Source organism: Daucus carota, chromosome 2 (assembly GCF_001625215.2).
Source record: "Daucus carota subsp. sativus chromosome 2, DH1 v3.0, whole genome shotgun sequence".
Lineage (NCBI taxonomy): Eukaryota > Viridiplantae > Streptophyta > Magnoliopsida > Apiales > Apiaceae > Daucus > Daucus carota.
In genome coordinates this window covers 18,924,175-19,027,597 of record NC_030382.2, presented here as the reverse complement: position 1 = coordinate 19,027,597, position 103,423 = coordinate 18,924,175, and the positions used below count along the sequence as shown (strand labels likewise).

General features: G+C 35.8%; 3 protein-coding genes, 2 long non-coding RNA genes and 1 pseudogene across 5 annotated transcripts; 4 read left to right on the top strand and 2 right to left on the bottom strand.

The window, feature by feature from the left end:
* The first annotated feature begins 3,206 nt into the window (after positions 1-3,206).
* On the top strand, positions 3,207-5,140 carry LOC135150285 (uncharacterized). Its single transcript, XR_010288642.1, has 3 exons — positions 3,207-3,447; positions 3,563-4,230; positions 4,841-5,140. It is a non-coding gene; the product is annotated as an uncharacterized LOC135150285 (long non-coding RNA).
* Positions 5,141-18,551: 13,411 nt separating this feature from the next.
* On the top strand, positions 18,552-20,065 carry LOC108206439 (DNA replication licensing factor MCM3-like). Its single transcript, XM_064086714.1, has 6 exons — positions 18,552-18,721; positions 18,797-19,033; positions 19,166-19,320; positions 19,403-19,608; positions 19,688-19,853; positions 19,938-20,065. Exons 1-6 carry the CDS (start codon positions 18,552-18,554, stop codon positions 20,063-20,065), a joined length of 1,062 nt encoding a protein of 353 aa, XP_063942784.1.
* On the top strand, positions 19,475-80,592 carry LOC108206440 (DNA replication licensing factor MCM3-like). Its single transcript, XM_064086538.1, has 7 exons — positions 19,475-19,853; positions 19,938-20,207; positions 20,289-20,348; positions 20,438-20,530; positions 20,720-20,907; positions 79,136-79,445; positions 79,548-80,592. Exons 2-7 carry the CDS (start codon positions 20,187-20,189, stop codon positions 79,569-79,571), a joined length of 696 nt encoding a protein of 231 aa, XP_063942608.1. The 5' UTR covers positions 19,475-19,853; positions 19,938-20,186; the 3' UTR covers positions 79,572-80,592.
* Positions 72,237-74,239, top strand: LOC135150108 (heat shock protein 90-5, chloroplastic-like; annotated as a pseudogene).
* An 11,588-nt stretch (positions 80,593-92,180) lies between the features above and the next one.
* LOC108206028 (uncharacterized) lies at positions 92,181-96,488 on the bottom strand. Its single transcript, XR_001804045.2, has 3 exons — positions 96,395-96,488; positions 93,548-93,614; positions 92,181-92,842 (listed from the first exon to the last, which is right to left on the bottom strand). It is a non-coding gene; the product is annotated as an uncharacterized LOC108206028 (long non-coding RNA).
* LOC108206027 (uncharacterized) lies at positions 94,681-96,427 on the bottom strand. The gene has a single exon (XM_017376190.2). It carries the CDS (start codon positions 96,237-96,239, stop codon positions 94,821-94,823), a length of 1,419 nt encoding a protein of 472 aa, XP_017231679.1. The 5' UTR covers positions 96,240-96,427; the 3' UTR covers positions 94,681-94,820.
* Positions 96,489-103,423: the final 6,935 nt, after the last annotated feature.

The following is a 103,423-nucleotide window of genomic DNA, read 5'->3' as shown; positions in this document are numbered from 1 at the left end:
TAACTCAAATAAACACATACTCCCTCCCTCTGTTTTTTATTATTTGACGCTTTGACTTTTTGCACACAATTTTAAATCCTTTGACCGGGTACTTAAAAATATTATTTTCTAAATTTTCTTTTTCTGAATAAAAATATATAATCAAAATTTTAATTCACAAAAAAAAATCAATCAAAAATAATATTTTTAACTATTTGGTCAAAGCACTTAAAAGTCTATGTCAAATGTCAAAACGTCAAATAATAGAAAAAAGAAAAAAGAGAGTAATATTTAAGCTCCGACAGGGTTTCAGGATTAAAATGTGTTTTGTTATCCAAGTAATGATATTTGTACAATTATTGGCATAATATGTGTCTGCTAAATTTTGTTCCCAAGATTACCCTCAGCCGTGATGTCCCTGGTCAACCGATTTATTAGTGTTTGAAGAGGCAAGGGCCAAAATATACACATACAATACATCAAGGGTTGATGTGTATGCTTTTTTTCTTCAAGGGTTAATGTGTATACATGACCATACTTCAAGGTCAAATGTATAATTGAGCCTTATTATACTAAAAATCAAACCCCCAATTTTAATTGAAAAGCTATTTTCATAATTTTGGGTCTCAAAAATATTCCCAAAATTTAAAAACAAAAAAATTGCAACAAGTTTTAAATATCCCGAATACTCACAATTTACTAAAGTAATATTTTAAAGCTTTTTCTGTATCTTTACGAATAATGCTCAAAATAATCTTTAAATTACAAATAATTAAAATAATCATTTGCAACTTTTTAAATATCTTTGAATCCGATAGAAAGATAAAAATACCAAAATTGAATATTTTGGATAGTTTAAATCGAAACAAAATTTTGAGCTTAAATAAAAATTTATTTTGAAATCTAACGACAATTTTGATTTATCAAAAACAATAAAATAACTAGAATTCAAATTTAACCGCTCAGACAAAATAAACAATTAAAACTGCACATCTAACACATAACACGATTAAATCAAATAATCACATAATTGCAATAACTCGCAAAATTTGTTTTGAAAACCAAACCATTTAGAATAAAATATAAATTTTATTCCTTCTCTTTTAGAAAATTTAAAAAAATAATAATGATAAATAAATAATTGCTGAATAATCCAATTAGTTACATATACCTATAGCGTCTCCCACATTTGGTACGCCATTTAACCGACGCTTTAGGGGTTATTTGACTGACACTGAAAATCCAGTTTGTACTAGTGATAATACATCTCGGAGATGGCAGCCCAGCGGCGGTGAAGTGCTCGGACATCTAACACGGATTTGAAATCGCAACTCCAGGTTTAGTAATCGTGAAACGATCTTTTGATAATCGGAGATTTTGGAGAGATGTATGGGATAGTGATGTATACGGGATAACGTTTGCAAGATATACTGTAACACCCCCATCTTAAATTAAGACGAGAGGTTACCTACAAATCCAAAATCTGCAAACAGAGTACTAATATGTTCCAAACTTGAGTAAATAGAATCACTAACCATAAATTCTTAATAACAGTAAAGGTCCATAATTCTAAATCACTGTAACCGAGGGTAGCTCTCCATCACACAGTCCCGGATCCCCATAAGAACCTGTCAGAAGAAGAATACGGCATGAGCCAAATGCCCAGTACGGATTGGAAGCATTTACAAAACAAGAAACATTTAAAATATTTTGACCATAATATAAAACAATAATTTTTAAAATAAATAGGGTGATGCAACGAGGGTTAGGATATTTCATACCGAGATCAAAACAGATACAAATACACACATCATAGGGTACCTAATGTGTGTAACAAACCGGTTAACGTGTACGGCATATACAACGTCACTGCCAAATCACAAATCAAATCAAACTGAACTGGGTGCACCCACGTATCCTGAACAAATAATCAAAATGGCCAAAGCTCCTCCCAAGAGCTAACAGAAAGATACGCCGTGACCAATCACACTGCCACGGAAGTGTCATGTCAATGGTGCCGCAAAGACATGGCTGTAGTACCCCTACAACTGAGTAACTCGGTATACCTTATATCTCTAAGGGTTCACATAAATAAAATAGTGTTCAAAATTTTAAAATCATACGGTACAGATATTTCAAATAAGCCGAACAAATCATAATTTGTATAATCTTTGAAAATCGGAGGACAAATATTTGAATATCTCAAAACAGATTTTAAAATAATTTTTGGAAGTCATGAAAAGAGTCCAAAACAGTTTAGAACGAATAGCGATGAATAAAAAGGACAAAATCCGTACGAATCAAAAATAGTTTATTTCCATGAGGAATAGCCGAGTAAAATTCGAACAGAAGTAAAACAGATTCTTTTATAGTTTGGAATACAACTGAAAAAAACGATTTTGAAATAGATTGTGAGATAATTTTCAGAAATCAAATCAGTCAAATAAATATTCGCGGAAGGAACAGAGTAAAGATGAAACGAATATAACAAGTTGTAACATGAATATCGCTGAATTAAACAGGGTCGAATCCGTACAAACACACCGAACATAAAGGATCAAAAAAGAGTAATCAAATTTACCTAACACTAATAGAAGTAGTGCTGAATAAAAGAGAACAAAATTCGTACCTCGAAAATAGCAAATTCAAACACTAGCGAACCTCACAAGGGACCATCTAAACTCCCGAACCCCGACATTATCTTAAACTCCAAATATCACTACGCCATATATGGCCTACCGCAATGGTATGAACGCGAGTGTTGCAAAATTATGTTGCATTAGAGACACTAATCGACACCTATCGCAACGATAAACATTCATGTCTATTTGATGTTGCAATAGCCAAAATTATGTGTTGCAAAGAGTATTAGTAAAATAATTATTTGTAATACTAAAATTTGCACAAAATAAAGCTAAAATACATTCAAATGATTAATTAATAAAATAGAATATATTAAACATGAATAAACATAATTTTGGAATACAATATTATTTTTATGTCATCTCTTTAAAATAATTAAATAACAAAATATGAACCTAATTAATTATGTATAAAAAAATAACACCGTAACTGAAGTATATCATTAAAATTATAAAATATATAAAATATTTATATATTTAACAATTAAGAAATTGAAAATAAAATGAATTATTAAAACAAAAAATAAACAAAAAATATTTTTGGGGGCGTGCTAAAAATATGAGCGGCAAACTTCCCGCTTCACATTTGAGTCAGAGACTCAGACATATTCACATTTCACTCAACAAACACTCACCTCACTCTCTACACTCACCTAACCTCACCTCACCTCTCTTGCTAAACCTCTCTGCTCATCCTCATCTCCTCTCACCTCCCTGCTGAAACGCACCGTCGATTAGAAAAAATCGGGGAACCTCTCCCCTCATACTCACCTCTCAATCGAATAAAGTTTTGTTTCAGGTCTTCAATTAGGGATTTTATTGAGAGGTTCTTTATTCCGCGAAATCAGGGCTTCTGATTTATAGTTTCATTAAATTTGTTTACGAGTTTCTTCGTTTTTATCACTAAAATATTTTTAATTTTGTGTCGTTATTTTTCTCAGGGCTTCGATTGAATTGGGAATTGGGGCTTCTGAAACTAGGGCTTCAACAGCTTTTCACTTTAATTGGGGTTTCGATCTGCTTAGATTTGTGGTCATCCTTTGCTTTTCACTTTAAATACACATGCTTTGTTTTAGATTTTATGTGTAAATGCATTGTCTATCTTTGTTTTGATTTGTGGTCGTATGTTATGTTACACATCTCTCTGTCTCCCTCTCTCTCCTTCTCTCTCTGTGTGTGTCTCTGTCTCCCCTCTGTCTCTCCCTCCCTCTCTCTTAACTCTAATGGGAACATTCTGATTTTATAGTTTGTCTTGAATGTTGTAATTTTTTATAGGCATTTGACTTGTTGAGTTGATTTGTTCAGGAATCAGTATAATGTTGCACGTAGTTTTTCTAGAAAGCACTGGTTCTTTTTTTGTTGTATATATCTGCCATATGATTTGAACTCTCTGTTTACAGAGCCGGCATCGTTCTTCCCCTGATGTTGTAAACTTGTATTGTATTATTGTTCTTCCCCTGACTTGATAATTATTAGTAGTAAAGATTTACTATGTAAGAAGTTGTTTTCTGGCTAAATATGATGTTAATAATTAAGCTTTTGAGACCCTAGTGAAGCTAAAGCCAGGAAGGAGTCAGATTAGTTTGCCTACTGCTCTCGTGGGGTTGAGGTAATCATCTTATACTATATTTATCATGTAAAATGCCCCTCTAATTCCTATATTGCTCAATGTAACACAACTTTATTTGTTTATACAGAATTATAGGGTATTTTTGATAACTACAGAGCTGGAGTATGTGCTTTTGATAAAAAGTACTCCTAAACCTAATAAAATCCATCAAAATACCGAGTTTTCTTCTGTATACATTTAACCTTTGTGTCTTTTGAATGAATTTCTAGCCGCCTTCCTGTTCTATGAGTAATATGCGATTATTGATTAATCAGAAGGTTTTGTTTAGTATTTTAAATGAAGTCCTTATACAAATTGATTGTCTAGCTCATTTGTATAGTTAAATGTGATAATACTCAGTAAGCAATGCAGCATACGAGACTTTAATTTTTGAAACCCCTGTCTTTGCTAATGTGAAGTATGTTAAAGTTACAGTGTGATTTACTCGAGTATCTCTCTATAGTGAATATCTGACTCTCTTCACTTGTGTCATTGATTGTGTTTACGCGCAAGTAAAAACGACCTGGGCTTTCTAAAATATTTGTTCCAAGTATATTGATTGTGATATTAATTAAGTATTTATATTAATTGCTTTTGTTTCTCCATCCAGCAAAATATACAAATTTTTTTTTGATGCTGCGGTCCATGCTGTTAATGAAGATTATGTGGAAATGGCTCAAGGATTTCACTAGGCTTGGGTTTCTTGCTAGTGGAACAGATGACTCCTATCGTCACAGCTTTGGAATCACATATCCTGCACTTCATTTACGTATGGAGAAGGGTGTATTTTAGAGAAAAGGCTAGAGAGCACAGGCTAATTGTTGTTACTTTTAGTTGGTTTTGAATTGTTAGGTAATTTGATTTGGTTGGATTTGTTATGAAATTTGTAAGAAAGAATAGTTTATTGGAATGTTTAATATTTAAAGAGCATATTTTAAATTTCTTTTATAAATTTGTTGCAAACATGGGACTACAAAATAGGTGTCCAAACATGGGACTAACATGTGGGACCCACATGTGGGATCCACGTGGACTCAAAAAGTGGGACCTACAAGTGTGACCCACATGTGGGTCCCCCTTTTTCTTTTCAAATCAAAAGGTGTAATGTAACATAATATATTTGTTGCTATAGGATAGTCAGATGTTGCAATAGAACGTCTATTGTAACATAAAAAGCCGTGTTGCAGTAGGTTACCTAAATGTTGCAATAGAAGCCTAAGGCAGCATGCAAAAGTGCAACTTAAATTTTATGTTGCAATAGCCCTTTTTCGGGCTATGGCAACATATTTTGGGGTTATGGCATCATTTTTTTGATGTTGTCGTAGGCCATATATGGCGTAGTGTATCTCCATTGTTCCAATCTGCCCAGATCAATAATCTACTGTTTTGACCCTCTAAAAGATGTTTTATGGAAAAACTCAAAACACGAAAGTCGTAGAGAACGAAAAGACCTTTCTGAAAAGGTATGGCTCATAAAAATCGGAGTTATAACGAATCGGGCACTAAATAAAACGTCCGCTGATCCAGAACTCAAAGAATAAATAGGATCTGATTAAGTTTGGTAATTTTGAGAACAGTTCGAACATAATCTGAGAAAACATTGTGAACGAAAGTTTTAGGAGATTGAAAGAGCTTTCCGAAACAACAAGAATCGTCGAAATCCGATAAGAATTGAATTTACTAAGAATTTTACAAGACAGCTGATTTATGAGAATAAAGCCCTGCGAATTTTTTTAATAAAAACGAAGAGAAGGTTGGGTGGCTCTCAAAAGTGTATATAAAAGAAAGAGGGAACACAATCATTATATAGAGTCTTGAAACCCTAATCGTAAACCTATCCACTATCCGAATACAAGTCTGATCCATATTCTAACTCTATCATCCTAGTTCAATTTTAAATCCTATTCATAATCCAATTTTAATCCCTTTTTTTTATTAATACTAATCTATTAATATTATTCTAAAAATTACGGGATATTACATTCTATCCTCCTTAAAAAGAATTTGGTCCCCAAATTCTCTCAAATGTACTCTCCAAACCCATTTAAATCAAGACATATAACTAATTAATTAGAACTACGTATATTATATGTATACCCCCTTAATAAGGATTCCGTCCCCGGAATCTAACGAAAGTAAAACTCGTACCTAAATCGAATAAGTGCGGACATCTCACACGAATTCAATCTCTCATTTCCAAGTAGACTCTTATTCCGGATAATCCTTCCATAAAACTCTGATAAACGAAACAAGCAAATAAAATAAATTTGAACAGAATACCCATCCTAATGCGGGTCTACCCACACTCACAGGTCAACCTAAATAGGTTTTCTACCGGAAAAAACCTCGCTCTGATACCACTTTTGTAACATCCCATTTTAAATTAAGACGAGAGGTTACCTATATATCCAAAATCAGCAAACAGAGTACTAATATGTTCCAAACTTATGTAAATAGAATCACTAACCATAAATTCTTAATAACACTAAAGGTCCATAATTTATATCACTGTAACCGAGGGTAGCTCTCCATCACACAGTCCCGGATCCCCCTAAGAACCTGCCAGAAGAAGAATACAGCATGAGCCAAATGCCCAGTACGGATTGGAAGCATTTACAAAACAAGAAACATTTAAAATATTTTGACCATCATATAAAGCAATAATTTTCAAAATAAATAGGCTGATGCAACGAGGGTTATGATATTTCATACCGAGATCAAAACAGATACAAATACACACATCATAGGGTACCTAATGTGTGCAACAAACCGGTTAACATGTACGGCATATACAACGACACCGCCAAATCACAAGCCAAATCAAACTGAACTGGGTGCACCCACGTATCCTGAACAAATAATCAAAATGGCCAAAGCTCCTCCCAGGAGCTAACAGAAGGATACGCCGTGACCAATCACACTGCCACGGAGTGTCATGTCAATTGGTGCCGCAAAGACATGGCTGTAGTACCCCTACAGCTGGGTAACTCGATATACCTTATATCTCTAAGAGTTCACATAAATAAAATAGTTTTCACAATTTTCAAATCACACGGTACAGATATTTCAAATAAGCCGAACAAATCATAATTTGTATAATTTTGAAAATCGGAGGACAAATATTTGAATATCTCAAAACAGATTTTAAAATAATTTTTGGAAGTCATGAAAAGAGTCCAAAACAGTTTAGTACGAATAGCGATGAATAAAAAGGACAAAATCCGTACGAATTAAAAATAGTTTATTTCCATGAGGAATAGCCGAGTAAAATTCGAACAGAAGTAAAACAGATTCTTTTATAGTTTGGAATACAACTGAAAAAAACGATTTTGAAATAGATTGTGAGATAATTTTCAGAAATCAAATCAGTCAAATAAATAGTCGCGGAAGGAACAGAGTAAAGATGAAACGAATATAACAATTTGTAACATGAATATCGCTGAATTAAACAGGGTCGAATCCGTACAAACACACCGAACAGAAAGGATCAAAACAGAGTAATCAAATTTACCTAACACTAATAGAAGTAGTGCTGAATAAAAGAGAACGAAATCCGTACCTCGAAAATAGCAAATTCAAACACTAGCGAACCTCACAAGGGACAATCTAAACTCCCGAACCCCGACATTATCTTAAACTCCAAATATCTCCATTGTTCCAATCTGCCCAGATCAATAATCTATTGTTTTGACCCTCTAAAAGATGTTTTTTGGAAAACTCAAAACACGAAAGTCGTAGAGAAGGAAAAGACCTTTGTGAAAAGGTATGGCTCATCAAAATCGGAGTTATAACGAACCGGGCATTAAATAAAACGTCCGCTGATCCAGAACTCAAAGAATAAACAGGATCTGATTAAGTTTTGTAATTTTGAGAACAGTTCGAACATAATCTGAGAAAACATTGTGAACGAAAGTTGTAGGAGATTGAAAGAGCTTTCCGAAACTTCAAGAATCGTCGAAATCCGAAAAGAATTGAATTTATTACGAATTTTACAGGAAAGCTGATTTATGAGAATAAAGCCCTGCGAATTTTTGTAATAAAAACGAAGAGAAGGTTGGGTGGCTCTCAAAAGTGTATATAAAATAATGAGGGAACACAATCATTATATAGAGTCTTGAAACCCTAATCGTAAACCTATCCATTATCCGAATACAAGTCTGATCCATATTCTAACTCTATCATCCCAGTTCAATTTTAAATCTTATTCATAATCCAATTTTAATCCCTTTTTTTTATTAATACTAATCTATTAATATTATTCTAAAAATTACGGGATATTACATTAAGACGAGAAATTACCTACAAATCCAAAATCTGCAAACAGAGTACTAATATGTTCCAAACTTGAGTAAATAGAATCACTAACCATAAATTCTTAATAACACTAAAGGTCCATATTTATATCACTGTAACCGAGGGTAGCTCTCCATCACACAGTCCCGGATCCCCCTAAGAACCTGCCAGAAGAAGAATACATCATGAGCCAAATGCCCAGTACGGATTGGAAGCATTTACAAAACAAGAAACATTTAAAATATTTTGACAATCATATAAAACAATAATTTTCAAAATAACTAGGCTGATGCAATGAGGGTTAGGATATTTCATACCGAGATCAAAACAGATACAAATACACACATCATAGGGTACCTAATGTGTGCAACAAACCGGTTAACGTGTATGGCATATACAACGTCACCGCCAAATCACAAATCAAATCAAACTGAACTGGGTGCACCCACGTATCCTGAACAAATAATCAAAATGGCCAAAGCTCCTCCCAGGAGCTAAGAGAAGGATACGCCGTGACCAATCACACTGCCACGGAAGTGTCATGTCAATGGTGCCGCAAAGACATGGCTGTAGTACCCCTACAGCTGGGTAACTCGATATACCTTATATCTCTAAGAGTTCACATAAATAAAATAGTTTTCACAATTTTAAAATCACACGGTACAGATATTTCAAATAAGCCGAACAAATCATAATTTGTATAATCTTTGAAAATCGGAGGACAAATATTTGAATATCTCAAAACAGATTTTAAAATAATTTTTGGAAGTCATGAAAAGAGTCCAAAACAGTTTAGTACGAATAGCGATGAATAAAAAGGACAAAATCCGTACGAATCAAAAATAGTTTATTTCCATGAGGAATAGCCGAGTAAAATTCGAACAGAAGTAAAACAGATTCTTTTATAGTTTGGAATACAACTGAAAAAAATGATTTTGAAATAGATTGTGAGATAATTTTCAGAAATCAAATCAGTCAAATAAATAGTCGCGGAAGGAACAGAGTAAAGATGAAACGAATATAACAAGTTGTAACATGAATATCGCTGAATTAAACAGGGTCGAATCCGTACAAACACACCGAACAGAAAGGATCAAAACAGAGTAATCAAATTTACCTAACACTAATAGAAGTAGTGCTGAATAAAAGAGAACGAAATCCGTACCTCGAAAATAGCAAATTCAAACACTAGCGAACCTCACAAGGGACCATCTAAACTCCCGAACCCCGACATTATCTTAAACTCCAAATATCTCCATGGTTCCAATCTGCCCAGATCAATAATCTACTGTTTTGACCCTCTAAAAGATGTTTTATGGAAAACTCAAAACACGAAAGTCGTAGAGAACGCAAAGACCTTTGTGAAAAGGTATGGCTCATCAAAATCGGAGTTATAACGAACCGGGCATTAAATAAAACGTCCGTTGATCCAGAACTCAAGAATAAACAGGATCTGATTATGTTTTGTAATTTTGAGAACAGTTTGAATATAATCTGAGAAAACATTGTGAACGAAAGTTGTAGGAGATTGAAAGAGCTTTCCGAAACTTCAAGAATCGTTGAAATCCGATAAGAATTGAATTTACTACGAATTTTACAGGACAGCTGATTTATGAGAATAAAGCCCTGTGAATTTTTGTAATAAAAACGAAGAGAAGGTTGGGTGGCTCTCAAAAGTGTATATAAAAGAATGAGGGAACACAATCATTATATAGAGTCTTGAAACCCTAATCGTAAACCTATCCATTATCTGAATACAAGTCTGATACATATTCTAACTCTATCATCCTAGTTCAATTTTAAATCTTATTCATAATCCAATTTTAATCCCTTTTTTTTATTAATACTAATCTATTAATATTATTCTAAAAATTACGGGATATTACATTAAGACGAGAGGTTACCTACAAATCCAAAATCTGCAAACAGAGTACTAATATGTTCCAAACTTGAGTAAATGGAATCACTAACCATAAATTCTTAATAACACTAAAGGTCCATAGTTCTAAATCACTATAACCGAGGGTAGCTCTCCATCACACAGTCCCGGATCCCCCTAAGAACCTGCTAGAAGAAGAATACGGCATGCAGCATGAGCCAAATGCCCAGTATGGATTGGAAGCATTTACAAAACAAGAAACATTTAAAATATTTTGACCATCATATAAAACAATAATTTTTAAAATAAATAGGCTGATGCAACGAGGGTTAGGATATTTCATACCGAGATCAAAACAGATACAAATACACACATCATAGGGTACCTAATGTGTGCAACAAACCGGTTAACGTGTACGGCATATACAACGTCACCGCCAAATCACAAATCAAATAAACTGAACTGGGTGCACCCACGTATCCTGAATAAATAATCAAAATGGCCAAAGCTCCTCCCAAGAGCTAACAGAAGTATACGCCGTGACCAATCACACTGCTACGGAAGTGTCATGTCAATGATGCCGCAAAGACATGGCTGTAGTAACCCTACAGCTGGGTAACTCGGTATACCTTATATCTCTAAGGGTTCATGATAGGTCCATTATTTTGCACATTTTAACTACCTATTTATTGCTTGTTTTCGTATTTTTATTAGTTAATTGTTTTGTTTTCAGGAATTTTTAGAGAAATCGAGAATTCAAGAGAAAAAGTAACAAAAAGGTGAAAGAAGGGAAAAAGAGGAAGAAAAAGAAAAGAAGAAGAAAAAGAAGAAAAAAAGGAAAAGAAAATCAAGACACAAAGACCCTTCTACCCCTAAAACCCTAATCTAGGCCTATATAAACATCCTTCCCTCTCATTAGCCACCAACTTAGTCTTTACCCTAGTTTTTACCTAGTTGTTAGTAGCCTCCCTTATCATCTTCTACATCCGGAATAGCTTTCTCTTTCACTTGTAATCTCACAAATATAGTAAACACTTTTCATATATATATAAGTTCAAATTTAGTTTCTTTATCTCTTGCATCCTTGCTTTGTTAAAATTTATGGCTATGACTAACCTTCTTTCTAACAAGTGGATAAAGTGGCATTTATGTCAACCACTTGTGGGTTGAAGAGCCTTTATTTTGTGTTTTGAACTAACATTTTTAATATTTAGCTTGAGCCCCTTTTAATTCTCAATATTATTAGTGGGTTCAATGATTTAGTTGATATTTTGGTTTGTAGTTTGATGGGGTTTTGTTAGAGACATGGTAGATAAAGCTAGTTTTGAAGTTTGGCTTAATTTGGAGTTAGTTTGGTATGTTTTGGTGTTGTTGTTGTTCTTGGTTTTGGTATTTTTAGGGGCTTTTTAGTGTAAATTTTAGTTTATGATTTTGACTTGAGATTAGTGGGTTTTGGTTAATTATATTTTATATAAGCTAGATTTAAAGTTTGGTATAAATTGGAGTTGTTTTGGCTTGATTTGGGTCTTGTTTTGGTAAAAAAAATGGGTAGTTTAGGTGCTATTTAGTGTAAAATTTGATGTTGAATTTGGTTTAAAAGTTAGTGGGGCTTTATTTGTTATATTTGGAATGGCTTAAAGCGAGATTTAAGTTATTCCAGGCTATCTCGATTGATTCAGAGAAGGACGGAGCGTGTCATTTGTTTTGTTCGCGTCTGATGAGCTTAGTGAACCACCTGGATTAATAACGCTGCTGCTCGATTAGTATGATTCAGTGATACACACGCGTTTAAATATTTTATTTTATTTATTATTTATTTATTTTTCTTTTTCTGTCGCGTTCCAGCTTTGTTTTTTTTTGTTTGTCTTACTTTGCGGCCGCATATGTTCATTTGCTTACTGTTGACATTACCAGTGTGTTTATTTGCTTACTATTTTATTAATCTTGATCGTTTTCTATTAATTAATTAATTATTAATTAGTTATTCATTAGTTGGTATTTGTAGTTTTAAATTCTTAATTCAGATTAACAAAATATCTCCAAAACAAGTGGTCTAATTCGATTAAGTTAAAAATTAAATTTTCGCGAAAATAATTTTAGTTCTTGTGGATCGAATCTTATATTACTAAAACGGGATCGTGCACTTGCGATTTTTAGCACATCAGTTCACATAAATAAAATAGTGTTCACAATTTTAAAATCATACGGTACAGATATTTCAAATAAGCCGAACAAATCATAATTTGTATAATTTTTGAAAATCGGAGGACAAATATTTGAATATCTCAAAACAGATTTTAAAATAATTGTTGGAAGTCATGAAAAGAGTCCAAAACAGTTTAGCACGAATAGCGATGAATAAAAAGGACAAAATCCGTACGAATTAAAAATAATTTATTTCCATGAGGAATAGCCGAGTAAAATTCGAACAGAAGTAAAACAGATTCTTTTATAGTTTGGAATACAACTAAAAAAACGATTTTGAAATAGATTGTGTGATAATTTTGAGAAATCAAATCAGTCAAATAAATATTCGCGGAAGGAACAAAGTAAAGATGAAACGAATATAACAAGTTGTAACATGAATATCGCTGAATTAAACAGGGTCGAATCAGTACAAACACACCGAACAGAAAAGATCAAACCAGAGTAATCAAATTTACCTAACACTAATAGAAGTAGTGTTGAATAAAAGAGAACGAAATCCGTACCTCGAAAATAGCAAATTCAAACACTAGCGAACCTCACAAGGGACCATCTAAACTCCCGAACCCCGACATTATCTTAAACTCCAAATATCTCCATTGTTCCAATCTGCCCAGATCAATAATCTAATGTTTTGACCCCCTAAACGATGTTTTATGGAAATACTCAAAACACGAAAGTCGTAGAGAACGAAAAGACCTTTCTGAAAAGATATGTCTCATCAAATTCGGAGTTATAACGAATCGGGAATTAAATAAAACGTCCGCTGATTCAGAACTCAAAGAATAAACAGGATCTGATTAAGTTTCGTAATTTTGAGAACAGTTCGAACTTAATCTGAGAAAACATTGTGAACAAACGTTGTAGGAGATTGAAAGAGCTTTCCGAAACATCAAGAATCGTCGAAATCCGATATGAATTGAATTTACTACGAATTTTACAAGACAACTGATTTATGAGAATAAAGCCCTGCGAATTTTTGCAATAAAAACGAAGAGAAGGTTGGGTGGCTCTCAAAAGTGTATATAAAAGAATGAGGGAACACAATCATTATATAGGGTCTTGAAACCCTAATCGTAAACCTATCCATTATCCGAATACAAGTCTGATCCATATTCTAACTTTATCATCTTAGTTCAATTTTAAATCCTATTCATAATCCAATTTTAATCCCTTTTTTTTATTAATACTAATCTATTAATATTATTCTAAAAATCACGGGATATTATATTCTACCCTCCTTAAAAAGAATTTGGTCCCAAATTCTCTCAAATCTACTCTCCAAACCCATTTAAATCAAGACATATAACTAATTAATTAAAACTACATATATTATATATACGGTCCTGCAAATCCGTATATGATTCTTCTAATTAATAAAAAACTAATTAGTTTATTAAATTAAATCTCGTCCATTGATTAATGTGTTGAACTGATAGTAGATTGTGTGGTCTACAAAGACTACAAATAATTTAGTAATATACAGAATCCAACTCTTTGAAAATATAATCGGATAGAAATTAAATATATAAAAATATGATTTTGCTTTAAATATTACTATCAAAATCAACTTAAGTAATTTAAAACGTTAAGCAAAATCAACTTAAATAAATCAAAAAATAACTAATACATTTCAGGATCATGACATAATAATATTTAATACGTAATAATATTAATTATAGTAGTTCTTATCATGTATTATGCTAATAATCAAAGTATGATAAAAAAATAAAAATAAATGTGTTTGATAGGACTTCTTCATGTGCCTCATCCGAAAAATAACTTCAAACACCGTTCATATTTTAATATATTATATTACTACAATTTTTCTCTCGTATAATTATAAACTAGTGAAAAAAGCCGCGCTTCGCGGCGGCGTAATAAATTTTGATACGAATTAATATTATAATAGCATAAAAATTATTTTGAATTATTTTCCCGTTAAACATATCACTAACGAAAAATATTATAATTAGTATAAAAATTCGTTTAAGTGGTCATCCTGTCAAACACAATACTTATAATAAAATTAGTTCGAACCGCACTCCCGTCAAAAACAATATTAATCCATAATTATTATTTTTATAATAAAATTAAATATTATAATTTATATCAAAATTAGTTTGAGCCGCTATCTGGTCAAACACAATACTAATAGCAAAACATTATAATTTAGATATTAGTTTGAGTCGCCTTACTGTCAAACACAATACCGATAAAAATTATTCTAATTAAGATAAAATAAAAAATTATAATGGTCCCGTTTTAACAAAAAATATATTATAACATAGATAAAAAAATTATTTTAGCCACTTTCCCGTCAAATATAATACTAATAGAAAATTTATTATTATTTAGATAAAAATTAGTTTGGGCCGCCTCTCGTGCCCGTCAAACACAATACTAATCAAGAATCATTTGCATTATCATAAAATCTTATATCAAAATTAGTTTGAGCCGCTATCTGGTCAAACACAATACTAATAGCAAAACATTATAATTTAGATATTAGTTTGAGTCGTCTTACTGTCAAACACAATACCGATAAAAATTATTCTAATTAAGATAAAATAAAAAATTATAATGGTCCCGTTTTAACAAAAAATATATTATAACATAGATAAAAAATTATTTTAGCCACTTTCCCGTCAAATATAATACTAATAGAAAATTTATTATTATTTAGATAAAAATTAGTTTGGGCCGCCTCTCGTGCCCGTCAAACACAATACTAATCAAGAATCATTTGCATTATCATAAAATCAATATATGATTCCTATTTTATTTGTTAATTATTTTTATTTTATGATTCCTACTTATTAGTTAAAAATTATTATTCGTTTGTGATTCTAAATTTTTTACTATTAATTTTTTTAGTGATTATTATCTTTACAATCCTTTATATTTTAGCCACTTTCCAGTCAAGCATAATAGTAATAGAAATTTTATTATTATTTAGATAAAAAATAGTTTGGGCCGCCTCCCGTGCCCGTCAAACACAATTAGATTATTCTACTATATTCTTATCGAAAATAAAATTTTATAATATAAAGTTCAACTATATCCTCTATATATCTTATCGAAAATAATAATTGTACATATTACCTTATAAATTTTAAATATAAATTGATTTTATCTATTATTGTTAGTTTGAATAAATATAATCCTATTTATTTTAGGATTACTAAATAACAAAAGAATTGTATCATCTTTAGAATTCAATAGGAAATACTAAATAAGAAAAGAATTGTATCATCTCTAGAATTCAATACGAAAAGAATTGTATTACCTTTAGAATTCTTGAACCTTATTTGTTGAATTATAATTATATTTTTGTCCGAAATTTAAGAAAAATCAGAAGACTGAACCGAACGATTCTAGAGACGCCCGCATCCTCCTTTATATATACTAGCTTATAGCCCGTGCAAGGCACGGGAGCTTTTTAATTATTTATAAACTTTTTAAATATATTTTAAATAGTGTGAAAAAATTTAATTTATAAATAATAAATTAAAATTTTCAATAAAATAAAATTCGAAATTATGATTTGTTTGTAAGTTAGAACTTTAGTAAATACATCATCACAGCCATTAATGGTTTCAAATAAATTATTTTAATCAAGCAATTCCTTTTCTCGTATGTATCATGCCAAAGTATTAAATTCTATCTATCAAATTTTAATATATTTTGAGTGGAATACGTTATTGCCAACTCCTATTAGATTATATTAATAAATGTATTTTATATTAAAATTATCATAATGTGATTTAAATATTTTCCAAAAAATTTATATGGTTCAAAATTAAAATTGATAAACATAATTTGTTTTGAATTGAGAAAAGGAATCATAAATATGCAATAAGAAGGTAGAATCTATTTTGGATTAAGAAAAAGTTTTTGTATTTGTTCCTCACATAAATCTGGCTTATTAATTTTAAAATATATTATAAAAAAATTGTGACGGTGAGATTTATATGATTCTACGAATAAAACTGGTGGGAAATATTTATTTAGGATTAAAAAAAATCATATACATGTGAAAGACAGAATTTGTTTTGGATTCAGAAAAGGAATTATAAACATGCAATAAGATATCAGTTGCCTTCCAGAACAGAATTTAATTTTGTTCCAATCTAACGGTGCTTATTTGTTCAATATAAGATCCAACAGATGATAAGCTTTTGGAGCAGAGGACCATGCGACCAAATTATCTCCCTTACGCTTATTATATATAAGTATATAATATAATATATTGATAATTGTAGTTCATATTTTACAAATAATTCTAAGTTTGTAGCAACTAATAAATTCGAAGGATGATAATATCATATTTTGTAATCGCAAAACAACATCCCAAACACGGCCTTGTTTCCCGCCAAAACCAACAGAAACAATCAGATCTCTTGGCTCCATTTCATTTAATTCTCTCCGTCTTTCTTTCATATACACATGCAATACAGAGCTGACCGCAAGAAAGAATTCCTCAGCTTCTTCGACCTATACGTACTCTCTCTCTCTCTCTCCTTCTCTCTCGCTCTCTCTCTCTCTCTCTCTCTCTCTCTCTCTCTCTCTCCCTCCCTCCCTCTCTATGTATATAATTGATGTGTGAACAGTGCAGGAGCTAAAGGACACACTAATGGAAGACATCAAGACAATGATCCACCATAAACGACACGGTTTAATCATCAATTTGGCTCACATCTTGCACCACCATGTCCAGAAAGGACCCGACGGATACGACTTGTCTCGAAGGTACCTTACCCTTACCTTATCTTTTAATTTGAAATGTATGTTATAGTCACATTTGCATTTTCTGGATTTTTTGATGTTCCTAATTAGAATTGTGCATTAGGAATTTTTATAGGACAACTATTTGTCCACTTATTTTGTATGTGCCTATGTATTTGTATATATGTCTTAGTACAATTATAGTAATTATAAGTTTCAATTTCTCGATTTTTTGATATTTTAATTCAAGAATATGCACTATGAATTTCTCCAAGAACTACTACTTTTTGCTTATTTCGTATGCGTACAGTTTTTTTTTTTTTTTGAATTATATTGATTACAGTGGTTATTTTAATTCAACTGGATTAGTTGAATTAGCTGGGAATATGCAGCATGAAATTCTCACTTGATTAATTCTTATGTAAGTGTTTATTATATTTTATGCTGTACTCCCTCGGTTCCGCTTTTCTTGTCCCCTTGTCAAAATCCATTTTGAGGCTTTCTTTTCTGCGCCCCTTATATATGTTATTTAACTGTTCAAGAATTTTGCTTTTAGTTTATTTATAGTTTCATTGCTTCATCCACTGCACTAATGTCAGAATTGTTCTTTAATATCTGCATCCAAATAACACAAATGTACTGCTATTATATTCGTGAAAGTACACGGGAAGTGAACTCGATAAAATGTGATGGCTATTAATACGTAACATGTAACTTGTCAGCAAATGTTCTTACAATTTCCAGTTAAGTAAATAAATTGAGGTGTTTGATGCTTGTTTGAGAAGTTTTCCCCCATAAATCAATTCACAGAGTATGAGACTTGATATGAATTATACAGTATTAGTTTACTTTTAGCTATTAAATGAACTACAGATATGTTATTGATCACAATATTTCCTTTGAATCTGTAAATCTAATCCACTGGTTTCTTCATTTTTAGGTTCTCTTGTTAGACCAAAGGTTGTTAAAAGTGTTCACTTCTGTCCATCAACTAGTAACTTTACCACTCGAGAGTATCGAGACATTACATCCAATATGGGTTTACCCACAGGATCCGTCTTTCCAACGTTGGGTAAGTTTTAATTATATTACGGTACACTTATTTGTAGTCCATGTGAATTCTATTAAAACTGAATTACTATTTTAGGATGAGAACGGAAATTTATTAGTGACGGAGTATGGTTTGTGCATATATAAAGATCATCAAACACTTTCAATGCAAGAAGTACCTGAGAAATCTGCACCTGGTCAACTTCCACGTACAGTTGATGTCATTGTCGAGGACGACCTGGTAGATTCATGCAAACCTGGAGATCGTGTGGCTATTGTTGGAATTTATAAGGCTCTCCCTGGAAAAAGCAAGGGTGGTGTAAATGGAGTGTTCAGGTAACGTTAATTATTTTAATACTTTTCTTTCTGTGAGTGTGTAAAGAAAGTTGAATGAGCTTCCTTGTCATGCAGGATTGTCCTTATAGCTAACAATGTGTTTTTACTCAACAAAGAGGCAAATGCACCGATTTATACTCCTGAGGATATTAATATGATCAAGAAGATAGCCGAAAGAGATGACACATTTGAACTACTTGGTAATTCACTTGCCCCATCTATCTATGGGCACTCGTGGATAAAGAAAGCTGTGATCCTTTTAATGCTTGGTGGGACAGAATTAAACCTGAAAAATGGGACACACTTGCGAGGGTGAGTTATGCCATGGTTTCTTAACATCTGATGTATCCTCAATCTTTAGGCCAGTGTCTTTACCCTTAAACATAGATCTATCTCTAGTATATGCTTTAAGTTCTTTGTAAATGAATTTGTTATTCTCTGTAGTGACATAAACATGATGATGGTTGGTGATCCATCGGTTGCCAAATCACAGCTGCTTAGAGCAATCATGAATATTGCTCCATTGGCCATATCAACAACTGGTCGAGGTTCTTCAGGTGTTGGTTTAACAGCTGAGGTCACATCTGACCAAGAAACAGGTACTTTGTGTTAACAATATCTGACATTATTTTTCATCTATCACTTAATTACGAGCAATTGTGGTATAACTGTGTTCTAGAGAGAGAAGGCTGGAAGCAGGTGCAATGGTTCTTGCTGATCGAGGTGTTATATGCATCGACGAGTTTGATAAAATGAATGATGAAGATCGTGTAGCTATTCATGAAGTTATGGAGAAAAAGACTGTTACAATTGCCAAAGCTGGAATTCATGCATTAGTAAATGCTCGATGCAGTGTCGTTGCAGCTGCAAATTCCATATATGGAACTGCAAGTTGCTCAATGCATGCAAACAATGGTTATCTATTTCAAATGCTTGAGTTATTAATTTGTTGGTTTGATTGTACAGTATGACGGGTCGATAACTCCAACAAAGAACATTGGCCTTCCTGACTGTTTGCTTTCCTTTTTTGATTTGTTATTAATTGTATTGGACCAAATGGATCCTGCTATCGACTGTCAAATCTCGGAACATGTCTTGCGTATGCACCGATTTTGTTCAGCAACTGATGGAGGTAGGTGGCACTTTTCTCAATTGGAACATTGACATGCTTACTAATGTTTTCGTCAAATTCTCAAATAAAGTAACTCGTCTTCAGGAACGGCAACATTAGATGGGAGTTCAAGGTATGGAGTGGATGAAGAAGCTGATACAGGCTCAACTGTATTTGTCAAGTATAATCGAATTTTACAACAAAGAGAATCACATAGAGCTTCAGAAGCGTGACACTCGCACCATTAAGTTCCTGAAAAAGTATATTCACTATGCAAAACATAGGATACAGCCTGATCTGACTGACGAAGTACCCTAAATCTTGCATTCTATTGTTGCACAACCATATATATATATGTGTGTGTATGATGTACAGGTATCAATTTCATAATTATATTCCAGTTTTCCTATTCATGTTTATTTGCTGTCCCATCATGCTGATATTAGTAAATTGTAGGCTTCTGACCACATTGCAACAGCATATGCAGAGCTCAGGAATGCAAGTTCAAGTGTAAAGGTCAGTACATAAGTAGTCAACTAGTAATTACTTTTACCATCAATAATATACCATCTTGATACCTTATTTGTAAAAAAAACATTTTCCAGACAGGAGGAGGTACACTTCCCATTACTGCCAGAACCTTGAAAACCATAATAAGACTCTCTACGGCCCACGCCAAACTGAAGTTAAGCAGACAGGTATGAGGGTTATGTTCCTATATTTTGAAGCAATCCATGTTTCCACTTTATATGGTTTTCTACATGTCCATTGGCACCTATTTTTGGTTTGCATTTGCAATAATAAGTTTTAATTTGGGTTTATCCAAGATGTTTTAGCAAGCCTATATTCGATGAGCAACTCTAAATTGCTTGAATATTTGTTCAAAGGTTCCAGTATCTGCTGTTGAGGCTGCACTCAAAGTTCTCAACTTTGCAATATACCACGAGCAGTTGACGGAGATGGAAGAACATCATGAGCAGGAAAGGGAGAAGGAATCTGAGAGTAAATGTAAAGCTGACCATGATGCTGGCAGAAATGTTAGATCTGATCTTGGTGGGGCCTCTGCTGGTGGCAGGTTAGTGCATTACATGGTTAAGATAAGGAGGTGCTTCTGATTACTGGTTTTTTTGGGGTACTAATTCAACTAATGTTGAATTTTGAAATGCACCATTGTTTAATATACACAAAGTTATTAGACCATTTGGGGGACACATCTGTATTCTATAATAATCAGCTTGCATTGCTAAGCTTACTCTTAACGATAAAACTGCTGCCACTGCATGGATCCAGTATAATCGAATGATTGTGAAGGGACTATTTTATTGGTTTATAAATTTTGTTTACCAACCATGCTTTGCTCATGCTTTCCTTTGATGTCCAATTTGAGAAATTTTGCCAAATTTTATTAACTCATGGTTGTAATAAGTGATGTGACATATTTGAGTTTAGACAAGCTGTCGCCCTTACTGACACATGCCATAAGGTATGTATCAGCATCTGGATACTCGACGATGACAGTTGTTGGATTAAGAATTCACCTTTATGTGACCCTCATGGATCGAGAAATTAGTTGGATGTCTAATGACGGTTGAATTTGTTGGACTAACTTTTAGTGGTGATATATACTTATTACTTATAGGGTTAATAATCAAGTGAGTCATTCAAGTAGACTTAATGTATCAAGTTGGTCACCAAACTCAAAACGGTATCAAACAGGTCATTTAAGTCGGTAATATGTACATCTAAATAATTTTGCCAAACATGACGTAACAAGAGGTGATGACGTGTCATTAATAATCTGATGTGGAACATCATTAATAGAAATTTATATTATGTGGAGGATGTAAAAATAAAAGTGATAAAAAATTTATATATAACAATTGACAGTATCGCTATATAACTTGGGGAGAAAACCCTAAATCACTTGCTTGTGTTTCAGTTGGAGTTTATCGTGTATATCTCCTTCTGTATCAGGTACGTTGAAACGTTTTTTGTGTATATGAACCATGTCAAGTAAGGTTAGTTTATATATTCATCATCATGGCAATTTTGATACTTCTAAACTCATGTATACTGGTGGAGTAACAAATAGGGTTAAATATCAAATTGGTCACTGAAGTGGAGGTCATATATCACTTTGCTCACTAATCTTAACGGGGTCTCATTTTAATCATTAAAGACATAATAAATATCAATCAAGTACCTCCAAATTTTAGTCCAAAGAGTAAAAATATTATTTATAGAGTTTGACACATTACTTTTTATAACTACCACAACCAACTAAAAGGTTATGAGTATTAGTATTTATGACAATATATTTAGATTTTATCAATCTTATTTACTATTTATTTTTGATTAAAACAAAGAAAATATTAATATAAGAAAAATTAAATAGTAAATAGACTTTATAAAATCTAAAAATATTATCATAAATACTAGAAATCATAATATTTTACTTGGTTGTGTTAGTATTCAAAAATAATGTGTCAAACTCTATAAATAATTTTTTTACTCCTTGAACTATAATTTGGAGGTACTTGATTGATATTTATTGTGACTTTAATGATTGAAATGAGACCCGGTTAAGATTAGTTAGCAAAGTGATATATGACCTCCACTTCAGTGACCACTTTGATATTTAACCCCAAATACAAATATGGTTGAACTTGATATTGATGAATTATCATTTAGAGATTTAGAAGATTTTGCTAAGGATTTTAAGTATGATATTGAAACCTCTATTGTTTATTTTAAAACAAATGGCCGTGATTTCACTGATGGAGCTTCGATTGTGTATGATGATGCATCTGTTAGAAAATTAACTGATGTATGTATGCCATATGGTAGAATACAACTTTACGTTGATCATCTTATTAGAGATGTTGATTTTGAAAAAAATCATAATCAAACCGAGATTTTCAAAATATCACCAGTAATGGATGATGATGTAGAAGATAGTGATGGAGATTCAGACTATAAAATTGAGACGGAGACAGACTCAACTAAGAAAATTATCTGATAATTCTGATTTTTCTATTAGTGATGAGGAAGAAATGGCTTGTAAAGATCAGTCTAGGCTTTTGAAGAAGAAATTGAGTAATGCCTCTATTAGAACTGTAGGAACAATCGGACCTTGGTCCTGCGTTTTATGAAATTAATTAAAAGTTCGAACAGAATATTAACCTTAATCGCTACGGCGCAAGCGATTCAAATCCACGTCTTCTACTGTATTCCTTGATTCTCCTTGGACGAAGTGTGGCCTTCGATCTCCCAAGGTGTGCCTCTCCTTAAAGCTCCGAAAACCCAAAACCCTAGCTGTCTCCTTGAGAAAAACGTCTGCCTCTCTCTGACTCTAGGATTAATTCGTTTTGGTGTGTCTTTCAGCTTTAGGAGAACGAGAATATATATAGGCTACAGCAGGGATCATGGATCATTAGGTCAGGCCTTCCAATGACATTCCGGGCCAGGCCCAATGTCATTAAATATTAATTCTATCCACTAAAGAACTAATATTTGCACTACCTTTCCTAATTCCGTAAATTAATTATTTAATTCGGCTCCCATATTAATTGCTTATAAATTCCCCATGTTTAAGATATCGCATGTCCATTAATTAAATTAATTTCTGACAATTAATTTAATCAATATCTTTTATCCTTGATCATCCACTCAACCTTATAATTATGCAAGAACAAATCTGCCTGCAGGACTAAAGCATAATTATCTTTATGAGCTTTCAAGAGGACATCATCACCCGAATATATTTTTCGGACACGGTTTCCTTTTATAGTCAATATCCCACTCTGTATATAATGTCATTGCCCAATACATAAATTCGTAATTTAAAATAAATCACTTAATTTATGAGTCAAGGCATGTGCATTAAATACAAGTGTCAATCACTATATCCGGATTAAGAACTTAAGCATTAATAACATCATAGAATCTTAGTTCTTTATTGTCAGAATTAAAGAAACAATTATTCTACTATTTTGATCCCGTTCAATATACACAAAGTATATAAGTATTATTCAATAGTCAAGATAAACTATTTCCAAATAATACTTCAGCCGTTCCAGTGGTTTGTCTAACACCACCTCGACTGTGAACCTTTATTATATTATATAAGGAGTCTGACAATCTAATCTTCTGCTATCCCATTTGATACTAGATTGTCTACAATATATAATATACAGACAATGTGAAAACATGCATTGAAGATTCTCAAATAATTGTTATATACTTCAAACGAATATTTCAGTATAACCCTAACAATCTCCCATTTATACTCAAGATATTCTTTGAGTATATATCAGTGTCTATTACAAGCAATCCACTACCAACTATATATAACTATGTGGCAAAGTATCTGACTCCTATCGCTTCCACGTGCTCCTCAAAAGCCTTAGCTGGTAAGCTCTTCGTGAAAAGATCTGCCCGGTTATCCTTCGATGCTATGTCAGCCACAATGATATCTCCTCGCTTAACGAACTGTCGTATGAGGTGATACTTACGCTCTATGTGTTTCGCTGCCTTATGGGCCCGCGGTTCCTTGGTATTCGCCACAGCACCAGTGTTATCACAATAAATCGTGATCTGCTGTGGCAGATTAGGAACCACATCCAAATCCAGCAGGAAGTTTCGGAACCATATAGCCTCTTTGGCTGCCTCCGAGGCTGCCACATATTCGGCTTCCATGGTTGAGTCCGCGATGCATTTCTGCTTCACACTCCTCCATATTACGGCTCCACCTCCCAAAGTAAAAACACATCCCGAGGTGGACTTTCTCTTATCCTTATCTGTCTGGAAATCCGAATCAGTATATCCCAGAGGCACTAAATCAGAGGACTTGTAAACCAGCATATACTCCTTAGTCCTTCGCAGGTACTTGAGTATTGCTTTTACAGCACTCCAATGTTCTTGTCCTGGGTTCGACTGGTATCTGCTAACCATGCCCACGGCAAAACAGATATCAGGCCTCGTACATAACATTGCATACATTAGGCTCCCACATGCCGAAGCATAAGGAACTGCCTTCATGTTCTCTATCTCCTTAGGTGTCGAAGGACACTGCCTCTTTGATAGAGTAACTCCATGTCTGAAGGGTAAATTACCCTTCTTGGAGTCCTGCATGTTAAAACGAGCTAATACGTCATCTATGTAGGGCTCCTGAGATAAAGCCAACATCCTTTTCTTGCGATCCCTTATAAGTTTGATCCCAAGGATGTATGCTGCTTCACCTAAGTCCTTCATTTCAAATTGTTTGAACAACCATGCCTTTATTGAAGACAACATCTTAACATTGTTTCCAATGAGTAAAATGTCATCAACATAAAGCACTAGAAAAACCACTGCATTTCCCTCACATCTCTTATACACGCATGCTTCGCTTGGACATTGATCAAATCCATATGACTGGACTGCCTGATCAAAGCGAATGTTCCAATACCTAGAAGCTTGTTTAAGTCCATAAATAGACCTCTTCAGCTTACAAACAAGATGCTCTCGGCCTTCTTTAATGAATCCCTCTGGTTGCTGCATATAGATGGTTTCCTCAAGATTTCCATTAAGGAAAGCTGTCTTGACATCCATTTGCCAAATCTCATAATCGAGGTGAGCTGCTATAGATAAAAGAATACGGATTGACTTAAGCATGACTACTGGCGAAAAGGTTTCCTCATAATCGATACCTACTTTCTGAGTATACCCTTTCGCAACAAGTCTTGCTTTCCAGGCTTTCACCTTTTTGTCTGATCCCCTCTTTTTCTTGTAGACCCACTTACATCCAATAGGTTTTACACCTTTGGGTGGTTCCACGAGCTCCCAGACCTGATTAGAATACATTGATTCCATCTCAGAATCCATTGCCTTTTGCCAAAGACTTGCATCTTTGTCCTGTATTGCCTCTTCGTATGTCCGGGGATCATCATCATGTTCACCAGAGACCAAGTCCGAAGACTCTCCCAAAAACATGAATCTGTCGGGCTGTCGAACAACTCTCCCACTACGACGAGGAACTGGTGCGGTATTAGTGACCGGTTGCACAGTCTGCTGTGGTTGTTCTACTAGTACTACAGGTTCATTATTCGTCCCTCCCACTAAATCCTCTAAAACGATACTACTCATGGGTTTGTGATTCATTATATAGTCTTCCTCTAAGAATCTTGCATTGGTGCTAACAGTGACATCCCGATCCTTAGGACTATAAAATAAATAACCTTTTGTTCCCATGGGGTAGCCTACAAACAGCTTTACTTCTGTACGAGATTCTAGCTTAGTCGCGTTCTTGTTCAGCACATGTGCTGGACAACCCCATATCCGAATGTGTCTCAGACTCGGTTTGTCCCCGGTCCACAATTCTAAAGGGGTTTTAGGAACCGACTTAGAAGGTACTAAGTTCAGAAGATAAGCTGCTGTCTCTAAGGCATGTCCCCAAAAGGACTTGGGTAAATCCGAATAACTCATCATCGATCTAACACTCTCTAAAAGAGTCCGGTTCCTTCTCTCTGCTACACCGTTCTGCTGGGGTGTGCCTGGTGCAGTCAACTGGGATTCTATCCCATTCTCTGATAAATATTCCCTGAATTCCCCAAGCAAGTATTCGCCACCACGATCAGATCGTAGTGACTTGATACTTTTATTATGTCGCTTCTCCGTTTTAGCTTTGTACTCTTTGAATTTCTCAAAGCACTCAGACTTACGGTGCAACAAATAAACGTATCCATATCTAGAATAATCGTCAATAAAAGTGACGAAATACTCATAACCACCTCTTGCTTGGATATTCATAGGTCCACATAAATCAGAGTGAACCAATCCTAACACTTCTTTGGCTCTATTCCCCTTTGCCTTAAAAGGCCTTTTGGTCATTTTACCTTCCAAGCAGGATTCACAAACTGGAAATGGCTCCACTGCCAATGAGCCTAAAGGCCCGTCTACTACCAGTCTTTGAATCCTCCTCAAGTTAATATGACCTAATCTCAAGTGCCAAAGATATGTTTGGTTCAAACTAGAAGGTTCCTTTCTTTTATTAGAGGTAGAAGATGTGTTGCTCAATACCCTATGTTGTAGTTGCAGTGCGGGTTGACTAGGATTAATTATATACAAATTGTCTTGCAATGTACCAGAACATATAATCCGTTTATTCATCATAATAGAAACATTATGATCCAAACAAACATTATAACCATCCATAACAAGTTTAGAAACCGAAATCAAATTCCTTCTAAAAGAAGGTACATAAAGACAATTGTTCAAAACCAAAATCCTATCAGAACCAAAAGATAAATGAATAACTCCTACTGCAACTACTGCTACTTTCGTAGCATCTCCCATGAACACGTATATCTCGCCATCTCTAAGCATTCTGGATTGCTGGAACCCCTGCATAGAGTTACAAACATGATCAGTGGCTCCAGTATCTACACACCAAGTGCTCGTAGATATAGCCGCTATAAATGTTTCTGTAACTAGAGAAAGAGACATACCAGTATTGTTTGTCTTCTTAGGAAGAGGACAATCCTTTTTCCAGTGACCCGACTGCTTGCACCGGTAGCACTTCCCCTTAGGCTTTTTCACACCACCTTGAACCCCCACTGCCTTCACAGCTTGCTGTGTCTGAGCCTTTTTCTTCTTCTTATTGCCTTTCGGCTTAGAGGAAGAACCTTTCTCAGCCACATTCACTTGAACACTCTGGCGAAATAATCCTTCAGCTGCCTGAAGTTCTGTCAGTAGTTCCGCAAGACTATACTGCCTCTTGTTCATGTTGTAATTCAAGCGGAACTGCTCAAAACTCTTGGGCAAGCTCATAAGGACAATGTCAATCTGGGTTTCCCCGTCAAGCTCTGCACCAAGGATCTCTATCTCATTCAGATGTGACATCATCTTGAGAACATGATCCCTTACAGGTGTACCTTCAGCCATCTGAGTGTTCATTAAAGCCTTCATGGCTACTTGCCTAGCAGCCCTATTCTGATCTCCAAAAAGTTCCTTGAGATTAAAGAGCATATCCGAAGCAGTGGTCATAGCCTGATGCTGATGCTGCAAAACACCCGACATTGCTGCCAGAATGTAACATCGCGACATCTCATCAGCCTTTGTCCACCGCTTATAATACTCTTTCTCCTCATCAGGAGCATCAGCAGCGGGCTGCTCAGGCTTGGGTTCATAAGTGCAAAACTTGTACTCCTCAGCAGTCAACACAATGTCCAAATTACGTTTCCATTCAATATAGTTAGGTCCGGTAAGTTTGTTATCCTTAAGTATGGTGAACAGTGGATTAAACCCCATTATATCCTGAGAATCATGCATGAAAAAATCACATTACACATAAAGAAGGGTGCATAAAAAATTAAGTCCTATTGGTTCCTCTAACAATTATTAAAATTAAATGCACTAACGTTTAAACACCATAAGTTTCTGGTACGTCACGATGGGTGACATGTATACCACCTAAATTTGTTTAAACGTTACTTCGGTCCTATTACTAAACAATAAGCCACGTTGGGGTGGTCTATATTATTTTTCATAGCTAAGTGTATACCATCATCAAATCTTAAATTACCCGAAACCTATGGAACTTGGTACGCCACGATGGGCGGCATGTATACCTTCCAATATTTCTCGAATAGAATACTTCAATTCAATATTCGTGTCTGGTTTGACTTCTAGGCAGTGGAGGAGTCACATCGGTCTCACTTAATACCCATAAGCCTTAGAAATCGCCCCAAATCAGAGATAAAGAAAATTCGTATCTATTCGTATTAATTCAAGAAGTTTGTTCCAGTAATATCTATAACATTCTAGGCACCATAAATTACATGCCACGATGGGTGACGTATACATAATTTATATTCGCCTTATATGTTAAATTACATACAAACAATGATGGAGACCATGGGATTTAATACCATATTAACTCCCTCTCCCACTTAGAATTTACTTTGAGGATTTTAATCTAGATGCATCGCCCTATGTTATTTCTTCGAAGTCCACATGCATACTATCATGGTTATAGCAACATAAAGAACACATAACATGGCAGCATACTAGCATGATTAAAGCATTAATTAAAAACATCCCTATGTCCATGTCATTCTAGCATGCGAAGGGTTAGTATCACATGGCATAACAACACAGACAAGAAACACATAGTAGCAATAATCAAGAAAAGGCAGAAATTATGTAAAACATAATGAAACACATCCACTATTATGGCCCCGGAAAAACAGCTTCGAAATCATCCTTCGAAAAATTCCGAAAATCTTCGAGAGCCCGTTTGGAGGCCTAAACAGCCTCAGAACGCCCTGAAAAACTGCATCAAATGGACTACGTCAATTTGGAGCCTGTCTGTCTAGTTCTGCCGTCCCCGAAAAGGTATTATGCGCCCAAATCGGACATCGTATGCAAAAGTTACCCTAAATAGCAGCGGCAACAGATCGCAGCAGCGGAAGATCTCTGTTTCTTGCAGCCCCGTTGATCAAACAATTACATACAAATTGTACAGGCGAACCAGCCTATTCTATTACATCAGATCATAATCTAAAACAATTACAAATTGAATTACAAGATTAAACTATCACGATCAACCCTCGTGATTTACAACAGCCACGATAAACCACGTGGAATCCAAACATAACAGAATAATTAAAACATGGCCATAATAGTGGACAACGACCTGCATCACAGAATCACTATATACATGCATATATAATCATGACATGGACTACATATCATAAATCGCAGAACCGCAACCTGGCTCTGATGCCATTGTAGGAACAATCGGACCTTGGTCCTGCGTTTTATGATATTAATTAAAAGTTCGAACAGAATATTAACCTTAATCGCTACGGCGCAAGCGATTCAAATCCACGTCTTCTACTGTATTCCTTGATTCTCCTTGGACGAAGTGTGGCCTTCGATCTCCCAAGGTGTGCCTCTCCTTAAAGCTCCGAAAACCCAAAACCCTAGCTGTCTCCTTGAGAAAAACGTCTGCCTCTCTCTGACTCTAGGATTAATTCGTTTTGGTGTGTCTTTCAGCTTTAGGAGAACGAGAATATATATAGGCTACAGCAGGGATCATGGATCATTAGGTCAGGCCTTCCAATGACATTCCGGGCCAGGCCCAATGTCATTAAATATTAATTCTATCCACTAAAGAACTAATATTTGCACTACCTTTCCTAATTCCGTAAATTAATTATTTAATTCGGCTCCCATATTAATTGCTTATAAATTCCCCATGTTTAAGATATCGCATGTCCATTAATTAAATTAATTTCTGACAATTAATTTAATCAATATCTTTTATCCTTGATCATCCACTCAACCTTATAATTATGCAAGAACAAATCTGCCTGCAGGACTAAAGCATAATTATCTTTATGAGCTTTCAAGAGGACATCATCACCCGAATATATTTTTCGGACACGGTTTCCTTTTATAGTCAATATCCCACTCTGTATATAATGTCATTGCCCAATACATAAATTCGTAATTTAAAATAAATCACTTAATTTATGAGTCAAGGCATGTGCATTAAATACAAGTGTCAATCACTATATCCGGATTAAGAACTTAAGCATTAATAACATCATAGAATCTTAGTTCTTTATTGTCAGAATTAAAGAAACAATTATTCTACTATTTTGATCCCGTTCAATATACACAAAGTATATAAGTATTATTCAATAGTCAAGATAAACTATTTCCAAATAATACTTCAGCCGTTCCAGTGGTTTGTCTAACACCACCTCGACTGTGAACCTTTATTATATTATATAAGGAGTCTGACAATCTAATCTTCTGCTATCCCATTTGATACTAGATTGTCTACAATATATAATATACAGACAATGTGAAAACATGCATTGAAGATTCTCAAATAATTGTTATATACTTCAAACGAATATTTCAGTATAACCCTAACAAGAACAGAGGTACTGAAAAAACCTAGGAGAAATAAGTTAGTGAATAGGACTAGTAGTGGTGAAGATAGTTATAATAGTTGTGAATTGAGGTCATTAAGTAGTTCTTCTGAAGATGAAATTAGTAAAAAGGGCTATATTGGTGATAATTTGGTGCATGTGAGGAAGAAAAAAGAGAGACTACATACTAAAGAAATGCATGTAGAAGGTAGCATAAAATTTCATGTAGGAATGAGGTTTTTGTTTATGCAAGAATTCAGAACACTTGTTAGGGAGTATGGAGTGAAAGAGAGAAGGGGTATTTATTTTGCCCAAAATGATGCTTTAAGGTGTCAAGTCATCTGCGAAGAAAACTGTCCATTTTATATTTGGTGTTGCAAGGACAAGAATTCAGAAAATGTGAGAATTAAGACTTTGGTTGATGAGCATTTGTGCACAAAGCCTTATCACAATAAACTTGCAACTGTTAAGTACCTTGGACATTTGTATGGTGATAATTTAGAAAAAAACCCCAATGGAGAGTAAAGGACATGATTGAAACAATTAAGCATGATTTAGAGGTGGAGGTTCCTAGAATTAAGTGTATTAGGGTGAGAAAGGCTGCCTTGGAGGGAGTTTATGAATCTTTAAAGGATCACTATGCTAGGGTCTATGATTTTGGTTATGAATTGTTGAAAAATAATTCAAAAAACACGGTCAAGATTATGAACACAAGGTTGAATTTAGATGATGAAGCAAAATTTCAAAGAATTTATATCTGTTATGAGGCTTTGAAGCAGGGATGGAAGGCAGGTTGTAGGCCTGTTCTAGGGTTAGATGGTTGTTTTTTAAAGACAATTTGTAGGGGATAATTAATTTCAGCCGTGGGGAGGGATGGCAATGACCAGATGTATCCTATAGCCTTTGCTGTGGTTGAAAGTGAGAATACGGAGTCTTGGAGATGGTTTTTAGAGTTGCTTGGAGAGGATCTCAACATTGGAGATGGCTATGGCTTCACCATAATTTCTGATCAATAGAAGGGGCTTGAAATTGCTATGAGAGAGTACATGCCTTATGCTGAGCATAGGTTTTGTACTCGACATTTGTATTCAAACTTCAGAAAGAGGTATTTGTCTATATTATGTGCATCTCAATTATCTTTACTATCTACATCTCAATTATCTTTGCTTATTGCATCTCAATTATCTAAAGTATTTTTTGTTATAAAACTTGTACAGGTTTCTGTCTCAACTATTAAGGAGGGCTTTCTGGATAGCAGCTTGTGCTACACATCCTGTACAACATCAAAAGGCGATGAAGGAAATACAAAAACAATAGTGTGTTCCGTTGATATATTATTTTTATATAATAGTGTGTTCCGTTGTGAATTTTTGGAGACTGGTTTTTTTTTGTAAGGAGATTTAGACTTGACTCTGAAATCATTACAGGTACCTTCCTTTACTGAACATGATACAAGATATACATTTCAAATTGATGGCCAGAATTACCAAAAGAAGAGATCTTGCAGAATGATTTCATTCTATGTCCAAGAATCAAGAAAAAGCTTGATTGGATTATTACAGAGTCAAGAAAATGGGATGCCACATGGGATGGAGCCAAAAAATTTGCCGTGAGTAATTTTTTAATACAACTGTTAAAATCAAGTGATATGATCTTGGCTATAAACCTGTAAAAATATGTGATTTGCTTCTTGTAATTGGATTTCTTGCCCAGAACGCAGGTGAGACAGGGGACTTCTACTGTCACTGTGGACCTTTGTTAGGAATATGTGATGCTTGATGATACAAAGTATTTTATTCTTACTTTGAATAAAATTGCATGTAGCTGATCAATTGATGGCATGCTAAGGCAGTATAAATTGATCAGATTGACCCATCAACGGATGATGAGGTACTGTAACAAAGCTGGAGTATTTTAGCAATTGATGTAAAAATAATGTGTACTTTAGATTAGCAGTTGATCTATCAATGGATGTTTAGATAGGGTGACATAATTGTAAATATGAGAAGTCATGTAATCTATCCAAGTGAAGTGAAGATCGATCGGTAATTTTAAAGTATCAATGGCTATTTGGAAGAAAGATTATCAACCGCTATATCAACATCATCATTATCCCATAACTCAAAGAAGACTATCAATTGCTATTTCAGGGTATTATCAATTGATAATATTAGAAATTGATTATCAGCAATTGACAGCTACAAGTCAGGTAAAAGACAAAGTTCACATGGGTTGATGTGATAGATGCTGCACCAGCTTTGGAAGCTAAACCAAAAGGAGTTTAGTCAAATATTGAGAACCTCGAAGCCTACCATTTCTGGCAAAGCAACAAGAATTTCAAGCTGCCAAATTCAGTATCAAGTCCAAGAAATTCTATATTTGTACTAGCTAGAAAGTGAGTAGGAAAATACTTTACAGACTAGTTTTGTTTGTAGTAGTATATATTCACTTTGTAATTTACATTTCAAAGTATCCAAACACCAAGAACTGAAGAGCAAAGCACTAGAGAAAGTTAGCAAGAAATTGTAAGCTTATGCTCTTCATTCTTTTGTAAGCAGCCAAGTATTTTTACTTGGAAGGTTCTTGATATAAAAATCTCTCAGGTGGATCAAACAATCCACCTGAAATTTTTAAGATCCTTGTTCTTTAAATTTTTGTTTTAGCTTTTATATTCTCTTGTAGTTTGAATATAATCTGTTGTGCAAAAGTTGTTCAAATTTTTGTAGATTGTATTCAACCCCCCCCCCCTTCTACAATCTAACTTATTGTTTGCATTGTCTAAATAACAATTGGTATCAGAGCTGGGCTTCTAACATACAAGAAGTTTTCAGATCCTAAAGACAATCAACAATGGGAAGAAGAGATGAAGGAGTCAAGATTCCAATGCTGGTCAAAGAACACTACATTCATTGGGAAGTAAAAATGAGGATGCATCTTCTCTCCCTGGATCCTAGCTACATCAACTGCATTGAGAAAGGACCACATGTTCCAGTTAAAATTAACACTACCCTGAGACTTGATGGAAGTGAAGCAGAAGATGTTGAAGTGCCCAAAAATCCTTCTGAGTTTACTGAAGAAGATGAGAAAGAAGTGCACAAGGACAACAAAGCCATGAACATTCTTTTCAATGGTATTGATGATGACATATTTGATAGTGTTATCAACTGTCCTACTGCAAAAGAAGTGTGGGACACTATTCAAACCTTATGTGAAGGCACTGATCAAGTTAGGGAAAACAAAATGCAGCTGTTTGTTCAACAATATGAGAGCTTCCACTCTAAATCTGGAGAATCTCTAAATGATCTGTTTAACAGATTTCAAAAACTGTTAAATGGATTAAAGCTGTATGGTAGAATCTACATGGTCAAGGATTCAAATCTCAAATTCTTAAGAGCATTGCCTAGAGATTGGAAACCTATGACTGTTGCTCTAAGACAGGCTCGGAATTTTAATGAATACTCTCTTGACAAACTATATGGTATTCTTAAAACTTATGAGCTTGAAATACAGCAAGATGAAGAACTGGAAAAGAACTCCAATAGGGAGAAAACTATGGCTCTTGTAGCAGAAAAGGAAGAGGAGAAGGCATTAAAGTCTGTAATTGCTGGAAAGCCCTCAAGCAGCTCTGCTTGTGAAGGAAAGAAGGATGATGGAAAGAAGAAAGGAAAAATCATTGAGGAAGATGAAGAACCTTCAGCTCAAGATGAGCTAGATGATCTTGATGTACATCTAGCATTTCTTGCCAGAAAATTCTCCAAGCTCAAATTCAAAAGGAATGCTGTCAGTTCTAGACCATTTAACAGAGGAAATCAATCCAAACCATCTGGTATGGTTGATAGATCAAAATTCAAGTGCTTTAACTGTGGTCTGCCTGGTCACTTTTCTAATGAGTGCAGAAGACCTTCTGTTGAAAAGAAAGGATCCTCCTCAGAAAATGTGGATTACAGAAGAAAGTATTTTGATCTACTCAAGCAAAGCAAGGAAAAGGCACTCATAACTGAGGATGGTGACTGGGCTGCTGATGAAGGAGATTCTGACAATGAGGAACATGTCAATCTTGCCTTGATGGCAATAGGAGATGAAGCTGATTCTTCCACCACCAGCAATGGACAGGTAAAGACCACCAACACATCTGATCTCTCTAAATCTGAATGCAAGCAAATCATTGATGACATGTCTAATGAAATCTATAATCTTAGAGTCTCTCTTAAATCTCTAACTAATGAAAATGTTAGAATCCAAGGTACTAATGATTTGCTTACTGAAAGAAATGGAAAGCTTGAAACTGATCTAATCCAAATGGATAAAATCAAAAAGTCTTCTGAGCTTGCCAAAGATGAGTTGTTGGCTGTTCTGAAAAGAGAAGAAATTCTCAAAAAGCAATTGGAAAGGGAACAAGAGATAATTGCTAAATGGAAGGATTCTAGGAATGTTCTTGAGAACATGTGCTCCACACAAGTTCTTGAGGAATCTTGTAAAAATTCCTGGAAAAAGAACAAAAAATTGTTGGATGAATCTGATCTCTTAGTGGATAGTGATCATCCATTGATAGATACTCAATCAACGGATGAAAGCTATCCATCAAAGAATCAAACAGCAGTTGATGAAAACAAACTCAAGAAGTTGGATAAGAAATATGGGCCCATCAATAAGAACTTTGTGAAGGAATCTGGGAGTTCCAAGAAGATTGAAAAAGAAGGGATTGGTAACAGTGAAGAAAGAATGGAAGCTGGAAAAGGAAAGAAGAAGAGTTCTAAGAATGGCAAAGTTGGAATCAACAAAAGGAATGATTACACACCTGACAAGAATGCTGTCAGAAAAACATGTTCTAAGTGTGGTAGTGTTAATCATCTTGCTGTTAACTGCAAAAATGCTCTACCTGATTATTGCATGCCTAATCCTATGATGAATTCTCACATGCCTTATATGTCCATGTTTCCACATGCTCCCATTCAATATGCTAATATGCCCTTTCATGCCTAATCCATTCTTTGGTGCATTTAACATGTCTGCTGTGCCCAATCCTCATGTCAACATGAATCATGCTAATTTAAATCAATTTTCTGTGAACTCTACTAGTGTTGGTTCCTCTAATTCTGCTGTGATGCCTAAGGTTAAAAAGATTAATTCTGAGTATGAAGTTGTTTCCAAGCCTTCTAAATCCAAAGAAATTAATTCTTCTAAACCAAAGGTTATGTCTAACAAAACTAGACCCAAGACTGCTTGGTTACCAAAATCAACTTAAAGTGTCTTGAATCTGTGCAGGGAGGAAGAAAGAATCTTTGGTATCTTGATAGTGGCTGCTCAAGGCACATGACTGGAGATTCTACCCTGCTCAGCAAGTTTGAGCAAAGGGCTGGCCCAAGTATAACCTTTGGAGATGACAGCAAAGGATTTACTCTGGGATATGGCATTATTTCAAAAGGAGATGTCAACATTGACAATGTTGCATTAGTGAAAGGGCTTAAGCACAATCTGTTTAGCATCAGTCAACTATGTGACAGAGGACATCAAGTTTGGTTCTCTACAGAAGCCTGTGTTATTTCTGATAAGAAAGATAACAAAGTGGTTTTAACTGGAAATAGGAAAGGCAATGTCTACATAGCTGATTTCAACTCTACAAGTGCAGATTCTCTCACTTGCTTATTCAGCAAAGCAAGCTTGGATGATAGTTGGCTGTGGCATAAGAAATTGTCTCATTTAAACTTCAAGGCTGTGAATGATCTTGTGAGAAAAGATCCTGTTAGAGGACTGCCAAAGTTGGAATTTTCCAAGGATGGTCTGTGTGATGCTTGCCAAATTGGAAAGCAAAGAAAGTCCTCTTTCAAAAGCAAACTGAAATCATCAATTGATAGACCTCTACAGCTTCTACATATGGACTTGTTTCGACCAGTCAACATCATGTCAATTTCAAAGAAGAAATACTGTCTTGTGATTGTGGATGATTTTACAAGATTTACTTGGACTTATTTTCTTCATTCCAAGGATGAAGCAAGTGAAATCATCATCAATCATATTAAGATAGTTGACAACATTGATCCAGGAAGAAAAGTCTCAAGGATCAGAAGTGATAATGGGACTGAGTTCAAAAACTCTGTTATGAAGAGTTTCTGTGAAGCTAAAGGCATTCACCATGAGTTCTCTGCTGCAAGAACTCCTCAACAAAATGGTTAGTTGAAAGGAAGAACAGAACTCTTATTGAAGCTGCTAGAACAATGCTTGAAGAATCAAAATTGCCAACTTACTTTTGGGCTGAAGCTGTTAACACAGCATGTTACACTCAAAATATCTCTTTGATAAACCAAGCACAAGGAATGACTCCCTATCAATTGTTTAAAGGAAAGAAGCCAACATTGAACTTTCTGCATGTCTTTGGATGCAAGTGTTTTGTGTTAAGAAATCAAGGTGAAAATCTTGGTAAATTTGAAGCAAAGGCAGATGAAGGAATATTTGTTGGATATGCTGTTGGAAAAGCCTATAGAGTTTATAATCTAAGATTAAACATTGTTATGGAATCTGTCCATGTAATGTTTGATGACAAGAAAATTCAAGGCTTAGATGATGAAGGATTTCATGATGTCCTTCAATTTGAAAATGAATCTAAAGGAATAATTGAACTGGAAAGTGATGATGATGACTGTGTTGAAAATATAAATTCTGGTGTGATTCCTCCATCAATTGGTAATAATTTACCCAATACCAGAACAGCAGTTGATGTAACTCAATCTAATCAATGGCTAATGATTTATCCAATACTAGTTCATCATTGGCTAGTAGTTCAAGGTCCATACACTTAGGGGGAGCTTCTCAAAATGAAACTAACTTTACAAATGAAGCCAGTTCATCCAGATCAAATCTTCCGCCACAAAGAAAATGGACAAGGGATCATCCCTTTGAGCTTATTATTGGAGATGATGCTGCTGGTGTCAAAACAAGGAGAGCTACTATGGATGAATGTCTATACAGCAGCTTTCTATCACAGGTAGAACCTAAAAAGGTTGAAGAAGCTCTTCTGGACCCTGACTGGATTTTAGCTATGCAAGAAGAGCTAAATCAGTTTGAAAGGAACAAAGTGTGGAAGCTAGTACCCAAACCAAATGATAGAGCAATTGTTGGTACAAGATGGGTATTCAGAAATAAGATGGATGAAAATGGTGTGGTGACAAGGAACAAAGAAAGACTGGTTGCTAAGGGCTACTGTCAAGAAGAAGGAATAGATTATGATGAGACATTTGCTCCTGTAGCCAGACTTGAAGCCATCAGAATCTTTCTTGCTTATGCTGCTCATGCCAATTTCAAAGTCTATCAAATGGATGTCAAGAGTGCCTTTCTGAATGGTGAGCTTGAAGAAGAAGTCTATGTGAGTCAGCCTCTTGGTTTTGAAGATCCAAATTTTCCAGAATTTGTATATCTTCTCTTGAAAGCTCTCTATGGATTGAAGCAAGCACCTAGAGCCTGGTATGACACCTTATCATAGTTTCTTCTTGAGAATCACTTCACAAGAGGTACTGTTGATAAAACATTATTTTACAGAAATGTTAATGGCTCTAGTATACTTGTTCAAATTTATGTGGATGACATAATATTTGGGTCTACAGATGAGAAACTTTGTAAAAAGTTTGCCAAGCTAATGCAAAGTAAATATGAAATGAGCATGATGGGAGAATTGACCTACTTTCTTGGTTTGCAAGTCAAACAAGCAAGTGATGGCATATTTATAAGTCAAACTAAATATGTCTATGACTTATTGAAAAAGTTTGATCTTGTAAATTGCTCAACTGCTAAAACTCCCATGGCCACTGCCACTAAACTTGAATTGAATACTAAGGAAAAGAAAGTGGACATTTCAAGTTATAGAGGAATGGTTGGCTCACTTTTATATTTAACAGCCAGTAGACCTGATATAATGTTTGCCACCTGTTTTTGTGCTAGATTCCAAGCTGATCCTAGGGAATCTCATTTAATAGCAATTAAAAGGATTTTCAGATATCTCAAGGGTACTCCAAATCTTGGCATTTTGTATCCTAGAGATTCTGGTTTTGATTTAATTGGTTTTTCAGATGCTGATTATGCAGGGTGTAGAATTGACTGAAAAAGCACTACTGGTACTTGTCAATTTCTAGGAAACAAGCTGGTTTCTTGGTTCAGCAAAAAGCAGAACTCAGTTTCTACATCAACTGCAGAAGCTGAATATATTGCTGCTGGAAGCTGTTGTGCACTGATTTTATGGATGAAAAATCAATTAGTTGATTATGGATTGAGAATCTCCAAAATTCCTGTTTTCTGTGACAACACAAGTGCTATTGCTATAACTGAGAATCCAGTGCAGCACTCAAGAACAAAGCACATTGACATAAGGTATCACTTCATTAGGGAACATGTGATGAATGGAACAATTGAACTTCATTTTGTTCCCAGTGAAAAGCAACTAGCAGATATTTTCACCAAACCACTTGATGAATCTACATTCTCAAGATTAGTAAGTGAAGTTGGTATGTTAAATTTCTCCAGTTAGCTTTTATTCTATGTTATGCAGCCTGTGATAAGTGACAGATGGGATATTGTGCTATCTTAGTCTAAATGTCCACTATCGATCGCTATTTTAGCAATTGATAGTGTGTCACATATCACTGGATAAGTAAATGAAATTTTAACACATCAATGGCTCTTTTATTTAGCCATTGATATGTTAAAATAGCAACAGCCAGTTCCCAATTAAATTATCGATCGATATATACATACACATGTGTATATATCGATTGGTGACGCTTGGCTACTTTTTGAACGGTTACCTCATTTAATTTTTACTGAGAGTATAAATAGTTTGCCTTTAAGTTTATTTCTCTTTTCACCTGCTTTTGCAAACTCTTAACTCTCCTCTCTCTCAAACTCCTACAAGCCCTAATCTTTTCTTAAGCTTTTTCATCAATGGCGCATGTTGTCAAGATTACAAGCAACACTGGGTTCATATATGAGCAGAACAATCACGTTGCATATGTAGACAAAGATGGGAAAAATGCTGAAGCCTTTCATACCATGATGGACTTCATCAAGGAATGTAAGTTCTCATATGCCATGCTTCATGCTCCAACTATCTTCTGTGAGATTGTTGAGCAAATGTGGACATCTGCCAGGTATGACCCAACTTCTAAAACTTTGTCTGTACTATCAATGATGTTGGCTACAATATTGATGGTGAAACTGTTAGGGTTGCTCTTAATCTGCTTAGGAACTCTACTGATGATAGGGATTGGATTAATTAAGTGTTACGACCCGACCCAGTAAAGGCCCATGTAGCCAAATTAACCATGTTCAATTCCGCTCTGGCCCAATAACGGACCGGACCAGATACAGATGGATCATGAGGTGGATTTAGATGGGCTCGAAGCCCATATGCAGGTCTAGCTACGGAGTTAAATCCTACGGTACGTCTAACTCTCGAGGATAAACATTCCGGAGTTCTAGCTAAGTATTAACACCCGAAAATAAGATTCTATCTTATCTATTACTCTGTAGCATACTTAATAAGAAGTCTGATACATGGAATCATACTTCCATCCGACTTCTGACTTCGAAGTGCCTATATAAAGGGCTCTACCCCGCATAACTAGAACTACGTTTTGGACTTGATTCTTCTCCGAGCAGAAGATACGTAGGCATCTCGCACCGAGACCAATCCAAAGCACGAATCGCTCACCCCTGATTTCTGTTCCATAACATTTGGCGCCGTCTGTGGGAAGCAGACAACAACCATGACGAACCCAACCGGACCACGTTCTGAAATCCATGTAACACGCAGTCGAACCACCACCGGAGTCTCGACTGAATCGACCCCTGTAACTACCTCCCTCCCGCTCGGTACGACCATTGCTCAAACCACCGCTCCCCTGACCTTTGGCTCGCTGCCCCCTATGACTCGAGTAATTGCAACCATTACTGACGTCGGCACGCATTACTCAACTGTCACACCAACCACTCGTGGAGGCACGGGTGATGACTATGTGCACGTAACAGATTACGACTCCTCCGAATCGGAGCAAGAGCATGATACCCCCCTCGAAGGAGAAGAGATACTGATCATACTCGACACCGTCGACGCCGCCATAGGCAGGAGGCTAATGAACCCCGAGGAACGACGAACCTAGCATATGAGGATCGAATCCGCGCTTATGAGGAAGAAATTGCACGGTTGAAGAGGGATCAGGCGAGATTACCCCCTCCAGAGCCAAGGGATGAAAACCCTCGTCAGACAGTCATGAATCAGATCCATTTGTTACCCGCGGGTGATCCCGATAACCCCGTTCCACCTTTTACCCAGGAAATTATGGGTGCAAGAATCTCCAGAAAATTCAAGCTCCCAACCATAAAAGCTTATGATGGCATGGGTGACCCCGCTAACCATGTTCGAACCTTCATGAACGCTCTGTTGCTCCAACCCGTCATAGAAGCAATCAAGTGTCGCGCCTTTCCTCAAACTTTGAGTGGGATGGCTCAGCATTGGTAAAGTCGCCTACCCCCAAATTCTATCTCTTGTTTTGCTGACCTGAGCAGGGCTTTCATAGAGCAATTTGTTGGAAGCAAAACACATGCCAAGAGCTCTGCCTCTCTAATGAATCTACATCAAGGTAAAAATGAATCACTCCGGGAGTATATGAATCGTTTTACCAAAGAAGCCTTGAAGGTCCCAGACCTTGATCAAAAGGTAGCCATGATTGCACTCTAGCAGGGTACCACTGATGACAACTTCCGCCGGTCTCTAGCCAAGAGGGCGCCCGATAATATGAATGACTTGCAAGAGAGAGCTGGGAAGTATATTAAGGCGGAGGAAAGTTTGAGAAAGTCCCAGAACAATCAGGGGCCGAATATCAACTTCAAGAAGCGTGGAAGTGACACGGAGTATAACACTGAGAATAAATACTCCAAGAAAGACGATGATGAAAAGTCGCCTGCCAAAAAGAAGTTAGGGCCGAGGTTCACTGAGTATGCTAGACTCAATGCCCCGAGGAGTCAAATCCTGATGGAGATTGAGAAGGATGAAAGTGTAAGATGGCCGAAGCCTATAAGGACCGATCCGGAGAAACGAAACAAAGACTTGTATTGTCGATTCCATAAGGACATAGGACATAAGACCGATGATTGCCGGCAGTTGAAGGACGAAATAGAATTCTTGATCCGAAGAGGTAAGTTGTCTAAATTTACCAAGGATGGAGTCAAGAATTATCGAGACAATGACAGTCGTGGAAGAGACAATGATGATAAGAGAACCCATCCTCGAGGGCCTGTGATTAACGTGATCTCCGGAGGGCCTACGGCTGCCGGAACCTCAAGTAATTCAAGGAAAGCTTACGCGAGGGAAGTAATGAATATAGTTGGAGAACCCCCGAAGCGGGCAAAAATTGACTATGCAGTGGCATTCGATAACGTCGACCTCGAGAAGGTAAAGTTCCCCCATGATGACCCCTTAGTAATTACACCAGTGATTGGAAACTCGTCCGTAAAGAGAGTGCTTGTTGATAATGGAGCCTCGATGGATATCTTGTTCTATGATGCCTATGAAAAGATGGGATACTCCGATACTCAACTAACACCCTCGGATATGCCTATATATGGCTTCAACAATGTGGAAACCAAGATTGAAGGCATGATCCAACTCCCTGTAACTATGGATACCGAACCTAGACAAGCCACATGTATGATAAATTTCTTGGTTGTTAAAGCCTCGTCGACCTATAATGCCATCCTTGGGAGGACGGGGATACACGCTTTTAAGGCAATCCCGTCCACTTACCACATGAAGATTAAATTCCCAACTAGGAACGGAGTTGGAAAGGAGCTGGGAGATCAGAAAATGGCCCGAAGTTGTTATATCGGAGCGTTGAGATCCGGAGGAACTGGGGGGCAAGTGCTGCCCATTGAGGACCTCGATGTCCGAGAAGAGGAAGAAAGAAGGGGCAAGCCAGCCGAAGACTTGATTCCAATCCCATTATATACTGAGGAACCCGAAAAGATCACCTATGTTGGAGCGTTACTCCAGGAAGATTTGAAGCAAGAACTAGTAAAATTCTTGAGGAACAACCATGATGTTTTTGCTTGGACAGCGGCTGACATGCTGGGTATTGATCCCATGTTTATGACTCATAAGTTGAATGTGAATCCTGATAGGAAACCGATTAAGCAAAAGAAGAGGAATTTCTCTCCCGAAAGGCAGGAAGCCATTAAACAGGAGGTCGATAAGTTGTTGGAAGCCGGGTTTATTGAGGAAATTCAATTTCCAGAATGGCTAGCTAACCCTGTCATGGTCAAGAAGGCCAATGGAAAGTGGAGGATGTGCGTAGACTTCACTGATCTAAATGATGCTTGTCCCAAGGATTGTTTCCCTCTTCCAAGGATAGACACACTAATAGACGCCACTGCTGGCCATGAGATGCTAAGCTTCATGAATGGGTTCAGCGGATATAATCAGATCCGGATGGACAAAGACGACGTCCCCAAGGTATCATTCATTACTGACTTTGGTGTATTCTGTTACTTGGTCATGGCATTTGGACTTAAGAATGCAGGAGCCACCTACCAACGCCTGGCAAACAAGATGTTCAAACATCTGATAGGTAAGACTATGGAAGTATACGTTGATGATATGCTGGTGAAAAGCTTGAATAAAGTGGATCACCTAGAACATTTGAAAGAAGCTTTTGAAGTCCTGAGGACACATAAGATGATGTTAAACCCGGCCAAGTGTGCCTTTGGGGTTGGTTCCGGGAAGTTCCTTGGTCTAATGGTCTCCAAACGTGGTATTGAGGCCAATCATGACAAAATAAAAGCTATCCTCGACATGGAACCACCCAAAAGTATAAGGGATGTACAGTAGTTAACAGGTAGGATCGCGGCCTGGGAAGATTTGTATCCAAGTCGGGAGACAAATGCTTACCTTTCTTCAAAGCGCTAAAGAAGGTGAAGAACTTCGAGTGGACAGAGGAAAGCCAAGTAGCCTTTGAGGAGTTGAAAAATACATGGCAGAGCCACCTCTCCTATCGAAGCCTATTGATGGTGAGATCTTGTATGTATACTTAGCTGTTTCGGAGCAAGCACTGAGTGCTGTACTAGTTCGAGAGGAATTGAAAGTTCAGAAACCGGTGTACTATGTGAGTAAAGTTTTGCATGGAGCGGAACTCAATTACTAGGTGATAGAAAAGTTTGCTTTAGCCATGATTACGGCCTAAAGGAAGTTGAGACCATATTTTCAGTCTCACAAAATAGAAGTCTTGACGGACCAACCTCTTCGTAACGTTATACACAGCCCGAAAGCTAGTGGAAGGCTAATCAAGTGGGCAATTGAGCTTGGGGAATTTGACATTCGATACAAGCCTCGAACAGCAATTAAGGCTCAGGCTCTTGCTAACTTCCTTGTTGAATGTACCATTAACAACCAGGAAGTCGGGGGGCAGGAAGACAAGGTAGAGGAGCACACCAGGGAAGAGAAACCTAAAGAATACTGGCTGCTATTTTTTGACGGGGCTTCAAAAACAAAAGGTAGTGGTGCAGGACTGGTGCTCCAAAGCCCTGATGGCTTCACTGTGGAATATGCTATTAAACTAGACTTCCTAACCACTAATAATGAAGCTGAGTATGAAGCACTGATAGCCGGGCTTGGTTTGGCTAGAACCTTGAGGGTGAAGAACTTGAAAGTCTGTGGCGACTCAAAACTTGTAGTCTTCCAAGTGAATGGTGAGTTCGAAGCTCGTGAGGAAGCTATGTCAAAGTATCTAAGGATTGTGAAGACCCAGATGGCACTATTTGAAGAATGCCTAGTAGAATATGTACCAAGGGAGGAAAACACTAAGGCTGATGCCTTGTCGCAATTCGCATCCTCTGATGACGAGTTGTTTTCAGGAAGCGTTTATTATCAGGTTTTGAGAACCCCGAGCATCGAAGCAAAATTAGTTGCTCCCATTAATACCGGGGCAACCTGGATGGACGAGATTAAGTTGTATCTGGAAAATGGTCACCTACCGCCGAATGCTGATGAAGACCGGAAGTTACAAGTAAGGGCCCTCAAGTATGTGCTCATTGAGGGGATCCTATATAAGAAATCGTTTGTTATTCCTTACTTGAGATGTTTAAGGCCGGATGAGGCTAGAGAAGCCCTTAGAGAAGTTCATGAAGGCGTGTGTGGCCAGCACCTTGGATGAAGGGCACTGGCCCATAAAATCACCCGTCTTGGATTTTATTGGCCAGATATGCTTAAGCATGCCCAAGATTATGTGAAAAGATGTGATCGCTGCCAGAGGTTCGCACCAATAGTACGGCAACCCCCTGAGATGTTGACATCCATTAATACCCCTATCCCGTTTGCAATGTGGGGAATGGACATCCTTGGACCATTTCCACTCACTAGTGCGCAAAGAAAATTTTTGTTGGTAGCAACTGATTATTTTACTAAGTGGATTGAGGCCAAACCCCTGGCCAAGATAACCACCAAACAAGTTGCTCAGTTTGTATGGGAGAACATTATCTGCAGGTATGGAATACCACGAATCATGGTTACGGACAATGGGACTCAGTTTAACAATGATGAGTTTAAAAGTTATTGTGAAGATTACTCGATTGAGTTACGCTTCACTTCAGTTGCCCACCCTCAAGCTAACGGACAGGCTGAGGTGGCTAAGAGGATAATCCTCGATGGACTGAAGAAGAGAGTTGAGAAAGCCCAGGGATCATGGGCCGATGAGTTGCTCCCTATACTTTGGGCGTATCGAACGACTTGTAAAACCTCAACTGGGGCAACCCCTTTTCAACTGGCTTATGGTGCTGAGGCAGTGGTGCCACTTGAGATCACTCACACTTCCTCAAGGATCCAACACTATGAGCCGGAAGCCAATGAGGAAGGCATGAGACTTGCACTCGACATGATTGATGAAATCTGTGATGAAGCTCATGCTAAGATTGTGGAAAACCAGAAGCGAGCTTCCTACTATTACAACCTACGAGTTAAAGAACGATACTTTCGAGAAGGGGATCTAGTACTTAGAAAGATTGAAGCTTCTGGGGTGGGCCCCAAGGGCAAGATGGCTCCTAACTGGGAAGGCCCATATCAAATTAAGGCTGTTACGGGCCATGGCTCATACAAGCTTCAGACCCTGAAAGGAATTGAAGTCCCAAGAAGTTGGCACGCGACCAACTTGAAGATATATTATGTTTAATACATATCATATGATAAGTAGATATTGATCGTTATCACAAGAATAAGGTCATGTCGACCACTGCCATGTAGCTGAATTCAAGAATAGTTTCTCTCTTTTACTACGATGTTAATGAAAGTCCCGAGGATTTTTAGCCTTGATTTTGTTAAAGTGTTATGAGCTTATTTATGTTTACCTCCGAATAAAACATCCTGAAAATGGATAAAGGCTTGAAGCTGAGAAAAGATACTAAGTAAATTCCAAGCCCAAATATGACGGTTAAAAGTCAACCGACCCTGATGGGCTATCACAATCATTAAAAATTGATTATGGGAATCCAAGCTGTAAGCCCAACCTAATTATTGAAAGACGATTTGGAGTTTTGAAATTCTAAGTAAGAATTACTTTCAATTAATCCCGATTCTTGAAAGTTGAAGTTCCTGTGACTATTTCGAGATTTGAATTAACAAATCTTACGAGAGTTAATCTAAAATATTCTAAGTAAAGAATATTACAGGCACGATATGCAAAATATGAAACAAAAGTAACTTAAATAAATAAGTTAATAAAAAGTTAACCCCGAAGGATGCAAATATTCGAGTAAATAACTACAAAATAAGTCGCGCAGGGCTGAAAGAAAGCCTAGTCTAGGGAAGCCCATCATCGAAGAAGTCCTCTTGGACCTTCTCTTGCTCCTGGGCCTCCTTTTCCTGGGTTTCTTGATCCTGGACCTCGGCATCTTGGGCTTGGGCTTCTTGGGCCTTCGCCCCGAGATCCTCCACAGCCTTACTAGGATCCTCGATCACGAGTTCCTCAGAAGGGATCTCCTCACCCTGAGAGTCATCTGGGTGCGAATCCCCGAGGTTCTCGACTTCCATGGGGGACGATGCCTCCTCCCCTGGAAGTTTCGGAACAGGGAAGCGCTCCAAGGTGACCCCCTCGATTTGGGTCCCGAGTTCCTCTATGATCCGTTCCCAGCAAGACTTGAAGGTCTCGGGGAAACTTGCATCGTACTCGGCGACGAGGAGGTCTTCAAATTCCTTCGACGCCTTGTAGTCAGCGATGGCCTCCTTCTTGACCCTGGCCAACTCCGCCTCCAGGGTGCGGACTTTCTCCTGCTCGGCCACGAGCTCCGCCTCCACTTTCCGAAACTGCTCAAAGTTGGCAGTCGAAGCTTCGAAGTAACGATCGCGATCGCGCTCCGCGATCGCCTTCTCAGCCCTGACCGCCTTCAAATTGTGGACGGCGGCCTGGAGGTAGGTGTTGACCTGCACAGTGAAAACATGGTTAGAAAGAGAAAATTTTCTAAGTAAAAGAAGGCTCAGAAATAAGAAAGCCTATAGAAATTGGGCTCACCGTAGCCACGGCTTGGGCCCCCAGGAGCTCAATCTGGAGGTCTTCGGACGATTCGACCACATGGGCCCGGTCCCGAGCGGTGACCACATTCTTGGACCATTCCGCGGCGGCCCGAGAATCGCCCACAACGGTGTCCTTGTTTAACAGGCCCCATATGACCACGTAAGGACCATTGTCCTCTTCAACGACGGTGGGCCGAGGAGATAAAAAGGCTGGAACCTTCTCCACCGGCCCAGTACCCCCTTCCTTCCTGGGCCGCTTCGTGCGAGAAATTTCCGCTGGCACGGCCTTTTCTGCAGCGGTTTCCCGTTTCTTAAAAATACTTCCCAAAGCGGCTTGGACTGCAAAGTAAGAATATGAAATGTTAGAGGCCCAATCCACACTATTGTAAAACAATAAAAAAAGTAATATATATATACAAGACATTAAGGGGCATACCATCTGGGCCCAAATCACTAAGCCCGCATGATTGGAGCGATGCCTCGGAGATTAACAACGAACAATGGTGAAGATTATCGGCCGTTAAAACCCTAATGGCCGCCTCTTCTTCGACCCCTAACTTGAGGGACCTCATTGGCCCATCCTCGGCCCGACTAAAGTCTGAATAAAAATAGTCGGCCCAATCGGCCCCCTCCATATACAGATAAAACCACTGCTTCTTCCAGTTAGGGAGGGAATCAGGGGCCAAATCTGAAACAAAAACGATACTGAATTTTGACCCAGCCTTCGTCATTCGGGGCGTTAACAAATTTGAAAAGCTATCTAAATACTGCCACACTGGGCTCCAAGTTATGCTTCTTACATTGGACCATAAAGCAATATATAAACCTCCAGCCATTGGGCTGGAGTTGGGTTGGACATACCCGGGCCTCAGCTAAAAGCCTATAGACAAACATCGGAGGTGGCAACCTAAAACCAGCATAAAAGGTTTCTTTGTAGATTCGAATAGCCCCGGGCTTTGGGTAGCATGCCCGGTCATTTGGGCCTGGGGCTACGGCCCTATAAGGGTGTTCAATACCGAAAAGCTTAGCCATAATATCAACATCTTTTTGTTTATATTGAGAAGGGTATTTGTAAGCATCTAAATGAAGTAAATTGGGAAAAGCTTGGCCGAACTCGGAAAGTAGATCACGAAGAGAAAAGACGCTAGCGTGGACGAGGGATTTTTTACCTCGATTAGCGCGAGAACGAGCCGCGGGTGGCTGAGATAGCTGAGATTGCTGGGAAGACGATGAATCCGCCATTGAAATGCTCGGCAAGGATGCTTGAGAATCCAGAAAAACCCTGAAGAGGATGAAGATTCAACAAAAACTGGAAAATCTTGAAGATCGCCGGAAAAACGCCTTAAACTTCGCCGAAAAACTAGAGGGAACTAGAGAGTGTTTGAGAGGGTTTTAGGCTGTAGAACTTGGAAACTTTGGTGTGAAGTGAAAAATGAAATCTCAAGTCACATATTATATGGAAGACCCCCAACCGGTTCACTTGCCGGTAAACCCTAAAATAAACAGGCTACAGCCTGTAAAATTATGGGCCTTGGGCCGGTCCTAGAGCTATGTTAAAGGTGGTAAGCCCATGGACTTGAAAAGTCGAGTCTATTCAAGAAGGTTCTCGAGAATTCTGGGAGACATCTGAAAAATTAAAGGAAAAATAAGCTATAATAGGCCTGACAAGTTGTAGACTGAGGCCCACAACATACGGCGCTATGAGGTTCCTAATTAAGAACAATGTCTCCTTGGCGTTGTTAAGCACGCCAAGGGGACATCATCAATTGAAGCCTTAGTTAGGCCTGCAAATGAACAACGCCCAGGAAGCACATCACATTGGCTTGGTGAAGAACAATGTTTCCTTGGCGTTGTTAAGCACGCCAAGGGAACACCACCATTTGAGGCATTAGCTAGGCCTATAAGTCAACCACGCCCAGGAAGCACGACATATGGGCGTGGCAAAAACAATGTCTCCATGGCGTCGATAAAAACGCCAAGGAGACACCACGAAATTGAAGCTTTGTGAACGCCTAACCTCAACCACGCCCAGGAGGCATCTCTCCTAGGCGTGGTCTGAAACAATGTCTCCTTGGCGGGGTTACCCACGCCAAGGAAGCACAAACATTTGGAGCTTTGTGAAGGCTTAACCTCAACCACGCCCAGGAGGCATCTCTCCTAGGCGTGGTCTATAACAGTGTCTCCTTGGCGGGGTTAACCACGCCAAGGAAGCATGGCATTAACGAAGCCATATTAAGCACGCCCAGGAGACATGTCTCCTAGGCGTCGCAAGCAAAAGTGCCTCCTTGGCGCGGGTACCCACGCCAAGGAGGCTGCATGCCTGAGGTAATATCCAAACACGCCTAGGAGGCATTTCTCCTAGGCGTGGTTAGTTGGATGCCTCCTTGGCGGGGGTACCCACGCCAAGGGAGCATCTCTGGGAGAAGATGAATTTCTGTAAGAATTATTCAATTCTTTAATGAAATGCCACAAAAATCCTAGAAAAATGGAAAAGATATAGAAAAATCCTGAAAATAGCAGGAAAATCAAGAAAATTAAGATTTAATTGTCGAAAATATTAGAAGGCTAAAAAATTCTAGAAAATTGGAATTAAATCACAAAAATTCCAATAAAATAGAATTAAACCTCGGAAAAAACACGGGAATACTCGAGAATCCAGACGTAACGTGAAATACACGATGTATGGTGTGAAACCCACGAAGGATATATTTGAGAATACCCGAACGGCTGTATGAAAACCTCTGTAAATTTCGATAAATGGCTGCGACATTTGTCGAAAGTTGGGGGGCAAATGATAGGGATTGGATTAAAGTGTTACGACCCGACCCAATAAAGGCCCGTGTAGCCAGATTAACCATGTTCAATTCCGCTCTGGCCCAATAACGGACCGGACCAGATACAGATGGATCATGAGGTGGATTTAGATGGGCTCGAAGCCCATATGCAGGTCCAGCTACGGAGTTAAATCCTACGATACGTCTAACTCTCGAGGATAAACATTCCGGAGTTCTAGCTAAGTATTAACACCCGAAAATAAGATTCCATCTTATCTATTACTCCGAAGCATACTTCAATAAGATTTCTGATACATGGAATCGTACTTCCATCCGACTTCTGACTTCGAAGTGCCTATATAAAGGGCTCTACCCCGCATAACTAGAACTACGTTTTGGACTTGATTCTTCTCCGAGCAGAAGATACGTAGGCATCTCTCAACGAGACCAGTCCAAAGCACGAATCGCTCACCCCCCGATTTCTGTTCCATAACAACTGATAGATTGCCTAGTGATAATGAAATTGTTAGCATGCTTAGAAATATGCACTACAATGGTGATTTATCTAACTTAGAACAGATTCTTAGGCGCCATATGCGCAAAGAGTGGAGTTTTCTTTGTGATTCCTTTATTAAGGTCTTCTCTGGTAAAGTGTCTAACTATGATGCTTTCACCATGTCTATGCAATCCATGTTCTACATGCTTTTAACTGATGATTATTTTAACATTCGTAATTTAGTTTTGTATGAAATTGTTGCCAAATTGGGTCCTCATGAAGGCAGACCCAATAATATCTATTTTGCTAGATTCTTGATGATTATTGCTAACCATCTGGTCAAGAATTTAGTCATTGCACAGCCAGATAACAAGCTGGATTGCTGGGTGCAAAGCAAAAGGGTCTGTTGTGACTTGATGAGAATACTTGCAAATGAGCAAGTACCCTTGTCACTTCCATCACTCATGCAGGTATCTTCTGTTCCTACTACTTTCTCCAATCCTCAACCTTCTTCTACTTTCAATGCAGCAATTGAAGTTGAACACCCCCAACTTCCTACCCAAGCTGCCAAACCCAAGAAAATTTCTAAATCCAAATCTAAGAAATCCACCTCTGGTGTCTCCCAAAAGACATCAGTTGTAATAACTACCACACAACCTGAGGGGAGTGTGAAGGTGGTAAGTGGTGAGGGGAGGGGTGAACCTCAAAGAAGCCCCCAGAATAAGGAAGGAGAGGTGAGTGAGGTCCAGCCAAGCCATCCCACATCTTCCCAAAAAGATGTGGTGATTAATATGGAATCAAACACATCTCTGGTGACATCTTCTCAAAAAGATGTCACTATTGAAAAGAGCTCTCCTCCAAAAGCACAGAACAAAAGGGAAAGGGACACTGACCAAACACCTCCCAAAACATTCTCTAGGAGAAACAAGAAAAGGGCACTTGATACACACACTACTGTGCAGTCCAAAATCACAGATTTTGTGACAGTACAAATTACTTCTCAAATTCAGATTGATGTGGCTCCAACAAATGTGGAGTCACAGTCCCCTCAAGTTGAAACACTCTCTCCAATCTCAGATTTCCATATGGAGGATGTTGATTTACTATACAACATCCCCCATCCAAATTCTCCAACTCTGTTCTTGGAGAAGTCAATCTCTGAAATTGGTGATCATCCTTCACAGGATTTGTTGGGTCACCAATCAATTTATTCTATGACTACTAGTGAAGTTGTGGAATTTACAAATCCATCACTCTTCACAGATTCACTAGTTGTCACTGTTGATGCATCAACTGCTAATGCATCAATTGCTAATCCTTTCACATCATCGATCGGTATTTCTCACCAATCGGTAAGTGCAATTCTGTCAACGGATGTGCTTAACAGCAATCAGCCGTTGATGAATGACAATGTAGCAGCAATGGCTATTCCTCAGTCATTGATAGAAAAAGTTCCACTAGCAGATGCAACTCAATTAGATCATCTTGCTGTCACAAGAGCTGCTAGTGAAGAACTTATCATTGTTACTGCACTCTTAGGGCTGAGGGAAAGTGAGCTAGAGGAGAGGCTGTCTTGCAGACAGGCAAAAGGATAGGATGTGAGTGAGAGGCTGGGAATTTCTTCCTCCCAGGAAAAAGGAGAGATTGTGGGTTCCACCTTAGATGGTGAAGGTGAGGGTGTGGTGAGCCAGGGTGAGACCCTGATGCAAGAAAATAGAGATAATGAGAGAAATGCAGGTACAGAAGAAACAAGGATGGAAACTGCTGTGGACCTCTTGGATGCCTCTAAATTTATTCATCAAGTGTCAGCCTATCAAATTATGGCTGGCCAATCCAATGTCCAAGCAGAAGAAACTTTGGAGTTGTTTCACAAATCTGAAGCACTGGAGAGAGCACAAATTGCACATGCTGCTGTTCTCAAGGGCATGCTCTCTACACAGGGTGATTCTAAATATGATGACTCCCTGGCTGATGAAGATGAAGAGGTAGCTGGGCCTTCTGAAATGCCAGATTGGGTGTTCAGCCAAAGCTTCAATTTTGGTGACACTAAAATGGAAATTCTAAGGCAATACAAGAGAACCATGGAGTGGGAAGAAGATGATGATCCCATTAAGAAAACTCTCTCTATGTTTGTGAAGGATAACTTGAGACTTCACAAATCTCACCTTACCCAGCTCAGACAAGAAATTGGAGATCTTCACAATGCAGTATCTGATGTCAAAGAGGATAATAAGAAAAATCTGGAAGCTAGAATGTCTTATGACACCATGGCCAACATAAGATCCAAATTGCATCAAGATTCTCCACTGGCTGCTTCTATTGATGCTCTAGACAAGAGAGTATCAGATGTTGAGTGTCAACTTAATCAGGTTCTCATCAATCAACACACTCAACAGAGATTACTTCTCACTCTCCTCCAAGCTCAAAACATTTCTATTCCTAGTGATGTGCTTGCTGATTCCAAAAAGGGGGAGAAGTCTTCAAGAGCTGCTACCACTGCTACCATTACTTCTGCATCAACCTCTCTGCCAATTCTGCCACCACAGGTTTCTACTACACCACCAACATCAACATCAGCTCCATCTACTTCTGTCATTGCCACCTCTTCAGCTCTACCACCAACCATCTCTGAAAATCCTCCTGCAACTCTTTCTCTACCCTCCAGAGAACAAATGCCTACATCTGAGGGGGAGTCACTAACTAAGGGGGAGCAACTTGCTCTTGTCTCAAAATCCAAGGCTCCTCCAGCTACAAAGAAGAAGAGGCCACCAAAGAAAGCTAAGACTGTCACAGTCAAGAGTATAAAGTGTCAAGGTGAGTCATCTTCACTAAATGAATTCAATCCATGCCTGATTGATCATCCATCCCCAATAAAGCCACATGGTAAGAACAAGTTGGCTATAGATTTCCTTATGCCAAAATCAGATAAATCTAAGCTACTTGGTGTTGCCATTCATATGGGTAAATTTGGCAAGAAGTGGGATGAAACTGAGGAGGAAAAGAGAGAGAGAGAGAGAAGGCTGAGAAGGAAAGAGCTGAGCAAGAAGCCAAAGATCTTGCAGAAGGGAAGCCTGTCAAGCCAAAGCTAGTTGTTGGCAAATTAGATCAAGACTCTGTGTGGAGATCTAAATTTGCCTACATTACAAGGAACAATGAAATTATATGTGTGCCTCCTGGACACCCCTTGTATGCTAAGGCCAAAGAAGAACAAGAAAGAACCCAAGGGCCTTCTGCAAATGAAGATGTTAGGTCCAAAGTATCGTAGAAGGGGGGGTTGAATACGATACTTACTACAATTTAAAATTCTTTCGAATCTTGCGGATAAATAAATTGCAATCCTGTAATGGGTTTCGTGTTCCGGATATTTATTGGGTCGGTTTCTGAGGATAGGAAAATATTAAACCAACACACAATATTTTCCAAGGTATATCTGTATATTGATAAATACCTCGAAGGGTGCTATAAATCCAAACCCGAAGGTTGGCTACAATGACCACTCCTCTAAATATTACAAGCCCTATCCACTACAAATATTTACGGTACAAAACTAGGCTAGGGTGTGTGTATATTTGAGAGAGTTTGTGCATAGCACTTGGCCATCCATCCCGAAGGATGATGTGAATTGTGAGAACCACAATCACATATTTATAGGCTTTCATAAACTAACCATGGTTAACGAGTTCGTCCTGGACGGATTGAGTTCGTCCTGGACGGATTCAAATATCCAAAATAAATCTAACTCCAAAACAAAGTTGCGCCACAGCTGTTGATTAGAGGAGCAACATTTGACCAGGTCAAATGTTGTTCCAATATAGTGCTTCCCTTGTAGAGTTTGTGACTTAGAAATTATTCTAAGTTACAAGGAGTTTGTGACTTGAGTTGTTGGTTAGAGGAGCAACATTTGACCAGTCAAATGTTGTTCCAATATAGTGCTTCCCTTGTAGAGTTTGTGACTTAGAAATTATTCTAAGTTACAAGGAGTTTGTGCCAAGAGTTGTTGGTAGAGGAGCAACATTTGACCGGTCAAATGTTGCGCCAAGGTCAAACCTTGCGTCTGGGTCAAATGTTGTGCCCGGGTCAAACCTTGCGCCTTGGTCAAATGTTGCGCCCGGGTCAAACCTTGCGCCTTGGTCAAATGTTGCGCCACAGAGTGTACAAGAGGTACTTGGTGACTTAGAGAAATTCTAAGGCAAATATGAACTTGCTCCACCATTGTAATGCTTCCCTTGTTATCACTCCTTTGACTGAGATTGACTTGAATTTGCTCCATCCATATATTTATATTATATTATATTCATAATATTATATAAATATATGTATAAATAAAGATATATATATAAATGTATATAAATAATATTTATATAAACATATAGTAATATATATATACATATATTTAAATATATTCTCATATATTTAAATATATATAATATACATAAAATTATATGTAAATATAAATATAAATATATATAGGGATATATATATGATTATCTATAGATATAAATATACACATATTTATGCACATAATATAATATATATATACACTTAAATATATAAATGTTTATGTAAAATATAAATACATATACTATATACATATATATTTATTTAAATATATATACATATAAATATACATATACATATGTTTAAAAACATATATACATATATATTATATATATTATATTTAATTAAATATACATATATACATATATAATTATATTTGTACATATACAAATATATAAGTGCACACATATATAAAATGTCACTTCCTGATATGGCTTTCTGTGGAAGCTTTGACATATGGCATTTGAGCAGTAAGCTTTGACATAGCTGGCATTTGGCTTGACTTGGCTTTGGAACAAATGACTTGATATGACTGGATCAATTCTTCGATCGATAAATACTTTGCAAAGCTCCGTACGTGCTGACGCTTAGTGCACTGGTCTGGTTCACAAGCGACTAACACTGAAGTTAAACATTGTACCGTCTTTGTCAGCAAACATTGATCAGTCGGTTCCGGGTTAGTTTATGCTTCAGTTTGTTGATTGTAATTAACCAACCAAGATATATAAAAATATCTTGCTTCAGGGGTTGCACTGAAATCTTTCGAGTACTTGAACAACATCTTCATTGCTTCCACAATCTTGAATACTTCAATCTTTATTCTTCACTGAGGCATGAACATATTAATGAACTTCTTCCAGTGAACTTATTCCTTCAAGACTGTAGATGGCTTCTTCAACCTTTGTCTTCGTATCTTCCGATTCCGGTGCAGGCGTAGTGTTATTTACTTGTCCTGTTCTATTGTTGAGTTATCATCCCTATGTAACAGATAGGGTTGTCTTTATATTTAGACTTACAATCTCCCCCTATTTGTTTGTTAATCATAACAAGCAAATCCTCTGGAGGATAACTCAACTAACACTAGAAAAAGTAAAGTCCTGGACTAGTAAATAATGCTACAAAGTTTCTGGATCATATAATACATTTCCAGATTTCATGAATAGAAATAACAGATGTGCATATCACCTTTATTTCTCTGGTTCTTGCTTTCCTCCCAGATAATCCTCATAGTCTGTCTTGAAGAGAATTCAAAACATTCCATTATGCAAAGAACAATCAGCAGCTTCATTGAATTCTTCAGTGGTAATGAATAAGTTCCTTTCTACCACTTACTGAAGAATAATTGTATCACCTTATACTTCTCCTCCCGTTACCTTGATCAGGTTCCCCTTAGTGATAAGTAGTTGTCTCCCCTTAGATGAAAGATCAATCCTCCTTCTTAGTTGAAAGAAGAATCTCCCCCTCAGTAGTACACAGCTAAAGAGTAGTTTACTCCCCCTTAGTTGTAGACAGCAGAAGAAAGCGAACTTACTTTTTCTTCCCTCTTTCATATATTCTCCCCCTTTCATATATTCTCCCCCTTAGTTGTGGAATCCTCCGAGGATATGTGGTATCAAATAGGTCAAGGAACGTGTACAATACTTCCTGTACCAAAAGATAATCTCCCCATAGAGAACTAAACAACGCTAAAGCTGGGGTCGAAGAAAGAGTTCAGAAGAGGGTTTACTTTGATTGGGTTGGTCCCTATGCTGAAAGAATAGGTTCCAAACGGAAAAGTAATGAATAAAACTAACATTCCAGTAACAACATCCACTTTGTCTTTAGGTATAAATTTGGTAATTAGTAGGTGTCTCACTAAAATGTTCTGCAGGTGTATCACTCAACGCTCAATTTTCTCTCGGTTTTTGGGTAAGGGTGTCACTCACGAGTTCTGTAAGTGTATCCCTCCACACAAATACTGAGCTTCCAAAATGCTGAGTACCTGCAAGAAAATCACCTTAGCCACCCTTAAAGGGGGTCACCGGTGGTGCAATGGGAGTTCGTAATTCCCAGTCCCTGCAGACTCAACAGATAAATCCGAATCATGGTCCACAAGTTGCCAACCACTAAGTGGCTTATACAATTAAGGATCCAGAGTTGTTTGCTCTAGGAGGTTAGACAAAGGCTTAATTATGGCAAAGGCCTAAGTCCTCCTCAATGTCTATGAAGACACTTGATTCATGAGAATCATCAACCATAAGTTCACACCATGAAATGGAATGAACCGTAGTTGCTTCCGTCAATTCTTTCAACAACTTGTGAGCTTTCAATACCAATTATTATTATATGTACCTCACAAGTGTTTCACTCTTCTCAAAATCCTATGTGTTTGCACTCACTTATGCTCACATATTTCTCATTCTAATATCTCACTGGTTCTTCTCAGAATCTCACCAAGTGTTTAACTCTCAGTGTTTGGCTCACAGTGTTTCTCTCAGCACTCAAAGTATGGTCTTCTGTACCTGCATGAGAAAATCACCATAGCCCCTTCAAGAGAGGTCACTGGCGGTGCAATGGGGTTTCGCAAATCCCCGATCCTCAACTGACTCATCAATAAATTGACTCATAGTCAGAGAGTTGCCGATCTCCTATAAATAGGAAATCTATTCCGATTGGATCCAGATCTGTTCTTATCTGGGGAGGGAGACGAGAATCCTGAAGATTTGGCAATTGAGATCCTCGTTTCCTCCTTACACCTGTAAAGGCATCAACCATCTTATCTACCGTAAAATGGTAAATGAAGAAGTTGCTTCTGGAACAAAACCTTTAACCTTACTGTGCACTCTCTTGTATTGTGTCCATAAGATTTTTGTTTAGGCTCTTCATCAGAGTGATTACTGATGATGTGCTTGACTCAATACAAGATGCTCTGGCTGACGAGCGAATTTCAATGGAGTCATCCTGTTGAGAGAATGATTCCAGAGACTGTTTTATTGCCTTTTCAGCTCTATATTCTTTTGAGAGAATACAGATGAGCAACAGTTACCTCAATTTTGAAAACACCTTTTCTCCTTGAGAGGTAGAGCTGTGGGTACACTATCCCTCACATCCTTATTTGCTGCAACGAGTACAGTTTCTCCCTCATTGACCTCTAGTCTAATAAGTTCCTTATCACTCCAGGGGGAAAGTTGGGATGTGTTCTGAATTTGGTTTTATAGTCTGGGATAAAGATTGTTGGTTTTCAACCTTATGACTATCTTGGAAAGCCAAGAGGCTGATTAAGTTCCGAAGAACAGAATGAGATATAAATGCACTTTAGAAAAATCTATGATTTTGAATGAAAGCAATTGCATTTAATCTTTTGAGAAAAATGAATCAGTTGTGACTGTAAAATGATTTTCATAAAGAATGACAATCACAACTGATGAAAGAATCGAAATTTTCCTTTAAAAACTGATTTGAGTACGAGAGTCTGAATCTATGCATAAAAAGTTTAAATGAAGTTGTCTTTGAAAAGACACAGACTCCTGTTTCTCACTACAATTTTAAAAAAAGGGAAAAAGAAAATTTATGCGCTATAGTGTGTAAAGCACTCGCCACAATAATTAGTGAAAAGGCCTCATACTAACACATCGTCAAAACAGACGCTGCAAGTGACAAAGATCACCAAGTACACAAATACAAGATAATCAATGTCTCGTCCTATGACGCTACATGTATAGATGCAAAATATTCTAAGAAATATTTATGAAATAGAGTAGTGGATACCAATTGTTAAAATCAATTGATAAGGAAATTTCTTTAAAGAAACTCACCACTCCAGAACATAAATATGAGACAGAATGAAGATTTTGTTGTCTCCCTTGTACTCAGAATATTAAACACCTAAAATATATTAGCACTAGTGGTTTTAAGAAATATGCAACAATATTTCACCAGTGCTAATACATCACAATCAATTCACAAATAAAACATCAATAAAGCATCAAGAAAAGATACCAATCAAATATTTCACAGATGAATTAATCATGCTTCTATTATTCTATCAAAGTCAATCATGAAACAAATAGGCATATAATTGTCATGGATCACAATTTAACTAAGATAAAATAATAATTACTTATGCAATATCATATAATTATCAGATCAGCATATAACAACTAAAATCATGACAATCATACAAAGATATTCGCAAGCCCGAGGGAAAAGTTGAAGAAAAGTTCACGAGTCTTATACAGATAATCATTAAACACAAGTGTACTCACACAACTCCTCGCAGAAAAATATTAACAATTAATATTAGTGATCTATATATAAGCATGCAAAATATCACTAACACTAAAAGTATCACAACTATATGCAGTTAGACATGAAATAAAATATCAATTAATAAATCATCAAATATCCAACACAAATAGTTATGCTTCAAGTATATACACTAATATAAATGGATTCAGCCTAGAGAGAATCTAAGTAACTCCACAAATACTAGTATATCATGACCAAATTCTAACTAGATTTCAACCACATACCAATTACTGATACAAGTCACAAGTCTAGTAACAAATAAGTCATGCTTCAGATTTTATACCTATAAAAATGAATTCAACCTAGAAATAATCCTAAGTATGTTCACAAATACAGAAATATCACGACCAGATTATGACAAACTTCTCTACTAGATACCAATTGTTGAAGAGGTATAGATCAAGAAAAATAAAATAATTAAGTCATGCTTCATGTCATCCCTAATCATTTAAATCATGAACAAATAAGTCACTTAATTGTCATGCAACACAATTTAAATAATTGAAATAACAAACACTCATGCTAAAACTGAATAATCACCATCTAAGCATGCAAAGCAATAATCATGGCAATCACATATAATAGCAAAAAGCACGAGGTACTGGATTTTAAATAAATTCACAAGTCCTATGTATAGACAATTTAATACTCATGAATTCATTTAAGAAATACGATAGACATGCTCATGAAAGAAGTAATACCTTATGTAAAATATAGTATGTGATCTACTTGCAGTTAAGTAAAGTGATAAGTTGAATACCTCTGAGACTTGACATTTCAGTTGATGTATCTTTCTTGTACTGATCAAGTCCAGTGGTTGTTGGCATAAGTCTTGGCAGGTCTAGAATCTTCCAAAATGCGCATATTCAAAAGATCCTTGACTTCCTTTTATTGCCATCATTCTTTAGGCTAACTAGTAGGCCATAAGGAATTGCAACTTTCTAACAAACTCATCATATCACTAATCTGCATTCACTTAGCATTTATCTTGCACAAGTGACGTTACTCCACATATAATATAATCATGGTATCACAGCACAGATAGTTGTATTGTGTGTGCCTTGTATCATGAGAGGTAATAATTTGGATACCAAATATGACTCTAGCAAACAGATATTTAAAATAATATGCTAGTCAGAAGTCATACCATGTTCATGACGATCATCAGGTCTTGGAGAGTAACTCATAGAGAGCTTATGAGGAAAAAGATATACAAATTCCGTTGGATCTGCAACTGCAAAGTCCTTGAAATGTTGTATGAAGCTTTATCTTCTAGCTCACTATAATATCCTGAACCAACGTCTCGTCAATGGTGCTTTAGTTTAATCATGAAGGTCGTTGAGTCCCCTAAGATGTAGAGTCCTGAACTTGAAGATTCTGTTTCCATCATCTTCATAACCTTCTCCTTTGTAGTAACTCTAAGCAACCAAATTGGCTTGTCCCTCGTAACAGAGCCAAAACTATCCAGTTGGAATATGAATACCCGACAAGTACTAAGTACTGAATTGTCTTTAGGTCAGGGTATCAGAATCCGCACAATCTGCTTTACAACTTGATTGAGATCATATTGTTGTGCAATCATTCAATTTGGATCCCTTTAAGAGCTTCTGAATCTTCCTCAAGTTTCACTTCAGATTGAAACCCAAAGAAACAACATCCTTTCACAATAGCTCTCCTAGTCTTCACTTCACCATTAGGAACATTTAAGAACTAGAATCCGGGAATGATATACACTCAAACCCTTTGTCTAAGCAGATACGTTCTTGATATGTCTTGTTCATCTTCAATGTGGTGTTGAGTTTGACTAGTGGATCCACCAAATGCTCCCCCTAAGCTGTTGCTGGGATCTCCTTAATAATCCTTATCCTTGCAAAGAGATTCTGCTTGGATCTGAATCATTATTAAACTAATACTATCACCTTTAACAGCTTGGAGCAAAGTGTCGTTCAATGTCCTGTCCAGACTTACAATCACCTTCTATTGATCAATCATAATCACCCTGTAGACTGTAGACTCCATTGAGTAGCCGAGGAAAGTATTCTTTGATCTTCAAATGCAAGACTTGCAAAGAGGCATTTTCCTCCAAACACATACCAAGAGTTAGTGTTTGCTTCAGATTGGCCACTGGAAAGAATGGTGTCTTTCTGGATTTATCAATGATTAGGGTTCATCTTGATCAACCTTCATTTGTGACATCTTGTCCTTCGAACACATATGAACAACACAAAAGACTCTAGAGTAGTCAACGATCATCACAAAAAGATATCTGGTTTTGTTGTAGATATAACATTAACTGATCCGTAGAAATCCATATGTATCATCTGAAGCGGCTCAGTAATGTTGATCATATCTTTGCTTCTTTGTGATGCTCCTTCGACTTCCCTATTAACATACCTCATAAGCTTCATCCATATAGAATCCCAGATGAGGTAGTCCTCTCACCAATTCTCTTCTTACGAATAAAAAGAGCTCCTTGTTTTGACATACAAGTGTGAGAGCTTCATGTTCCATAGCTAACACTCATCCGATGAAGCTTTACTATCGAAATAGCTCACTCCATCTTCAGTTGAAGTTCCATATTAGCTACGAGCAGATTCACATCTTTCCTGATTTGAGATAAAGCACTATTCCATGAACTGACATAATGTCCTTGTCAGAGAACAGTCTGATACTCAGAATTTGTGTGCTTTGACTCTTCCAAGAAAGATATACTTCCATGATGACATTTCATAAAAGGAGCATGTTCCGTAAGAGAATCTTTGTTGTCATCTTCCAAAGATTATTGACGGAACTGCTCACATGATCACATTTGCTAACAGGGTACTTTTTGTGATTCATATGATTTCAGCTACTCAGCAAACAGAGTGCACCAAAAATCATATGGAATATATGTAACCTGCAATCACAAATGGAAAGAGTTCTATGGTCCCCAATCATAACTGGGTCCGGATGGATTAGAGATTTTTCTTTAACAGTGGTAACAACAGAAGCAACCTTAACATGCTAATTCTTATTTAGACATTGCCCTAATGTGATTCTCAAACATGCTTTTCTAAAATCAATGCAAGTACAAAGACATGCATTCATGACATGAAAATAAGCAGACATGATGTTGAATACACATGGCAAACAATCAAAGATAAGACAAGAGCAAGACAGGCAGTTATGCAATTCAGAAGATTCAGTACTCTCTACTTAAACCAATTAACACAAGTGCAACAGGTATAAAGTAGAATTACATATATTCAATAATCTTCTAAGAGCATAAGGATCTGATTCCAATATGTTGTTATATGGCATTATACTATCTCTATTACCTAAGTCAGTTTTAGATCTAACATGAAGTTCTAAAAGTTCTACTGACACAAGGTAGACATTCCATCATAGAACAAACAAATTCCTTAACAAACAATTCAGATAAATAAGCAATCTAGTTGTACTAGGAAATCTGAAAGTAAGTGTTTTAGCAAAGTTATACATGCTAGGATCATAACCCCTAAAACTAAGAGTTGTTTTCCAAAGGAAAGCTTCTAATCTCACCATTGCAAATAATCAAATCCTAAATATTCATACACATGTTAAGAATCTGCTAAAGACACATGCACAAGATTATCATCAAACCTAGTTACTAGAGAAGTGATCTAGCATACTAGTTTAACATTATCTATTGTGATGCTATCATGCTTGTGCTTGTGTGTTAAAACATTCTACTCAGAGATTTATAACATGCTTTGAATATAATGAAATAAGTATTGCAAAGTTAGAAAGAATTCATACCTGAGATGTGCAAAGTGAATCATCTTCAGAGAATGCTTGGATAGCCAGATAACCAAAGTCATCCTTCTCATCAGCAATTGATCCATCTCACACCTTTCCTAAAATAGCATAAGAACTTGTTGTGATGTTTCTTTCAAAACATCCACTTGAATTTCAGACAAGCCCTATCATCCTTGTTTGTCGAGGCTTCAAATATATATAGCAACCCTTCTTTGCTAAAGATACTTATCAATATTGTGTGCGCTGACCAACTCAGTTTTCAAACAACCTGTCGAACTGAACCCCGAAAAGTCTCCACTTGAAACCAATGGATTCCATCTGAATCTGACATGACTAAACCTCTCGGACAGTGTTATGCTAATCCTTGAAGTTCTGTCCTGACATTCTTCAAAAGTGTTAACTTTCGTCGACTTGAGCTTCCTCAAATTCAGGAGTTACAAACTCTTCTGTTCATTCCTAAGGTTCTGACATAAATGCACGAAACTGATTTGGTGGGTAATAACTCGATAATTATATCCTTAAACCTCCACAGTTCTCTATCTTTGGTTCAGCTGATTCCAAATAGATTTAGCATTGGTATAATTCACCGAGTAATTGTATATCCCTGAATCACTGAGTTAGATTGAAATCCCTTGAAGATTCGTCAGTAAAAACTTCTCTTTTCCTACTACCAGTGGTGCCATTCAAAGTTGACATTCCGAGCCCTGGAAAGATGCTTCATTGTAGATGTAGCAAATTCCCATCCTGATCTGGTGATCTGATAATCAAGTCGGAGTAATTTCTCAGATCAAGGCCTGGAGTACCTTCTTCAAAATTCACTGTCAGTAGTGTCCAATCAGTCTTCAATAGAATCTTCTTTGGATCACAATCAGCTTTGTCGAACATAGAAAACTGCTTCTAATAATCCTTTGAGTAATCAATTGGATTGGGTCATCAATGTACTTCCATTACCGGTTCTGAGAATCTGGTATTTGAAAGCCCGGTGTTTGTCTTGTAATCTGTCAGCCTCATCTGTCTCAACTAAATGTCAATCTGATTTGTCTTGGAGTAGAATAATTAAAAAGGTTACGGGACACTTGATTACTTAAACTAAGTTTAAATTATAAAGAAAATAAATTTAGAAATAAGTTTTAAAAAATGAAAGAAAATAAAATATAAAATAAACTTAGTTAAATCTATAAAGTAAATTTAATTATATTTAAAAAAATAAATTCAAATAAATTCATAATAAACTGAATAAGTTTAGAATAAATTTATTTCAAATTCATTTAGTAAATATATTAAAATTTATTAGATAAATTTAATTTTTGAAAATATTCAAGTGTCTCGTCTCCAATTAAATCATAACTTCCAGAACACACGAAATTGAACCCTTGAACTTGAACTTATATCCATAATCAGTTAAATCCTCTTAAATTTATATTTTATATTTTAACTTAAATTTAAATCATAAACTATACAAATTTAAATAATAAATTTATAAAAATTTATGATAAACTTGATAAAGTCTAAGAGTAAACTTTACAAGTCTGAAATAAATTTAAGCAAATTTATTAAATGAATATAGTAAAGTTTATAAAGTAAATTTAATTAAGTTTATAAGATAAATTTAATTAATTCATAATAAACTCAATTAATAAGTTTAAAATAAATTAAGTCAAATTTATAAAATAAACTTTTTAAAATTTAAAGTATAAATTTATAAGTCCCGGTCCAAAGTTCAGTATCCGACAGATAATCCTTGCTTAGGCCTACGGACAAATTCAGCAACACAAACCGGAAGAACATTTCCCCTAATCGAATATCAAAAGCTAGGTTCTTGATTTTCCGTACGATAAGGATCCTGATTTGTATATCAATCAGCCTGCTCTGATACCAATTGTTAGGTCCAAAGTATCGTAGAAGGGGGGGTTGAATACGATACTTACTACAATTTAAAATTCTTTCGAATCTTGCGGATAAATAAATTGCAGTCCTGTAATGGGTTTCGTGTTCCGGATATTTATTGGGTCGGTTTCTGAGGATAGGAAAATATTAAACCAACACATAATATTTTCCAAGGTATATCTGTATATTGATAAATACCTCGAAGGGTGCTATAAATCCAAACCCGAAGGTTGGCTACAATGACCACTCCTCTAAATATTACAAGCCCTATCCACTACAAATATTTACGGTACAAAACTAGGCTAGGGTGTGTGTATATTTGAGAGAGTTTGTGCATAGCACTTGGCCATCCATCCCGAAGGATGATGTGAATTGTGAGAACCACAATCACATATTTATAGGCTTTCATAAACTAACCATGGTTAACGAGTTCGTCCTGGACGGATTGAGTTCGTCCTGGACGGATTCAGATATCCAAAATAAATCTAACTCCAAAACAAAGTTGCGCCACAGCTGTTGATTAGAGGAGCAACATTTGACCAGGTCAAATGTTGTTCCAATATAGTGCTTCCCTTGTAGAGTTTGTGACTTAGAAATTATTCGAAGTTACAAGGAGTTTGTGACTTGAGTTGTTGGTTAGAGGAGCAACATTTGACCGGTCAAATGTTGTTCCAATATAGTGCTTCCCTTGTAGAGTTTGTGACTTAGAAATTATTCTAAGTTACAAGGAGTTTGTGCCAAGAGTTGTTGGTAGAGGAGCAACATTTGACCGGTCAAATGTTGAGCCAAGGTCAAACCTTGCGCCTGGGTCAAATGTTGCGCCCGGGTCAAACCTTGCGCCTTGGTCAAATGTTGCGCCCGGGTCAAACCTTGCGCCTTGGTCAAATGTTGCGCCACAGAGTGTACAAGAGGTACTTGGTGACTTAGAGAAATTCTAAGGCAAATATGAACTTGCTCCACCATTGTAATGCTTCCCTTGTTATCACTCCTTTGACTGAGATTGACTTGAATTTGCTCCATCCATATATTTATATTATATTATATTCATAATATTATATAAATATATGTATAAATAAAGATATATATATAAATGTATATAAATAATATTTATATAAACATATAGTAATATATATATACATATATTTAAATATATTCTCATATATTTAAATATATATAATATACATAAAATTATATGTAAATATAAATATAAATATATATAGGGATATATATATATATATATATGATTATCTATAGATATAAATATACACATATTTATGCACATAATATAATATATATATACACTTAAATATATAAATGTTTATGTAAAATATAAATACATATACTATATACATATATATTTATTTAAATATATATACATATAAATATACATATACATATGTTTAAAAACATATATACATATATATTATATATATTATATTTAATTAAATATACATATATACATATATAATTATATTTGTACATATACAAATATATAAGTGCACACATATATAAAATGTCACTTCCTGATATGGCTTTCTGTGGAAGCTTTGACATATGGCATTTGAGCAGTAAGCTTTGACATAGCTGGCATTTGGCTTGACTTGGCTTTGGAACAAATGACTTGATATGACTGGATCAATTCTTCGATCGATAAATACTTTGCAAAGCTCCGTACGTGCTGACGCTTAGTGCACTGGTCTGGTTCACAAGCGACTAACACTGAAGTTAAACATTGTACCGTCTTTGTCAGCAAACATTGATCAGTCGGTTCCGGGTTAGTTTATGCTTCAGTTTGTTGATTGTAATTAACCAACCAAGATATATAAAAATATCTTGCTTCAGGGGTTGCACTGAAATCTTTCGAGTACTTGGACAACATCTTCATTGCTTCCACAATCTTGAATACTTCAATCTTTATTCTTCACTGAGGCATGAACATATTAATGAACTTCTTCCAGTGAACTTATTCCTTCAAGACTGTAGATGGCTTCTTCAACCTTTGTCTTCGTATCTTCCGATTCCGGTGCAGGCGTAGTGTTATTTACTTGTCCTGTTCTATTGTTGAGTTATCATCCCTATGTAACAGATAGGGTTGTCTTTATATTTAGACTTACAGAAGATGCAGACATTGAAAGATTTGCTGCAGAATTGCTGCAAGAGCTTGGTGAAGAAGTTGGTGATTTGGCTGCTGAGTCCAACATTGCTATTCAGCAACAAATTCTGGATGAAGCCAAGAAGAATATGGAAAGAAGGCTAGAAAGAAGACTAGGGCTGGTGTGAAGAAAAATGTACCAAACCTAACTGTGGTACATGAAGAAGAAAAAGTTAAGTCTCGAATACAAGATCCACCCCCTGTTTCTACTGCTCAATCAGAACCCTTCATAAATCCAGAAGAGCTAAAAGAAGAGCCTGTAGAGTTTGACATCTCATCCATGAATTTCCCAAAAATCTTTGTGACTAAAGAGGATGAGCTAGCAGATTCTCTGAGGCCAAAGAAAAGTAAAACTGGAGGCAAAGCCAAGCATGTGCATAGCAACATCAAAAAGAAAGGAGGAAATCCTAAAATGCATGATCCAGTTGGACCTATTCAAGTTAAGTCTCCCTCAAGAGAAGTGGTTATCCCTCCTGTGCCAGAGATTGTCAAGGTCCCTAAATCTACTTATGCTTATGCATTTCATATCAGTGAACAGCCCCCAATCAATCTGTATCTGAATGAACTGCTAAGTGTAAAGGCCTTGACAAGGACTAAGAAGCTTGCAGAAAGGTTGGAATTCCACTACTCATCTCAGGCAAGAATTGCTTGGCCACTAGAAAGGATCTTAGATCAAGACTACAATGATTTGAAGACAGTGTACTTGAAGCTGGACAATAGAACCTCATATTCACAGGGAATCAGAAGTGAAATTCTTAAAAGAATTGAAGATATAAGGAAGAAATGGAATGAACCTTCTGATCTCCCCTTAAGATTGTCCCTTCCTGATATTGGTAGCTGCATTCACAATCATCCCTCAAGACTGATGACTTTTAGAGATGATCAAGGCATTAAGAGATTTTTCAGATTAAAGGATCATGCTAGAAATGCTGATGTAGACATCTTGAGGGCAATGCAGAACAAACTCAATTCTAAGATCACAGAAGAGGCCAAGTTCATTGAAGATCTAGAGAGGGAGATAAACAAGAAATTGTCCAGACAGAAGAAAAGGAAACAATGAATATCTGCTCAGTCTAGAGGAGCAAAAATCCAATCCTTGTAAAACTCTTATCTTTTAGCAATTAAAATTCTTTTCTTAAATGCAAAGATATTTGTTTTCTTTATTGTGTGTTTTGTAATCATCAAGCACCTCAAATTTATATCTGAAATTCCTACAGATATAAATAGGGGGAGATTGTTAGGAATATGTGATGCTTGATGATACAAAGTATTTTATTCTTACTTAAAATAAAATTGCATGTAGCTGATCAATTGATGGCATGTTAAGGCAGTATCAATTGATCAGATTGACCCATCAACGGATGATGAGGTACTGTAACAAAGCTGGAGTATTTTAGCAGTTGATGTAAAAATAATGTGTACTTTTAGATTAGCAGTTGATCTATCAATGGATGTTTAGATAGGGTGACATAATCGTAAATATGAGAAGTCATGTAATCTATCCAAGTGAAGTGAAGATCGATCGGTAATTTTAAAGTATCAATGGCTATTTGGAAGAAAGATTATCAACCGCTATATCAACATTATCATTATCCCATAACTCAAAGAAGACTATCAATTGCTATTTCAGGGTATTATCAATTGATAATATTAGCAATTGATTATCAGCAATTGACAGCTACAAGTCAGGTAAAAGACAAAGTTCACATGGGTTGATGTGACAGATGCTGCACCAGCTTTGGAAGCTAAACCAAAAGGAGTTTAGTCAAATATTGAGAACCTCTGAAACAACCCGGGTCAAATCCCGAATCTTTTTCGAAAATCGGGTCAAGTCCCGAATTCCGATTCCGAAAATAAGCCCAAATATACTGGCCCAACTGCAACAACTTGGGTAATCCACAAGCCCACCACAGGCCCCCAAAAGATCATGATTTGTTGGTGCAATTGGTAGTAGTATTTATGCTTATAAACTGAACTAAAGTCCACACACTCCTCGATGTGGGACTGGGGTGTTACAAACTCCCCCACTTAAATTCCTGACGTCCTCGTCAGGCCGAAACGGATAGCCCATAGGCCCAGATCGAAACTCTCTAGCCATTGTGGGATAATACCGGCTGGCTTCGTGTCCCCGCCTCCGGATCTCTGTCCATTGCAGGATAATACCACCAGCCTTCGTGTCCCCACCTCTGGCAACTTGACGAATCAAGCTTTCGAGAGCCTGCTCTGAATACCATATGTGACAACCCGGGTCAAATCCCGAATCTTTTTCGAAAATCGGGTCAAGTCCCGAATTCCGATTTCGAAAATAAGCCCAAATATACTGGCCCAACTGCAACAACTTGGGTAATCCACAAGCCCACCACAGGCCCCCAAAAGATCATGATTTGTTGGTGCAATTGGTAGTAGTATTTATGCTTATAAACTGAACTAAAGTCCACACACTCCTCGATGTGGGACTGGGATGTTACAACCTCGAAGCCTACCATTTCTGGCAAAGCAACAAGAATTTCAAGCTGCCAAATGCAGTATCAAGTCCAAGAAATTCTATATTTGTACTAGCTAGAAAGTGAGTAGGAAAATACTTTACAGACTAGTTTTGTTTGTAGTAGTATATATTCACTTTGTAATTTACATTTCAAAGTATCCAAACACCAAGAACTGAAGAGCAAAGCACTAGAGAAAGTTAGCAAGAAATTGTAAGTTTCTGCTCTTCATTCTTTTGTAAGCAGCCAAGTATTTTTACTTGGAAGGTTCTTGATATAAAAATCTCTCAGGTGGATCAAACAATCCACCTGAAATTTTTAAGATCCTTGTTCTTTAAATTTCTGTTTTAGCTTTTATATTCTCTTGTAGTTTGAATATAATCTGTTGTGCAAAAGTTGTTCAAATTTTTGTAGATTGTATTCAACCCCCCCCTTCTACAATCTAACTTATTGTTTGCATTGTCTAAATAACAACCTTGTTAACAGAACATGTGATTGTAGAGTGTTTCAACTGACTGGTATTCCTTGCCCACATGCAGTTTCAGCCATTCATAGTAGCAGACAACAACCTACAGCCTTTGTTTCTGACTACTATACAAGAGAAAAGTATTTACAGTCATACAACTACCCTATAGAAGCACCCAAAGGTGAGGAGTTTTGGGAATTTGAATCAAATCAACCACTTCTACCCCCTGACATTCCAAAGAAGCTCAGGGGTAGGCCAAAAAAATTGCGAAGGAGGGAGGACTGGGAAGGGGGAAACAGGACTAGGTCAAGTCAGGTGACAGCAAGTCAAGTGGGATTTGAGGTTCAAAGGTTTGATGGGAGGAGGGTTATACATTGTAGTTTATGTGGGGATGCTGGACATAGAAAGAATAGGTGTCCTAATCCTAAAGGTCCAGCTAAAGAAACCAACGATGATAGGGGAAAAGCAGTTCAGGAGGAAGGACAACAAGGTGAAGAGTCAAACAACAAGCCAAAGAGAGCATACAAACCTAAAATAAAAGCTAATGTATCATGGAGGAGTAACAAGACTGCGCAGATGGAAGCCACTGAAGAAGATATTGTCTATAGAGCCGAACATAGTGATGCAGATGATGAACAAGAAGGGAACTATATTTAACGAAGACATAAGCTGACTGTGAGAAGGAGGCTTCCTGTTAGTCTTCAAGAGGACTAGTTAGCCATAGTCTTGAGAAAGAATAGTTATCTTTTGAACCTATATGAACGACTTTGTTGCCTGTGATGAATGGTCTGAACTTATATTTATAAAATAGTTGTTAACTTGTTTTATGGCTATAATGGTTTTAACTTGTTAGTCTTACTATCCTCCATAAATGGACGTAATCCTCATTGTTAAGAATTCTGATCTTAAAGGCTGTGATTCATCCCTAGCATTGTTTCTTCCATGCATGAGATTGTGAATATTTGAAATTATGCAGTTAAAATATATCAATTCTTTTACTACTTGTTAGTCGTAAAAAGATTCAATTAGGCTAGCTTGCATATATCGACCAGTAACTTGTAAAGTACTGGAATGGATTTGGCCTTTTTCTGCACAAAAACAACTTCGTCGTGCATAGAAAATAGCACCAAAAATCTAATACCATCACATATAAAGAAGATCTTTTATTTTCTGGCAAATGGTCCAACCTATTGTTGTTGAGGATGTTAAGCGAGAAGTTAAGAATTTGCAGGCTTTAAGTGGCCATTTGATCATTATACAGAATTAGCAATGTTTTGTCATACATAATTGTTCATGAAAAGTTAAGTCCGACTTAGTTAACTTCACTTTGGAGTAAAAAGATATACCTTTTTTTATTGTGATTATATTTTTGTAACATGTGAACATCTGAAATGCAGATTGTTCAGTTATCCCTTCTGAAGCTGCAAAGATGGACCAAGTTATTAATGAAATTTTTATTTAATGTGTCCTGTGTTACAATGAGTATGTTTTAGTTCTGATTCTCGGTGGAATTCTCTCATTTTGAGCGGCGCGAGTGCAAGCTTCCGAGGAGAGTTTCTGGCAATCAATTAGCCTGCATATATTTTCTTTGTCTGGGTCTGCCAAACATGGGTGTGTTTAGATTTCAATCTTCAAGCATAATTTTATTATATATTAAGATTTTTCTTGCTGAAAGATACATACATGGCAAAATTTCTATTAATGATGTGCCACATCAGATTATTAATGACACGTCATCACCTGTTGTTAAGTCATGTTTGGAAAAATTATTTAGATGTACATATTACCGACTTAAATGACTTGTTTGATACCGTTTTGAGTTAAGTGACCAACTAGATACATTAAGTCCACTTGAATGACTCACTTAGATTATTAACCCATCTACTTCTATATATTATATGGCGACAAGGGGCAAAAAGAGCTAAAAAAAGGTGCGTGAAATTACCAGCTTATCCCTAAATATTACTCCCTCCGTCCCAAAAAGAGTGAGCTGGTTTGACTTTCACGGAGATTAAGAAAAATGTAGTAAGTTTAGTTGAAAAGTGGGTAAAGTGGTGGGACCTACCAATATTTAATAATAGATTTGAGATAGTGGAGAAAGATAGTGGGTGTAATAGTGTTTATATTATTATAGAAAAGAGATAGTGGAAGAAAGTAGTGGGTGTAATAGTGAAAAGTAGTGTTCAAAAATAGTAAGTATTGTAGGTTCATTCTTTTTGGGACGTCCCAAAAAGGAATAAGGGTCACATAAAATGGGACGGAGGGAGTATGTAATTAAAGAAATGCCAATGTTCCGTATTACTATAATCGTAACGGTCCGAATAAATGGCCGCCTGAAAAAGAATTGGGCAGAGAGACAATCAAAGGTGTGCAGACAACTTGATTTGGCTGCCAAGAATTCAATCGTAGAAAAACATGAGTTACAGAAGGTGAGGGCTCAAAGTTTATCAATTTCTCAGTATAGTTGATGAATGTATCTTTGGCGCCGATGAGTTTTTTTTGTGTTTTATATGTTTGGGAGCGTAGTCTCTCCCTCAGTGTTGATGAGTGGTGTATCCGATAACTCCAATAGTGGAATGACAATACCAAAGGGAGGTTTACGCACTGCGAGTTGATCAGTCCAAAACATATGGTTAATCAACGGGCGGGAAGAGAGAAAAGAATCAAGAGGGTGTTCATCTGAGCCTGGATTTTGGGGTATGGTAAATGTGCAGTTATATTTTTTTAGCAATATGGTTTCCCACTATGTTTATAGAATTGTAGTACTTAGTTTTTTACTTTCTGCAGATGGGACTTACGAAGATGTTATTGTGACTGCATTGAAAGATTTTGGGATAAGAATGTTTATTAGAATATAAAATGCTTGATTCTGCAGGTTTGTGGTTTCAGAATTCAGGCCCTGACCCCGACAATGGGACCATCACTATCACGTAAGCTAATTCATTGCTCTAGGCTTTGGCCGCATATTTATTTGTTCCGTATGAGTTGTTAGGTTATACGGATTTTAATTGCTGTATAGACACTGGTATTGGCATGACCAAGAAGAGCTTATAGATTGTTTGGGAACTATTGCTCCGACTGGTACTTCAAAATTCTTAGCTCAGAGTGGTTATGGTACTACTGCTTATAGATTGTTTGGGAACTATTGCTCAGAGTGGTACTTCAAAATTCTTAGCTGCTCTCAAGGTAATTATAAGTCAAATAAATATCGGCTGTTAAGAACTCCAGCTCAGTCTTTACAGTCTATTTATTTTTTCTTCTTATAGGAAAGTAAGGATGTTGGAGCCGATAATGCTTTGATTGGTCAATTTGGTCTTGGGTTCTACTCAGCATTTTTGGTCTCCGAGAAGGTGAAAACAGAGTCCTGTTCATATATGAAATTAGAATTTCAATATGTCTTTCAGTTGTTTACTAATTGATAGTTTAAATTTCTGTGTAATTAGGTAGTTGTTTCCGCTAAGAGCCCAAAGTCCGATAAGCAGTACATTTGGGAAGCAGCAGCAGAAAGTAGTAAATACATGATTAAGGAAGAAACGGATCCTGAGAAAATGCTGCGTCGGGGAACCCAAATCACACTTTATTTAAGGGTATTTTACTCACATTTTTCCCTTGAGTCTTAGCATGGGTCGAAAGCACGACTAATTACACCAATTTTGTAAAAGTACTGTAATGTTTTATATATTGTGCTTGGAAATAGTAATGCGCCACCTGTGAGTTGTACCTTCTTTGAGTGTGCTGCTTCCGTTAAGGCGCCAAAGCTGTCTGCTATTATAAAAAATTTTCAGTATGCAACTAACTAAATTGTTATCTTCGCAGTCGGATCACAAGTATGAATACACGGAACCAACCAAGATTCAGAATCTGGTGAAAAACTACTCGCAATTTGTTTCCTTCCCCATCTACACATGGTAAGAAAAGTTGAGGACTGTTGAGGTCAGTTTATTTATGTTGCTTCATATTTAAATGATTTCATTCAATTAAGGTATATTATTATTTTTTAACTTTGTAGGCTAGCATTTCCTGTTGCACTTTATACTAACATTATGAACTTATAAATTAATCTACTATTAAGTACAGAATCGTGGAGTTCTAGACTACTTATGCTATTCTGCTGCTGCTGCAGCCTGCCGGACTCGTTTTGCTGCTGCCGTATAAATTCTTGTCTCTGCTGTTCTACAGATTCCATACAATCGTAGCATTCCTTCTGAACTATGCTCGTTTTGTAATTCAGGTATTTACAGAGACCAGAGAACTTGTGGCCACAACATTTTTCTTCTTCATCTAGAGCTCTCAAAGAGCATTGCTAACAAGATTTTTGTATCTTATATCTCAAGAGCTTATTTGAAAAATATTTTATAAGTAGTGGTTTTGCACTTGAGCAGAAGCTTATATCGCATTCATATAAATTTGAAGCTGACCTTCTCCCTTTAACTTCAGGTTAGTTGTGCACAATGCCATCCTTTTTTGTCTTTGCGTACTCTGTAGTCTGCGATGTGAAAATCACACTTCGTTTCGACATCTACAAGGTGAGGAACTGAGTATCAATTTTCCTATATATATTAATATCTTTTTTGACACTTGAACTTTTTAATTGTAGATTCTGTTACGAAGACTCCAAATAAAATTAGATTAATGGCATGGACTAAGGTCAAACTAGATTGTTGTCAATAATGACAATAATGTGAAAAACAGAACATTTTGCATGTAGTAGTCAGTATTAAATATTAATCACCATCTACTGAAAACAACATTTAGGGTCAGATAGGAGTTCAAATGTTCTATTTGGATTAATCTGTAACAAATATAAGTGTGATGGAAAGTGAACAAAAGGCAATGGGCAATCATATGGGTTAGTAACTGATCATACGGGATTAATTAAACTATTCAAATGCATAGCTAATTATACTTTGTGCTCTAAGCCTAAAATCTCATATTGGTAAATTACTTATCGACTTCTATGGTCTATGAGTAAATAATTGCAATTAGCGCAAATAAATATAGGTCCTGCACAATTTCATGAAGATTTAGCCTTTAGACAAGTTGCATTCGCAGGAATTTAGTGATAGTTTAGCAAAATCAATTTCATTAAAAGACATCCTCATCTTTAGGACTCAGGCATCAGATATATTTAAACAAAGAACAATTACAAGTACCTTGAATGTAAAGGCTCCATATCCTCCGTCGATATATCCACTGTTATACTCCATCTCCTATGCCAAAACACAAAACACCAAATGTCCTAAATTACCCTGGAACAAGATCACATAAAGGTCTGAGCAAGAACTGTTAAAAATAGAAGCATGCAAAAAAAGAAAAAAAGAAGATGCATTAGTTACGTTTAGGATAAAACTTACTACTGGGGAGGAGTCCTATAAAATCTATGACCCCAAAGCTAAAGAAGTACAGAACTCATAAAGGAAAATCAAAGAACAGCCATTGAAGACCCTTTATCAATCTCATGGCTCTCACCTAAAAAGGTTAAGTTTTTTTCTTACAAAACTTTTGAAAGCAGCAACATTTAAAGCCCTATTGGAGCTTCATTGTTAATTACAAACAAAAATACTGTAAAGGGTCACATGCAGGCTGCTTTATTTTCCTTTTGTTGTTGAGTTTTGGTCATATTCCTTATGTTTTCTGCAAAAAGGACAGGCTCCAAACAGATGCGGAGGTACTAACTGGTTTCCTTTACACCTTGTATATGTTGATATGTAAGTTGAGTGCCTGTTTTTTCTTTTTTGTAAGGTGTTGAGTGCGTGTTGTTACTAAAGAATATTTTATTGTCATGAAGGGAAGTTGAACTCTCAGCTCTTGTGTGCTTTTTTATGATTTATCATTTATGTGATTTTCATGGTGAACGGGATAATAATAGTATAATTCCAGGTGTCTAAGTGGATTTATGTGCTTTATTTTCCTTTTGTTGTTGAGTTTTGGTCAAATTCCTTATGTTTTCTGCAAAAAGGACAGGCTCCAAACAGATGCGGAGGTACTAATTGGTATCCTTTATACCTTGTATATGTTGATATGTAAGTTGAGTGCCTGTTTTTTCTTTTTTGTAAGGTGTTTAGTGCGTGTTGTTACTAAAGAATATTTTATTGTCATGAAGGGAAGTTGAACTTTCAGCTCTTGTGTGCTTTTTTATGATTTATCATTTATGTGATTTTCATGGTGAACGGGATAATAATAGTATAATTCCAGGTGTCTCATTGGTTCATAAACGCCCAAGTGTGCCTTTGGAAGCCAGTGGTAGAAGAAATGTACATCGAGGGTGAGCTGTTTTGCTATTATACTAATCAAGAGGCCCCTCCAGTTGTGTAATCATATGTAATTGCTATGTACTTGCTGTCTACAGGTCCCAGCTCTTATCTTTCCAAAGCAGGCGGCGACAACTCAAAAAATATGACTCTGAACTTGTAAATTTATACTTTTCACTAGCCATTTGGGCTAGGTTTCTATATGAGGTTTTATCGGAAAGAAAATACCTAAGTAAGGCGATTAAACATCTTTTTCTTCTTGTAATTAGCCTGAGATGTGGCTAGGGGTATAATCCAAGCAACGAAAAGTTGGCTTTAAGACAATTGGAAATTATTGACATTGCTTCATCTGCAACTTACACATGGGGTTATATTGGTGGGAGCAACATTATTGACATAACTCTGTTCAGGTTAGAAAAGACTTGTCCTGGTTTGCTCTTAGCTAGAATGAGGCATGTTTCTTTTTCGTGTTCACAACTTTTTTATTGCTGCAGAAAAGACGGAAGGCATGCATTCATGATGCACCTGCATATAAGCTTTTCATTTCCTATAGCCGGACTATATATAACTAGACTACAACCAAAAACCTTAATCATGCAGACAAACACATCTATATACATATATACATATATTCAAAGAGGTTTAAAGGTACTCTTTCCAATCTTTTCATATAGATTTTACATGTCATACAGAACATATATTTTATACAGGAAATACTTTTTTTCTAAAAGACACATGTTAAGCTCATTGCATATGAGTGAGCAAATAATGATAGAAATGATATATGAAATTATGAATCTTCGTGTTGTTAGAACATTATTTTGTGTCAAATTGCTGGACCTGTTCATGCAAGTGGAGACCAGTACAATACGAGACCAATATAATAAAAGCTATAGTATTGTTTGACTGAATTTCTTCTATTTGTGATCTTTATCAAACAAGGAATTTCTTATTTTTAGAAATTTGTCCTGATTATCTAGAGGATAGGTTTATTTGGAAGATATGTACAATCTTTGATGGTGCTATTGTAGAATTTAGTTTTTACAATATCTAAACAATTTGGGACTTCATTGTGTCTTCAACAATTTTAATCTCATCAAAATTTGATGGAAAGAAAATTTTCCCTTCAACTGAAGTTATATGATTTTGTGAATTTATATTATAGATATACCTTCGTGTATCTTCGTGTATCTTTGAATTTCAAAATTGCCATTAGCTATTACACAAATCCTTGCAGGCTGTAGTGCGTGTTTGGCCAGAATGATTCAAGCGATTTCATCTTCGTGTGCTCCCAGCTTGTCTCCGTAGTCCAAATTCGCTGTTTGCGGAGCAAAATTGGTGGGTAGGGCCTTCGATTGTGAGTCCTGTGACATACTTATATTTGCTTCTCACCAAAGGTCAGCTTTTATATTAATTATGTGTTTGTTCGTGCGATTTTATTTGATGAGGGTGTTAGCATATTTTCATTGATTATACTCTTTTGGATTATTTTTTAATGACACTTAATCTTGTGTTGGGTATCACCATCCCGAATTGCATTTGGAGGTTTATGGCTGACAATATTTTGTTGCGTATATTCTCGATTTCGGTGAAAAATCAGAAATTTAGATGCGTTTTATTTAATATATAGACTTGTTGAAGGACAGAGTGGATTAGGAAAAAGGTGAAACCCCTGTTTGAGGACATTTTGCAAGTGTTCACAATCCTGGTTATGATTTCCATTTAATACTCTATTGTCCTGAATTTTCGTTGTGCGAGTTCTAGAATCAATTGAACTTTGATGTATTTGTTTTATTTTGCTCTGGGATTTTTGTGTGCTACTGATGATGGCCACTTCGTTAATTTTCTAACTTTGAGACTATTTGCCTCTGTTGTCTGGGCCTTTGTTCTCATTAAAATCATTTGTCCCCAAATTACTTTCTAACTTGTATTATGTTATCTAAATTGATTTCTTTATAGTTGTTGAAGATATGATCAGTGCAAATAGTCATGTTAGGCTATGGTTAGTGTTGAACGTTGGTATTGGTTGGGCGTGGAAGATTAATATTAATATAGTATTGATGTTTATTGGCAGATGGGGCCTTTTTATTAATCAGATGGACAAATCTGGTATTGCACGAGAAGTAGGTGTGTTGGCTTGTTTTTATTGCAGTTTTTCCTGAGATGTGGCTGGTTTGCTTTGTTTGGGAATAGACAAATTGGTCATTCTTGGTTGAAATTGTACTTTGCTTGCCTGTACTTTTAAAATCTGTTTGTGCTATATAGTACAGAGCCCGTGCCTTGCACGGGCTTTTACGCTAGTTACTTATAGTTATATGACCTTGTGAATAACATAATAAAACATAATCAACTTCCAATGTCTATAGACTTTACTCTCCGCACTTATATTTATAGCGAAAGTCTGGTAAACATATATCCCAGCAGGTCTTGCCAAAAAAGGGTAAAACACAGGTATTCTTATGACTTTTTAGCCTAAACTTTTAGATACCTTTTCAACTCATTGAATTCCCCAACAATAACGATGTAAAACTTCAAAGCATTTTGAAGCTTTGCTGAGACTTTTTTGTTAAACGTGTTGGCAGAACCTATTGCTTGAACAACTGATTCACGAAAGTCATTAACCAAACATATTATTGCCTTAAGCTTTGTATAAACTTAGAGATTAGTAATTACCAGACATGCATGTACACTGCACAAACACTGCTCTTGGTTATAGCCGTAACAGTATGGCAATAACAGCATAAGCAAAAAATAATAATCTTTATCAGCATTTAATCAGATGTTTGGCCTTTTTTAGAAAAAAAACACTACAAATACCAACATTTAATAGGCCAAATACTGGATTAGTTCCTTGCTCTTTTGTGACAATGTTTCCATAGATAAACTGTATCATGATTGACATATTTTATCTATTATATTTATTTTGTAAGTGCCTCGGAAGCAATGGAAATAGATGATCCTCCTGAAGTCCGGCATGTCACTGATATTTCAGCAGATAGGTTTGTCTTCTCCTCAATATCCTTTTTGGCTGCTGTCATTTATCACATGAACGACATGCTTCTGCAGCCTGAATTACAGAGGATATACTGGTTGTATGGTATCTTAAGTTTCTGTTCTGTGCCTTGTTTGCATATGCATGCACAGCACTTGGAGCACATATCTATTGGATATGTTCAGGGGGTTGTCAACAACCAGGCAGCTGCACATTACTCGAGAGCAGAGATTATGCTCCTATTAGAGGTAATAGTTACCAGCGCAGATATATTGCCTGGAAGTTTTAAAAAAATAAATAAATTATGAGCAAATCAGGTGCTAATAGCTCTTAATTCTTCAATTTTGCAGAAATGCAGGATGAAGGCAAGCTAATGTTAGCTGGAGATTTAGCATATTACGTACCGTAGACTCTTGCTGCGGAGTTACAGAAGCATATGTGCTTGTTCAATATTAACCATTTTTTAGTAGAGCCAAATGTCAATCTTCTTTATATAAGTCAATTATCAGGCACCTAGTATTCGAGTCAGCAAAGAGTATTACTATATGCATATGATGTAATAGTTGGATTTGCATGCTTCTCTTGATTTCCAGTTAACTATTAAATTATGAAACAAAACCATCATCTGCTTCTGCATATTCTTAATATCATCAGCATCAAATTTGTTTTGATGTGGTCAGCTGAAAAACGGTGAATCCTGCCTGAGCCTGGTCATAAATTTTATAGTTGCTGGCCTTTTGGTCTGTATCATGGTCTCTGCAGTGCATATGAAACCTCTGCCTCTGCATATGATTGAGGACATGTTATGGTATCTAAACGTATTGGCTTTGGGTTTAAGCCTCTCCGTAGACAGGGCCACAAATCTTCAGTAAGGGTTTTATATAAACGGAGACGAGGATTATCAAGTGGGAAGGAAGAAGAAGCTTCCAAATTATGGTGGCGATGATATGATTATTTCTGTAAGAGTTGATTGTTCAAGTATAATGTCTACACCTAATACCTGATTTCTATATATGAATCTTAATGTTGTTTTACACCTTTAAAGAAAGTAAACAGCGCCAGAATACTAAATTATATTAATACTCTTACAAACTAGTACATGACTAGAAAACAGGGAAACAACAAGAAATTTATTGTGTGAAAACCCTGACGAGGAAATCACAATAACAACTAAACATAGTGTGATACTATCTAGAAGAGCCAGACAAAGATAGCAGCAACAGCTGCAAATGCAGCAGGAACGTAAAGCGATGTAGCACCGGCAACTGGTCCAGGTGCTGGTGCAGGTGCTCCAACTTGTGCTGCTCCCATACTCGCGAAAACCAAAAGGACCATCACCACCATTGTGAAAGCATTGGCCAACTTAGAACCCTCCATACCTCCGTAAATTCTTAATTTCCGAAAAAAAAGGGTGTGGGAGAGGATAAAGTATCTGAGTATGTATATAAGCTTGTTGGAGTAAGAGTAGATGTTTGTGCAACAATGTGATGGTTTATATAGTGAGTGTCTGGACTCAAAAGTCACAAGACAACCCTAAACAGTTGTGTTCAATGTTTTTTATATTTGTAATGATTGTATTAGACACTTAAGTTGTATCATATATGTGAAATCATTTCAGGGTGGCTTGTTGCTATTTCCCCACTCCACTATCAGGTTGCACAGCTGTGCAAACATTTTGTGTTCTTTCCAGAAGTGTTATGCATTCTTTAGTACTTTTAAAATCTTGTAGCATGTGAAGCTCACAATACTGATAGAAAATGTGTTTTGTTTGGAATAGTACTATATATCTATCAGAAAGCAATCAGTTTATAGGTGTTCAGCATTTCAATGCTCTTAGTTTACCTTAGTAGACAATCTCATGCATTCACATAGAGTAAAGTCACACTGGATGCATTATTTTCTTTGTTTTTCATAGAATTTATGTTTGTCTTGATTATGAAAACATCTATTTCAAAGCAAATTCTACAACTTTGATTATAATAAAGACATAATACTCTTGAATACATCCAATCAAATAAAAAGTTATAGATATCTAAGAAAAGTCACGTCACACAGGAATCGCGGACGTTAAATTAAATTAGTCCCTAATAAGCGTTGTCTGACTTATATATTATAGGTTGAGTTGATGAAATCCTGAAACAATAGAAACTAGGAAGGACCCTTGTAATTATAAAAGAGCTTTTCTTCATTTTTCCAAACAAGGGTGCTCTTCAAATAGTAATTCCAATTTGCCATAAATTTATTTTATATCCATGCATGTTCATAAACTGTCTAATCTAACCTTTAAAAGCATTACATTATATTCTGTAATAGTTTTTTTTTTGGCAGATATTTGTAATAGCTTTATTTCACTATTGCATACTCCCTCCGTCCCCCTCAATTGTTTACATTAGAGGGGGACACGGAGACCAAGACAATGTATCAAAAATGAGTAAAGTTAGATGAAAAGTGGGTAAAGTGGTGGGATCTATCAATATTTAATAATAGATTTGAGATAGTGGAGGAAAGTAGTAGGTGTAATAGTAGTTTTTATTGTTAAATATGAGATAGTGGGGGAAGATAGTGGGTGTAATGATGGAAAAACTTACTATTTATAGTAACGTAAAGAAATGAGAGGGACATCCCAAAATAGTAACTGTAAAGAAATGAGAGGGACAGAGGGAGTACTTAAATAGGGATAGGATCAAATAAAAAAAAATTTAAGTTACAAACTTACAAATTTTTTTTTAAATTTTTTTTATTCTCCCAACCTGTTAATCCTTAGTTATAGAAAGTATTTATGTTCAAAATTATCGAAAAAACGTCACAATTTTAAAAATAACGCATAGATGAATCGTGCATTCAACACATTTCTAACTGGGGTTCAACATTGAGTGTAGAACATTAATTATCATTGCGTTGAATACATTTATAGAGATGCTTAAACTATATCTTTGGGGTTTGGGTTAGGTCTAGAAATATAAATATTGATTATATAATAGGTTTAACTTAGTTTTTACATTGAAAAATTAGTTTATGTACTACTCCAACACAATTTTAATCGATGTTCAACAAAATATCATAAAAAATGTTGAACTCAATTTATATATGTGTTGAACAAAAAAAGTTTGTAAGTTTGTACCAGAACCCTCCCCTACTTACATATTGTTAAATAATAATGATTCTCTCAAAAAGGTTTATCATTATGATTAAAGTGTCAACACAATAAAACTGTAAACACTAATTTTAAGTGTTAGTCGATAAATAGCACTCTTTTTTTTACAGAAACGCACATGCTCGTAACGAGATACATCAATAGTTTAAAAAGTTCTCTTCATTCAAAAAAACATATTATCTAGCCGAAAGACATAAAATATGTTTCCGCTAAGTTCAGACAATAAAACATAATGTCTAAAATGAAAACGTTTAACTTATAAGACCACGCTACATGAAACAAATATATTCATTAATAACAAGAAAACTAATAATAATAAACTTAATTATTACTCCTTTCATCCCACAATACAAGTTTTTTTTGAAAAAATTACGCATATTAAGAAAATATTAATTAGATATATAGTAGTAAAAACACTAAACAGTAATTTTTTTCACATGAATTATTTGGAAGTTTTTTAATCATATCGAAACAAATATTTCAGTGTGCATAAATTAGTAATGATCCATAACACCATGATTAAATATATAGTATATACCCTAAGGTAGATAGTTATTGTCATGTTCAAATGTTCTCGAAGCCGTTTTGTTGTTGATCTGTTTTCAACGTTCGTATAAAAAAAATATTCATGATTTTCATTTTTATTGTTGTCTTTTGTTTGAGTGCTCCTTGTATTCATACTGTTGTCCCCGTATCTCAATTTCAATTACATATATAAAATATACAACACATTTTGTTACATTCTACCTAGTGCCGTTAGGTAAATTTATATATTTCTAATTATTATACTATACAGTGTTTTAGAGATATTTATATATTTGGATTTCACTGCATTATTTCTAATTTTAATAATGAAATTTCTAATTTTAATAACGAAATATTTGTCGATCAAGATCTATGTCAGTGTTACAAAACGAATTTTGTGAACAACCATACAAGGTATCTGCATCAAGAGCATCTAAATGGCACGGAATTTATCTTCTTGTGCATAAATTGTAAAAGTATTTTCTAAGGTACTAAATTGTATACGTTAGAAATATGCGTGGATGTGTATGGATTTTTATAGTGCATGTATTTTGACTTTTTAAGTCCTTATAACTTAAAAGACTTTTGATTTTTTAGATACTTGTGACCTCATATATTATATCTATAAATAAATAGGCATCAAGATGGAGTTTGTACACACAACAAAATATAAACAAATCACTCTCTTCTCTCTTCTCTCTTCTCTCATTTTTAATAAAGGGCCGTTTGTTTTGGGGTAATTTACAAAGGGAAAGGGAATTAACCATATTCATTCTGTTTGTTATTGTTTGTTTACCAAAAAAGAGCATTCCCTTTGACCATTTTATGTTTTGGGTTTACCCAAAACTCTTCTATTTTCATTCACCGCACTATACTAGGGTTTTATATTCTCTTTCCCTGGTCATTACCCGCGACCATCTCCCACAAAAAAAAAGGCTCCGCGTTTTCACTCCTCTGCTTCATCTGCTTCATCATCGGATTTGTGAGAAAACTTTCCGGTACTTATTCCTTATCTTTCCTACTCTTAACCTTTCACTATTACATGCTTGTGGATCACTGTTATAGCATATCTGATACATATACATGTTATGGGTTGGATAAGCAAGGCACTGTGATTATTCAGTTGTTCAGTATTTTTGTTCAATTTTACAGAGAATGACTCGCATTGGTGCTCCATTTAGAAATAGAAGAAATTGGGACAATATTCGTTTTATAGTTACAATGATTAATTGTTTTGTAATGTTGCATCTAGTGTGGTACTCGGTTAGGAACACATTACATAATTCTCAAAGAATACAACTTGACAAAAGGACTAGAAGAAAAAGGAGATTGTATAATTTGAATCAAATGATACGGGAAAGTGACACTGTGTGTAGGAATTTCCTTCGTGTAAATCGAAGAACATTTTGTGTTCTTCTTGAGATGGTTAGAGATGTGGGTGGATTGAGTGAGACAAAAAATATGTGTTTAGAAGAGATTCTTGCAGGTTTTTTATACACACTAGCTCATCATAAAAAAAATAGAACTATCAGTGCTCATTTTTATAGAAGTGGTGAAACTGTTAGTAGGCAATTTCATGCATGTTTGCTTGCCATCCTGAGATTACATGTTGTGCTCCTTAAAAAACCAACACCTGTATCCGAGGACTGCGATGATGAGAGATGGAATTGCTTTCAGGTATAATATTCATTTTTCACAAAAAAATGTTTAAATATTATATATAAATTATAATGATTGTTATATTTATTGTAGAATTCTTTAGGTGCACTTGATGGTACAATGATTAGTGTGACTGTACCTTCTGAGGAACGAGCAAAATATCAAACAAGAAAAGGTATCCTTTCCATGAATGTTTTAGGAGTATGCTCGCCTGACATGAAATTCATATATGTGTTACCTGGTTGGGAGGGATCCACACATGATGCTCGGGTTCTTCGAGATGCAATTTCTAGGCCAAATGGTTTAAAAGTTCCAAAAGGTAGTTAGAATACTTAGTACTCTAATTTTATTATTATTACAACTTAATAATGATAAATTTTGTTTTTTTTCCTTGTGACAAGGTTGTTATTATCTGTGTGATGGAGGATATACTAATGGAGAGGGATTTTTAGCACCATATAGAGGACATCTTTATCACCTTAGAGAGTGGGATAATGGTGCACGTCAACCACACACAGCTGAAGAGTATTCCTTTCCATTCCGTCTGTTTCCCTTTCTGCATTTCATTCCGTTTCCTCTGCATGAACCAAACGACCCCTAATTCTTTCTCCCCTCACGTATAATATTTCTTAGTTATTATACATCTTATCTAAGTCGTTATCAGCACAAGATCAGTTATTTGATTAATAAAATTGGAGAGCATAATAGGTCGCTCACAAATTTGTTCATTCATCTTACGTCAGATATCACCACCCACTAAATCTATCTAAGGTATACAATCTCTACATCAAGTGTTTTATTTTATCCTCTTTTTAGTATCTGCATGTGTATGATTTTATATACTTGTCACATTAACACATGCTTAAACTTTAGTAAAGTTAAGTATGTTTGTGGTACTATATAAGGATTGTGGATGCATGAACAAAATTTTGGTTGATTATTTGTTACCTATATCTATGTTTAAAGTGATTATTGTCATTTTTACTTTTTTTTTGTATTCATATCTTGTAGTGTATTATTTTGTCTTTTGATTTACACATAATTAATAAAATATTTAATAATACTTGTGCTGATGTAACACTCAATTATATAATTTCGCATATTCCTAAGATAATATTTTAATACTCAATTAACTGTGAAAATTCGCATATGGACTTGACTTGGGTAGCATAAATATATTTATCTGATATTCATATGTAGTATGATTTTTCCTCATATGTGTCTCATTTTTGTTAAGAATGTCAAATTTCACCAAACTTGAATTTGAGGTTATTGATATTATTGGAAAAAACTACTTGTCATAGATATTAAATATTAAAATTCATTTAGCTGCACAAGGTGTTGGAGACACAATCAAAGAGGGAAATAAAGAATCAGAATCAAACAGTGCAAAGGCAATGATTTTTCTTCGCCGCCATCTCCATGAAAGACTTAAAACAATATATTTTACGGTGAAAGATCCACTTGAACTTTGGAAAATTTTGAAAGATAGATGAACATCAAATGACTGTTATTCTACCAAAACCTCGCTATGATTGGATGCATTTGAGGCTTCAAGATTTTAAAATTGTTAGTGAATATAACTCTGCACTTTTTATAATAAGTTCTCAACTAAATTTATGCGGAGAAAACATTACTAATGTGGACATGTTAGCAAAAATCTATTCAACTTTCATGCCTCAAATGTACTCCTCCAGCAACAGTATCGTGAAAAAGGTTTTACAAAATATTCATATTAAATCTCACGTCTTCTTGTTGATGAACAAAATAACAAGATTATGATGAGAAATTATGAGTCTCGCCCAACTCGTTCCAACCCTTTCCCTGAAGTAAATGCGTCAACTTATGATTTTAGGTGTAGACGTGGTGGCGGCCGAAGTCGTGGACACGATCAAAGAAATTATTGGAGAAACAACTAATTTTTCAAGCAAAGAAAATCAAATTACAACCCGAAATTGGAGAAAAATGATGAGAATGTTGAGAAATATAAAAGGGGGCAAAAGAATAGTGAAAATATTTGTTATAGATGCGGTACAAAGGGTCATTGGTCGCGAACCTGTCATACACCAAAACACTTGATTGATCTATACAAAGAATCCCAGAAGGAGAAAGGAAAGTCTGTTGAAGCAAATTTAGCTTTTCAAAATGAAAGACCCGTGTATAACCCCTCTGATATGACACATCTAGAAGTGTCTGATTTTTATGAAATCCTTGAAGGATGCAGCAATATTAATGATATAGACATGATATAATTTCTTTGAATATTGAAAGACTTACTATTATTATTTATATGTGTGAGGCATTTCTCAAATTACTAATTATGTGCGCTTTTATTTATATGAAACGATATGGATATTTCTCATTCTCGCATTGATCATATACTAAAGGAAGATATTTGTCTCGTAGATAGCGCAACTACTCACACCATCCTTAAAAATAAAAAATACTTTACTTATTTGCAAAAACATAGTGGTAATGTTAATTCAATATTTGGAAGTACAAATATAATCGAAGGCTCCAGAAGATCTTATCTTTTGTTACCTGGAGGAACAAAATTTGTTATAAATGATGCATTAATCTCTCCAAATTCACAAAGAAATTTATTAAGCTTCAAAGATATCCGCGGAAATGGATATCATGTTTTCTTTTGCTGAAAATGAATGGATATCATGTTGAAATAATAAATAGAGAGGATAAATAATTTCTTCATATCACATGCATCATCTCGGGTTAGAAAAGTGTTAAAGAACAAATACCCGCCTTTAAATTTGGATTATATTACACAAGCATTCATACTATTGAAGTGAAAAGTTACCATAAATTTTCACCCTCACAATTGGCCTCCGGAAGTGAGACTAATATTTTCCATCTTACGACTTTTGGGTGTGCGGTATATATCCCAATTGCTTCGCCACAACGTACAAAGATGGGCTCAAAGAAGATTCGGAATATACATCGATTATGAATCTCCCTCTATAATAAAATATCTTGAACCCTTGACGGGCGATACATTTACAACAAGATTTGTTGAATTGTCATTTTGATGAAAGGGTTTTCTCAAAGTTAGGGGGAGAAAACAAGATTATCCTAAATTATCAGGGGGAGAAAACAAACAGCTGGAAAAAGAAATTTCATGAAATACATCGACATTATACATATGATCCTCGTAAAAGTCAATGTGAATTGGAAGTTCGGAAAATAATTCATCTACAAGGCATTGCCAATCAGCTGCCTAATGCATTCACTGATAGGAAAAGGAGTCACACATACTAGCTGAAAATGCTCCTTCAAAAATAAAAAGTCCTGGAAGAATAAATTATTAAAGCAAATGAGTCAGAACCTCGCATGAAGTGAGGTAGACCGCTCGGTTCCAAAGATAAAAATTCTCGAAATAGGAAAAGGAGTAAGGACTGAAGATGCCCAAATAGAGAAAATAAAATCTCTTGAAAAGAGTCCTGAAGAGACCCATGACACGGTAGTTGAAATCCCGAAAGAGGAATAGGTACCTGATAATATTGAAAGTGAAGAGATCTCAATTAATTATGTTGTCACAGGAAAGAGATGAAACCGAAATGATGCTATTATCGACGAAAATTTTGCATATAACATAGCGCTTGATGTAATGATAGAAATCGAGGATCTTGAACAAAAATATATCGACGAGTGTCGACGTAGAGATGATTTGCCAAAATGAAAAGAAGCAATTGAAAATGAATTGACCTCACTTAATAAATATAAAGTTTTTGGACCTGTAGTCTAGACTCCTGCAGGGACAAAACCTGTTAGTTATAAATGAGTATTTGTGCGAAAAAGAAATGATAAATATGAAGTCGTGAGATACAAAGCACGCCTAGTTGATCAAGGGTTTTCGCAAAAACCAGGCGTTGATTATGAGGAAACTTATTCTCCCGTAATGAAGCTACAACTTTTCGTTATCTTATTAGCCTGAATGCAATTGAAAAAGGGTTTTATATCAAATTGCCCACTGAACTCAGCGAAATATATCAAGTAGCTACCTCATCTCCACGATGACTCATTTAAACCATAAAGTACTACTATATATCATTCCTTCTGATTAACAGCACCATCAATCTAAAAACTGAACCCCCATGTCAACTATCTCAGACTCATCAGTTATTAAACATGACTGGAACATGATCTTCATGTGGATGGATGAAAAGAAAAAGGTTCTACCTTATGGTCCTACCTTCTGATCTTCCTTCATCTCAAGACTCGGTTTGAATCCCACTTAAAAATCACAGGTCAAGAAATGTATATTAAATGAAAATTATCTATGAATATACTTAGACTTTTTCATTAGTCTGTCACCAGAAAATTTTTAAAATTTCCTTGACTACCTGGCAAAGCCCTTTTCGTAAATAGACAGAGCCATGCAGGAGCCTTACTTAGGAATATTGTATCAAGAATTTGGAGATTTGGCCTTCTCTGGTACCCCCATTACAAACTCCAAACACATGTCAAGAAAATCAAAGCCCGTGACGATAAATTATTAAAATTGGAACAGTACAAGACCTTTTCAATTATTTGAACATATGAATCAACAAATGTACTGCTAAAAGAGATGCCAAACATACACCAAAATGATTACTACAGATGGTTAATGTCTTCAATCAAAATTTTTTTAGAAAATTAACCAAATGATATATAATAGTATTTTAGTGGGGTAAATGAGTCGCCGTGGAGATCGGGTAGCTACTTGATATATTTTCCCGAGTTTGGTGGGCAATTTGATATAATACCCAATTGAAAAATTAGAAATGTATCTCATGGATGTTGTGACAGCATATTTGTATGGTCCTTGAGAAAGACATTTATTTGAGGATCCCTGAAGGATTCCAAATGCTTGAAGTATCTAGAACTCATTCTCGTGATCTTTATTCAATTAATTTATAAAGGTTCACATATGGTTTAAAACAATCAGGCCGAATATTGTATAAAAGATTAAGTGAGTATTTATTAAAGGAACAATAAAAAAATGTTCCTATTTGTCCATGTGTTTTTAAAAAAGGGCTAAATCTTCATTTGTTGTAGTTACTGTCTATGTTGATGATTTGAATATTATTGGAGCTCCCGAAGAGCTCCAAACAACAGTTGATTATCTTAAGATAGAATTTGAAATGAAAGATCCTGGAAAAACAAAACTTTGTCGTGGACTACAAGTTTGTGCACCAATCAACATATACTGAGAAAGTACTTAAACGATTTTACATGGACAAATCACATCCATTTAGTTCTCCAATGGTTGTTAGGTCACTTGATAAAAAGAAGGATGTGTTCCGAACCAAGAGAAGAAAATGAAGAAATACTTGATCCTGAAGTACCATATCTGAGTGCTATCGGTGCACTTATGTGTCTTGCTAATAATACACGACCTGGTATAGTATTTTCAGTAAATTTGTTAGTGAAACATAGTTCTACTCTAACACGAAGACATTGGTATGGAGTGAAACATATTCTTCGATATCTTTGAGGTGCAATCGATATGGGACTATTTTATTCTAATAAGTCCAAAGTTGTACTAACTGGTTATGCAGATGTAAGATTTATATCTGACCCAGACAAAGCTCGGTCCCGAACAGGTTATTTGTTCACTTATAGAGAGACAACCATCTCATGGCACTCTAAACAATCATTGGCTGCTACTTCTTCTAATCATGCAGAAATTCTAGCAATTCATGAAGCAAGCCGGGAATGTGTCTGGTTGCGATCAATATGTCAGCATATGCGGGAGTCATGTGGAATGCATCATGAAGAGACGAACCCGACAATAATGTCCGAAGACAATACAACATGCATTGAGCAATTAAAGAATGACTATATTAAAGGCGATAATACTAAACATATTTTACCCAAGTTTTTCATTACACCTGATCTTCAAGAGAATGGAGAAATTGAATTTCAACAAATTCGTTCAAGTGATAACCTTGCAGATATATTCACGGAAACACTTCCTCCTTCAGTTTTCGAAAAGTTGGTTCATAAAATTGGCATGTGCAGACTTAAGGACTTGAAATAAAATATTTCAAAATCGATGTACTCTCTTTTCTTTACTGGGATATTTTCCCAAATGGATTGTTTTCCTAGAAATGTTTTCACGATGCACGATTTTTGAAAAAATAGACATCCAAGGAGGAGTGTTAGTAATATGTGCGGATGTCTACAGATTTTTCTAGTGCATGTCCTTTGATTTTTCAAGTCCTTGTAACTTAAAGGACCTGACTTTTTAGATGCTTGAAACCTCCATATTTTGTACCTATAAATATTCATCAAGTTGGAGTTTGTAGATACAACAAAATATAATACGAATCACTCTTTTCTCTCTTTTCTCATCTCTAATATTTCTTTCTCCTCTCACCTAGCTATAAAATTTCTTAGTTATTATATATTTTATTTAACAAGATATAATCTTTTTGCAAAAGATATGATATCAAATATCTGATATGATAGTTTGAAAATATTTGGTTGGAAAGATTAATGTAAAGCATAGTTATTTTTATTTAAATTATAAATAATAAAAATATAAAAATATCTCATTTTATATAAATTTTTATACTCAATTTGTTCTTCTGAAATTTTTCTAATTATAATTATTAGATGAATTTTGTAAATAATTAACATAATATATAAATCTTTAATTTATTTTTTATTTTCTATGCTAAAACTCAAAACATAATTCTTAAATTACGGTATAATATGCACGGTGATATAACTCATGCACATGCACGAGTGATTCATAATATTTGTTATTTGTTACTCGCTCCGTCCCCCTGGATAGTGGATAGTATACATTGAGGGGCGGGAACGCGGCACAGACCTTAAAGCTCGTGAAAATTGTAGTTGTGCAATTTATTTTAAAAATTTCTTTTTCTGAATTAAAGTTTGGATGTTAAATTTTTATTCAGAAAAAGAAAATTTCAAAAAATAAGTTACGAAATTATATTTGATAAGAGCATTGAAATGTGTGTCGAGCAGTTGAAAAGAAACGTATAAAATTAAATGCGACAGATGAAGTATATATATTAATATTTTTGACTAATTTTACTATGTCGTATTTGTGTTTTCTAATAAATTCTAAAATAATCGATAAACGTATTTAAGTTAATATATTTTCACTATGTGTGTTTTATGAAGTTTTTATTTAATATATTTGATAAATTTTTAATAATTAAACCGGTCAAACTAATTTAAAATTGGGTGTAATAGACATGTTTTAATATGAATATATTCATGTATTTTAGTTATAATTAAGATAATTATTAACCTTAATAAGGTCTGTAATTTCAAATATCAACCGACCAAATTTTTATTGTTTTTATTTTCGTGTGGCACGTATAGATATATTTTACTCACTCGTACCTCTTTTGCTCCATTCCCTTTTAATACTATTTTTAATAAATGACACATCTTATAAAACATGTAGTTATATGAGCTGTTTTTAAGAAATTCCTACAAATAAAATTAAAACATTGTCTATCACCGATATCACTTGGATTATGTAATACTCTTACAATGAAATATGGTAGTGTGCAACGTCAATCCAAGCTGACAGTGTAATCTGAAAGCCATGATTTTTTAACAAATAAATTGCTTTCTAGATGCTATAAATTTCTAATCATTAGGTCCATTTGCACACTTAAGCCAGCCTGGTTCATACAGAGTGTTAATTAAGTAAGATGCAAACATTATTGACAGCCTAAACAACATTCAGTATTATCATTCATTGTAAAACAAACAAGAAATAGTTGGCAAATTCTTGTGAACTTCACAAAACCAACCCATATAAATCCATTTCCATTCTCTTCTCTATTCACAACTTAAAAGCAAAACACAAGTCTTGATTCTTTCCAACTGTCAGCAGCACTCAAGAAAAAACTTGGAAAGTAAAGGGATGGAGAGTTTCAAGGCTGCCAAAGTTTTTACCATCTTCGTAATGGTTCTTGTTGCTTTCTTGAACTTGGGAGCAACAGCCGCACTTGAGGGTGTTTCAGCACCTGCACCATCACCAACACCGGAGAGTGCTGGAACAATGTTGGGTGTACCGGCTGCACTTGCTGCCATCATCTCCCTGGTTGCTTATTTTGTTTAATTATCTTCATTATTCAGTTCTTGAGTACCCAGAGACATCCTGTACTTTTTTGTATCACTTCCCCCTTGAGTTGTAATCTGGTCTTGTTTTTGCTTGAACATGGGATATGTCAATTATTTTATGATATCACTTCCGAATTTTAACAGTTGCATTTCAGTATATTCTTCATATAAATATACCAAAGCATGCACCCACCCACACTGCAAAACATGATCACAATTCACACGTTGACACAAGTATTCTACTACTTCTCTGTTACATAATTTACGCTACCTAATGACAGCAAAAGACTAATAACAAAAAAGTTCAAATTTCACTACTAACATTATTAAGAATTGTCATAACAAACCAGCACTGCATACACGTTTTGGCATATGGAAACAAGCCAAATTGCCAACAATCAACTGGCAACATATAAACAGCCACGCAACTCTGAGCTACTTTCACAAGTTCATACATGCAAATCTTATGTACTACACAAGCATTTCCGTATAGATATAAAGGTTTTCATAGGTCTACTGTTTGTATTAGAAAGCATTTCAAAACAAATGTTAGCACCAAATAGAGGAAAAGAATATAACATCTTCAGCCAAATTTCAAAAAACAACTTTGTTTTCACGTAAAACTTTTAGTCAAGAGGATAAAAATTAAATGCTAGTATAATAAGACTGAAGAACTTAGGTGATATTAATTCTACTTATAGCAAGAAGGCAGGAGCTGACAAAATAAATCTTTGGAAACGGAAACCACTTAGGATAGCAAACAATGGGGAAAGATTGGATCTTTCTTATTTCTGTACACTTGTTTCCAATGGCGAACAGATCCGAGACACAGCAAATATAGCCCATAAAATGACAGCTCTAGAAAAGGTGGGAAAAGAAAGATGCCCCATTAGAAAGACTTACATTTTATTAACTATAAGTTGGCAAACCAAAGGCCGGGATTCCTTTTTCCACTGTTGGATGGGTTAACCTGCAAAAAGGGTTTAGCAACTACCAACCATATGTTTCAATACAACTGATAAATCTTAGAATGTTATACCATATAATAAATGTAAAATCGCGTGTAAATTGGGACCAACTCCAAAAGGGAAATTTAAAATAAAAGACAAATATGATAAACAGTGTAACAGAGGCCTTGCTTCCAATGGAGAAATAAATAAGTCAAGTATATAAATTTACTTAGCAACGAAGCCACTAATAGTTCTCAAAAATGTCAGTGCTCCTCTGTATATACAAATTTGCTTCCAGAGAAGTCTGCTGTTACAGCACAATGTAGTAAATAGAAGATTCACATTGAGATTTTACTAAGAAAGCATTTCACATTGAGATTTTACTAAGAAAGCATTTATGAGGCAATGCTGTTTAAGTGTTTATACTTCCAATCATTGGAACTGTCCACAATATAGCAATTTTTCCGTGCATCAATAATGAGAACAGTTAATATAAGTTACAGAACTTGCCTATAAAATACCCCTCCCTCAGTCCCTCCAATTATCATCAGCTCGCTTTGCATGTTTAATTCAGACCCGAGAGGTAGGGGATGTGATATAAGAAAAACTAAACTGAGAGCTGACTACCTGAACGTATTAATCTTATTGTCAACTAAAAAGAAACTGGTTGACAATATCCTTCCCATCTCATACATAAGGTGAGAAAGTCTTAAATTTTTCAGTAACTTGAAAGCTAGTTCTTGCTTATTTCTCTAGGTTGGGGCCACGACCGTCTTGAAGATGTTGCAGCCCTACCTCTTCCAACAACTGAGAATGCACGGGAAGGATTGTGCATACCAGTTGTACTCGAGGCCAAGGGTTCTCATTGCTAGTTTTTCATGATTTTGTTTAGAGTTGATGGGTTGTCTTACCCTACTACATGGCTTTTCTATTAAGTTACATTCAGGTTCCCATTCTCCATTTCACAAACTGCGGGTAATCGTTTTCATGTGTTTCGCGTTAGACCGTAGTACGAAGTTTGAGTGGATGAATATGCTTCCAGATTTAAATGTACATATTAACCAAAGTGTAGTTTCTGATCACATATATAATAACAACTTAAATGTAATTCTCATTAATATAATGGAAAAGCAGGAGCTTTATATTTCCTTTACTAATCTGGGACAAACTCGAACATGAACATAATGTCGTGACATAAAACTAAAACTAACCAGCTAACAAGTATCTCATAACGTCTTTTCAAAAATTTGTTGCAAATGGTCTCTCACAATGCCTGCAACGATCTCTGGAGAGTATCTGTTAATCATATCCTCTCTAGCTTGACGACCTTTAGCCTTTGCTTCCTCAGGATTACTCATCACATGTCTCATTAGATTCTGTAATTTATCAGCAGAAGGCTCGGCCCAAAGATGCCCTTGGAATGGTCCTTCCATAACATCACTCATTCTCTCTACGGGCAATGGATAGCTATTCTCTTTTGTCATGTACTCTGTTGGTCCAGACCAGTTTGTTATGATTACTGGCAAAGACATTGCCATGGCTTCCACAATTGGCCGGCCCCATCCTTCCCCTCTGGATGGTAAAACAAATGCATCAGCAGCTTTATATATTCTGGGAAAATCGATTTGAGCTATGTGGCTATCAATTACATAAACTGGAGCCCACCCATGAGCCGGTCTTTTCAAATCAGAGCCCGCAACGAACTCCAAAATTTTATTACCAAAATCACTTTCAGTGTAGTAGGGATTCGTTAGCAAATAAAGGGAAACCCCGTCAGCTTCAGAAAATTCCTTTAAGTATGACCGCAACAAAACATCCCAACCCTTCCTATACTCCCACTTGAAAACACTCAAGAACACAAAATGATTGTCCGACTTCTTCGCTGGCCTTGACCCTAAGACCAGAGTACCTTTGGAGGGAAGGTTAAACGGCTTATACTTGACCGGATCAAAGAACTTCCAATCAACTGGTTGAACAATTTTCACAACCTTGGACGGATCAACCCCACTTTGTACAAACGTAGTTACATGAAAATCAGTAGGAACCCAAACATAATCCATCCGATTACACCTCTCCACATGGTGAGCATTTACCCTATCAGTCTCAAACATAGTCCGTCCAATCACAATCCTATATTTCCCATACCCTATTTCCGGACACGGTAAAGTCTCGAACAACGGAGGATACCAAGCACCTGGCTCACTATGACACACAATAATCGTCTCATTCAACCTACATTTCGTCTGATGAAGCTCCACCGCCAACTTCCTCATCTCCTCCGGCAAACCCTCCCAAAACTCCATATTTAGCAAATCCCCATGTTGCTCAATGCTCATTTTAACATTCTCATCCAAACCCCCTAACGCTAATATATAAGACCAAGCTTCTGTGCTATACCCCCCACCCGAAAGAATCGGAGCTAGCCATCGAACACAATAAGGGCTTCCGGGCGTCCCCAAAATTTCATTATCTTTTCGGGTTTTTCGAAACAACCCCTCCAAGTATTTCAACAAAGGGTAGTTTCTTGAAAGGCCTAATCTAAAATTAACTACTTTATAATGATCTGTATTAAAGATTGTGACTGAAACAGCTAGAATAACAACTAAAGTTGAAAATACAAATAAGGGTTTCAATTTAAACATCATCAAATGCAATACAAAACATAAGAGATGAATAAGATTGATTCAAACAAGAATTGCATAGCAAAAATAAGAAACATATGAGCATTAGATAGAAAAATCAAGAAATTGAGTGCCACATAGATAGATAGATACAGATTGCATTGAATGTATGCACATACCCGTAGCTGAGTGGAGTGGCCTCTACACAATGTATGGAAAAGTTTGAACTCGAGGGGGCGTAGATTTTAATGAATCGAAAGTGATATTGATTTTGTTGGAATTCTCAGTAAAATTTGTTATAGAATTTGTCAAAATAAATTATTATATAATTTGAATATTTAATAATATCTGGTATAAAAACATTCTACTGTTTTTATAATATGTTAAAAATAAGAACCAAAGAATATATAATTTGAATAAGGTAAGTTTTAAGTTAACATCCGGAACAACATAAAAAATACTCTAATATTTTATAATATATAGTTTTCAAGTAAATGAATAAAAACATAAGATTAATATTGTGACAACCGGGACAAATTTCGAGTTTTTTTTTCAAAAACCGGGTCAAGTCCCGGATTCCGAATCCGAAAATAAGCTGAAATCCAATGGCTCAATTGCAACAACTTGGTAATTCACAAACCCACTACATGCCCCCAAAATATCATGATTTGTTAGTGGAATTAGTAGTAATACCTATTTGAGGTTACTGTTGCAGACAGTAACAACAGTTTTTTGTTGAAAAGCAGGTGAAAAACTGTTGGTAAATCTAAAAAGAGCTTTCCTGAACAGCAGCTTTTAGATGAAAAGTTGCTTTTAGAAAAAGTAGGTCCTCCCATGCTTTTGGAAACAGCTTCTTTTCAGATTTTGCAGAAAAATGTTACGGATTTCATCATCAAATCTCATTAAAAACATTATTATTTTTATATTATAACTCAGAATAATTAAATATCAAAAAGATTACCAAACTGTTATCTGATTTTCACAACAGCACTTTTTTTTACCAGCACTTTTTCTGACAGCACAACAATTTCTAACAGCACTACCAAACAGACCCTTATGCTTATAAAGAGAACTAAAATCTCCACAATTCTCAATGTGGGACTGTTCGCACAAAATCACGCAAGCGTACGTGGTCACAAGTAGTATAGAAATTTAATTCAGTTCGTACCCACAGAGACTGGTGTATTCAGAAATATGCACTTATGCAACAATGTATGATTATTATTCAATGCTTGGACAAGTATCAATTTGGGTTTTTGTTATCTAACTTAACTAATTCAATTCGAATTATGAAACTAAGAATTATAAACTAAGAGAATAATGATTTACCAATGAGAATAAAGACATAGAATTCTAACTTCATTATATACTTCCTTCAGAGTTATGCCGTATCGATATGTGATGGTTGATAACTAATCAGATAACACGAAACTGATACACGCTAACTGTCGTTATACGCGCACCATACTGTTACACATCCACAACTAAAATAGAAGGTAAACAGACACCAATTATGCTTAGACCCTATATGTCTATAGAATTTGAAAACATAGCGGTGGAAGAACAAGTTATCTATCAAGATTACATAGGGCGATGCAAGATGGTTAAAATCACACCACTAATCATGTATATCGAATACATAATCCTATGTTCGCATGGCAAGTTCTAAATCAATATATCCACTGTCGCTTCAATAAAGATTAACAAACAATCTAAGATGTTAGCTACGCATTCAAGACGAATAAGCACAACAAATTCGAAGAAATCAAACATTCATCACACAAATATTTAAGGCAATTCAACTACTGAAATCCATATATAAATCCGCTAGAATCCCACGATAATGATTAGTTCATAATCGAACTTCTCATCATCATGGGAATAAGAGTAAACATGATACTGAATAAGAAAAACAAACTCAAAGTACGAGAATAAGAGTTAAAAAACAAATCCGAAACGAGCATCCAAAGTTACGCCTACTTCGAAGAATTACAAAAGTAAAAAGTATGAAATTCGATCTTGATCTTCTCCGTAGCCATCACGTGCTCCTTGGAATGTTTCTAGGTTATGTTTTAAGTCCCCCAAGCCTTTCTTTAACTCCCCCAGCGAACGGGCCTTCAAACGGATCAGAAACTGGCAAACCGGGCCTATATTCGCGCCCAGATTGTGGGGCGGGTGCGCCACAGCGGGGCGGGTGCCCCAACTCAGCAGCCCGCGCTTCTTTGTCCATAACTTTTAACTCGCGCCTCCACTTGCTTCGCCGTTTTTTTCAATAAAAGCTATGAATCTCCTCTTCGTCCTCCTCCCAAAAAACCTACACAACACAACACTAAAAACATATCAAAAACATCAAAATCTTGAGGCCAGACCATCGATTTAAGCCGAAACGAAGGCTTCCAAGTGGATATAAAATCCACTTATCAGGGACTGGGCTGTTACAAATTCCCCCACTTAAATTCTGACGTCTCAAGTCCTGAATTCCGAATCCAAAAATAAGCCGAAATACACAGGCCCAATTACAACAAGTTGGTAATTCGCAAGTCCACCACATGCCCCCAAAAGTTCATGATTTGTTGGTGCAATTAGTAGTAGTAGTTATGCTTATAAATTGAACTAAAAGTGTCCACACCCCTGAAAGTGAGGTGTTACAAATATATTTAGATATTTTATAATATAATTCACAAATAATATTAAAAATATTTTACTAGTAAGAAGTTTAAAATTCTTATCAGCCGCAATATTTCAGCCAAATAAAACATCCAATCTCATATAAGAGCATCTCCGACCATTGAAAACCATTAGTTAAAATGTGAGTTGACATACTAAAATAAAAAATTTAGCCAATCGCTAAAAAAACACATGCTCCAACCATACCCGGCTATGGTCTATAATTTTAGTCAACATGCTATGGATGACTAAATTTGTCGAATCTCTACACGTCTGTAAGAAAATCTGTAGGAAGATTGCACATCATTTATTACCATATCGAACTGATATATTCTATTTTAACAATCTAAAATATTAATAATATACTATTTTTAAATTATAACCGACCAATATAGACAATACCATTGAAGTAAAATGTCTTACAGGTTCAGCAAATTTTACATAATGTCCTACAGGTCCTATTTAGCCAACGAATATAGCCAATGCCGTTGGAGATGCTCTAATACCCATGAAGTTTATAAAATTTAGTATTTTTAATAATCCAACTAAATAAAAACATACAAGCTCATATAGGTAATAATATTTTATACTTTATAATATGAATGTACATAAATTAAAAATAGCACCAATGTACTTTTATAATAAATCTGTTTTAAAATGAAATATGCAAACATTTAAATATAAAATGTAGTTATATTATAATATAATCTTTAATAATATTTAAAATCTTTTAATATTATTATAATATAAAATTAAATTAGAATATATTATGTAAAAAAGCAGCCAAAATATGATCATTATCATATTGTCTCAAAATTAGAAAAAATATCATTATTCCTAAAAGTCCACCTCAAGAAAGACCCCTAAAAAAATGAAAACCCGCACCATTCAACGGTATATATTTTAATAGTGTGTAATTAAATAATATTTTAATAAATAATTATCTCGAGATAGGTCCATATCATTTTTATGAAAAAAAATAAATCTACAAAGCAAAACATTAAACTAAAATAAACAAAATTGATAAAGTTTCCCATGCTTCAGACATAAGCTAGTATTAACAAGAGCATGTAAAAGAAGATGGAATTGCAGATCTCGTTCAGCCATCTTTACATCTATCTTTTAGAATGGAGATTACAAAAACCTAACACCAACTTGAACAATCTTAATGAATCAACCTGTTCATATGCTTTTCTGTACAGTACTAGAGCTAACAAATAACAATACACTATATAGATCTAGAATTTTGCTCTGTTTCAGGTGCTTTAATTTTTTCCAGTCGTTTTCTAAGATAAGCCTGTTTAAGTTTCTCTCTGTTCATTGCAATTTTGTCTCGTACTTTTTCCCTTGCTTGATTAACTTCTTTATGAACCTCTCTGCATTGTAAAACGAAGACATATATAAACATTTGTAGGCTTGTAGCACATGAATCAAACTCGAAACTAAAGTATTTTAACTGAAAATGCAATGTTGCCTAGTAATATCTGCACTGAGCTACCTGGTAGTGGTTAAAACTTCGAGAGTGAGGAAGTACGCACCTGCTAGAAATATTTGAAGATGCTCGATATGCAATTATAGTAAAAAGTTATGGGTAACTGTCAGGATGAAAGTAGTGCTAAGCCAAATAGATCTTGGCAGCTCTACTAGAGATGTTTTAATAAGCCAGATGGAAGGGTAGAAATAAGATAGGACCTTAGTAGAGGGAAAATTAAGTCTTTATAGTTTATAGTTAGCAAGTTACCCAAGGTCTTTATATAGTGGTAATGATTGTACCCTTTCTATATACATAATTTCTCTTCCTAGAAACTATCTTCTTCTCCAAACTCTCTCTCATCTGTTTTCATCTCATTTATATCTCTTATCCTGGCTAAATTTTTTGCTCATCTTATATTCCCAGCTTATTTCTATCGTAAACGCATTTATAAACTCATAAAATCAAAAGAACTCATCTCAGAAAACTAGATTTCTTGACAAACTCTCAATGTTCTTTATTCAACAATAGTAGCATGATTCCGTAGAAGAAAAATAATTTAGAAGAAAACCTGAGGCATAACTTAAGAACTTAATAATGGCCTAAGGACTTGAAGTTGAGCCTCCTTGTAGGCTTAAACTGCATGAGATGACAAACATATCATACACTTTGCTTTCCACATGTACACAAACATACTACCAGCATCAATGGCTAAATAGTCTGCATTGACATTTCAAACTACTTTGATTATTTGAATTACAGGCTAGATTGGTTGACCAACCAACGGACCAGGAGAAAAAGATAATGGCTCGATCCCGTTAGATCTACACGGATTGCAAGACACATCCATGGTAATATTTTTAAATTATGTGTCCATACATGACCACAGGGGGTGACAGTAATACAATGCTTCCTTGCTTGCAGCTTATTTAGCTTAGGCTTGGTAATTTCTAGTTTAGTACTATATCATGGTGTTGCTTATATGTTACTTTTTTGGTTCCTAAAAAGTTTCAAACTTAATTATTCTACCACGATTTCAGTACAAAAGAAAAAAATCTACCTATAAAATGCTAAATAATTGCATTGCTCTTAAATGCTCCAAAGAAAAACATGCATATTCTGCAGACATAATTGTACGCACACAGAGGTAGGACCACATCACGGGTCTATGTCGACAACTACTACGATAATTTGAAGTAGAGGTTTAGTTAGATTGGCCTTCCCAAGATTCTGAAGATGACATAAAAGAAGCGAAAGTACATCCTCACACTCTTATGGAGCTAAAGGAGGCTGCAAGATGCATTTATTGCCACAACAAAATTTTGGAACCAAGTTTTACAAGATAATAAGGGATGACGGTGAAAAAACTTCTTCATTGCTTACAGATTATTTAGGTTAATTTGATGACATTATAGACTATTTCTGGTAAGGACACACTACTTATTATGTATTATGTACTGCATATCATGCAGTTCCCAAATAACACTCCATTGGTTCCTAAAGCTAGCCTCGGTTTTTAAGGGACATGATATCTTCAAGACCAACATTATCATCAAATCATGCCTACATACTGTTAAGTCCAATCAGACGTAGAAAGGGGGTTAAATACGTCTATACCAATTTCTTCGATTAATTTGATTGCGGAATAATTCTATTTAAGTCCTTTAAATCAATCGTAATCAAACAACTCCAGCAAGTCGGGGAATATTCTTATATTAGAAATAATCCTCGGGGGCTACAAATTCCAACACGTATGTCGGCTACAGAGACTACAACCACTCAAATACAAACTCTCGATTAAATCGATATTCTAACTTAGCTCTCGAGAATGTGTATAGTGTGTGCACTTACAAAGTGTGTAGTTAGTTTCAAATGAAACTACAAAGCTCTATTTATAGGCTTCAACATCTAACCATGGTTAACGAGTTCGTCCTGGATGAATTGAGTTCGTCCTGGACGAATTCAATTTAACTGTGGTTAGTTAAATTGAATTGGCGCCAAGGACTAACCCACTTAACTTGAACTTGCGCCAAAATACATATATATACATATATGTATTGTAAACTTGCGCCAGGAGAGAGAAGAGTCAAAGTTGCGCTTTGACTATGCAAGTCAATACTTGCGCTTTGACTAAGAGTAAAAGGAAGTTGCGCTTCCTGACTTAGAGAAAAACTAAGTCGCCTTGAAGTTGCGCCTATACAGTGGATACCTGCACTGTAATCACTCCTTGGACTCATGAACTCGCGCTTTGACTTTAAACTTGCGCCCCTTAATCACCACTGTAGCCATGACTTAGAATTCTTCCAAGTAAATGGAAGTTGCGCCACAGAGTGAAAGGAGTTCCTAGTTATCTCTCCTTTGACTGGGAACTTGCGCCACTATATAAATGTAGGCGCAAGTTTTGACTTTGTCAAACTTCTCACAATTTAAGTTGTGTCATATTTATATGTATATATATATTATTAATTGTTTTATGATTTTACTTGAATTATTATATTTCAAGTAAATTCCAATTAATAGTATATATGTGTGTATATATATATATATATATATATATATATATATATATATATATACAAATTTAATTCTTTCTAGATTACCTTGACTGACTTGATCAATTATTCGTTGATCGAATCCACTGAATAATTTCGTACGTCCTGACGTCCTGTGCACTGGTCTGGTTCACGAACGACTCGAACTGAAATAATTCCTTGAATCCTTTGCTTGATAATATACTTGATCAATCATTCCGGGTTTGATGTTGCTTCTATAAATTTGATTATAAATAATCAAAATGGATATACTGGAATCTTCTGGTCTTTGATACTTGATCGTAAGGCAATCCTTGATAGCAGAAACTGATTGAGCTTTATTCTTCACTGAGGCTTGAACATAATAATGAACTTCTTTCAGTGGGCAGATGTTCGTCTAAGATATCTTGATTGTCTTTGTCTGTTCGTATCGGATCTCCAACCTGTAGATTCCTGTATTATACTTACGTATTGTTTCCTGTCTTTTTGTTGTGTTGAGTTATCATAGTTACATTACAAGTTACATTATGCTTTACAAT

What these genes read in the sequence shown, in the direction of transcription:
- LOC108206439 (XM_064086714.1), top strand. Translation starts at nt 18,552, where the DNA reads ATGCAAGAAGTACCTGAGAAATCTGCACCTGGTCAACTTCCACGTACA. An exon ending in GGTGTAAATGGAGTGTTCAG is followed by an intron (nt 18,722 to 18,796) that starts GTAACGTTAATT and finishes CTTGTCATGCAG; the next exon opens with GATTGTCCTTATAGCTAACA. An exon ending in TTGTTCAGCAACTGATGGAG is followed by an intron (nt 19,854 to 19,937) that starts GTAGGTGGCACT and finishes ACTCGTCTTCAG; the next exon opens with GAACGGCAACATTAGATGGG.
- LOC108206440 (XM_064086538.1), top strand. Translation starts at nt 20,187, where the DNA reads ATGTGTGTGTATGATGTACAG. An exon ending in TGTGTGTGTATGATGTACAG is followed by an intron (nt 20,208 to 20,288) that starts GTATCAATTTCA and finishes AGTAAATTGTAG; the next exon opens with GCTTCTGACCACATTGCAAC. An exon ending in AGATTATGCTCCTATTAGAG is followed by an intron (nt 79,446 to 79,547) that starts GTAATAGTTACC and finishes TCAATTTTGCAG; the next exon opens with AAATGCAGGATGAAGGCAAG.
- LOC108206027 (XM_017376190.2), bottom strand. Translation starts at nt 96,239, where the DNA reads ATGATGTTTAAATTGAAACCCTTATTTGTATTTTCAACTTTAGTTGTT.